The sequence below is a fragment of the Mercurialis annua genome, linkage group LG7, assembly GCF_937616625.2.
Source record: "Mercurialis annua linkage group LG7, ddMerAnnu1.2, whole genome shotgun sequence".
NCBI classification, from domain to species: domain Eukaryota; kingdom Viridiplantae; phylum Streptophyta; class Magnoliopsida; order Malpighiales; family Euphorbiaceae; genus Mercurialis; species Mercurialis annua.
Window position 1 is genome coordinate 4,580,630 of NC_065576.1, and position 119,719 is coordinate 4,700,348.

General features: G+C 33.3%; 13 protein-coding genes and 2 pseudogenes across 13 annotated transcripts; 5 read left to right on the forward strand and 10 right to left on the reverse strand.

The window, feature by feature from the left end:
- Positions 1–1,957: 1,957 nt before the first annotated feature.
- On the forward strand, positions 1,958–9,706 carry LOC126656671 (UDP-glycosyltransferase 84B2-like). The gene is made up of 3 exons (XM_050351281.1): positions 1,958–1,984; positions 2,265–2,448; positions 8,119–9,706. Exons 1-3 carry the CDS (start codon positions 1,958–1,960, stop codon positions 9,654–9,656), a joined length of 1,749 nt encoding a protein of 582 aa, XP_050207238.1. The 3' UTR covers positions 9,657–9,706.
- Positions 9,707–12,753: 3,047 nt separating this feature from the next.
- Positions 12,754–14,157, forward strand: LOC126654698 (UDP-glycosyltransferase 84B1-like). The gene has a single exon (XM_050348643.1). The coding sequence runs from the start codon at positions 12,754–12,756 to the stop codon at positions 14,155–14,157; it is 1,404 nt and encodes a 467-aa protein (XP_050204600.1).
- A 5,076-nt stretch (positions 14,158–19,233) lies between these two features.
- Positions 19,234–22,161, reverse strand: LOC126656392 (probable receptor-like protein kinase At5g24010). Its single transcript, XM_050350959.2, has one exon. It carries the CDS (start codon positions 22,017–22,019, stop codon positions 19,539–19,541), a length of 2,481 nt encoding a protein of 826 aa, XP_050206916.1. The 5' UTR covers positions 22,020–22,161; the 3' UTR covers positions 19,234–19,538.
- Positions 22,162–23,095: 934 nt separating this feature from the next.
- LOC126657434 (probable receptor-like protein kinase At5g24010) lies at positions 23,096–25,883 on the reverse strand. Its single transcript, XM_050352121.2, has one exon. The coding sequence runs from the start codon at positions 25,881–25,883 to the stop codon at positions 23,298–23,300; it is 2,586 nt and encodes an 861-aa protein (XP_050208078.2). The 3' UTR covers positions 23,096–23,297.
- A 3,910-nt stretch (positions 25,884–29,793) lies between these two features.
- On the reverse strand, positions 29,794–32,238 carry LOC126655688 (cytochrome P450 81Q32-like; annotated as a pseudogene).
- Positions 32,239–32,336: 98 nt separating this feature from the next.
- On the reverse strand, positions 32,337–36,253 carry LOC126655687 (cytochrome P450 81Q32-like). Its single transcript, XM_050349936.2, has 2 exons — positions 35,261–36,253; positions 32,337–33,087 (listed from the first exon to the last, which is right to left on the reverse strand). The coding sequence occupies exons 1-2, from the start codon at positions 36,236–36,238 to the stop codon at positions 32,458–32,460; spliced, it is 1,608 nt and encodes a 535-aa protein (XP_050205893.1). The 5' UTR covers positions 36,239–36,253; the 3' UTR covers positions 32,337–32,457.
- Positions 36,254–44,886: 8,633 nt separating this feature from the next.
- Positions 44,887–52,415, reverse strand: LOC126656672 (uncharacterized). Its single transcript, XM_050351282.1, has 8 exons — positions 52,326–52,415; positions 49,512–50,115; positions 49,050–49,337; positions 48,805–48,953; positions 47,668–48,141; positions 46,898–47,142; positions 46,072–46,783; positions 44,887–45,783 (listed from the first exon to the last, which is right to left on the reverse strand). The coding sequence occupies exons 1-8, from the start codon at positions 52,413–52,415 to the stop codon at positions 44,887–44,889; spliced, it is 3,459 nt and encodes a 1,152-aa protein (XP_050207239.1).
- A 1,193-nt stretch (positions 52,416–53,608) lies between these two features.
- On the forward strand, positions 53,609–55,261 carry LOC126656069 (uncharacterized). Its single transcript, XM_050350537.2, has 2 exons — positions 53,609–54,370; positions 54,449–55,261. Exons 1-2 carry the CDS (start codon positions 53,876–53,878, stop codon positions 54,941–54,943), a joined length of 990 nt encoding a protein of 329 aa, XP_050206494.1. The 5' UTR covers positions 53,609–53,875; the 3' UTR covers positions 54,944–55,261.
- A 6,651-nt stretch (positions 55,262–61,912) lies between these two features.
- Positions 61,913–64,948, forward strand: LOC126656673 (uncharacterized). The gene is made up of 4 exons (XM_050351284.2): positions 61,913–62,129; positions 62,635–64,330; positions 64,582–64,858; positions 64,902–64,948. Exons 1-4 carry the CDS (start codon positions 62,044–62,046, stop codon positions 64,946–64,948), a joined length of 2,106 nt encoding a protein of 701 aa, XP_050207241.1. The 5' UTR covers positions 61,913–62,043.
- Positions 64,949–64,950: 2 nt separating this feature from the next.
- LOC126656068 (uncharacterized) lies at positions 64,951–66,905 on the forward strand. Its single transcript, XM_050350536.2, has 4 exons — positions 64,951–65,526; positions 65,620–65,802; positions 65,884–65,940; positions 66,338–66,905. The coding sequence occupies exons 1-4, from the start codon at positions 64,957–64,959 to the stop codon at positions 66,563–66,565; spliced, it is 1,038 nt and encodes a 345-aa protein (XP_050206493.1). The 5' UTR covers positions 64,951–64,956; the 3' UTR covers positions 66,566–66,905.
- Positions 66,906–72,599: 5,694 nt separating this feature from the next.
- LOC130014775 (cytochrome P450 81Q32-like) lies at positions 72,600–77,550 on the reverse strand (annotated as a pseudogene).
- Positions 77,551–85,988: 8,438 nt separating this feature from the next.
- Positions 85,989–91,681, reverse strand: LOC126656067 (cytochrome P450 81Q32-like). Its single transcript, XM_050350533.2, has 2 exons — positions 90,660–91,681; positions 85,989–86,676 (listed from the first exon to the last, which is right to left on the reverse strand). Exons 1-2 carry the CDS (start codon positions 91,542–91,544, stop codon positions 86,065–86,067), a joined length of 1,497 nt encoding a protein of 498 aa, XP_050206490.1. The 5' UTR covers positions 91,545–91,681; the 3' UTR covers positions 85,989–86,064.
- Positions 91,682–96,504: 4,823 nt separating this feature from the next.
- On the reverse strand, positions 96,505–104,191 carry LOC130014498 (probable indole-3-acetic acid-amido synthetase GH3.1). The gene is made up of 3 exons (XM_050350531.2): positions 103,848–104,191; positions 103,605–103,706; positions 96,505–98,020 (listed from the first exon to the last, which is right to left on the reverse strand). Exons 1-3 carry the CDS (start codon positions 104,153–104,155, stop codon positions 96,643–96,645), a joined length of 1,788 nt encoding a protein of 595 aa, XP_050206488.1. The 5' UTR covers positions 104,156–104,191; the 3' UTR covers positions 96,505–96,642.
- A 1,824-nt stretch (positions 104,192–106,015) lies between these two features.
- Positions 106,016–108,433, reverse strand: LOC126656065 (probable indole-3-acetic acid-amido synthetase GH3.1). Its single transcript, XM_050350527.2, has 3 exons — positions 108,059–108,433; positions 107,843–107,944; positions 106,016–107,561 (listed from the first exon to the last, which is right to left on the reverse strand). Exons 1-3 carry the CDS (start codon positions 108,376–108,378, stop codon positions 106,184–106,186), a joined length of 1,800 nt encoding a protein of 599 aa, XP_050206484.1. The 5' UTR covers positions 108,379–108,433; the 3' UTR covers positions 106,016–106,183.
- A 5,537-nt stretch (positions 108,434–113,970) lies between these two features.
- LOC126656066 (probable indole-3-acetic acid-amido synthetase GH3.1) lies at positions 113,971–116,396 on the reverse strand. Its single transcript, XM_050350532.1, has 3 exons — positions 115,996–116,396; positions 115,759–115,860; positions 113,971–115,539 (listed from the first exon to the last, which is right to left on the reverse strand). The coding sequence occupies exons 1-3, from the start codon at positions 116,313–116,315 to the stop codon at positions 114,162–114,164; spliced, it is 1,800 nt and encodes a 599-aa protein (XP_050206489.1). The 5' UTR covers positions 116,316–116,396; the 3' UTR covers positions 113,971–114,161.
- Positions 116,397–119,719: the final 3,323 nt, after the last annotated feature.

Consider the following 119,719-nt stretch of genomic DNA (forward strand, 5'->3'; position numbering starts at 1 on the left):
AAAAAGAAAAAAAACTAAATAACATTAGTGGTAGATTGACACATATGTGCAGGGCCGGCCTTAGACGAGATGAAGCCCTAGGCGATTTTTTGGACTTTTATAAAAAAATCTATTTTTATCAAAGTATTTCAACTTGTTTTAATTTTTTTTATAAAATTACGTTCATTTTTTACTTTTATTTTTATAAAATACGTTTTTAATAGATCATTGATAAATTCTTAAAAAGTACATTTCAAAGAAAAATAAAAAAAATATTTATTTATCTTTTTTTATTACATAGATAAATACATATAGATTACGCCCTAGACAATAAAAGTATATAAATTAAATATTATTTTAAATGGTATTAATCGAAATCTACATACGTATTATTAAAAAATCTATTTTTTTTAATTAAACTTGCAACACTAATTGTTAAAGTGCCCGATATATATATATTAAAAAGTTTATTTTTAAAAGACATAAAATAAATATGGGACCCTTTGCAGTTTAGAGTTCTAATTATTAAAATATCTAATTAATCTCTAGAATAATTTTTTTAATATATATCACTAAAAACTTTAATAAAACACATCTAGAAAAACTAATAAATCTTTTAAAAAACATTTAAATATTTTTTTTAAGGACCCATATTTATGTGGGGCCCTTCAAAAGTGGAGGCCCTAGGCATAGCCTTAGTGGCCTATGCCTAAGGCCGGGCCTGCATATGTGTTAGGAACCACATAGTTACTTTTTGGACAAAAAGATGAGAATTTGCGTAGAATTTCAAAAAACCGATTTTTTCTGATTTTCGGGATTAACTAGATTTTCATGGTCTGACATGGTTCTTAACCTTTTTTTAACTTTTGGAGTTTTACAAGAAATCAGACCAGACAATCGACCGGTTCACGGTTAATCTGGTTTAACCGGCCGGTTCACGGTTAATCTGGTTTAACCGGCCGGTTCGATTTTAAAAACATCGATGATACCTAATTACTAATTAGAATAAATAATATCATTATAGATAGTGGCTTAATATTTTAAAAGATTAAGATTATCCCGATGGATAGGTGTAATCCTAGCCTCGCCAACCACAACGACCACGCACCGATCATCCCGTCCCGCCTACCACATTTGTCAGGCTCCGATCATCATTAGCAATTCAGCAGTCTCATTCCTTTGCAATTGTCCCAACCCGCTGGTTATCCATCCCGCCTTCAAAAATGTTAACCCTAGTTTGAATCCTAATCCTCCATGCAATGTTACAGTCATCCTACTACCAGAATTTCTATAGATAATTCGTACGCTGATCATGAATTGAAGGTGGAGAATTCAAGACTGATATAGTTCGAATTTTTTTGAAAAACTTCTACATTTCTAGATTTGGAGAAAGTGTTTGTAAGATATGGAGTTATTGGTAGGGTTTCTTTGGAAACCAAGCTTATTAAATTCGGGTAATTAATCTTTAATTATGTTTATTGTTTCATCTTATTTATGTGTTTATATTTTCATTAGTATGCGTAGCTAATCTTCTAGTTTAAATATGGGATGTTATGGATTTACATTAGTATGATTGACTAAGTAGTGTTGGTTGTTTAGTGATTAATATCGTATTATGATTATTGAGCTTAATGCTAGGGTGTGAGCAGAGCGGGTTTCAAGAGCCGCTTGCCCAAAGCTTATGACTGTTTTTCGATCTAGAAATGGGTTCTAAAAATGGAGTCGCCATCTATTTCAAATAGAAAATGCCTTTTATCCGACTACATAACCTTACTCGCTTATGGGTAAAATTACCGTACATCGGACCAAAGACCGGGTCCGTGGACCTCTCGAAACTCGCGTGCTTGGCTTATCGGTTACCAGTTTTATTTGCCGGACATATTTGCATTAATCTCATCTCAACAATATATGCAGTTCATAGGATATAAAACTGGTAAATAAACAAGTATGAAAGCGTGTAAACAGATTCGACCCGCATATGACTCGATCTGGACTGACATATGAGGTAAGTAGCAGGTACTCCTAGACATTCATCTAACCTTAGAGGTTTCTAGCAAATAACATAAATCTGGCTGGTCTGGATTAATTACATGCACAAAGCCTAAAACCAGATGTCTAAGTTTGATTGATTTTATTTAGGTGATCTTGAATAACCTATACAACCATTACTACTTTTTCGTAATAGTCCTAATTTGTCTAAATGACTAGCTGGAATGGATTTGATTAGCTAAATTAACGTGGTTAGTCGTTTACCTTGTTAATATTGCTTTTTGGCCTGCTTTTAGAAAGCGATAAACATTGCAAATGGCCCACATACAGTTATTATACATATAAGATTAGATATAACTTTTAACCTCGTTGACTTTCAGCGCCTGACACTCGCGCGGGTTTTAACCATTGGTCTGATTGGAATCGGTCAGATCACAAGAGTTGCATCTCGTCGATCTGCTGCTACTGGTTCAAACCACGGTTGATTTCGAATTCTAGTGAACCCGAAATCTGCTCTGAAAATTGTTGGTTTGCTGGTTCTCAGACTCGAGCACCCGATTTATACTTCATGTTATATCGATGGACTTCCGAGTATGTTTTACATTGTGCCCGGCCCGTTATCAGATTTGTTGCTATCAGTATGATTCCATAGATTATTGCCTTTAACTAATATCTCGAAATGGAATATCAAGATGAGTAGTTTTTGCCATTGAATCGAATTAAGGAAGAATCATTTTTTTCTGAAGACATGATGTTGAGAGAACTTGATCAAAAGTGATCAATTAACAAGCACTGAACTAAGACTGAATTAGGATTGAGATTTGAGAATAAGAGGCATGAAATTTCAAAATTGCGGCTCTACTGCAATGTCAACTTGGAGAGTTATGAGCAAAAGTGTGTTTTCTGATGGAGGAGAATTCTCATTATTTACATCAATAATAGAAACTGATTTCAGCCATTAAATTAGCCAAACAATCATATACTACAAAATAGAGTCAGCTAGTATAACCTAATTAGCAAAGATAAAAAATTTGCAAATATGAAAGATATCTTTATAAGACATAAAATCTGATAGTTTTTGAGTTTTGAGCAAAAATATATTTTCTAATGGAGGAGAATTTTTATTATTTATATCAATAGTACAAACTGATTTTCAGTCCTGAAATTAGCCAAATAATAATGTACAAAACTAGCCAATTCAGCTAAGTCTTTTCACATTTCAAATATTTCAAATTGAAAAGAACCATATCGACAAACATAAATTTATATATCGGCTACTACAAAAAAGTCCACTAAAATAAAAACTGATCGACTGAATTTGGAGTCACTCAAAGCAACCCTCAACGGTTCAATAAATCATTCAAATATTTCCTAGCAAAATTGCAGTAAATGAATAAGTGATTTCTAGTTTTCAAAAGTGAGCTAAACAAACAACTTAAACCATCTTCTCCAATTATATCTCAGTGAAATAAAAACGTTGCTAAAGCGAGTCTATTACAAAGCATTAGCCAAGAAAAAAATAATTAAATTCTCCGTATAGCAACCAATCTCCAAATAAAATAAAAAAGTCACTTTATTGGTCGATTAAAACGAGTATATCATCAAATATAGAACCCACAAGAATGTGATCAGGTTGCAAAATATGAGCAAAAAGATCTGCAATCGTTTTAGCCAAATTCGCATCCCCTAATCAAACGTCTTTGCAGAACCCATCCGAGTTGCCATCACCAAATAAAGAGCTTCCACAACCCAACATCTTTGACACAAGCATCAGAATTGAATGGTGTATTATTTTTATTTATTATAATGTTGTCATTGGAATTAAGAAGATAATGACACGTTAAGAGGGTGTTAATCTAATTGAAATGTTTATATGCTTTTTTTGGCTTTTTAGAAAAAAAAACATCTTTAACATTATTTGTTATGTTATTAGTTATTACTATTAATTTTTGAGTGCTTTCATTTCTTATGCTAGTATGATTTTTTACATATTTAAAGATTAATAAAAATCTTAATATCAGAAATGCAATTATAATTCAAAGAAATTGTTTATATCAGGTTAGTAAATTGTACAATTTCTAATTCAATTATAATTTATCTGCCCAATATAAGAATTCATGGATGATAAAGCTTAATATTATTAACGTATATTCTTTTTAATTCCTACAATAGATGGATAAAGAAATATTTTTAAATTTACATCACACAATATCAACAAGATAATATTTTTTTCATGTGGTTCGTTACATGCAGATACAACTATACACGTTTTGATTAGTTAGAATTTAACTTTTTTTTTAATTTTGTCGTATTAATTAAAATATCCATATGTCGAATAATTTGATTGTCTATTTCGAAAATAATAACTACCTCTAAAAAGTTTAAATTTAGCCTTTTTGTCTTATTAAATTATGCGAAAAACATGGATTTCAATCATCTATTTACTCGGATAATGATTATATATAGAAAAAGTTAAATTCATTTTGTATCTTTTATAATTATTTTTATTCAAGTGAATCCGACAAATTAATTTTGTATTTAAAGCGACTAGCGTATATGCTTCAATTATTGTTCCGTATGAGAAGAAAATAAAAAATAATAATTTGATATTAATTATTGAATGTGTGATGATAATTAATTTGCATTGATATTAAGAGAAATACATAGTATTTCAACATATATTCATTTTTTGAGAAGTACATTAACTATTTTATTCTATGGCGACCAGTTCATTGTGATTTTGGGACTTATCGTTTAGTAGATGATAACTTGCCGATTATAGATAAGGATTTGTTTACACATCATAATTGTTTTGAATGGAAAGGAAATAAATATAAGCGCACCCAATCTATATATTATATAATTGAGAGGAGCAACGGAGCACTATCATTGATTCTCACCAAATAGAGCATTCTGGTAGTCTCCAATCTTTTTAAACTACTTATTTTACTTTAGTTAATTTAATTAGTTTTAACCTAAACAAACTTTATCAATCTAGATAAATTTTATCCACAGGATTGACTTATCACTTTTTTAAAGAGTTTTTAAATTACTGAATTTCTTAAATTTTATAATCTATTTAATTTTCTTTCACCCTCTCTACGTATTTCACCTTAAGGAAAAATATAGCTGATATGATCTTTATTGTGCAGTAGAAGTTGGAATTCTCACTACCTCGCATAATATTTTAGTTGTTGCCGTAAGTTTTTATATGTTGTCTCTTTCATTTATATCAATTATTGCGAGTTATTTAGAAGACTACGAAAGACATTTTATATAATTAAAATTAAGATCTTTAACTTTCAGTTAAAAATTATTGTTCTTATTAGCATGCTAATTATATATGTATTGAAGTTGCCCAATCTTATTTCATTGCAATCTTATTATATATTATTTCGTATAAGTAAGGTCCATATTACATTTTCTTTCAACTAAAAGTTATTTCATAGAATTAAGACAATGTTTGGTTCATGAAATAGAATAGGATGGAATACATAAATAATGGAATAGCCATTCAATAATTTTTAAAAGGAGTGTTTATTCCACAAAATCATGAAATAACAACAATTCTTTAGAATACCTATTTCATGAACCAAAACAAAGAATTGTCATTTTATACGGAATAGTTATTCCATTTCGCACCTTTTCAATGAATCAAACATGGCCTAAGGTCTATTTTCTTTTCGGTTGTTTATAATCTTATTTTATCTGCTTTTTATTCTTTTTCTCTATGATTTTATTAATTTAAATTTTAAAGTGATATATAAAAACGTTAATCAAATTCTGAATTGATAAATCTATATTATAATCTTATAGTTTCTATTTAATTTTAAAGTTCCCAAATCTTATTTCATTACAATCTTATTTTTGTTGCAACAAGAAAGACAAAGAACACGGATAAATTTAAACTGTCAATAACAAAAAAAATTATAAACCTAAAAATAATATAGACAAAAGCTTTTATTAATGTTTTTGAATATTTTCATTGTATTTTTGTTTTTCAATTCACTTTTTTTTACATATAGTAGTAATTATTTACTATTTTTTAATATTTTTTGTAGTACTGTTCCAAATCACATCACTAAATAATACTTTTTGTACAGAGAAAATATATTTGCATAACTTTTTTATATAATGTAAATAAAAGATTATATAAATTAGTTACCATTTTTTTCTTAAATTTTCAATTTATATAAACTTCATAATCTATCTACATTCTACAAGTTAAACAATAATGTCATTATCATATGTGTGATTCTCTTAAAATGAAAAGACAAATACAACAAGAAAGAAAGAAAAATTATTGAATCCAGTTTTTCATTAAATAAAAAATACTCATTAAGTTTCTATTTTATAAACAAGTAACTGAAAAGTTAAAGCTAAATGCAAAAAAAAATTAAAAATTATTTTAATTGTACTCCTACAATGTAATTTAGATTATAATCTTATCATATATTGTTTAAATTAACAAGAAAAAAACAAAAAAATTAGTTTAAATATTTTAAAATTATTTGTTCTTATATAATCTAAGTTAGAATTAAACATAGTTCATAAATTATGATAAATTGTTAAGACAATTTAAAATGTCAAAATTAAGTATAAAAAGTTAATTTATATATATATATTAACTTATATACTTACATATTACGTCGAAATTTTCAAATTTCGACAATTTAATTTCGAGGTTTTATTCGAAACTTTTGACTCTACATTTAGAGATGTACATTGATTTATTAATTTTGATATATTTACCTTCTAAATTTCATTTGTTCCGTTCAACACCGATTATTAAAATTTAAATTTCTAATTTTAAATTTTAAATTCCTACAATTACGATCTACTTCCTAGGACACCTATATATTAATTTTACACTTAAATAATACGTAAATAATCGAATTTAATCGAGTATTTGATCGTTTAATTAAAGAAAAATTTAAAAGAAATATTGTATAAGTTAAAGAAATGAAGGATTGAGGCGATCATTAATCATATTTTCTATGATAATGGAGACAAAAATAAGAAGGAATAAAATAAGCTATTGGTTTAAGTTAAGCATCAAATAGCAATGTTTGCCATAATTTGAGAATGCAATCCGCATTCTTGAATTGAGGATTGCCCCTAATTAATAATTAAGGGCAATCCGCAATTCTAGATCGCGGATTGCCACGGACCCATGCACTAAATTGGAATTACTTTTTTCACAGACACAAAAATGGAATTTTATAATTTTCGTAGGCACTAATCCGTCAAAAACCCAATACAAAATGGCTTAACTTGAGAATAAAGCTATTTGATGCTGTTTTTAATATCATATAGATTACACAAAATTATGTTTTCCTAATTAAAAATTATCTAAATAATTTTTATTAGTTACATATAGAAAAATAATTAATATTGTCTATTATAATATTTATATAATTTAAATAAAAAAATTGTAACAACAAAAATTAAATATAAATTATATTATATATATCCCGCACAATTGTGCGGGCGTACGACTAGTGTCTTAATAAACCAACGGCTTGTTTCTCCAATAAATTGATATACATCTTAATTTTTTTAATATGTAAAATTTAACCTAGAATTTTACAAATGCACTGAATAGTGCCAAGAGAATTTTATTCTTTAAGATGCACTAACAAAAAATTCAAATAAAGTATTTTGAGAAATAAGATACAGATTAAAAATGAGGAAAATTTGAAAATAAATAAATAAAATGTCTAATCACTAAAACATGAAATTGTTTTCATCTTATTACACATTTAACCAAAATATAATTTCGTCAATTCTAATTTAAAAAGATAAAATAGTTTTAGTCCAATTTTATTAATTGTTCAATTCAAGAAGTTTTTAGATGATAAACTAAAGAAATTTATATGCATTTTCTAAAATGAGTATATAATGTTTATACTTTTATGAGTTTAATTTTATTTTTTGAGATATTTAACTAGAATTACTGTGATCTTTTAAAAATAATCTAAAATTATGGAAAAGTCAAATAAAATTTAGATTTAATTGCTAAAATTTCAAAATAATTTGGATTTTTATACCTATTATGCCAAAAGAAAATAAGGAAAGTGACTTTAGTTGAGAGTCGTGTCTTATTAAGTCCATTCGTGAATGCTAAACCAAACTGTGCTGTCGATTTAGATTCTATTGCAATACCACAAAACTTTCTGTATAAAGAGCACCAAGAAACTAAGGTCGTCACCATCAACACCACTGAACTAAACAAAAAGCTTGAATTCACTTCAACAATGGCGTATTCCGATCAAGAAGTTCACTTTCTAATGGTGACGGCAGCCATGCAAGGTCACCTAAATCCGATGCTCAAGCTTGCCAAACGCCTCGTTTCAAAGGGTATTCATATCACCATCGCCACCAACGATATCGCCCGCCACCATATGCTCAACTCTAAATTCTCTACTTCAACTGATCCTAACCCTAACCCTAAACCACCTGGAATCAGTCTGGTTTTCTTCTCCGATGGACTCAGCCCGGAATTCGACCGCCACGAAGACCCTGATACGTTTATCAAGTCCATGAGGACTAACGGTAGAAAAAACTTATCAAACCTAATTCAAGATTTAACATTTCAGGGTAAGAAATTTTCTTGCATTATTTTCAATCCTTTTTTCCCATGGGTTGCTGAAATCGGAGCTGAAAATTCTATTCCTTGTGCTACTCTTTGGATTCAAGCGTGTACTGTTTACTCCGTTTACTACCATTTCTTGAAGAATTCCAATTTATTTCCATCTTTGGAAAATGCAAATTCATCTGTAGAATTGCCTGGATTACCGGTATTACAGGTAAAAGATCTTCCTTCGTTCATTTTACCATCAAGTCCTCCTATATTTTATGAAACAATATCACAACTTATTGAGAAATTAGATGAGGTAAAATGGGTTTTATGTAATTCTTTCACTGAATTTGAGAATGAGGTTGTAAAATCCATGGATTCTCTTCATTCTATTTTACCAATTGGTCCATTAGTGTCACCATTTCTTCTAGGAGAAGAAACTAATAATAATACAATAGAAAATGTTGATATGTGGAGTGCTGAAAATTCATGCATGGAGTGGCTTGACACGAACCCTAATTCTTCAGTAATTTACATTTCTTTTGGTAGTATTACTGTTTTGTCCCAAACCCAAGTGGATAATTTAGCCATGGCATTAAAGAACAGTAATAAACCATTTCTTTGGGTGATTAAACCTAACCCTAAATCTAAAAGTTCTGAAAATAAAGGAGGTGAGTTGCCAGTTTCTTTCTTGGAGGACACGAAAGGGAAAGGTTTGGTGGTGACATGGTGTGAGCAAGAGAAGGTTTTAATGCACAAAGCTGTCGGTTGTTTCATGACTCATTGTGGGTGGAACTCGGTGCTGGAGGCGGTGGTGGCCGGAGTTCCGGTAATAGCTTATCCGGGATGGACAGATCAGCCAACTGTGGCTAAACTATTGGTTGATGTTCTGAAGATTGGTGTTAGGGTTAAAACTGAAGATGGGGTTGCTAGTCCGAAAGAGATTGAAAGGTGTATTGTTGAGATCGGTGATGGACTTGAAGCTGAAGAGATGAAGAAAAGGGCGTTTGAGTTGAAGGAGGCGGCTACGAAAGTGGTGGCGGTTGGTGGATCTTCTGATCGGAATATTAATCAGTTTATCAGTGAAGTGACCGGAAAACCGTTTTGAATTAGTGTTGGCAATGGCAAGTACAATAAGTGACATGCAAATTAAGGAAATGACAACTTTGAAATTGCTCACAAAATGATAATATCTATACTTATGGAAATGATCTTTTATTTTCCTTAAATAGTTGCCAATGTATGATTTGTTTCTAATGTGGGAGATGACAAATACATAAACAATTTTAAAATAATATTATTATTTTAAATTATTACAAATGTTATAATTTGTATTTAATTTTTGATGTTTAATATTTTTATCAATTTTAAATTAGTAGGTATTTGTTAAAATAGATTAATATATAAATTAATTTTTTTATTGATATATTGGGATTAATCATTGGGAGACAAAATTGTCTCCCAATGATTGGTGTCAGCCCTTAATCACTCGATTAGGGGTTAATCACCCTTAATCGAGTGATTAAGGGTTTCTGGCTTGAATCCGCAAGTCAGACTTGCGGATTCATGGGTCAATCCGCAAGTCTGACTTGCGGATTCAAGCCAGAAGCACCATTTGGGAATAAGTTTTTTATGGAGGAATTATTTGGGAAAAAACCCATACATAATCCAGTATGAACTTAAGTCGTTTTCTTTTTAATTTATTTTTCTACATTTTTTTCTTTGTAAAAACATAGAATTTTCATTAAACCATATCAGAATATCAAAAAAAGATATTGACATTAGAAATGGATTTCTAATGAGCTAACATAAATATATAAGAGAATCAATAAATATTACCTTCTCCGGTTCATAATATTTGACACATTTGAATTTTTTTATAGTATTAATTGTTATTTTTCAAATTAAATTCCGTATTAATTAATTAAAAAAAATACAATAACACAAAAAATTAGCAAAAATAATATCAACAAGTTGTAAGATAAAGTAAACTTAGTAAAACTATTTATAAATTATTATTTTTTCAAATTTTTGGATAAAAGACAAATACGACAAATATTACGAATTATAAAAGACTAATATATCTATCATTTATTATTATAAAATAGTCCAATTTTATAAATGAATTTTTTTCTTATTTTAAAATTAAGTAAAATATTTTATATTATAAATGTATTAGAAATATATCTAAGATGCGTGAGCTATATTTATTTCTTGAGATATCATATATGTATTTGCGATATATTTTTTATAGGTAAAAATAAAGGTGTAAAAAGTGAGATTTTTGTTTTTCTAGGTAAAAATGAATTTTTTAGGGATTAGAGCATATTTTTGAAATTTAATAATATAACTTTATAATTTTAATTATTTTAAACACCAACTTTTAATTTTCACAACATTAGAATTCGTGGAGTATTTGTGTCTTTATGGATGCCAAAAAAATTAGTAAAATATATCCAAAATTGTAATACATTTGTTAATATAATAATTTCTTGAATAATTGTTTTTACAAAAGTAATTGGTTTAACAATTTATAATGTATTGTCAACAAATAAAAAACATGAAATGTCTAATTGAATAAAAATATATTTGCTCTTTTAATTAATTTTTATAATAAATTGGCCCATAATTGAAAAAAATTTGCAAATTATTTAGAGGTTTCTATCTAAATTTATCAAAATTCGGTATGTTAATAAAATATTTATTATTGTATATATTTTTATGAATTTTTTTTAATATAAACTAATTTATCATAAAATAAATTTAGACACATAATTACATTATATTTTTATTTATTAAACCATTTAGTATTTATTTGTCTTTTTAATACAATTAATTTAAAACGTGAAATTGTTGGACTAAACTGTCAAAATATTTTGTTCATGAAATAATTTCATCATATAGTTGTGTAAATAATAATGCATTTTTGTTTTCCATTATATGTATGAGAAATTCTTTGACTCAGAATGGAGAAATGAGTTGCATAGGGAAAGCTAAATTTTGGGAGAATTGATTCCGAAAATTATTGAGCTTTAGAGTTTTTTTATTTCACTCATTAATCTATTTCTTTTTATTTTGATAATTGAACTTTCAATTTTTTTTTATTTTGGTATTTTCCGGCAAAAATGCTTAGGTGCCAGTCGAAATTAATTTTTTTTACCTAAAAATTTGCCATATATGCATAATTTGACTTAAAAATTCATTTTCAAATGGCATTATGTATATGTGATAAATTTTCAAAGTAAAACTAGTAAAATCCGGTTGTCATATGTGAATTTTCGGTTGCTACTTGATGGATACCGAATCTTATTGTAAGTATAATGGAGCCGAGTTGCAGGAAATCCACTCTCAGGTGATACCAGACTCCCCTGAAGATCCGAAGATATGAAGGAGACGCCGAATCTCTTAAGATTCGGTGACATAAAGACCGAATCCCACATGATCCGCCGAAAGCGCGTCGGGTCCGAGATTCGGGTAATCGACTAAGTATGGAAATATTGTCCTATTTGGACACAAACACTACATATGGAAGGATAAGCTCTACTTTAGGAAGATAAGACTATTTAGGAAGACGTTCCTAAATAGGACTCTTATCAGATTAAGGTAGATCACGACAAATCAGGAGAATCTCTACGATATTGCCGAATCCCTATAAAGTAGGGTTCACCTGCCTAATACAACTCTACTAGGTATATTCGACTATTATAAAAGGAGCACGAGGTATGCCTAGAATCACAATTACATTCATATACTCAAAACGCTGCTCAAAGCTCTAGACTGACTTTAGCATCGGAGAGTTAATCGGACAACCACCGTCCGGTTAGCTTCTACCCTGTTTTGCAGGTCTTACTCACCGGTTCAGAAGGCAGACTCCATTACTACTTAAACATATTTGGCCGGAAATACTAAAATGAAAAAAAATGAAAGTTCAGTGATCGAAAAATAATAATTTAGTGATCAAAATAAAAAAATTGAGAAGTTCAGTGATGCAAAAAAAAGGAATTAAATCTCCTTGTATAGCATAAAAGATGACAGATTTTGTCAATCTCATTAGGTCCATATGTGATATATATTACCTTGAATACCAAATCCATTTCTGATTCTGCATTAATTAAAATTACACCATGAAATCTTCATAAAGGTAACATTAGTTAATCATTTTCATATATCTAAAACTCTCTACAGCTTAGACAAGATAATTCAAAATGGTAGCTGAAGAAAACATACACTTTCTATTAGTTACAGTAGCAATGCAAGGCCACCTGAATCCCACATTCAGGCTCGCCAAACGCCTCGTCTCGAAGGGTATTCATGTCACCCTCGCGACCAACGATACATCCCTCCACCATATCACCGAAAATATTACCCCTAAACCGCCCGGAATCACCCTCACTTTCTTCTCGGACGGCCTTAGCCCTGAATTTAATCGCGTCGATGATTTTGAGTTGTATATCAAGTCGATGAGGACAATCGGATCCAAAAACCTGTCAAACCTAATTTCCAAATTAACAACTCCGGACCGGAGTTTTCGTTGCATTATATTCGGTCCGTTTACACCATGGGTGGCGGATATTGCTGCCGAAAAGAAAATTCCTTGTGCGATGCTTTGGATTCAATCGTCGACTACTTATTCAGTTTTCTATAATTTCTTGAAGAATCCAAATCTATTTCCTTCGTTTGAAAATCCTGAAGAATATGTAAACTTGCCAGGATTACAGTTTTTACAGGTAAAAGATCTACCTCCATACATTTTACCATCTTGCCCTCCTGTATTTTTTGAATTACTGTCAGATATTGTTCACGCCATAGATAAGGTAAAATGGGTTTTAGGTCATTCATTTACTGAACTTGAAGAAGAAGTAGTAAACTCCATGGATTTTCTTCATCCTATTTATCCCATCGGTCCATTAGTGTCCCCGTTTCTCTTAAATCAAGACGAAACGACGTCGTTAAACGATATTAATGTTGATTTATGGAAAGCTGAAAATTCTTGTATAGAATGGCTTGACAAAAAACCTAATTCATCTGTTATTTATATATCATTTGGGTCCGTGATTGAGTTCTCTCAGAAACAATTAGAAAATTTATCCATAGGATTAAAGAACAGTAACAGACCATTTCTTTGGGTTATTAAGCCGAAACAGAAAAATTCCGATGAGAAAAAAAAACCTGATGAACTGCCGGACTCTTTCTTGGTGAACACGAAAGCTAATGGCATGGTGGTGACATGGTGTGATCAAGAAAAGGTGTTAATGCACAAAGCTGTGGGTTGCTTTATAACACATTGCGGGTGGAACTCGGTGCTGGAGGCGATGGTGGCCGGTGTACCGGTGATTGCTTATCCCGGCGGGAGTGATCAAGCGACGGTTGCTAAGTTTTTGGTTGATGTTTTAAAGATTGGTGTTAGACTGAATATTGAAGACGGGGTTGCGAGTTCAGAAGAGGTGGAGAGATGTATTATGCAGATTAGCGATGGACCGGAAGCGGCAGAGATGAAGAAAAGGGTTTTAGGGTTGCAGGAGTTAGCCAAGAAGGTGGTGGCGGAAGGTGGTTCTTCTGATAAAAATATTAAACAGTTTATTAGTGATGTTATTGGCAAGACATTTTAAAGTCTTCTATATGAATGTTGAATTAGAGCAAGGATAATTGTGAAAAATAAAAACTAAATATATTAAGTGCTTTTTGTTTTGAGAATAAACATTATTTCATTAAAAGATAGCCGGTTGATCGAGAAATACTTGCATGGATCTAATTCACGCAAGTCTTTCTCGTGAAATACTTTCATTTATCATGTGACATGTGGCAACAATGTGTATCAACCAATCAATAAATTTTATGTTAATTTTTTATATTTTAATGTGAATTAATTTGATATTTATTAATTGGTTAAAACATTTATTTTTGTCACGTGTCATACAATATTCTTATATGGCGAACTAGGTTCAATTAAGAAATTCTCCGGTTGATCGGCCACTACAAATAGATTAATAACTTGAGGAAATCCACTCAACTTCTTCATGACTAATAGCAGATTTAATCAATTCCTTATTTCATCTTACATGAACACTAATCAAATAAGTAATTTTAGCATCGATCAATACCTAAAGAAGAGCAGCTAAGAATTTTGAAAGTTAATTAATTCCTTAGGAATCCTTATATCATACTATTAAACATGTACGTTCTGTCCATCTCATGTTCTCCACCTTATATCAGCTTCAACCACATCTTTAGCCCATATGATAATTCTCCAAGTATAAAAAGTCATCTTTGGATTATAAGCAAAAGGAAACCTCCATTTTTAAAGGATATATATGCTTATAGAATGGCAAGAAAACGCTCGATTACTTAGAATTTTCCGCCCTTGTTCGGCCCATAAGCTCTTATAAACACTTATATAAGCTCTCTAACTCCATTGTCCCGGAGAAATATATTTTTGCATAAAACTTTCCATGTAGTCTAATGATTTTTTTTGAATCCTGAAACAATCCCCGTACTATCTAATAATTTTTTCAATCTCGCTAGTAAGACATTTAGGAAGTTTAAAACGATTCATATAGTAAGTAGAAATAAATTGGATAACAACTTCAATCAGTGCCTCTTTACCTCCACATTAGAACAAACCATCTTTTCAGGATTGCAGTATTCGTCAAATTCTGTCTCTAAATTACTTCACACTATGTCTTTTCCTCCTTCCCATAGTTGATGGTAATCCCATATATATTAGACAGCCTGAACTTGAAGAATTTGTTGGAGTTCATGCTCCAGTTATGTTCTTGTCCCCTTGTCAAAATATTATGCAGACTTTCAAAGTTTATAACCTTCATTGAAGCTTAAGTCAAATAATATTTTCGACCTTTCTGCATTCTTATGGATTAGCTCTGGAAAACAAGCGTATATCATCTGCAAAGAACAAATGTGAAATTTGGCGGCTACTTTGTTTGTGGTGACGAGAACTCACTCTACTGACCGAAATTCAATATCATTGTCAAACCCAGGAATGTGGACCGCCCGCAAGTCCACATACCTAGTAATTCCGGGTTATAATGGCCAGCGATCCAATTGCAACCACTCCATATTAAAAAAGGGCGTAGCCAGGGTTTGAACCCGCGATCTTTGGTGCCCAGATGGCTGAGACTTAGACCAAGACCAAATCCGTGCGGGCAAGCTGCGGCTACTTTGTTAATCAGACTAAACAACTCCTTAGCGCTAATCAAGAATTGATAGGGAGACAAAGGACCATCTTTCCCTTCACTTTCCTATTAAAAAAAAGAAATTCACATAACCAACTGCTATTGAACCCTAATTTAAGAAAAAGAACATATTAAAATGCTTAAAAATGATTCATATGTTTTTTTTAGAGTTCATGGTGGATCACTGTAATCTCATTATTTAGGCCTCACTTGGTTCAAAAATATATAATTTCCGGAAAGTACACTTTCCGGAAAGTTAATTACTGAAGAAGTTAATGTGGAGGAAGTTAATATTTGCATTACTTGGTTCACTTAATAACTTTCCGGAAAGTTATATTTTATTTTTAATTAATTAAAATTTAAAGACAATATTACATTCAATAACTAAATTGGCTAATTAAATGTAGGAATATAATAGTATTTCAATTAATTTAACTAGAGAAGATGAACATGCCTAGATTTTGTTAGAAAAGTCATTTTCCTAGTCAAAGATAAGTCAACCCCTTAATTTTTCGGGAAATAGATTGGCAAAAGTGAACCAAATGAGAAAAAAATGTTATTTTCCGGAAAGTTATTTTTTTTAATGAACTTACCCCCAACCAAGTGAAGCCTTAGTCATAGTGTAATTTTTGTGAGTTATGATATATTAATGTTTGGTTTAGACAATTAGTTCTCTTCTTTTGAAATCAAAATTCTTAATTTTTTGTAACAAAAATAATGTCAAAAATGATATTTATTCTAACTAAATTGAAATACGCAGCGAACTTAAAACCATTCATAAAATATCTAATTATATATTTGATAATGTAAAAAATAATACTATAGCAAGATAAATAAATAACATAAGAGTTAGAATACCACTACTAATTAAAATAAACTATTTATAATATTATGTCAAAATAATTATTTAGAGTACTAACTAAAATAAATTACTTTAGTTATTATTTAATTATCTAAAATTTTAATTAAGATAAACTACCAGAAAGATTGACAAAACGTTTAGATTCGTATCAACTAATTTTATGTCTGTATATTTACATTCCTTGTCTAGTTGCTAAACCATTGAAAGATTGACAAAACGTTTAGAAATTGTCTCACCCTAGAAAGTGTTTGTCGAGCTTTTGAGTCAAAATTCGCTTTTGAAATGTCTAACTACTTTTCATAAACCTTCTCCGTCCTTTAATTTGCCACCCAAACAATAATTTATGTATAAATGGCCGGTGCCTCATGAATTGGAGATTCCAAATCAAATCTTTCTGCTCCATTCTTTGCGCTACCAATGAAAAAAAAATAACAAACAAATATTTAAAATTCTAAAAAGGAAAGGAAAAAAGTCCTCCATTCTTTTTGGTACAAAAGAATATTAGATGAGAAATTAATTAACATTATTAGATGGCATGGCAGTACTAGTAGTCAAGCAAACAACTAAAAATCTACCACACTCAACAATAATGAGATCTTTTTCTTTAGCTTTAGTGGTGTTCTTGATTTTTCTTCTTTCTTCAAACCCAATTCTTGCAACTGCCACTAGACTTTTTCCTTCACCACCATCATCAACAGGCCGAGAAAACGCTACCCGTGAAGCTGTTTCGGTATCTGTCGATGAAGCTAATTCGATTTCGGAGTCTGCAAATGAAGTTAAAGATCAAGATTCAAAGTCAAGATCAGCTCAAGTTTACACTACGGCTGTTTCTGGACCTAGCAGAAAAGGCTCTGGCCACTAGTTAAATCATTCATTTAAAGATTCTTTTAATTTGATAGATGATGCACATAACAACGGCTTGTGGATGTTTCTCAAAGAATATATAAATAACATCAAATAAAATTTAGGAAATTTTATTGTTTTAAAATGTATGTTTGTTATTATTAACTTTTATGTCTGTATATTTACATTTCTTGCAACTTAGTTCCCATCTTGTTTGATATATATGCATGGCCTATGAAGATTAGAAACTTGTTTGTTCATCTTAACTTCCAACCCTATAAAAATTAATAAATTTTGTAATATAGTAATAAACATAAATTGTTAAAGTTTTAGAAGAGTTTCCGGAAACAGAAAAGAAATTGAAAGTTATAATTTGACAAGTTTCCATGCAGTATAATCCAATATTTAGATTGGGGTTAATTGCAAATTAACACACAAACTTTATCTGAATTGCAATTACAACACTAATTTTATAACTTGGCAAATTGGTATACCAACTTTCAGTTTTTTTGGCAAATTGGTACACTGATCAATAATGCAACAACACGTGCATGTCTATTATAATGTCCACATCTCAAAAATTGGGAACCAGTCCATAATATATGGACTACCTTAAAAAATATATATTATAATGTCCACATGAGTGTTTTTCTACTTCAGCGTACAAATTTCCCATAAAATAAAAGTTGGTGTACCAATTTTCCAAATTTTAAAATTCGTGTTTAGAATAAAGTTCGTGTATTCAACAATACTTTGCCGGTTTTTGATCAATTTCTCACTTTGTTATTCAAATACTTCCCATGAGACCTATTTTTTCTCATGAGATTGTAGATGTAGAGGATATTACTTTTAGTTTCTTTTTTAGAGCTATGTTTTCTCAAGTGTGTTAAATATTACTTTTGGTTGCTTTTTAGAGCTGTGTGCGAAAGCATTTTGAGTATTAGCGTTTTTTTTTTGCTTTTCACTTATTGTGGAATAGCATATAATAAAATTTCCATATCAAGAAAAACTGTATCGACCCAGTCGATTCTGATCGATAGAACCGACGTTATATAAATGAACGATCGAACAGTTTATTTTTATTATCAAACACTGAATTTGTTTGACTCAACTTTTCGATCGGTCGGTTCGGTTTCAGTTTTTTATTTGATTTGGGCTCATTGGCAGTTCAAAACTTTTGATCCAAAATCTAACAATTTTTTTGACAATTTTGGAAAGTTCGGTTTATTTGGTTTTCGATTATTTCGTTTTTATAAATCTCTAACCAAACCATTAATTGAACTCTAAAATTTTCCAAATTGACAACCAAACCAGATCGTTCTCACCAAATAACCGAACCAAAGAACAAATTTCAATCCTATTTTGTTCGGTTTTTCGCTTTGATTTGGTTTTTGCACAACCCAAATCTCAGTAGCTCAATTTGTACTTAAGTCAACGAAATGTAGTGAAGAGTTCATATTCCTTCAAAAGGATATTCATTATTGTTATTTATTAACTAGGTATAGCACTGACACTTAAACGTTTCGGACAGAAAATGAGAACGTTTTGAACACTTGACATTTCAGACGCAAAAACTTTTTTTTACGTAAAAAACTTTAAAATGACACCGTTTTGCCGTGTCTGTGTGTGTCCGTGCTACCTAGTTTATCTTGAATGTGTCCCTCATTGGTTTCTTTTTAAATATCCAATTTTGATCAAGAAAGAACCTTTAGATTCAGAAGCTTTAATTAGTGATCAATTTGATTCCAGAGCAGAAAAACAAACCATTTTCTTCATCAAAGTAAGCATAGTTTAGCACAAAACATAGATTCCTCTCAAGAAAACGATTTTTAATTATATAACAATTATGTTATCACAAGCACCCCTATACAATTTCAGGGTAGTGTAAATCCAAGAGGTTATTTCTAAGAAAGCATACCATTCAGCAGCATTTCAATTTCTGTTGATATAGCTGAGCGAGTTTGTAGGTCTTTCTCTTGTTATTGGGACATATTTTTAATACTTGTTTCACTTTCGCAAGATCCTACATTGTTTCGCCCAATCTCGACTTTTCATATATAAATATAAAATATGAAATATGAATGCATAAATGATATCATCTCGCGTCATCGATTCTCAATTGGGAGAAAACCTCACTTGCCCACATGTTAGAACTATGCTCCGCCAGGATTGGCGTATCGTCTTCTTCGATTGACATACCGATAGACGGAAAACGCTGAATATTAGGCAACGCTAACATGGATGACGCATCACTTGCACTGTCCTCATGGGGTTCTCTCTGTACCGCGGTTTGTTGCAGTTGCAGTGTATACTCCAAATCCCACACTACATCTCCCATTGCTGGCCTATCGGTACCATATTCTTGCAAACAATTTTCTGCTATCTCACCAAATTTTCTTAAAGAATTAGGATTGATCTGTTCCTTTATTGAAGGATCAACAATCTGTTCCAGTGTCCCATTGTTCTTGCAAAACAGTCCCCACTCAGCTAGATTTACTTGCTCTTGTGGAAGTGAGACGTCGATGGCGGGTCTGGCGCATAGAACTTCAAGAAGAACTACGCCGAATGAGTAAACATCTGATTTTTCGGTTAATTGTTGGGTCCTGAAGTAGTCAGGATCAAGATATCCTAAAGTACCTTTAACACATGTGCTGACATGGCTTTGATCGGGAGGACCTATTCTTGAAAGGCCGAAATCGGCAACTTTAGCAACAAGGTATTCATCAAGCAGGATGTTGGTGGATTTAACGTCTCGATGAATAAATCCGCCCGAATTACCTCTATGCAGATAGTGTAGCCCTTTTGCTGCACCAATGCAAATTTCAAGCCTTTGTCTCCAAGAAAATGGAGGTGAAGATGAATTATACAAGTGATCCTTCAATGTACCCTTTTCCATGAATTCATAAACCAGTATCATTTCAGACAGTTCATCACAATATCCGATTAAAGAGACGAGATGTCGGTGGCGAAGCTTGGATAACACCGTTATCTCAGTTTCGAATTCGGGTAGGCCTTGCCCTGATCCTGACTCGCATCTTTTAACAGCAACTTTGGTTCCGTTCCTCAAAGTTCCTCTAAACACATGCCCAAACCCACCCTTACCAACTATCATTTTGGCATCGAAGTTGTTCGTTGCAAGCAGAATCTCAGCGAAGCAAATCCTTAATCCGACGTTCAAGTCAACACGGGAGCTAACGAAAGTTCCCTCAGGAACCCTGTTCCGAGAACTCCCAGCTCTATAAACCGGGACTGGTGGCCAATCCAAACTTTCAACTGTTTTTTGTTTCCTACACCATAAACACAAGCATAATACAGCTGCAAAAACAGAGATTAGAGCTAAACCTCCAAGAATCGAACCAACAATAACCAAGATCGGAATCTTTTTGGCTTCACGAGTCTCCAACACTAACCCCGATTCTCCTACTATCTCCATAATCTCCAGTCCATTCAAAAATGCAGTTTTAAATTTAGAATCTCGACGAGGGCCAATGCTGATATTCATGAGTCCAGAATCATCAGAATCCACAACAAAATCGAAAAAGAATGGAACAGCCAATTGATCAGACATTTGATACGGAACAATTTCACGGCTAAAGTTTCTATAAACATAAAGATTGAATGCTAAATCACCGATCGACTGACTAATAATATCGCAGAAATGAACCCGAACAAAATGTCTAGCATTCTTGCTAACTTCAACACTCCAGGTTATGTTGAAGTTATTAGAAAAAAAAACATGATTGATATTCATTTCCTTGGCAGTCTGATAAACAAGATCCGGCGCGAAATATTCGTTAACGCCTTGCGTGTATTTCGGCTTATCTCCATGAAATTTGCTATTTTTGGCAGTGTCAGACATGTAAAGAAAACTATCATCCGGTACCCAATTTCTCCAAAGAGTATCATTATCTGGTGTAAGTGTAAGGCCACCGACATTAATTCTTTGAATTGTATGCAATGCCTTAGACAGAACTCCATTAAAATTACTACTACTTCCCATAGGACTGATAAGTGGAGCATTATCAGGAATAAAATTAGCAGGAGTTGGAAACAATTCTATAGCATTAACAAAACCAAAAGAAAATTCTTGAGGTAAAAACTGGATTATGAACTTTTCTTCACTAATACCAACAAAAAATTCCTCAATTAACAGAAGATTTGGTTTATTTTTACTGTTCTGTACAGTGAAATTACTCAACAATGAAAACCCTGAAACTGAAACGGCAAAATTAGCTGAGGAATTGAGCTTAAAGAAGTGAAAACGTACCAAATAAGTACTGGAATTAGTAATCTTGAACTCGTAAGAAAATTTCTCTTTGAAAATTCTTGATGTTTGATATAATTGTGGCGTTTCTTTTGAATTGTTGGGTTCTTTAACTGAACTGCTCTGTCCTGTTAAAGTTAAAGAATTATCGGAATTGGAGTCTCCGGTGAAAGTTCGGCGAGTGGAGACTACGTTGGTGTCTGAACCGCAGTTGATGAAGTACTGTGTGGGAAGAGTGTAGGCAGAGGAGGAAAGGTTTAGTGACAAGAAATGAAAGAGAAATAAAAGAAAAGAAACGGGAAATTTTGCCATTGAAAGTTTGAGAATTTCTTGATTTTTGTTTAATTTTTAGATTGAAAATGGGAATTTGAGAAGGTGGAGTATTCGAAAGAGGGAAGACTTGATCGTGGACTTGTAATATCAACCATGCAAAAAGGCAAAATTTTGGTATGGAGCCGGATCGCTTCAGCGCCTTGGAGTCAAATTTGGAGAGCAAATTGTTAATGAGCCTGATGTTGTCGTCATCTTATATGGGACTTCAATAATGTTGGAATAAAGAAGAAAAACAGAAACTAGGGAGCATGGGAAGGAACTCGAATGTAATAATCTCAAATCATACAGACATAAAATTAGATTTATTAAATTAGTAGGATTAAAGGGGAGGTCAAATTACAATAATTCCACTTATTGATGAGCATAGTAGTCTTTCGAAGCAATTTAGTAATTTTTATTTTCTAAAACGATTTAGATGGCATTGTCCTAAAATTCTTGTCCACTTTCAAAAAATAACTAACTTTTACACTCAATTTTTCTTTATTATCCCTATTTAAAATCCACTAATTAATAAATATAAAATAAATTGCAAGTGGGCCCTATATTAAATAGGGGTATAACAAGAAAAGAAAGAAAAAATTTACAAAATCCATAAGTAATAATTGCTTTTCTTATAGTGTGTGATAAAGACAAAGTGGACAACTATATTGGGACGAAGGGAGTAGTATATAAGATATATATTATGTTTGTTTTACTTAATTTTTTGGTTAATATAACATTTATAATTTGTTTTATTTCACAACCTTTTTGCAATATTATATCTTCATGTGTTATTTTATTTTTAAATTATATTTTTAAAAAATTATATTTTAATTTTACTTTCAATTTTTTTTGAACCGCCTATAATCCGGAACCGGAACCGTCCGGTTCCGAACAACATGAAACCGTCATTTAGACGGTACCGGGCAGATTCCATTTTTTCTTGAACCGTGATCCAGCGGTTTTGAACCGGAACCGTCGGATTGTGAACCGTGGCCACCTCTAATTCAGAATTAGAGGGAGATTAATTTCGAGCTGACGGGAAGTCAGAGGTAAACTATAATTAAGTCTGAACAGAAAAGTAGTTTTAATTTTGCCATTGTTTAGGAGATCAGATAAAAAAATACATTATTCTGCAGCCAGGACAAAGGTATCTTTCTAGTTCTTAGGAGAATTCTCAGGATGATAATTATACACAGCAACTGAAAAATGAAAACAAACTTATTATCTTGTATAATACCATTCACATTTATCAGGAAACTGGCCTGAAGAGATTTATTATCTACCGTGATCAATCCTCAGTTGCGAGAATTCCCCACTAGCCATCAACATTGTAGAATCACCACCACCTCCAGGGAATGAATCGTCGTCTTCAACACGAACTTTATTCGATGGCAAGCGATGAACAGCTTCCAATCCCAATTCCAAGGAAGTATTGTTCATACTGTCCCCATCCACCTCCTTATGCATCCAAGTTTGTTGAAGCCGCAATGCAAATTCCAAGTCCCACAGCACATGATTCATCATAGGCCTCTCTATGCTATTTCCCCTCAAGCATTTCTCAGCCGTTGCGCCAAATTTCCGCAATGAATTCGGGAAAATTCTACCGACTAGACAAGGATCGACAATCTTCTCTAGCTCGCCTTTCTTCTGCCAAAGCAATCCCCATTCCGCTAAGTTAACTTCCTCCCTTCTATCCGATGCAATTATCACGGGTCTTGCGCAAAGTATTTCGAGAAGTACTACTCCGAAAGAGTACACATCGGATTTTTCTGTCAGCTGTAGATTCATGAAATATTCCGGGTCAAGATAACCGAAACTTCCTTTTACACCTGTGTTATCTTCAGGATCGACAGGACCCGATTTGGAAAGACCAAAATCGGCAACTTTAGCTACGTAATCTTCGTTCAGAAGGATGTTCGTTGACTTAACATCACGGTGGATGATTCTTCTTGCCAATCCCGTATGTAGATAATCTAGTCCTTTAGCAGAATCAATGCAGATTTTAAGCCTTTGTTCCCAAGAAAGTTCTGATGTTGAAGTATAGTTTTCAGATTTGTCATCTGAAGTGTAGAGATGTTCTCTTAGTGTTCCCTTTTCCATGAATTCATAGATTAATATCATTTCAGATCTTTCGTCGCAATACCCCATCAACGAAACAAGATGACGGTGGCGAATTTGGGATAAGATCATGATCTCAGTTTGAAACTCCAAAATCCCCTGATCGTGCCCTGGTTCACTTCTTTTTACTGCGACTTTAACATCTCCGCGAAGAGTTCCTTTGTACACTTTACCGAATCCGCCCTCACCGAGCAACATTTTCGAGTTAAAGTTTTTTGTGCATCGCTTTATTTCGACGTATGACATCTTTAACGCCAAGTTCAGCTCTTTAGCTAGGAACACATTTTCTTTTTTTTCACTTCCTCCAAAAAGAGGAGCAGAAAATGGCCTTCCTGAAGTTCGATAAGCTGATTTGGCTCTGCGAAATTTCAGAATCAGCAACAAAACTACTACTGCAATCAGAAGAAACAGAACAGCAGCAAGTGAACCGAAAATAGAAACATATCTGTTCATCTTTGTTTTTCTTACCACAGGCAATGTTCTTTCCATTATTTCCATAATCTCCAGACCATTCAAAAACACATTTTTAATTGCGGATTCATTGTTCTGCTGCATACTTACATTCATCAATCCTGAATCATCAGAGTCTACAACAAAATCGAAGTAAAACGGAGATGCATTTTGCCGAGTTATATCATATTGACTAATATTCATGATGAACTTCGCATCAATGTCAAGATTAAACACAAGAGTACCGAGTGGCGAACCAGTAATGTCGCAAAAATGAACGCGAACGAAGTGTGTCGAATTCTTACGGACCTTAAACTCCCATGTTATATTAGAAACACTCGGCAGTTTCAATTCTTTAGCAGTTTTATACACATGATCCGGAGCAATAAATTCCGACGCCTGCCTCCGAAGCAAAGAGCCTTCATAGCGTGGACAATTATTCGCAGTTTCAGGATCGGACAAGAATTCATCATCCGGAATCCAATTTCTCCAGAGACTATCATTCACAGCTGTGACTAAAGGACCTCCAACATTGATCCTGTAAATTTTACGCAAAGCTCGAGTAAGAAGCTCGCTGTAAGTTCCGTTACTTCCTGCCGAAGTAATTCGAGCTGCGTAATCAGGAATGAAGCTTTCTGGTGCAGGAAACACTTCTATAGCATTTACAAAAGCAAAAGATGATTTTCCTGAAGGTATGAAGTCTATTAAGAACTTTCCTGTATTAATTGTGAGCAAAAACTCCTCGATTATGAGCGAATTCTTTTCGGAAACGCTGAAATCGGATAATAATCGGAACCTAGAAGCGTGAACATTGAATAAAGCATCGGAAAAATCAACTCCTGCCGAAGAAAAAACAAAGAAATGGAGTCGGATAATATATGTTCCTTGCTTCTCAATTTGAAACTGATATGAAGACGAGCCTTTTTCGTGAAAAACTCTGGCGGATTGATAGAGTGATGAGCTCGCCGATGAACTGGTGGATTTAACAGCTTTATTTGGACTAACCAAGTAAGGGAGGTCACCCGAAAAGGTCCGATCGGGTCCGAGACTGGCGTTAGAATCTGATCCGCAGTTGATGAAGTACTTGTCAGGCAGAGTGTAAGCTGAAGAGGGAAGTATGAGTGAACAGAGATGAGCATATAAGATAAGATATAAATTGAAAATAATAGTAATGGTAGTGTGAAGCTTTTCCATGGAAGTTTTGAGGATTTCTGTAAAAATAAAAAAGTGAGAAGGTAATGGTATTCTAGCAATGATGGAATCATGGTAATGATAATTGATAAACAATCTCATTCATATTTTTACTTCTTTTTTTCTTTTGATTAATATTTTTACGATTTTAAAGTTTTTGTAACAAAAAGGGTAAAATGCAAAAAATATACTATGAATTATAACGCCAGATTCCATCTTATTTGAATTCTGATTCCTTATCAATAATCATTTATTAGACTTTTAATTGATGATTTGAATTATGAAAGAATAAAATTTGTATTTTGAATTGTAAAAATTTAAATTGTGTTGTTGATATTGGAAAAAATATTTAAGTCTTAAAAGAAGACCAATCATTTTGCACTTTATGTCCATTGTTTTAGTAGTGGATAGCTTTATTTTTATTATTTTTGGAGAAAGCATGAAAGTGATTTCTCCAAAACGGTAGTAGGAAGAGATGTGATGATGAAAAGAAAATAAGTTTGAAAGCAATTGAAGAATTGTGGTGGTTCCCATACTCCACTTCAACGGGCATCTTTTTGCCACATACAGAACGTACCTATGGCCAATCGGGCCAATCTGGTCTTTCACAGTAAAGTGATTGATAGAACTTTCGTTAAACGACTTATTTAGCCGATTAATAGATCATTTTGGAATGATATCTTAGTAAGAGGGTAAGAAGCTAGAATAGCAATGAGGCAGGGATAGCAATGAGGCAGGGAAGGTACATAAATAGAAGCCGTCTCTGTTCCTGTCCCCGCTTCAAAATTCTCATCTTTATTTATATTTTATTAATAAAAATGAATCCATCTTTTATTTTTACAAAATTTTCCATATTCATAGGGATAGGCAATTTGCCAGGGTTTTTGACGGATTAGTGCCTACGAAAATTATAAAATTCCATTCTAGTGTCTGTGAAAAAATTAATTCCAATTTAGTGCCTGGGTCCACTCAATCCGCGATCTAAAATCGCGGATTGAGTGGCAATCCGCGATCTAGAATTGCGGATTGCCCTTAATTACTAATTAGGGGCAATCCGCAATTCATGAATGCGGATTGCATTCTCAAATTATGGCAAATATTGCTATTTGATGCTTAACTTAAACCGATAACTTATTTATTCCTTCTTGTTTTTGTCTCTATTATCAATAGGAAATATGGTTAATGATTGCCTCAATCCTTCATTTATTTAACTTATACAATATTTCTTTTAAATTTTTCTTTTAACTTAACGATCAAATACTCGATTAAATTCGATTATTTACGTATTATTTAAATGTAAAATTAATATATAGGTGTTCTGGGAAGTAGGTCGTAATTGTAGGAATTTAAAATTTAACTTTAGGAATTTAAATTTTAATAATCGTTTTTGAACGGAACAAATGAAATTTAGAAGGTAAATATATCAAAATTAATATATCAATGTACACCTCTAAATGTAGAGTCAAAAGTTTTGGATAAAATCTCGAAATTAAAATGTCAAAATTTGAAAGTTTCGACGTAATATGGAAGCATATAAGTTAAGAAATATATATATGTATGTATGTATATATATATATATATATATATATATATATATATATATATATATATAATAAAAAGAAAAAAAAAGTTCGGTTTAATCTCTAAACTTTTTCGCCTCACACATAAATTATATTTTTTTTATATATATACTTAGATATATTTATATATATTAATTTATATACTTCCATATTACGTCGAAATTTTCAAATTTTGACATTTTAATTTTGAGGTTTTATTCGAAACTTTTGACTCTACATTTAGAGATGTACATTGATATATTAATTTTGATATATTTACCTTCTAAATTTCATTTGTTCCGTTCAACACCGATTATTAAAATTTAAATTCTTAAATTTAAATTTTAAATTCCTACAATTACGACCTACTTCCTAGGACACCTATATATTAATTTTACACTTAAATAATACGTAAATAATCGAATTTAATCGAGTATTTAATCGTTAAGTTAAAAGAAAAATTTAAAAGAAATATTGTATAAGTTAAAGAAATGAAGGATTGAGGCGATCATTAACCATGTTTCCTATTGATAATAGAGACAAAAACAAGAAGGAATAAATAAATTATTGGTTTAAGTTAAGCATTAAATAGCAATGTATGCCATAATTTAAGAATGCAATCCGCATTCATGAATTGCGGATTGCCCCTAATTAGTAATTAAGGGCAATCCGCAATTCTAGATCGCGGATTGCCACTCAATCCGCGATTTTAGATCGCGGATTGCCACTCAATCCGCGATTTTAGATCGCGGATTGAGTGGACCCAGGCACTAAATTGGAATTAATTTTTTCACAGACACAAAAATGGAATTTTATAATTTTCGTAGGCACTAATCCGTCAAAAACCCCAATTTGCCAATGTTAATTTTTAGAGGTTATTACTTTCGGCTCCTTGAGGTTTGACATATTATACTTATTAAGCTCTGACATTTAAAAATTATAACTAGAGACCGAATTTCAAAGGACTCGGTGAGTATTGACACTTCGAAAGATTAGAATAAGGATCTAATTCCAAATGGATCTTATTCAAGATTTGGAATCCTAATCTAAATGCAGTACCGATCATTTAGACTCATCTAGAAGACTTAAATCTTCTAGAAGAAGACTACGTACGAGAATAAAATTTCTATTTGTAATCATATACCTGTTTGAAATCTACTAATATAAGGAGTTTGAGGCTAAAACCACAAATTGTATTCATTATGATTACTTGAATTCAAACAAAGACTGACTTAAACATTATAGTGCTAATCGGACAACTACCGTCCGATCAACGTTCTAACTTCTCTCAAGATGGTTCTGAGGACTATCTACGTATGTTTCATCCCCCAATGAATCTAATGTTATACCCATAGCCAAGAATCTAGTAATACCAAATGATTTGTTAGATTTATGACGATAATCGACATCAGTGACCTAAATATGCCAGCTCTAGTGGGGTTTGACCACCTTATATGTAGAATTTTTTATCAACATATGATACAATTACAGCTTCACCAGCATCCTGCCTCTACTCACCATTCATAAAATTAAAATCATCTTTGGTATTATAAACTCTGCTACCTTCAGGTTTCAAATTAGTAGCAGAAGACATTACAGAAGCACAATTTTTCTTTACTTCATAACTCTGTCATAGCTAGGGATAACAGTAGACTCGAAAACGGCTTTATCGGGGTTATATGAATTTCTAAACCCAGATAAAAACAATCCACACGAATACACAAGAACAACATAATTGATACATTTCTCATCATCATAGATTCACAAGATATATCAACCACACACTAGCTAAAAATAGCAAAATTTGATGAAAGAGAGTGTTTGTGGGAAGAGTTAAATCCACGACCTTGATAATTTGCTGTCCAACGCTTATATCATTTGAGTTATAACTCGTTGGTAAAAATCAAATGAATTTGATTAATCAATTAATTTAATTTAATCGATAAAAATATAAAGAATAAGTAATTAGAAGTAAATACAATGATTAATTAATTTTGTTAGCCAATTTGTTAAAACTCTTTGCCATAATAGAATAATTTTTTTTACTGTTCAAACTAAACCAAGCTAATAAAATTAACCAAAATTAATCAGTTAGTAATAGTGCACATTATATTGATCTTGATTTTTTTTTGGTGACGAGGACTCACTCTACTGAGCCGAAACTCAATATCATTGTCAAATCCCGGGATGTGGACCGCCCGCAAGCCCACATACCTGGTAAATCCGGACTATAATGGCCAGCAACCCAACCTCAACCACTCCATATTAAGAAAGGGCATAGCCGGGGGTTCGAACCCACGACCTTTGACGCCCAGATGGCTGAGACTTAGACCACTAGACCAAACCCGAGCGGACATTTGATTGATATTGATTTTGATAACAACTATAATGATATTATTTTCAGAGTAACAATAGAATTATAATATTGTTTAATTGAAAATAAAAATACTAAATTTAGATAATAGAAGTATAATTTTGTTTAAAATAAAAATTGGAACAAGTTGGATAGATTATACTAGCAGACATGGCTATAGTTAAATATGCTACAGAAAAGCTCTTATAGTATCTCGGGATTTGCACATAGCCACCAATGGCTCAGCCTTAGGCATTGCGAGTCCGATTCCCTCGGCCATATCAAGCTCTTCATCATTAACTCTCTTCCATTCAAAGCATTGAATCATAGTCCCTAATGCAACACCTACAAGGCGATTGGCTAGACCCATTCCGGGACATGCCCTCCGGCCGAACCCAAAGGGCATGAACTTGTAATTATAGCCTTGATCAGTTTGACCATGACTGCCTTCTTCGAATCTCTCGGGCTTGAATTTGACTGCATCATCCCATAGTCGAGGATCTCTATGTATAGCCCATGCGTTAACAAATAGTATTGTATTTTTCGGCACATTATACCCTTCAATAGTGCAATCGGACTTTGAGAAATGTGGAAGAAGAAGTGGGGCGGTTGGATATAATCGAGCAGCCTCCGATATGATATTCTGAAGATACGTCAATTTCGAAAGATCTGATTCCTCCATTAGGGTTTCTTGACCAATTTGAATGTCCAACTCGTTTTTTGCTTTTTGGAGTAGATCTGGATTGTTGAGCAGACTAGACATTGTCCATTCTATCGTAAGTGCAGTTGATTCCGTGCTTCCAAATATAATATCCTCAACATATACAATGTATTTATCAGGAAAAATTAATAAAATGTAATTGTTAGATATAGATCATGCGTATTTCATGTATAGACCAAATTAATCATCTGTAACATAAATAAATTTTATAATTTTCGGATAAATTAGAAAAATTATTTCAAAAATGCTAAAAACATTCAATTCATTTGAATTTTAAAAGGCAAGTTGGACTTACAATTTTCAGGAAAGTAAAAGTTCTTTAATGTTTTCCGGAAAATAAAACTGTACCTTCAACCAACCGAACGAGGCCTAAATCTAATAAAACTAAAAAATAAAAACAGAGTTAAGAAATAGATTTGACTAACCAGTATAAGGCCCTTGATGATTTCATCTGAATGATGCTCTGGGTCTGATTCTTGCAAATCAAGAAGATGGCTGATCATCGTATGACCCAATTTTTCATCATTATTTCTTCTATTCTCATCAATCAGACCCTGCAATATTTCATCACTTTTTTTACCAAGTTCCCTCACTTTCTTCAAATAACCCTTATAATCAATCCACTGTAAGATTGGCAAAAAGTCTCCTGCATACGAAGCTTCCGCATACTAAAACGTCTCTGCTATCATTTCCCTGAACTCTCTCGCAGTTCGATCATCTCCGTACCTCTTCCCCGACACCATACGCATAATCGTATTAAAAGTTAGATCCGAAAGCATCGGTCTGAGCTCAATCTGAGCATAATCACCACTGGAAACATTATATAGTCTCGTTAATAGGCTCTTGATTTCGTCTCTTCGAATACTTAGAAACGAGTTGAGGCGATTCGTCGATAAGATTTCAAGAGCGCTTATTCGGCGAAGGTTACGCCAATGGTCCCCATATGGGGCGGTTACGAGCGTGGTGTGATTGTAGTTTAAGTACTTTCCCATGATCAAAGGAGGACGGTTGGCTAAAACGACGTCGTTTTTGGTGAAACATTCTTTTACAGCGGATGGAGATGAGATAACGATTGCTGAGTATGATCCTAATTGTAGAGAGAAGATTGAACCGTATTTTTGAGAGAGATTGTGAAATGATCGGTGAATCGGCTGATTGAGAAGATGGAGATGACCGAGAACTGGAAGAGCTGGTGGGCTTGGTGGTAGGTTTTTGATTTTGGTTTTTCTGTGTAGCCAAAGCTTGAAAACAAGGATGAGGAAGATAAAAGAAAGTATGGTCAACAGAGTAACTATTTCCATGCTTGAATTCAGAAGTGCCTCTGTATTCAAGAATTTCTAAGGCTGACTTTAGGGGAAGAGATGATTTCAAAAATAACAGTGAAGAACTACTAGTAAATTTGACTGCGTCTATATTAGAAAACTGCAAATTGTTATGAGATTCCACATGACTCACTCTATAAACTATTTTAGAGGAGCAAAAGGTCAACCAAATCTCGCAAATTTGTACCAATGAATTATATGTCAAATGATATAAGCGTTTTATAGCAAAGTGTTAGGTCGTGAGTTTAAATCGTCTCACAAGCGCTCCGCCTTCTCTAATTATCAAACAATAATCTCACAATTTGTAATTCTAGATCAAATAATTTATTTTAATCAATTAAAGTACTATCTATTTTTCGTGTTAATTAAAGATAAAATTGTACAATATATACAAGTTTAAGGATCTAATTTTGTTAATTAGCCTAAAAATAGGAAATATTGTCCTGAATGTACTCTCAAATTGAAAATTTTGTCCTTAATTATTCAAAATAGTATAGAGTGAGTTATTTATCCATGATTTACAAGTTCAGCAACCGAATTGGCCTTTTACTCATTTTAAAAGTATGAAATTCTATATTTATATTTTTATAAATAATAATATACTCCAAGACCAAACATTACTGAATTTCTATCCAAATTCTGTTTATTCATACATATATGTAGCGATTCTACATAGATCAGCATATATAATACAGTCATAATGGTTTTTGTTTTCAAAGATTTAGTGTTCATGGGCAGGTTGAGACAAAATCTTGTTCATTACAGGTCGAGCTCTGCACATGGCCACTAATGGCTCAGCCTTAGGCAAAGTAAGTCCTCTGCCTTCTTTTATATCAACTTTTTCTTCACCAACCCTTTTCCACTCAAAGCATTGAACCAGTGACCCCAAAGTCAAACCGATCACCCGGTTTGCCAAACCAGCCCCCGGGCAAGACCTTCGACCCAACCCAAATGGCAATAGCTTAAAACTTTCACCTTCTCCATCATCAAATCTTTCAGGTTTAAAACTCAAGGCATCATCCCAAAGCGTAGGGTCTCTATGTATAGCCCATGCGTTAACCAATACCATCGCGTCACGTGGCACGTCGTATCCTCCAATAATGCAATCCTGAGATGCCACGTGTGGAACGAGAAGTGGAGTTACGGGATATAATCGAAGGGTTTCGAGGATTATTTTTCGGAGATATGGTAATTTGGAAAGATGAGGCTCGTCTAGTAAGCAATCTTGATGTTCAATTTGATTGTCTATTTCTTCTTTTAGGGTTTTTAGTGTGTTTGGATGATTTAGTAAGTTGGTCATTGCCCATTCTAATGCCACTGCTGATGTGTCTGTTCCCGCGAACATCAAGTTCTGTTAAATTTGGTTCAGTAAATTTTGATAAAATTAGATACTAGTACAAAACGTAAAAAAAGTAAGATATTTGAAATATACTCCATTGATATACTAAATTAAGATACTTCATAATTCTTAATTTTAAAGAGTACTTACGTATCCGTAAAATTTTGATGTTGTTACAATCTTTATCAATTCTGTTTCTTTTATCATCAAAATTGATGTGATTTGAACATTTTATTCGAAAAAAGAGTTAACCCGGCTCTTGAATTTGTGTTTTGAAGTCAAATAATTTTTTTTTAACTTTTTTTTTATAATTAGGGGAAGAGGAGCGCTTGTGTGAGTAATCGATCCCACGACCTAGCAGATTGCTGCTCAGCGCTTATACCATTTGAGCTACAACTCATTGATATTTTTTTTCTTTTATAATCAACTAAATCTCAAAATTTATATTTCGAGATCAAAAAAGTCACTTTTAACTTTTTTTAATCAACTAAATCTCTAAACTTGTGTCTTATAGTTAAATAAGTCACACGTTATATATATACCGATTTGGGATCTAGAAGTTAAAAAAATGGCTTTTTGGACCTTGAAATACAAATTTGAATATCTAGTTGACAAAAAAATATTAAAAATAATTTATTTGACCTCGAGATACAAATTTAAAAGACGGATTGACTTTTTGCTCAATTTTATTTTGATTAGTCTTATAATAAAATTCGAGTGAGGAAAGAAGGGTGTATCTATTGATGTCACTGTTGCATCGAGATTGTATTTAAAGAGCAAAACATTTTAACTTTTTTTATTTAATAAAAAAATTTAATTAAAAAATAGATTATTTCAAAAAGTCCATAAAATCATTAATAGATAAACCCTTTATTATATTAAATTACAAATTTATTTAATATGACATTTATATAATAGAAAAATACAGTCTATTGTCCTGGAAATAAAAGATACATACCATCTTACTTGAAGCGTAAGCAGTGACGTGCCTATCTTATCTTATAATCAAAAAACTCAATGAGTCAAATAAATATCGTCAAGGATAAAAATATGCAAAATTTAATATCCCTTATGGATATAGGTAAGAAACTTGAATTTAAAATAAAAGATCAATTCGGTTTTTAAATTTGTATTTTAAGATTAAATAAATATCTTTTAATATTTTTGGATTAATTAGATCTCTAAACTTAGAAAACAATTTAGGTAGAATCAGTCTACCACGTCATCCATGGACTAAACCCATCACATAATGACACATCATTGAAATAATGACAATCTTGTAAATTCGTTTCTTATTTATTTACACATTTTAATAGAAATATTATAAGATTGCCATCATTTTAATAATGTGTCATAATATGACAGGCTTAGTCCACGGATGACGTGGTGGACTGAATCTACCTAAAAATTTCTCACTTTGAAGTAAAATAAATCACGTTACTCAATTAAATTTTTAAATTTGTGTCTTAAAGTCAAATAAATTTCGGTTTGAATTTAGAGGTACAAAATTTTGAAGTTACTTGACCTAAATTTAAGAGAGTTTGAGATCTAATTAATTTATAAAATAAAAAATGAATTAAAAAGTGACTTATTTGATCTCAAAATATAAATTTTAGTATCTAATTGACCTTAAAAAACTTAAAATATACTCCCCCGTCTCATTTTATTTGTCCTATATCCTATTTTGAGATGTCCAAAAATAATTGTTACAATTGTATTATATATAATACATATTTTTCTCTTTTACTCTATATATATGTTGACAATTTATATTTTCAATGCAAAAAATTTAGACTATCAAGAAACATAATGAAGTACATAATTTAAAAAACATGTTAGTATTTAATTATTTCTTAATATGTATGAAAAAGATATAGGACAAATAAAATGGGACGGATAGAGTAATTATTTAATCTTGAGAAACAAATTTATAGAATTGACCTTTTGTTCCTTAAATTTGTATAAAGAAATTAAACTGATTCAATTAAATTTGGATCAAATGTATCCAATAGAGATAAACTAAGTTCTTAATTTTTGAATCATTTAATATGTTTAACCTTAATAAGCAAAATTAGATCTAATTGATTTTACCAAATAAATTTATGAATCCAAAATGACTACTCATAAAATAAAACAGAGCATACTGATGAACAGAAGAAAAACAGATTAGAAACAGAACACTTACCACCATAATTGACTTGATAATCTCATCGGTATAATATTCAGGTTCTGATTCTTGCGAAGCAAGAAGATGATCAATCAAAGTATTCCCACTCTCCAAATTTTCTTTCCTGGTTCGATGTTCATCAACCAATTTCTGCAAGAATCCATCAATTTTTCGAGCAAGTCTCTTCATCTTCCTTTTAAACATACCACCATCAACCCAATTCAAGATCGGAAAAAAATCCCTCGGATTTGAAGCTCCTAAATAAGAAGTCACCTCACTAATCATTTCCCTAAACTCCTTCGCCTGTTCTTCATCACTCACATCTTCCCCATGAAATCTTTTACCAGAAATCATTCTGACAATAATATTGAAAGTCAAATCTTTAAACATTGGTCTTAATTCCACCTTTGTAAAATCTTGAACAGACCCGTGTGATGATAGTTTAAACAATAGTCTCTTGATTTCGTCCTGTCGGATGCTTAAAAACATGTTAAGACGATGAGTTGAGAAAATCTCTGTCGACCCTATTCGGCGGAGGTTACGCCAGTGGTCTCCGTAAGAAGACTGAGTCATGGTGCTGTTATTGTAGCCTATGTATTTGCCTACTAGCGATTTCGGACGGTTGGCTAAGATGATGTCGTTTTTGCCGAAGCATTCTGCGACGGCGGAGGGTGATGAGATTACTACTACGGGACGAGAACCGAATCGGAGGAGGAAGATTGGGCCGTATTTTTGGGAGAGAGTGGAGAGGGTACGGTGCATAGGTGGTTTAGGGAGATGGAGGTGGCCGATAAACGGTAGCGCCGGGGGACTTGGAGGGAGGTTTTTGTGGGAGGTTTTTGATCGGTAGAATTTGAAAGCACATATGAGGATGAGAAGAGAAATAAAGGAGTAAAAGATTGCAGCTTCCATGCTTGTTTTTCTTGCTATGCTAGCACAATATTTCAAGTACACCCACTCCACTATATATAACTTCAAGTTTTTTCTAAAGGTCATTTAAATAAAATATTTGAGTACCAATTCACTTCATAAATTTTTGTAGCGGAAGTAAAAAAAACATAAAGATAATTTAAAAGTTGTTGATGAATAAATAATTTCAACAATTAACTTCTAAATTTTAAAAGTTGTTGATGAATAAATCATTTCAACAATTAACTTCTAAATTCTACTGATTTAAGAACGAATGTTAGAATTCAGACATCAAACTTCGTTGATTCAAACGAATTTTGAAAAATACATAGAAATTGTCTCACAAACATCAAAGTTGCTTTTTATTGTCGCATAACGTTGTTTAAATATTAAATGAAAATCAACCGAGCATAAAAAGGAAATAAAATAATATTAGTCTAAATATCTGACATAATCGAAATTTGTCATTTTGAAAGCCCAAATGATGAAATTCGGCCCAAAAGTGACGTAGGTCAAGAGCGAAGTTGATAAGTATCGATAGTTGGTTAGTGTCCAATAAATTCAGATCCAAAAACTGCCCAAATCGCTCACCTCCAACTTTAACAGAATTACAAAACTACCATTATGCCAACTTTTGTTCCCTTTTCTCTATGAAATCGAATTCCGTCTCCGCAACAACATCGATTTTCCTATAAGTATCAATAAATTAATTTTTAATAGATAATTTTCTCCATTTTTTAATATTTATTAACCATTCTAAATTGTGGTAATTTCCTACAATACACTATTCGCTAACTTATTTACAACTTTATCTTGGTGTCTTGAAGAAGAAACATCCTTGCATATTATTATTCATTGTTCTTTCGCTTGGCGCACTTGGTCGATTATTATCGGATTGAGTAATAATATTTGGGTGGCTCCTTATTCCATTGACAATTTTTTCAAGCAGTGGACAATCATTTCCAGCAGAAAGTATCAAGAGTTATGGAAACTTATTTGGTTCTACGTTATTTGGGATTTGTGGAATGCAAGGAACAAGAGGATCTTTAACAATGAGTTTATATCTCCAGAGAGGTTATCGTATCATTCAATAAGCAAGGCGGTTTTGTTCTATAAGTCGTTCCATCCGAGATTTTCCTTTTCATGTAGTGATGTTTTTCGAAATTTGAGTTATTTTTGTAACCAAGTTTGACGATTGAGTTTCGCTTTCTCGTTTTTTCGCCTTCCACTCCTTGTGGTTGAGCTAATACATCTATCATTTATCAAAAAAAAAAGTTTTGACTTTTCTTTTTTTATTTTTTTTATTTACGAAAAATATCTTTTTTTTCCTTTTAATTTCACAAATACCTTTTTCGGTTTACAATTTCGGTTTTCGGTTTTTTCGATTCGGTCGACCGAACCGACCGATTGCACAATCCTATTTTTCAATTTTTAATAATTTTTTTTGTATCGATTTTTTTTCTGGAATTTTTTTTATTTTTTTATATTGTAACAATAGTGTATATATATTGTTTTTATGGTGTTTTATATAGTGTAACATTAGTGTATATATAATGTATATATAGTGTATTTATAGTGTATTTATCGCATTTTGTAGTGTTTTTTGTGGTCTACACCATGAAACACTACAAATACACCATAAACACTATAAATGCACTATATATACACTAAAAACGGCAGAAATACACTATAAATACACCAAAAATACACTAAAACGTAAATATATTATAAAATTACTACAAATGCACCATAAATCAATTTGTTGTTTACAAAATCAGTAGCAATAAACAAATCTATGAATAAGAGAAGATAAAATAAATAATTATATTAATAATAGAACAATTTTATAAATAAAAAGTTATAGATCTACAATAATTTATTTATAAAATATTTAAATCATTATAAAAAATCTAAAAAATTACACAAATCTAAAAACGAGTTGAGAAATTCATAGCGCGAACGAAAGAGTCGAACGGACTAGCGCGAACGGAATAGACGAACGGAAAAACGACGAGAAATCCATCGGAAGCAGACGAACGGAAGTGCGACCGGAAAGACGAACGGAAAAGACGAACGGAAAAGTAATCGGAGGAGAAACTGAAAATCAAATGAAAAAGAAGAAGAAAAGAAGAAAAAAAGAAGCGAGAACTTTAAGAAAAAAAGAGAGAGAAGATAGAGAAAAAAGAGTGGCTACGTAAAAATTTAACCTAAAATGAGATATGACTTTTTTATATAGTATGTATTTTTTGTAAATAAGTTAAAAAAATAGGTAGCGTAGGAAATAAAGGAAATATGGGCCAAAAACAGATATTTAGAAAATAATCCCTTCTAAATTTTGATAACTAATTCAACATTTGAGATTAATTGTTATTTCTAAAATTAAAATATCAAAAGTTTCTTTGAGAGAAAAACAATTAGAACTTAATCGATAAACTTTAACAAATTTATGGGATAATTGACTCCAAAGGTATCCAAACTATCGCTTTAATATATTTTGGGTATTAAATTTTTGATTTTATTTCATTTCGATTACTAGAATTTATTTTTATTTTAACTAAGATGTTCAGGCCAAAATGATGAAGTGACACCTAATATTTCCATATGGCAACCGTTTTTTGCTTGAATATTTCTGAAAATGTGTCATTTATACATAATTTCAATTTATCAGAGACTTTTCTGGTCAAATTTTGCATACATATAAAGTTTTTAGACAAATAAACAAGTACAAATCGGCTGTAATTTTTTTAAAAAATTTCCAGTTTAAATAAAATTAAATTTTAAAAACCATGTTACAAATTTCCGGTTTGTATTTAACTTCAAGCAAATCAAAATTTGATCAGCAAAAAGGGAAACAAATACTTATATAGTTTGAATAATACCCTATGGTCAATTACTCCAAATTCATGATATAAATTAGAACAAAATTAGTTTTAATAATAATTGATGGAGTCTGCCTTCTGAACCGGTGAGTGAACCTGCAAAACAGGGTAGAAGCTAACCGGACGGTGGTTGTCCGATTAACTCTCCGATGCTAAAGTCAGTCTAGAGCTTTGAGCAGCGTTTTGAGTATATGAATGTAATTGTGATTCTAGGCATACCTTGTGCTCCTTTTATAGTAGTCGAATATACCTAGTAGAGTTGTATTAGGCAAGTGAATCCTACTTTATAGGGATTCGGCAATATCGTAGGGATTTTCCTGATTTGTCGTGATCTACCTTAATCTGATAAGAGTCCTATTTAGGAACGTCTGTTAGCAAAAATACTAACTTGTAGTAATCCGGAAATACGGAATCGATCCCACGAAGACAAGAGGTTTAAAGTGAGCGAACACGTAATTGGAAATTCAATTCGGAAAGCAATGATCAATTGAAGGTTCAAGTATCCAATTACTAACTAAGAATTAAACTAACGTGAAATTGCAATTTAAACAAGTAAAGAGAATTAATTATCAAGAATCTAATTCAGTAAAAGGGGAATGTCAAGGAGTTAGTAATCCAACCTAGGTTATGCAATCATGATTGGTCAAGTGTAAACTACTAAGGACCGAGCGAGGCCTAAAACGTCATTCCCGCTCTCTCGAGCCTCAAGGAATGCCAAAACCGCTATCTAGTCATTCAATCACACCAAGCTCACTCTCGTGTTACAAGGCAAACTAAATCAAAATCAAACGATTAATCAATCCGCTCCAAGGTCACCTAGGTTCAAACCCACTCTCGTGGAGCTCTAAAATCTAGGTTTTCTAACCTAAAGGTCGATCTAATCAACCACCTCTCGGTGTGTCAATCAAACTAAGACATTGATTAAGGTAGCTAATCCTAATCAAGCAATGAGTAATAGGAAAGAAACACAAGCATACAACACTAAGGACCAACCAATCAATCAAACCCCTAAATTATCATACTAACCCCCTAACAAAGGAAATTTAGCTACTCATATTTAGATTAACACAAACAATCAAGGAATGAGCAAAGTAGAACATTAAAGTAAGAAGAATTACCTTGATTAAATAAGTAGAACAGACAACCATAAAGATAATGAAGATTCACAATAAGTAGCTTGTAATAAAAATGAAGATCTTGTTATCATAAAGCAAATAAAACTTGCATCAAGCTCCAACAATGGAGGAATCTCCAAGGAGAAGATGGCTAATCTAAAAAAGGTAAAAACTAGAGAATAATCCAAAATGTCTACAACTTGTTATACCCTAAAAAAGATAATGTGCTATTTATATGGGTTACAAATGAGGTAAACAAAGGACACCCTTCTAAGGAGTGTTGGGCCTAAAATAGAAATTGAGCCCTTGAGTTTTGTCTTGTCTCGAAATTCAAATTCTGAGCTTCTTTTTAAGGGGCTCGATCGAGCCATTCACTTAAGAGTGAGGGCTCGATCGAGCCTTATGCCTTGAAGAAACTTCTGGACAGCTTTGTTCATAGGGCTCGATCGAGCCTTCCTTCATAAGCGAAGGGCTCGATCGAGCCCCTCCTTTAAACGCCCATATCTTGCTCGTTTCTTCGCTCTTTCAACTCGCTCCTATTCCGATACTTGATTTCTTCATTCTTTAAGCCCAAAACATTTCGCATTGCTTCATTTTACCTGAAACACTAATACACAAAATAAGCACACCAATACGGGGAAAAAGCGCTTCAAAGTATACTAAAAACAAGCGAAAACAACTCCTAAACATAGGTGTAAAATGCACCTATCAAACCTCCTCACACTTACCCTTTGCTTGTCCCCAAGCAAGAAATGAATCTTACTAACAAAACAACATTAACAACCTTGGTGATTATGAACTCATGTCAACAACCGAACTCCCAATCAATGAAGACACAAAAACAATCAACTAGTATTATCAACCACAAGCGATGCAAACAAATGAGGAATGCAATTATAATGACATAGTCCAATGACATTGAGAATACTATCGATATGGCATCATGTCAAGCAATCTCGAAGTTACAATCATCTACGGGACATGCACACATTGGTCCACAAGAATTGGCAATTCATGGCATATTGTTCATAGACATCAAGCAAAAGCAATTTAATTCTCTCAAGATGGCACTCCAACACTCAAGTGTTTCGGGTAAACAATTAGGCTCACTACATGCGAAAATTCACCATAAGCTTGCTCTTAGTCCCGAACTCCACTACTTGATTCGGTAATCAACAACTATCATATGGACTTGTATAAGGGTTGTAGCTTGGCTAGGGGTTAGGGGTAGGAAAATTTGGATAATTGGCTAAAACTTGACTTGAACAACTAACTTATTATGCACTTTTTGACCTAACTCGGATTTCCAACACTTGTGAATTTTTTTTTTTTCTTTTATTTTTCTATTGCCTTTGTTTATTCTTTCTTTCTTTTCTTTTTCTTCATTTTTCCTCTTTTTTTTTTTTTAATTTTTTTTATTTTCTTTTTCTTCTTGATATTGTTTTTATTCTTTCTTTCTTTTGATTTTCTTTTTCTCGAGGCAAATTCTTATTCTTTGAGCACTTTCACATTTTCTTCCTAATCATCAAGCTAGTGTCACAATTTTTTTTTTCAAAAATAAGTTATTCAAATCAAATTTGGGTGTTTAAGAGGTAAAATGTTGAAGGATAATGGTGTATAATTGGTGTGTATCAAGGAAAGGTTTAGGCTCAAATGGTGAATTCTAAGGGTGAAGGGTAGGCTTTTAAAGTGGTCTTATCCGGAAATGGGGTTAGTCCTAATGCCATACTCATTTAGCTATTGACACTCAACCATATAGTCTCGAACGGACACCAAGCAAGTTCTAGGATTTAGCAAGCAAACGACACTAAAATAAGTTATTCAAATCAAATTTGGGTGTTTAAGAGGTAAAATGTTGAAGGATAATGGTGTATAATTGGTGTGTATCAAGGAAAGGTTTAGGCTCAAATGGTGAATTCTAAGGGTGAAGGGTAGGCTTTTAAAGTGGTCTTATCCGGAAATGGGGTTAGTCCTAATGCCATACTCATTTAGCTATTGACACTCAACCATATAGTCTCGAACGGACACCAAGCAAGTTCTAGGATTTAGCAAGCAAACGACACTCATCAAAAATAATTAGGCTCAATCAAACACTCAAATAAAGGTGGTGTCATGCCAAATACTTAATTCCTACGAACACATGCCAATCATGCTATCAAATTTCAAAATGGCACCAATTTTTACAATTTAAAGCACATATCATGCATCCGCATTAAGTACCACGAAAATTGCCAAAATCACAACAACCAACTAATTGAATTCACCCTAATCTCATTGAAACATGTCATACACATTGCATTTCATTAAGCAAGCATCAACATTTGATTGATTAAACTAGAAAACACACTTGATGACTTCATTGATCGGGAAATACATTAGTTGACAATTTCCAAAAATACACCAAGGCCACTAATCATGCTTTCAACAAACTAAAGCCAAAGATTTCGTGCTTAAGGTGACTCTAAACAACCCAAAATAAATAGCGCAAACACTAAAAACAACTAAAAAAAAAAAAATAAACGAAAGCATAAAACATAAGAAAAACATAAAAGCAAGATACAATTTCACAACCAACCCTCCTCACACTATTTCTAGCTTAGTCCCGAAGCATGAAATAGAGAAAAAATAAAGCGTGAAATTGAATAAGAAAGAGTTGGAGAAATCAAATCTTGCTAATCGAATGTCGGGGGTTCCGGAGATGGTGTGGGCGATGGGTAGCGTGGCCCGCCTTGGGCGTTGAAATAATCCCTCAATTTCTCCTCTTGCCTTCTTTGCCTAGCCCGAAGGTATTTCATCATATACCTTTGTTCCTTCATGAATTGGCGTTGTTCCGCCTCAAAGTCACTCGGAGCTTGTTGATGACTAGCTTGGGCCCCTTGGAACTCGGTTTCGGGCCAATTTCCCCATTCGGCACCTTGCTCTTCTCCTTGAGCGCTTGTCTCCGCTACACCCTTGTCTCTCCTCCGCACTTGTTCTTTTTGAGGCCTTTGCCTCGGCGCCTCAACTTCTTGCTCTTGTTCTTGCTCGGTGTCTTCTTCTTCATCACTCGGTGATGGAGGTCTAGCACCATGGCGACTCACATAAGCGGCTCTTCGATAGTAAGGCACAATTTCTCCTTTTTTGACATATGAAGCCGCCCGCAAGTGCTCCATGTTGATCATTTTCGGCTTTTCCCATTTGTAGTCACCGAATTCCAACGTCTCCCTCTTTGCTAGCATAGTGACAAACCACCCAAAACCAATCTTCTTCGTACTTAGCTCGGGTATTTCACCAATATTGCGCAAGAGCCTATACGCCGAATTAACTCGGTATGCTTCCACCTCCGGGTGTAACATGGCGTTGAAAGCCAAAAGATCCTCCTTAGCCAACTTGCTATATTCGTTTCGACCACAAAAAGTGTGACCGTACCATTTGAGGACTACCACATGTGCGGTATCCATCACTTCGTTGGTCTTGGAGGTGTTGGAGTTGTAATGATCCAACCCGGAGAGTTCCTTCCAAATGGCGTGCTCATCAAAACCGACCCCCGGAATGCATTTCAAACCTTCATTGCTCATTTTGAAATCCCATGTCAACTCATCCAATTCATAATGAGCTCGCCTTCCACCCAATCGAAACTCAAACTCGGTAAGCGATTCTCCACTTGTTTTCAAAGTTGAGAAAAACTCATAAACGAGAGCTTCACAATAGTCATGAGGAAGTTGTGCCAATTCAAGCAAGTCTAAGCGCCAAAGAAGGCTCTTCACCATAGCTTCAATTCCTAATTTCTTCATGGTTTCCCAATCAATTTGGAATGGCTTGGTAATACCTCTTGCTTTGAGTTTCTCATAGAGCAAGCCTTCCTCTTCGGAACGGATTTGAAAAGGTGCGTTGAAACGTCTTGTGAGAGATGCCGGAGTGTTAACCCCTACTTCTCTTGCTCCGGAGGCGGTAGTTTTCCGGCGAGAACGAATGGTGGAGGTGCGTGGAGCTTGTTCTTGAGGTGGTGGATTTTTAGCGGACTTGGATGATTGCCCGGATTTTCCCATTAGAAGAGTAAGGAAAAGGGTGTTTGAAAGTGTTGTTAGATTTAAGGTTCGCCGGAGGATGGTGGGGGTAAGGTGGTGGCCGAATTTTTTGAAGAAGAGGAGGAAAGCTATGGAGTTTTCTAAATGGGGTAAAAAGAGTGAGGAAGAAGATGAATGAATGTGGACATTTATGGCAAAAATGAGGGGGAAACACCTTTGATTTTGAATTTTGAATTTGAAAGATTAAGATGAAGCCACCTCACCCATCCATGTGATATGTGTTTTCTTTTAATGGCTTGAGATCATGCCACATCATCAATCCAAACCTCTATCTTTGAACCAATCAAAATAAAACAATCCCATTCTTCCTTAATTGGCTTGGCTCAATCGAGCCCTTGAATTTTAGTGGATGGCTCGATCGAGCCCTATGTGGGAAAAATTCCCTGCTTCCATTTACAAAGGGGGCTCGATCGAGCCCCTCACTTAAGAAGGAAGGCTCGATCGAGCCCTATGTGTAAAAGGGGGCAGAAAATTTTTCCTTTCCACTTGATTCCTACACACCAAAAACGAAACATACCCGGCATCAAATCGAACATAAATAACAAAAAGATTAACACAAAAACACAAGATTAAAAGCTAAGAACATAAAATAAAAGGTAGAAAATCGAACCTCTCGGGAATGCCTCCCGAGTGCGCTTGTTTAAAGTCGAAAGCTCGACTATCTCGCGGTGAATTCAAGTAGGAGTGCTGAAAGAAACTTCATCTTCCACCCGATTGATCAATGGCCCAAGATATGGCTTGCATCTTTGTCCGTTGACCTTGAAGGTTTCACCCTTAGAATTCTCCAATTCTACCGCACCGTGATTTGCCACGTTTCGGATTTTAAATGGGCCACTCCAACGGGACTTAAGCTTTCCCGGAAACAACCGCAAACGAGAGTTATAGAGAAGGACAAATGAACCAACCTTTAGCACCTTGGGGGCAATATGGGCGTCATGCCATTGCTTCGTTTTTTCTTTGTAAAGCTTGGCATTTTCATATGCCATGAATCGGAATTCATCCAACTCATTCAATTGAAGCAATCTCTTTTCCCCCGCCTTCTTGAAGTCAAAGTTTAACTTCTTAATAGCCCAATACGCTCTATGTTCAAGCTCTAGAGGAAGATGACACGCCTTCCCATAAACAATGCGGAATGGTGACATACCGAGTGGAGTCTTGTAGGCCGTCCGGTATGCCCACAATGCGTCATCCAACTTCAAGGACCAATCTTTTCGGGATCCATTTACCGTTTTCTCCAAAATTCTTTTCAACTCACGGTTCGAAACCTCAACTTGGCCACTCGTTTGGGGGTGATAAGGTGTGGCGACCCGGTGATGCACATTATACTTCCTCATAAGAGCTTGAAATTGCCGATTGCAAAAATGCGAACCTCCGTCACTAATAACCACTCTAGGAGTCCCAAACCGATTCACTAGCCGCTTAAGAAAACTCAACACCACTTTAGCATCATTAGTGGGCAAAGCCTCCGCTTCTACCCATTTCGAAACATAATCCACACATACCAAAATGTATTGGTTTTTGAATGAAACCGGAAATGGCCCCATGAAGTCTATACCCCATACATCAAATATCTCCACTTCTTGAACCGAAGTCAAAGGCATCTCATCTCTTTTCGAGATGTTGCCTACACGTTGGCACCGATCACAGTGGTCAACAAACTCTTTGGCATCACGAAACAAAGTTGGCCAAAAGAACCCGCTCTCAAGCACTCTAGCGGCGGTTCTTGCCGAACCATAATGTCCGGTCTCATGACATGAACTCAAAATGGGCATCATTTCTCCCAAAGCCACACATCGTCTCAACATCCCATCCCCACATATTTTAAACAAGAAAGGTTCATCCCACAAGTACCTTTTAACATCGGATAAGAACTTCTTCTTTTTGTGAGATGTCAAATCCGGAGGCATGACTTCCGAGGAGAGGTAGTTTGCAAAATCGGCATACCATGGTGTCTCCACTTCCCGAATCATCATAAGCGTTTCGTCCGGAAACCGCTCATTAATCTCCACACCAATAGGAATTGGTTCCGGATTCTCGAATCTCGAAAGGTGATCCGCCACCACATTCTCCGTACCCTTCTTATCTCGGATTTCTACATCGAACTCTTGCATGAGAAGAATCCACCGAATAAGCCTAGGCTTTGCGTCTTGCTTAGTGAATAGATACCGTAAAGCGGCATGATCGGTGTATATGATGCATTTCGACCCAAGCAAGTATTGTCTAAACTTATCGAGAGCAAAGACAACCGCCAACATCTCCTTTTCGGTAGTAGTATAGTTGAGTTGTGCTCCCGCCATAGTTCTACTAGCGTAATAGATCACATGCACCCGCTTGTCCTTTCTTTGCCCCAACACGCAACCCAATGCTTGGTCACTAGCATCACACATTAGCTCAAAAGGCAAACTCCAATCCGGAGATGAAATAATGGGAGCGGTCACAAGTGCCGACTTTAGCTTCTCAAAAGCATCTTGGCAATCCCTTGTGAAGTCAAACGACGCATCTTTTACTAGCAAACTTGTCAAAGGTCGTGCGATAGATGAAAAATCCTTAATGAATCGCCGGTAGAAACCCGCGTGGCCCAAAAATGCCCGAACTCCTTTGACCGTAGTCGGAGCGACTAATTTTTCAATAACCGCCGTTTTTGCCCTATCCACTTCAATTCCCGCCTCCGATATCCTATGCCCGAGTACAATGCCTTCTTCCACCATAAAATGGCATTTTTCCCAATTTAGTACCAAGTTTGTCTCCACACATCTTGCTAAAACCCGCCTTAAGTTCGATAAGCAACCATCGAACGAATCGCCAAACACGGAGAAGTCATCCATGAACACCTCCATAATGTCTTCAATCATATCGTTGAAGATTGAGGTCATACACCTTTGAAATGTGGCGGGTGCGTTGCATAGTCCGAAAGGCATTCGCCGGTATGCAAAGGTACCGTAGGGACATGTGAAGGTCGTCTTTTCTTGATCTTCCGGGAGGATTAATATTTGATTGTAACCCGAGTACCCATCAAGGAAACAATAAAACTTGTGTCCCGCTACCCTCTCTAACATTTGATCGATAAATGGTAACGGAAAGTGATCTTTTCGGGTTACCTCGTTGAGCTTCCGATAATCGATGCATACTCGCCAACCGGTTACCGTCCGTGTGGAGATTTGCTCTCCTTTTTCATTCTCCACCATTGTCATACCGCCCTTTTTAGGAACACATTGAATGGGACTAACCCACTCACTATCCGAAATCGGGTAGATTATTCCGGCGTCGAGGAGCTTGACGATCTCTTTGTGCACTACCTCCTTCATATTCGGATTCAATCTTCGTTGCCTTTGAGCCGACTTCTTTGACTCGTCCTCGAGATTAATCTTATGCATCACAATTTGAGGACTTATTCCTCGAATGTCGGAGATTTGCCAACCCATTGCTAACATGTGTTCTTTCACCACTTGCACAACCTTCCTTTCTTGATCCTTAGAGAGCTTGTTTGAGATGATTATCGGCAAGGTCTCATTTTCCCCAACAAAAGTATACCGGAGGTGTGGCGGAAGCGGCTTCATTTCAACCTTCGGGGGCAACTCCGAAGATGGTGGAGTCACACCATTGCTCTTGTTTAAACTTTCCGGCTTCGGTTCATCCTCTCTAGTATAGTCATCATCCCCCGACTCGGAATGAAACGAGACTTGAGAAATGTGTTGAGAAAAAATTTCTGCCCCCTTTAACTCATGGGGCTCGATCGAGCCTTTCATTAAAAGGGAGGGCTCGATCGAGCCCTTAGTGTTAAAGGAAGCAGAGATTTTTTCCTTTGAGAAGCTTGCCAACTCAAAATTTTCAGAAATTTCCCCCTTTGCTTGATTCAACACTTGCACATTTTCTTGAAGTTGTTCTTGTACAATCTCATCAATCAAGTCTATCCTCATGCAATCCTCCTCCTCGATGGCATTCCGCATCACTCTCTTCATATCAAACTCCACACTTTCCTCATCAATTCTCAAGGTGAGCTTGCCGGCATGAACATCGATGAGAGCACGCCCGGTGTTCATAAAAGGGCGACCAAGGATCATAGGACATTCTTTATCCACCGCATAGTCTAAGATCACAAAATCCACCGGAAAGATAAATTTATCCACTTTAACAAGTACGTCTTCCACTATCCCATACGGCTTTTTGAGAGAGTGATCGGCAAGTTGCAATACCATCGAGGTGCGCTTTACCGGTTGATCACCAAACAAAGACCTAAAAAGAAACAATGGCATCAAGTTAATACTTGCCCCAAGATCACACAAGCAATTTATAGCATTCATATTTCCTATAGTGCAAGGTATAGAAAAACTCCCTGGATCCTTAAGCTTTGTTGGTAGGGTGCTTTGGATTATGGAACTACAATTTTCCGTGAGCGGTATTGTCCCACCTTGCTCCCAACTACGCTTGTTCATAATTATATCTTTCAAGAATTTTGCATATTGGGGCATCTCCCTTAGTGCGTCCGCCAAGCTTAGATTAATTTGCAACTTCTTGAAAATCTCAAGGAACTTATGAAACTTTTCGTTCCCTTGAGCTTTCCTTAACCGGCTTGGGAATGGAACCGGTGGTACAAACGGTGGCGGCGGTGGTGGCCTCACATAGGTCTCTTCAACCTCGACAACCACTTCCTCACATTCCTTTGGCAACTCTTGACTTGAACTTGCTATGTCAATTACCACTTGAGGCTCATCCTCCTCGACAACTTGCCTCTTTCCGTTGGCTTTCTCAAGGTTTCTCCCGCTTCGGAGCTCTACCGCCTTAACATGTTCTCTAGGGTTGTTCTCCGTAGTAGATGGCAATCCCCCTTGTGGTCTACCTTGAAGATTGATGGCAAGTTGAGAGATTTGAGTCTCAAGCATTTGATTAGTGGCGGCTTGATTCTTTTGAAGTTGCTTCATCTCTCTAAGCTCATCCATCAACTTAGCAAGCATATTCCCTTCATCCATGTTTCTTTGAGGTTGAAACCCGGGAGGATGTTGAGGTCTAGCACCCGCATTGTTGCCATGACCTTGATTGTGATGGTAATTCCCTTGTTGTTGGGGAGGTCTATTTCCACCTTGGAAGCTTGGACCCGCTTGATTAGGCCCTTGAGCATTGCCTTGCCCTTCTTGATTTCTCCACCCGAAGTTTGGATGATTCCTCCATCCGGGGTTGTAGGTGTTAGAGTAAGGGTCATTAGCTTGCCTTTGTCCTCCGATGTAGTTGACTTGCTCACTCAAGGCTTGACCCGTAACTAGGCATTCTCCTCCCGAATGGCCAAAATCACCACAAAATTCACAACCTACTTGAACATAAGCCACCGGAGCGTTTCTTTGCATAGGAGCGACTTGTTTCTTTAGAGCATCCACTTGAGCTTGAAGCGAAGCATTTGCGGCTTTTATGGACTCCATCTCCCTCACTTGATCAAGAGTCATGAGTGACTTTTGAGTAGGTGGCGCTCTTCTTTCCATAGGACCCCAAGTACTACTAACCACGGCCAATTTCTCCACCAATTCAAGGGCTTCCTCATAGGTCTTTTGCATAAGTGAACCCCCCGAAGCCGCATCGATAGTAGCTCGGGTAGTGACATTTGTCCCATCATAGAAGATTTGTATAACATGCTCTCTATTGAGCCGATGATGGGGTACACTTCGTTGTAAATCCTTGAACCGCTCCCATGCCTCATGAAGTGACTCTCCTTCAAATTGGACAAACTCAAGTATGTCTTTAGTCAACTTTGTAGTCTTGCCATGAGGGAAATATTTGTTAAGGAAGGCTTGAGCCAACTCCCTCCAATTGTGAATGGACTCATTAGGTAGAGAGTGCAACCAAATGCTAGCCTTGTCCCTCAAGGAAAAAGGAAACATCCGAAGCTTAATTTGGTCCGCCGTTATCCCATGAAGCTTGAATGTGTTTAGAACACCCAAAAACTTGGCGATATGCTCATTAGGATCCTCATGACTCAACCCAAAGAAGGCACAACGATTTTCCAAAAGTTGAATGGTACTCGGCTTGATCTCGAAAGTTGCCGCTTGAACCGGCATTGCGAAGCATCCAAAAGTTGCATTGTCCACATCCGGCAAGAAAAACTCACCCAAAGTTTGTCTTTGTTGGTTTGGCACTTGTGCGTGCGCTTGGGGTCGATCATCCCTTGGGTGGTCTTGTTGCCTTGGTCGGTTCACATTCCCTAATGGAGGAGCGGGTGGATATTGTTGTTCCCCTCCATCCATTAGAGGATTGAACCTCCCCTCTTCATCATAATTGTTTCCCTCGTTATTCATAACTTCGGGTATACGGGCTCTTCTTCTTACACCTCTTTCGTAGTTACCGAGGTTATCTTGGAACGGTTCTAGTGGTAGATTTGCTCGTCGCGTATTGTGCATACACAAAAATCAAATTCCCTACACAAACAACAACAAGAAAACCGAGTGTAAACCACGAAAGATAATTAATAACAATAAACCAAAAACAGAAAATAACGCTAACTCGACCGAATTTCACAATACTTTCAATCAATTAAACGCAACCTTGTCCCCGGCAACGGCGCCAAAAACTTGTTAGCAAAAATACTAACTTGTAGTAATCCGGAAATACGGAATCGATCCCACGAAGACAAGAGGTTTAAAGTGAGCGAACACGTAATTGGAAATTCAATTCGGAAAGCAATGATCAATTGAAGGTTCAAGTATCCAATTACTAACTAAGAATTAAACTAACGTGAAATTGCAATTTAAACAAGTAAAGAGAATTAATTATCAAGAATCTAATTCAATAAAAGGGGAATGTCAAGGAGTTAGTAATCCAACCTAGGTTATGCAATCATGATTGGTCAAGTGTAAACTACTAAGGACCGAGCGAGGCCTAAAACGTCATTCCCGCTCTCTCGAGCCTCAAGGAATGCCAAAACCGCTATCTAGTCATTCAATCACACCAAGCTCACTCTCGTGTTACAAGGCAAACTAAATCAAAATCAAACGATTAATCAATCCGCTCCAAGGTCACCTAGGTTCAAACCCACTCTCGTGGAGCTCTAAAATCTAGGTTTTCTAACCTAAAGGTCGATCTAATCAACCACCTCTCGGTGTGTCAATCAAACTAAGACATTGATTAAGGTAGCTAATCCTAATCAAGCAATGAGTAATAGGAAAGAAACACAAGCATACAACACTAAGGACCAACCAATCAATCAAACCCCTAAATTATCATACTAACCCCCTAACAAAGGAAATTTAGCTACTCATATTTAGATTAACACAAACAATCAAGGAATGAGCAAAGTAGAACATTAAAGTAAGAAGAATTACCTTGATTAAATAAGTAGAACAGACAACCATAAAGATAATGAAGATTCACAATAAGTAGCTTGTAATAAAAATGAAGATCTTGTTATCATAAAGCAAATAAAACTTGCATCAAGCTCCAACAATGGAGGAATCTCCAAGGAGAAGATGGCTAATCTAAAAAAGGTAAAAACTAGAGAATAATCCAAAATGTCTACAACTTGTTATACCCTAAAAAAGATAATGTGCTATTTATATGGGTTACAAATGAGGTAAACAAAGGACACCCTTCTAAGGAGTGTTGGGCCTAAAATAGAAATTGAGCCCTTGAGTTTTGTCTTGTCTCGAAATTCAAATTCTGAGCTTCTTTTTAAGGGGCTCGATCGAGCCATTCACTTAAGAGTGAGGGCTCGATCGAGCCTTATGCCTTGAAGAAACTTCTGGACAGCTTTGTTCATAGGGCTCGATCGAGCCTTCCTTCATAAGCGAAGGGCTCGATCGAGCCCCTCCTTTAAACGCCCATATCTTGCTCGTTTCTTCGCTCTTTCAACTCGCTCCTATTCCGATACTTGATTTCTTCATTCTTTAAGCCCAAAACACTTCGCATTGCTTCATTTTACCTGAAACACTAATACACAAAATAAGCACACCAATACGGGGAAAAAGCGCTTCAAAGTATACTAAAAACAAACGAAAACAACTCCTAAACATAGGTGTAAAATGCACCTATCAACGTCTTCCTAAATAGTCTTATCTTCCTAAAGTAGAGCTTATCCTTCCATATTTAGTGTTTGTGTCCGAATAGGACAATATTTCCATACTTAGTCGTTTACCCGAATCCCGGGCTCGATGCGCTTTCGGCGGATCACGTGGGATTCGGTCTTTACGTCACCGAATCTAAAGAGATTCGGCATTTCCTTCATATCTTCGGATCTTCAGGGGGAGTCCGGTATCACTTGAGAGTGGATCTCCTGCAACTCGGCTCCATTATACTTACAATAGGATTCGGTATCCATCATTAGCCCCCCCGCAAGTGAGCTGAAGTAGTTTGGCATTTATGCCTTAGTGGATTTTAGCTCTTTTGGAGCTGAGTTCTTTTATACGGGCGAGTCGTTTTGTATTCCGGGCGAGTCGTTTCATATGTTTGTGGGCGACGTTTCATCTTTAGTAAGATTCTTCGTTGCCACGTGTCGTCTATTAGTAGAGGGTTGTGACCGGATGAAAGACAAGTGTCTTCATGCGCTATTAGTTGGTCCTTATTTGTAATTGTGGGATCTCGTCTTTTCAGTTTCTTTGGTTCAGGCTATATATAATTGTTCATTTTGTTTCATTTTCCTTCTTCTTCAATCTCTGCTTTTTCTGCAACTGCTAAATTTTTGATTTCTTCAAGCTTTCTGTGGGTTTCCTTCTTCTGCTTTCAAGATTCCTCGTTTTCAAGTTGCTCCTTATCTTTCTTTCGATCCTGCGTATTTGCTTGCGAGGTATTTTACCTTTTCACTAATTTAATTTCTTGGTAGTTTGCAGTTTTGATTTTATTCCTCTTGTTCTTCTTGTTCTTCTTGTTCTTCGTCTTTTCCTTTCTTTTGATCTTTTAGGATTTTAATTTCATCATCACTCCGTGTTTCCCCCCCATTTTAAAATTTTTAAAATGTCAGAAGTAACTGAGGGGGCGAAGGGTGCTCGTGACGAGCTAGAATATACCCGGAGCTCCTTGGCAAGAGAGCAGATACTTGGTTATGCCGAGGAATTTAATTTTCCTGAGTCATATGTTATTTTGAGACCGGCAAAATCGTATCGGGCGAATCATAGCACCGATTCGCCTTCTAAGATAGTAGTTTTTCATGAACAGCTTTTAGCGGGTCTTAGGTTTCCCTTAGAGTCTTTAATTGTAGAGGTCTGTCATAATTTGGGTGTTCCTTTGGGTCAACTTCATCCGAACGCGATTCGCCTTCTTTGTTCTTTTATGGAATCGTGTAGGGTTCGGATGCAGGAGCCTTCGCTTGCTCTTTTCCATTATTTTTATGTTTTCTCCCGCCGAAAGGGTGAGGAATTTATTTTTGCGGGTGGTTGACCTAATCGGTCTCTTTTTAGTCTTCCATCCTCTTTGAAGGGTTGGACCCCTAAGTTTTTCTTGGTTCAACATTCTTCTTTTTCTTCTTTTTCGCGGAGTTTTACTTCTAGTAAAGTTTCGCTTACTGATGTACCTGACCTGGCTGATGGGGAGAGGGACTTCGCCTTGTCTTTGTTGTCGGATTGTCGTCTTGATAAGCCCAAGTACAGCGTTCTTTTAGAACGATATTTGAGTCGCCGTGAAATACTTTTGGCGGGTCTTCCTTTAGAAGGTATTTTTCTAATCTTTTGTTGTTATGTTTTGTTTTGTAGGATGTCGACTTCTCTTGAACATTTGCTTGATAATTTTCATGTCGATATGACTGTAGATATGGGCGAGGTGACTAGCGGCGTTCCTAATCCCTCTACGATCGCCGTGCCGAATCCGACGCCTGATTCGGTGAATCCTGATCTTGATCCTGCTTCTAGCGATCAAGTTCCTGCTGCGACTTCCGAGTCGCCTCTGCTTCCTTCGAAGGAGTCAGGTCCTTCTCTGAAGGGGTTGCCTACCGCCGGCCAGAAGCGTCCTGCTGAGGACCAGGCTGGAGCTTCCGCCAAGCGTCCCAAGAAGAAGAAATCTTCTGGGGTGTCTATCGAGGAGGCACCTCGGTTTGCTGCTTGGGCGGACGCGCAAAATCCGCCTCGTCTTTCAAACGTCGCCATTCTTCATGCTTGCATGGAGAATATTATGATAAAAGAGGACATTGAGTCCATTGATCGCGAACATGGCGATAGTTTGGCTGAGTTCGCCTGTCTTGGCGGTTTTTCGGTATGCTTCTTTCTTTTATTTTATATTATGATTTGCTTCTCCTTTTTTGTTTTTCTTATTTGTTGTTTCCTTTCGCAGGTGGTCCAGTCCATCGCTGTTTTGGAGCGCCGCCGAAGGGATGCGGTGGATCAATTGAAGAAGCTCCAGAGAGATTCTGAATCCTGGCTCTCCGAAAAACAAAAGATGGAGGAGGAGGCTGGCGAGGCGACTGGTCTGATCCAACAGCTGAGGTCCTCCGTATCTGCCAAGACTCGGGAGATTTCCGCTTTAGAGGCTCGGGTTCGAACTTTGTCCGAGGAAGTCGAGTCTCTACAGTCTTCTTCAGGTGCTCTCACTAAGGAGAGGGATGATCTGAAGAAAGAAGAGGGGCGTCTCCGCCGGCGTTTGGGTGACTCTGGGAGCTTTTATTCCCAAGTCATGACTCAATACCGGTTGGCGATCGGGGCAAAGCTGCGGGAGCAGAATCCTGGCGTCGATCTTTCTGGAGTCAATCAGTTGGATCCTGCTTCTTTGGCGAAGGAGGTTAAGGCGAAGCTTGATAAGCAGAAGCAAGATGCTTTGAATAAGGCTTAGTTTTTATTTTCTTCTTTTTGTATTTTTTGCTTTTTTGTATTTTTTGCTTTAGTTTTTTGCTTTCGCCTTTTTTTGTATTGGATCGTGGGCGGATCCTTTGTAATTTTGCTTCTGTGAATATAATGATCTTTTGACCATTGCTTTTCTTTAGTTGTAGAGTTAATCTAAACTCGTTTGTTATTTTGAGAAGTTAATCTAAACTTCTGCTGGTGTAATTTATTTGTAGGTCCGAACGGATCCTTTTATTTATTTGACTCGGACGAGTCTAAATTATTTTTTAACTAAGATTCAAACGACTCTTGTTAAGTTGTATGTATTAGGTCTCGAGCGAGCCTATAAAATTTTGCTTCTTATCGCCAAATTGCCTTTTTATTTCAAAAATGGAAATAAGTACATGCCATGAATTAATCTATTGATAATACTTTCTCAGGTGCTCTATATTCCAATATCTGGGTACCATGGATCCAGTTATTGTCTTTAGTCTATATGCGCCCTTGCCAGTAGCTTCTTCTATAATATAGGGGCCTTCCCAATTAGCCTGCATTTTCTTCACTCCTGCGTTTCCTCTGCCAACTTCCGCGTTTCGTAAGACCAGATCGCCTCTTTGAAATTCTCTAAACTTCATTCTTTTGTTATGGTATCTTGCTTCTTGCTTCTTGTATGTAGCGGCTCGGGCTGCCGCTTCATCCCTTCTTTCCTCTAGTAGGTCTAGACATAGCCTTGTTCTAGCCTCGTTAGTTTCTTCTTCTAGATAGTTTACTCTGATGCTGGGTATGCCAATTTCTACTGGAATTACTGCTTCAGTACCGTAGGCGAGCCTGAAAGGTGTTTCGCCAGTTCCTTTTCTAGGAGTTGTTCTGTATGCCCATAGAACGCTGTATAATTCTTCTGCCCAGTTCTTATACTGAGAAAGTCTCTTTTTTATTCCTTGTGCTATGGTTCGGTTGGTGACTTCTGTCATTCCGTTTGTCTGAGGGTGCGCCACCGAAGTAAATTTCAAATTGATCATCAGTCCTTTGCAAAATGCCTTGAACCGCTTGCAACTGAATTGTTTGCCGTTGTCTGCTATTACAGTGTGGGGTATGCCGAATCGGCATATTACTTCGTTCTTGAAGAATTCCTCTATTTTGGCTGCAGTGATGGTTGCGACAGGCGCTACCTCTACCCATTTTATGAAGTGCTCTATTGCGACGATTAGGAATTTCACTTGGTGTTTTCCCGTTTCAAACGGTCCAACTATATCGATCCCCCATGTGGCGAACGGCCATGGGCTTTCCATTGATCCTTGAGGTACTGCTGGTACACGACTGATGTTGTCGTGTCTTTGGCATTTATCACACTTCTTGACTAGTGTTTTCGCGTCTTCTTTGATGGTCGGCCAGTAGTATCCTTGGAGTATTGTTTTTCTCGCTATGGTGACTGCTCCTTCGTGTGCTCCGCATATTCCTTCGTGGATTTCTTTTAAGATGGATTCTCCTGTCTGAGGCGAGACGCACCTAGACCATGGATGAGTCAAAGAGGTTCGGTAGAGAACTCCGTTATAAAAAGAGTAGTTGGCAGATTTTCTGATGGTGCGAATGGCTTCGGCTTTGTCTGTTGGTAACTCGCCGCGGTCTAGATATTTGATCAATGGAGTCATCCAGGAGTTGGCCTCCTCGATTGCCATGACTTCTGTTTTTCTGGTGCTTGGCGATTCGAGAATTTCCTTTAACTGCATTTTAGCGAATAGATCTCCGAGTTCTGATGCTGATTTAGCGATAGCGTCGGCTTCGGTGTTTTCCTCTCTCGGGATTTGAATGATTTCCCATTGTCCTCCTTGTGCTTCCAGCTGTTGGAGCTGTGTTTTGACTTGACTCAGGTATTCGATCATCCCTGTTTCTTTGGCTTGATATTCCCCCTTGACCTGATTTACCACCAGCTGGGAGTCGCTATAGATCTTTAGGATTTCCGTTCTTATTTCTAATGCGAGGCCGAGGCCTGCGATTAGGGCTTCATACTCAGCTACATTGTTGCTGGCGGCGAATTGGATGTTTACTCCATATTCGATTCTGATTTTTTTCGGGTCCTTTGAGGATGGCTCCTGCTCCAGCTCCTTTTTCATTCGACCCTCCGTCTACGTGGAGTTCCCATACCAAGGCTGGTTTGGGTTGTCCAGTCTCGGTTGGAGTTATTTCTGCTACGAAGTCCGCCAAAGCTTGTGCTTTTAGAGTCGGACGAGGTTCGTATCTTATGTCGTGTTCGCTGAGTTGGATGGACCAGTGGACTAATCTTCCGGAAGTTTCTGGTCGTTGGATCGCCTTTCGCAATGGTTGATTTGTTCTTACCACAACGTTGTGACTTTGGAAGTAGTATCTCAGCTTTTTAGCCGTGGTCAAAACGGCCAGTGCCATGTTTTCGATCTCGGGGTATCGTGTCTCCGCGCCCTTCAGGACTCGACTAATGTAGTAGATTGGCTTCATCTCGTTATCTTCTTCTCTCACCAGCACTGTCCCGATGGTCTCGTGCGTGGTGCTGATGTATAGGTATAGTGTCTCCCCTTTCAGCGGTCTGCTTAGCAATGGAGGGGTGACGAGGAACTTCTTTATTTCTTCAAAAGCGTTCTCGCAGTCTTCATTCCATTCAAATTTTTGTGTTCCTTTGAGGGCTTTGAAGAAAGGCAAGCATCTTTTTGCTGAGCAAGACATGAATCTACCGAGTGCTGTGATTCGCCCGTTGAGTTTTTGAACTTCATTTATGCTTCTTGGTGCCTTCATGTCCATAATTGCTTTGATCTTCTCGGGGTTCGCCTCTATTCCTCTTTGAGATATCATAAATCCCAGGAATTTCCCGCCTTGTACGCCGAACGTGCATTTGTCAGGGTTCAGCTTCATTCCAAACTTATTCAGTATGTTGAATGTTTCTTCAAGATCTTTTGCATGGGTTTCTTCCTTCTCGCTCTTGATGATTAGGTCGTCTACATACACCTGGACTCGTTTTCCTATCTCGTCTTTGAACATGAAATTCATAAGTCTTTGGTATGTTGCTCCAGCATTTTTCAAGCCGAAAGGCATTGCCGTGTAGCAGTAAGTTCCTCCCTCCGTGATGAATGAAGTTTTTTCCTGGTCTTGCTCCTTCATCTGAATTTGGTGGTAGCCTTGAGCTGCGTCGGCTAGGCTATACATCGCGTGTCCAGCAGTAGAGTCCACGAGTTGATCGATATCCGGGAGAGCGTAGCTATCTTTAGGACACGCTTTGTTTAGATCGGTGTAATCCACACACATTCTATTTTTTCCGTTGGCTTTCTTTACGATAACTACGTTAGCTACCCATTCGGGGTAGTGGACTTCTCGTATGAATCCTGCTTTCTCCAGTTTTTCTACTTCTTCAGCGATTATTTTCTGTTTTTCTTCCGAGAACTTCCTTTTCTTTTGCTTCACCGGGTTCGCCGCTTCTGCTACATTTAGATCATGAGTAATGACTTGGGGGTCTATTCCGACTATTTCTGATGCGTTAGCAGCGAAGGTTTTGACGTTGTTTTTCAGCATGGCCGTGATTTCGCTTTCAATCTTTGGGTTCATGTTTGCGCCGAGATTTACTCTTTTCTCCTTGTCGAGTTGGAGTTTCTTTGTTTCGCCTTCGGGTGCTGTTTCTTTTTCTTCGATGTCGTGATTAAGGATTTCTTCTATTGCCATTGCTTCGCCTGATTCTTTTATTGCTTGTTCGTAGCACTTTTTCGCCTCGGCTCGGTTTTCTTGTATCGTGATAATTCCTTGTTTCGTCGGTATCTTCATGGTTAATGCCTTTATGCTCGTCACGGCGGCTGAGTCGTGGAGGAAAGGTCTCCCCAGTATCGCGTTGTATGGCAGGTCGATTTCTACGACGCTAAACCGTGTAGGTAATTCCTCGCTTTTCCTTGTCCTTCCTAGCTTGACATCGAGTGTAATTGTTCCGTTGGGCTTAATTGGCAAGCCCCCAAATCCTACCACAGGCGTGGCATTTCTTTTTAGTTCCGCTAGGTCTCCTCCTAGGCTTTCGTAGGCCTTTTTTGTCATTAGGTTTATTGCGCTTCCTTCATCGATCAGGATTCTTTCAACGTTCCAGTGTTCGATGATCATGGCCACTACCAGAGCTTCGTTGTGCTCTTCAGCTATTCTCCCGAAGTCTTCCCCGTCAAAAGTTACTGGAGGAGGAGTTGAGAGTTCTGTTGCTTTTCGTTTTCTCTGTGACGTTTGATCCTTCAGGTTTACTCTTTCAGAAGTCATCTTTTTCAATGAGATTTGTATTTGAGTTCAGAAAAGCTCCTTCTTTTGAAGTTTAGTTAAGCTTTTCCCACAGACGGCGCCAATTGATGGAGTCTGCCTTCTGAACCGGTGAGTGAACCTGCAAAACAGGGTAGAAGCTAACCGGACGGTGGTTGTCCGATTAACTCTCCGATGCTAAAGTCAGTCTAGAGCTTTGAGCAGCGTTTTGAGTATATGAATGTAATTGTGATTCTAGGCATACCTCGTGCTCCTTTTATAGTAGTCGAATATACCTAGTAGAGTTGTATTAGGCAAGTGAATCCTACTTTATAGGGATTCGGCAATATCGTAGGGATTCTCCTGATTTGTCGTGATCTACCTTAATCTGATAAGAGTCCTATTTAGGAACGTCTTCCTAAATAGTCTTATCTTCCTAAAGTAGAGCTTATCCTTCCATATTTAGTGTTTGTGTCCGAATAGGACAATATTTCCATACTTAGTCGTTTACCCGAATCCCGGGCTCGATGCGCTTTCGGCGGATCACGTGGGATTCGGTCTTTACGTCACCGAATCTAAAGAGATTCGGCATTTCCTTCATATCTTCGGATCTTCAGGGGGAGTCCGGTATCACTTGAGAGTGAATCTCCTGCAACTCGGCTCCATTATACTTACAATAGGATTCGGTATCCATTAATAATGAACACTTGTAAATTTATCGTGTAAATTGATAGCCAAATCTTTTAGTAAATACACATTCTTACCAATTTATTTATCTATTACTACATTATTTTGATTAAACATGTGCGTGAATTAGAATTATTGAATTCGTTGAAAATGATAAATTCAATAGTGAAAATTAACATCTTGATCGTGAAAGGTTAAACGATAAAATGTGTACTTTATTATTCCCTTCGTTCATTTTTAGTTGTCCATTTAGCCAATATTGCACATACCAAGATAGTGCTCATTTTGTCTTAATTTATAAAGAGAAATACTAATATAGTCCTATTAGTTAATAAATGCTTTTTAAATAAAAACATGGAGTTATTTATTAGGGATGGGTAAATTTGGAAGATAATAGCTAAAGTCATATTGAAATTCTAAATGGACAACTAATTAGAGACAAATATATTTTGATAAATGGACAACTAAAAAAGAACGGAAGAAGTAAATATTAGCATTAGTCCTGTACGTTATAATATTTTTATTTAATTTTATTGTTAGTCATTAATTATGTTTGCATTGCAATTAACATTTGTTTGTTTATTTTATTTTATTTTAATTTGAATAGTTTATCTATACTATATATAAAAGTACGGATGGGGGGATATGCAAATTTATAGAATAATCCTTTTCAGTTTACTACTAAATAAAGGTTTTATAGTCATTAACTAATTAGTTATTTAATTAATCACTATTGTAATTAAAGTTCTAATTAAAATAGATAGCTAAATTATCTCCAATTTGATTTTTAGTGTGTAAACAATAACTAAATTGTCTCCAAATTAGTAGGAATACCTATCTTTTATTTTGATTGAACTACAAAATTAAAATACTGTATTTGGTCAATATATTATTATTTAAATTTCTATCTTATTATTTTTAAAGATATTATTAATAAAATTAAGTTAATTATTTAATTATGATTATTATAAGACCAAAATAAGAATAAATTCAGTATGGAAAAATTCTTAACTAATTTAATAATAATTATAAATAAAAAATTGATATAATTATAATAAATTTACTAATATGTTCATTGACGAGTTACGTTACGAGCCACGTGCATAGCACGTAATGCGAAACTAATTATTTATAAACTAACTTATATTTTATGTTTTTAATTTTTAATTTAATATATAATTATGTGTTGTGAATTAATAAAGTTTTTAATAAAGTAAAATTGATCAATAAAGCCTTAATACTTTAAAAAAAATTCTACTCTTTTAGTCATTTTTTGATCTTATCCTAACATGGAAAATTGATCAATTTAATTCAATTTAAAACACGTGCTTGGACTAGGAATATTGAATTCTTTAAAAATGACAAATGTAATGGTGAAATCAACATCTTGATCGTGAAAGGTTAACCAATAATATGGGCTTAATTAAATTCAACGAATGTCTATGGCTTTTAAGACTTTTATCACTGACGTTATAAAATTTTAACTTTGACCAGTAAATTTTAGTTTTGACTTGTAAACTCTCTGAGTTTAGTGGCCGGAAATGTGTTTAAACAGTCGTAAGGGTTAAAAAGCTTCATCTAATTCATATCGATATTTGGGTATTATTGAGTTTGGATCAAAAAGCTTCTTCCTCCATTAATGGAAGAGTGAGTTTTTACTTAGTTTAAGAAAGAAGGAAAAAATCTTAAGGTACATAAAAAACCTTTTATGTTCTTAAATGATTTCGAAAAAATTTAAAGGCTTATGTGCTCTTTTTGAAAGGCTAATCCCCCGAAAAAACCCCCACCTTTGGTCCCCAATTCAATTCTACCCCCACGTTGCAAAATCTTCAATTTTGTCCAAATTACGACCTTTTGACATTCAATTGTACCCTGAATGAGTTTTTCCTGAATTTTTTGCCAACTAGGCTGACATGTCACCCATTTCATTGCAAAGACCCTTTTACCCCCGCTGACTCATCGCTGAGTTGGACAAACCATGGTTGGGTCCTAAATCATTAACAAAACGGTGTGTTTTGATTTTAACCTAAAAAAATTACTCATTATGGCAGAGTGAATCGTTTTGTTTCTGCCTCAGCTGAAATTCATCGTCTTCTTTCTTCCATCCTTTCTCTCTCAGTGGAACCCTAATTACTCAGTCTCTGAATCGTCCATTGTCTCTTTTCGTTTAAGTGTTATGAAAAAACCGTCTGCGAGATGAAGAAAGTATCAAGAATGGAAAAAGGAAAACGAAAAGAAGAAATACCATGGTTTGCACCTCCGACTATTCCGAAAGATTACAGGTAAGACTTCATCTTTCTTCCAATCTCTCTATTTTCCAGATTGAGAATGTATATTTTTAAAACCTTTGAATGTTAGGTTAAGTTTATTTGTAATGAAAAGCCCTGATTTTTTTGTGTTTATTCATCTATAGACAATATATTTTTGGTTAAAATGAGGGTTTAATTTTGTGGCACCGAAACAGTTAAGGGTTTAATTGTTCATCTATAGACAGTAAGCCCTAAACCTAAACCCGGATTTTCGCTTGCCATCCAACTTTTATTTAACTGTTCTTCTATAGCCAGTAATTTTTGTGTTCACTGAAGTTGTGATGGACAGAGTTAATTCATGGTTTAACTGGTTTAACTGGTTTTTTGTATGTGTTTATTGGTATGTGTTTACTGGTTTTACTGGTTGTTTGTATGTGTTTATTGGTTTTTTGTATCTATGTTAGGCCGTAGACTGTCAATCGTAAAAAATTTAAGTTAGTGTGTTTATAGTGTTTAAGTATGAATTATTTATTGGCAGGCGACCGTGTCAGGTCTATGTGGGCGTGGAGTTCAGTGACACATACCCTATAACACTGAACAACGAAGGGAAGATTTTGAAAGGTTACTGGTACAGAGACGAAAACCTCACATTTGAGGATATTGGCAATAGGCTTCGAGATATGGGATACCCGGAGGTTAACCGAATTGGGTATCACGAGCCGACAGGAAACTGGAACACGGTAACAATAGTGAAGGATGATATAGGCATTACGAAGTTGTTCAATGAGGGACACGCCTTTGGTTTCGTCAAAATGTTCATTGAGTTCAAGCGCGATCCTGAACCTGAAGAGTTTAACTTTGATATAGACGAGTCTGTTTGGGAAGCGTTTGAGAGAAATGAAGCTGATAAGGAAGCTGATAAGGAAGCTGATAAGGGTATGCCTGAACTAGAGATTGAGGATCAAGAGGATGACAGAGAAGGGCATGTACTAACTGCTGCTAGTGTTGGTATGGATTATCATAGTTCAGATGATGCCACTTACATTTGCGAGTCTGACACTGAAGATGACAGTGTTAGCGATGGTGGAACCGATTTTGATGACGAGTATACTAGTGCAAGGGAAACGAAGAAAAAGTTTAGAACTTCGGTTTGCGATAGAATATCTGGCTTGGGATTAGATGCAATGTTAGAAGCTCCGGGGGGTATAGCTAGTCATAACGGCAAGTATTGGGAAGGTGGGGCAGCCGGCAATTTAGATGCCCATAAGGCTATACAGGATATGGATAATGAAGAAGGATCTGACTACGCCGACACCGATGATGGACTTTTTACCCCATCGAGTACTGATGAGGATTGTCTTGATATTAGAAAGAAGAAGCGGGCTAGTAAGTTATACTATGACCCTACGTGCAATCATGAGGACTTACTGTTCAAGGTGGATATGATTTTCATGAACAAGGTGCAAGTGAAAAGTGCTGTTCAGCAATGGGCGATTTGTCGGGGTCATGACATTCGTTGGAGAAGGAGCGAGCGTTTACGTGTCGAGGCACGTTGCAAAGCTGGTTGTCCTTTCAAGCTCTATGCTAGCAGAAAAAAATCAAACACTTCCTTCAAAATTTTGCGGCTTCGTAATGAACATACCTGCCAACGAGCAACAACTAACAGACAAGCTACATCAGAATGGCTTGCTAAAGAGTTCATCAAGAAATTTAGGAGAGAGCCTGTATATTCTGCCTCTTTAATGCAAGCTGACATGAAAGACAAGTACAAGGGACTAATTGTGTCAGAGTCAGCTTGTTATAGGGCTAGAGGGCTTGCTCTGGATATTATTAGAGGGTCACTCGAGAGTCATTATGCAAAATTTAGAGCATATGACGCGGAGTTGAAAAGGATCGACAAAGAAGGGCTGTTTCAGTTTTACACGATAAATAACCCAAATAGTGGAGCTCCAATATTTCAGAGATACTATGTGGGGTTTTCAGGGTTAAAGAAAGGATTCCGCAATGGTTGTAGGCCTGTGTTGTGCGTTGATGGATGTTTCCTAAAGACATTGACTGGTGGGTGCCTGTTAAGTGCGGTTGCACGAGACGGGAACAACCAAATGTTCCCGGTAGCGTGGGCAATAACCGAAGCTGAAAACGAAGAGACGTGGACATGGTTTTTGGACTTGCTAATTTCAGATCTCGGGTTTGGAGACGGCCTGTACTTGACGCTAATTAGCGACCAACAAAAGGTACTCCAATCTGTCTTTACTTATACCAAATTTACAAACTTTTTTTTCATTATATAATTATTTGCTTAGTTAGTTTATTGACTGCTTAGGTGATGATTTGGTTGTCTCCATTCATGTTACACCGTATTGCTTGTTAACCGATTGTTTAACTAGTGCATTAACTGCTATGTAATGTTTTGACTTGTTATGAAGAGTGTATTAGATGTTTGCATATGGTTATTTTCTCAAATGTGTCTGTCTCTTTGTAACAGGGGCTGAAAAATGCAATTGTGACATTGGTTCCTATGGCAGAGCATCGTAACTGTGCCCGCCACATTTACGCTAATTGGAAAAAGAAGCACAGAGATCCTGAGTTGAAGAGAATATTTTGGTGCGCCGTCAATGCAACAAATGGCCCAGACTTTGACAGTCACATGAAGACGATGGCAAGTGAGAAACAATGGGCATATGAGGATTTTATGGGGCAATTGAACAATGTGTTTTGCAAATCCTTCGTTAGGGAATATCCGAGGTGCGATGCTATTACAAGTAACTTAGTGGAGACGTTCAATGGTTACATTGCCAAGGCTAGGCAACTACAGCCCATTCATATGTTGGAGGAGATTCGAACTTCGTTGATGAAAAGAATGTACCTGAAGTCGGCGTTGATGGACAGTCATCACGAAGACATTTGTCCGAGGATTAGAGAGAGGATCGACAAGACTCAGATTTCGACAAGATTATGCGCTGTAACACCTGCAAAAGGAGGGACATTTGAAGTAAAATGTGATCCGGATCAGTTTGTTGTCGACCTAAAAAAGAAGATTTGCGGCTGCAGGGCATGGGACATAACGGGTATTCCTTGTAGCCACGCACTTGCTTGCATTAATTTCATGCGTTATGACGTACGTGACTATGTGCATGAGTGGTACAAGAAGGATAAATACCGTGCAACCTATGAATTCTCCCTTCAACCAATTAACGGGATCAAAATGTGGCCCAATGTACAAGGGCTCGACATTCTGCCACCTCCGTACAAAAAAATGCCCGGGAGACCAAAGAAAAACAGGAGGAAGGATCCTGATGAGGAGCCTAAAAAGGATCCACGCTTTGCTAGAAAAGGAGTGGCAATGACATGTCGTCATTGCCTTACGGAAGGACACAACAAACGTGGCTGTCCAGACAAGAACAAAGCTCCTGCTGCTAGGCCTGCAAAGGTATGTAGAAACCAATTTCAGTAACTTGTTGTTGCACTATTATTACTGTTAAAGTGGTAACACTTATTCAATTTGATGGTTTTGTCTTTTCAGCGTGCAAAGGGTCGACCAAGAGGACCACAATGGGTTGACAAATCTGTTAGTAGAGGCACCCCTTCATCTGCAACGATGAAGAAACAGAGGAAGGAAGAATTACTTCAACGTACAATTGCTGCACAGAGAAATGCCTCTACTTCTGAGCAACGAGCTGAAATTCATACGGTGTTGGAAAATCAGGTAACATAATCTGAAGGTTAGCAAACTGTTATGTTTTATAAGTTTATCGATTTATTGATTTGGTTTTTGTTATTTTGACAGGTGGTGCAAGCCGAAGGAATCAGAATAAACACGCGTTCAGGATTCGTATATTCAAAGGTGGTGTTTCTGAATTTTAACTTTTTGGTACTGTTGTTGGGTGATGTTTTTATGTTAATAGTACTGCTTAGCATGGCATAGCAGTTGTGATGGCTTGGTAATGTTTTTAGTTATTACTCAACTGTTTGTAGAGGTTTTCATGTTAGAGAAATTGGCTGTTTTGGTTGGTTTTAGATATAATCTTGTTTTGAATGTACATAAAGAGGATTTTTGAGCTCTTTTTGGTCACTGTTCTGTTCTGTTCTTAAGCGTGCATATGTCTTCTATATATTTTATTTTTAGTTTACTTTTGTATATTTAATAAGTTTTAATGGTTATAGTCCTGTAAACTAAAGTCATTTTTTTGTTAGTTCCACTTTTTAGTTTGTAGTACTCAGTTTGGGTAATGTTTTTGCAGCCTGCTACGAATGACGGAGTGAGGTATGTTAGCGGAGCTGTGGCGACAGCTGCTGCAGTCAGAGATCAACGTCCACCAACCTCTACTTGCATTTCATCTCAACAAGGATCAACAACCACGTGTGATCCCCAACGACCAAGCTCTGTTATGTATAAGTCTACCGCGTCACAAGCTGCTACTCCTAGAATTGGCAAACTGCCAATAAAGAAGGGAAAGAAGAAAGCTTAGGAGCAACTAGGAGCTCCTTTTTTTTGGGTATAGATAGCATAGGTGAAGTAACACCCTTGCTTTTTTGGGTATAGATAGCATAGGTGAAGTAAAACCCTTGCTTTTTTGGCTATCGGTTAATGTAAATTTTTTATGCCGATGTTAGCGTACATTGCTGTTGTTCATAGGTAAACTTCAAACCTATGGCTTTTTAGTGCTTTAGCTGTATGCAAAGTTACGGTGGTAGCTCAGGTGTTTTCGTACACCATGCTTTTTTTGAGCTTTGAAAAGCTATAGATATAGCAAAGGTGTTTGTACAAAACCTTGCTTAATTTATATAGTATTTTGTGTTATACTGTTATTAGTATAGTTTAACATGCTCCCAGGTACTCATTTTGTGTTATAATGTCATTATTTTCTCTATTAAAATGTGTTTTGAAACACAGCTCAGGATACACATAATGTGTCTTGCCTATCTTTTGTTTTCGTAATTTCAGTACATATATTAACGGTTATTAAGTGCAGGCAAAAACTTGAAATTAAATGGAATACAAATGCCTAAAACGATACAATAACATTACGTAGCTAATTGTCAACATCTTTACAAAAGGCCAAGTTCTGAGGCACAACTTAAATACATACATAATAATAATACATAAATTCAAATACACCAACAGTCGGTCACATTCAAAACACCTACTTCGTACCATAATTACTATACTAAATTAAACCGACTGCATAACAAAAACATGAAATTGCTGAAAACCAACACCCGCTGTCATCACCATCACTTTAGGATGCGTAGTATCACCATCGCTTCAAGACCTACAACACATAATACAGTCCATAGCTTTCATACTAAGGTAACAAAAGAAGTTGATTTGTACTCCTTGGTGATGCCATAACATAAACATATATGATATAAATACACAACATCATCAGAGCTTTTTTGCAAAACCTGGAACAAGATTGTGACCCGTATGATTTTCCATGAAGTTCCTGATTTTCTTTCCGCAGCCTGTCATTTTCTTCTATTAACTCCGTAACAGCCACGTTTGCTTTTTCCCGTGCCGCTTCTAATTGCCTAATTGTGTATGTCAGTTCAGCAACCTCATATTTCAGTCCATTAATTTTATCCAACAAGATACCAAACTTCAATATGTGCTCATCCGACACCACATCGTCGTACCAGCGGAATGCACCACAGTCTTCAGGTGTCTGGTTAGCACATAAGATACAAAAATAAATTAATGCTCATCCCAAAATTTCAACAACAAATAATCAATGACAAAAACCCACAAACCAAATAAAATAACCCACAAATCAATTGAACAACCCATAAATATATTTTTGCAGCTACACATAACTGAAGAAGAAAACAAACCCTACTTTTGTTTATACTCAACTCATTTCCACTAAGCATGAATTCAGCAATTCTAAACCTCAATTTTCTCGCATGTACTGGTTTAGATTCTTACCTTTGACTTCGAGCATCTCCAGAATTTTCTCGCAGGATTTGTTTTTGTCCATGAAGTATAGAGATACAACCTTCCATGGCAGCATGTACCGCGTTCCTTTGTCGGAGGAAGATTGAACAGATCGTCAGCGACATTTTCCAGCCTCAAAAACGATTCTGAATGTGAGATGTTCGACATCTTTTGCTCACAGTTCGTTAGGGTTTCAGTGACGGGCTTCAGTAAACGGTGATATATTATTTGGAGAAGAAGGGTTTGGGAAGAAAGGGTGAAAAGTTAGGTTAAAATCAAAACACACCGTTTTGTTAATGATTTAGGACCCAACCATGGTTTGTCCAACTCAGCGATGAGTCAGCGGGGGTAAAAGGGTCTTTGCAATGAAATGGGTGACATGTCAGCCTAGTTGGCAAAAAATTCAGGAAAAACTCATTCAGGGTACAATTGAATGTCAAAAGGTCGTAATTTGGACAAAATTGAAGATTTTGCAACGTGGGGGTAGAATTGAATTGGGGACCAAAGGTGGGGGTTTTTTCGGGGGATTAGCCTTTTTGAAATACTTAAAAAGTTTTTTTGCATCTTTTGCCAAAAAAATAAAAAAAATGAATTGGTTTTTGGTGAAAAATTTATTTCAGCCCTTTAACTCTTACGGAAAATCTATTCAGCTTTTATTTAGCATAGAAAAATCATTCAATCAATTCTTTATCCAACAAGAACAAATATATTATTAATATCTATTAAATCTTTTAAAAATACTAGTTTCGCATTACGTGCTATGCACGTGGCTCGTAACGTAACTCGTTAATTTTTTATTTATAATTAATATTAAATTAGTTAAGAATTTTTGTAAAAGTAAATATAATATATTTGGTTATTGAATTTTTTTCCATATTGAATTTATTCTTTTTTTGGTTTTATAATAACCATAATTAAATAATTAATTTAATTTTATTATTAATATCTTTAAAAATAATAAGATAGAAATTTAAATAATAATATATTGACCAAATACAATATTTTAATTTTATAGTTCAATCAAACTAAAAGATAGGTATTCCTACTAATTTGGAGACAATTTAGTTATTTGTTACATACTAAAAACTAAATTGGAGATAATTTAGCTACCTATTCTAATTAGGACTTTAATTACAATAGTGATTAATTAAATAACTAATTAGTTAATGACTATAAAATCTTTATTTAGTAGTAAACTGAAAAGGATTATTCAGTAAATTTGCCTGTCCCCGCCCCCCCATCCGTGCTTTTATATATAGTATAGATATACAAATTAACTATAAAAAAGTTAATATAACTAATAAATGTTTAAATTTAACAAGGACTAATGATGGCTTTATTTTAAGACTGGATCAAATGATATATCATACATTCTAAAACAATAATTAAACGAAACGGAATGAAAAATTGTTTGACTAAATAAAATTCGCCCCCCTGAATAAAACTTCTCATTCCGCAATTGTCTAAGTTTCGATTTAGAAGCCAGTAAACTCCTTCTGTCTATTTTTTAACTCACTCAGTTAGCAGAAGCTGACGTGAATCTTAAAAAAAACAAATAAAATTAAGACACACACAAATCAACTCCACCGTCATCATAAAATACTGAAAAATCAAAAAAATAACTAAAAAAAGAATGAACCCTATGAATTTTAGCCGCCACTGCCATTACCCTGAAACGTAATCGGAAAGGAGTCAATTTTACACCCAACTATCTCTACAGCTAACAGTAGACCAGACTCTACAATATTAATTCTCATAAAAGAATTTTTATTGAAATTAATAGTCAACCCAGAAACTAGCTCAAAGCTTCGAATTGTTGTTAGTATCATCTGATCCGGCTGATTCTAATCATATTTGTGATTGTAGGCGCATCAAAAAGACTCAATCCAGCTGCAACAGAACCATCGGGAAAGTAACATATATGATGCGGATAATAGGAGGAGAACACTCGGGCCCAATAATACAAGATTTGTAATATAATATTTTTTGGGCTTTTTATATAAAATACAGGAATTCAGCCACTATTTTCTTTTATACGGCCCAACCCAATTCTTTACTTTACCTACCTCATTTTCTTACTTTGATAACTTGTACTTCAAATTCTTTTCTTTTATACGATTTTTCTTATTTCTCTCAATCATTCTTCTTCTCCACGATTTCTTTTGAGTTGTAAAAGATAATTTTCACGATTTTTGCTCCTTCGCTTCCGTCGTTCCGCCTCCTCCGTTCTGCCTTCGTCGTTCCGCCTTCGCCGTTCCGCCGTTCTGCCTTCGTCGTTCCGCCTTCGCCGTTTCGCCTCCATCGTTCCGCCTTTGTCTCGCTGCGCCATCTTTCTTTTATCTTTTTAGTTTTAGATCTGAAATTTTTTGTTCTTTTTTTTTATTTTCAGATCTGTAATTTGTTTATCTTTTACTGTTGATTAACCATTAAACATGTATAAAGAGAGTCTTTAAAGAATCCAATACTTATTTCATGTTCTATAGAATAATTTTGTGATTTTATATAATAAAATTCTGTTATTTCTGCATTTTTTTGTGTTTTGTTGTATTTCTGCGTTTTTTTTATTCTGCAGAACGATTTGTTGATGATGATTGATTGCTGAATTATTGTAATGTTACAGTGTTGTTGATTTTATGTTGACTTTATGTTGATATTATGTTGATATCTACTGATTCCTTTTATTTTAACATTGACAAATAAAATAATATTGTTTGTGAAATAAACTTCCGTTTGATGAAATGAAACTGTATCATAACCGTCTTTGTCGAAATTTAGTTAGGTATGAGAGGTGGAACGCAAAACAATTATACAAGTGATTTTGAAGAAACTGTGCAGCTGCAAAGAGAATTGAGGAAAAAATATATTTTAAAATAGAATTTTTTAATTTGTGAACTGTTGTGTTGGTGTTTATTTAATATATTTTTATTTTTATATGTAAGAATAATTTTATTTTTTTATTTGAATTATTGTTGTTGTTTTTTCATATTGTTTTGATTACTTACTCTGCTAATATCTTTATCTGATTCATTTATTTTAAACATTTTGTACCTTTTTTGTTCTTTCGTAGAATTACTACTATCATATTAACAAGTTATCAACATAATGTCAACATGATATCAACAATTAATGCTAATTTAGTCAAGATGTTTGTAAAATAAGAACATCGATTGATTTAAGCCAAAAACAATCAATATATTATCAAAAACATGTCAATAGCTCATCAATACAACAATTTAAGACTAACTTTATTTTTTTTAATGAGTGAAAAATCAACATGTTATCAACAATATATTAACAACATGTCAACATAAAATTGAAAATCAAAAAAAGTTGAAATACTTATCAACATAATGTCAACAATAAATCAACAACGAATCACAATTAATGCTAATTTAGTTAAGATGTTTGTAAAATGAGAACATTGATTGATTTAAGTCAAAAACAATCAACATATTATCAAAAACATATCAATAGCTCATTAATACATCAATTTAAGACTAAGTTTATTTTTCTTTCAATGATTGAAAAGTCAACATGTTATCAACAGTATATCAACAACATGTCAACATAAAATTGAAAATAAAAAAAAGTTGAAATACATATGAACATAATGTCAACAATAAATCAACAACGAATCAACATATGGAATAAAATAAAATATAATTTTTTGAAAAATTGTGACAGTCGATAAAATATCAACAAGAAATCAACAACATGTCAACATGATAATGCTAACATATCCTTATCTAATCTCATTTAAATTTTGTTTTTTTTAGTTAGTTCACGCACAAAATTATCTAATTTGCTAATTTTTTTTTTAGAATAAATTTTTTGAATGTTAAAATTAAGGAAATACCAACTGATTATCAACACAAAATCAACATAAAATCAACAACACTGTAATATTATAATATTTCAGCAATCAACCATCATTAATAAATCGAACTGCAGAATAAAAAACACAGAAATACAACCAAACACAAAAAAATGCAGAAATAACAAAAATTTATTCCATATAACCATAAATTTATATTACATAACATGAAATTAGCATTATATTCTTAAAATATAATCTCTATACATGTTTAATGGTGAAAAAACAGTAAAAAAATTGTAGATCTAAAAATAAAAAAGAAGAAGAAGAAGAACAATTAATAAATTATAGATCTGAAATCAAATAGATGACGACGATGAGCCGAGGAGATGATGGCGTTGACGAAGATGATGATGAGAACGATGACGGAGGAGCGGAGAAACAGAGGACGGCTCAGCGGAAGACGGTGAACGGTAAAAAAAGAAAGGAATAACTGAGAGGAAGAGAGAATTGAATGATGAGGAGAGAGAAAATAAATGAAATTATGATTTGTATGCTGTTAGGGTTTAATATATAGAGTCCGTATAAAAGTTATAATTCAATCCGCACATGGTAGTTTAGAAAATCCAAACCTGCACCCGTATAAAAGTTATAAAGTGGGCAATGTAGGTTATTTGTGTAAAAAGCCCATATTTTTTCTATGATAACCAATATGCTAATTACAAATACTAACTAATCTATAACCTTATAACCATTTAACACATTTTAAACTTTCAGTATTAAAATAAAATTGGAGGCAAAAGTTCGGTAACATAAGGGCTAATTAGTGACCCGTATTACATAGATAAGAAGACGATAAACATCATAATAAGTACTTAAATCTTAAACTTATCAAGAGAGAATGTTCATGATTGGACGTGCTTTGCACATAGCCTCTAATGGTTCAACTTTTGGCATAGTGGTTCTTTTACCTTCTAACATGTCAATTTCTTCCTCACACACTCTTTCCCATTTAAAGCATTGAATCAACGAACCCAACGCCAAACCCACCACTCTTTGAGCTAACCCAGCCTCCGGACACGATCTTCTACCCAAACCATATGGCATCAGTCTATATTTGCCAGGTCAGCTTCTCCACTGTCAAATCTCCCAGGTTTAAAACTAGTAGCATCATCCCATAGTGTTGGATTTCTATGGATGGCCTATGCATTAACCAATAGCATTGTGCCACGCGGCACGTCGTATCCTCCAACTCTACAATCATCTGATGACATGTGGGGGACTAAGAGTGGAGCTGCTGGATAGAGCCTTAATGTTTCAGAAATGATGCTTTGAAGATAAGGTAATTTAGAAAAATGAGATTCATCTAGTAAACATTCTTCCCCAACTTGTTTATCTATTTCATCTCTAGCCTTTTTTAATATGGTTGGATGGTTTAGCAGGTTTGACATTGCCCATTCTATTGTTACGGATGTTGTATCAGTTCCGGCAAATATTATAATCTGTACAAATAGTAACTACAATTAGGTATCAAGATAATCTGTTCAAGAAGATATATATTCTTAGTACATAGTAGATAAAACCATAAATATCTATTGTCCTTTTTCTTTGTTTGCCAAGGATCGACATATGGAACTTTAAAGCATTACAAATTAGTTATTGTACTATGTTTTTTAGTATTTCGGGCACATTTCTAATAAAATCTAACTAATTTATGTTTATGTGGCAACTTTTTTGTGCTTAATTTCTTTTTTCATCTTCATATTAGTCACATAAACAAATAAGAAATATTTCAAATATCTCTACCATGTGAATGTTTTTTTTTTTTCAAATTTAAAATTTCAGAATGAAATTTGATTATTGTATACATATACGTTGTCTAGATTTTTAAAAACTTGCCGGAATCATTAAAAGTATAGTACGGTAATTAATTTATAATATTTTGAAATTTAATTTCTAAACTGTAAATAGGAGAAAATATGGTAACTTTCAAAATCAATTATCCAAAAAATATATATGAGAGATTTTTCACCTTTAAAATCTATATAGCCTAAAGTCAAAGCTTATGAATCAACAAAAATTTGACGGAAACATTTTTCATCTGATCGGCCAGAAGTAATTGCAGCAAAGCAGGATTATAAATTAATCAATTAAAGCCATTAATTAGCTGGCGAAAAGAAGGCAAGACATAAAAGCTTGAACTAGGGTTTGCCATCATCTCTAATACACATCCGCTCATTTAACGTTTACGTGGGAATAAATTCAAGAATTTTATAACGTTGAGATTATTTTCCACAGTTTATTTAATTTAAATGAATTTCACAGTTTTTATGAAATTCAATTGAATTTTTATTAGATACGTGTTTAATTTAAATAACTTTTTATAATTTAAATTTGCATTTACACTCGAAATACAATATTTATTTTATTTTATTTTTAAAACTAAATTCATATTTAAAATTTAAAAAACCAAAACCAAATTATATACTAAAATTCATCCAAATAGACTCTAAAATCCAATTTGAATAGCGATAGTTTTTAAATTCGAATTTAGATTTGAGATGAATGATTTGTTTGGATTATAAAATTTATTAAATTTGGATTTGACTAAAATTTAAGCCAATTTTTATACAATCAAATTTACAGATTTGAAAGCATTGTCTATATATTTTAAGTTGTTTTTTTTTTCTTATGAGTACCTCATTATATATATTATTTTAAAATTTAGCTGGTTCAGTTAGTTGTATCAAGAATTGATATATGACCTGGCTCTAGAGAAAAAATTAAAAAAATTTATATATATCAATTTTGACCGGTCTGATCAAAATTATAATAATTATATCAATTTTTGACACATGTTTAAGTTTTAATGTAAACCGAACCGAAATAACAAAGCCAAAAGCTAACTTAAGCATAAATTTGATTTGTTTTAAAAAAATTAAATGTTGAGATGTTAAATTTATTTTCATACAAAAAAAAATAGTTCGAATTTGGTTTTTAAATATACGAAAAAATTTGCTTCATTTCGGTTCAATTTGAAATTATACAATAATTATTTTTTGTTTGGTTCAAAAAAGTTGACTAAGCCGACGAGATAGCTTTGATTTGATAGATTAACTTTTTGAAAAATAAAAAATTTGGTTTGGTTTGATTATGAAAAAAATGAAAATTTCTGATTAGGTTGAATTTGATTTAATAAAACAAATTGTTTTTATTTTTAACATAATCTTATTTTAGTCAAGTTCTAATATAAACTGAATTGAAAATAGCCAAATATTAGATTTTATGTCATCTCTCTAAACTCTCTTTCTTTTAAGAAACCTTAGTCGCAACAAGAATGAGGTGATTTTGGCTATTTTTTGGTTCAGAATCACCTCCTCACCTTCTCGCTTTTCGTTCAAATCTCGTATTTAATTTATTTTGCATTAATAATCACAGATCTGAGATCTGTTGGTATTTTTCTTTCTTCCTTTATGGATGTTATGTCTTCCTTTGTGGAGTTTTGGCTCTTACCCTTTATGGGTTTTACTATTTCCTTGATGGAATTATCAACGGAGTGTAGATCTGAAGTGTTATCAGTAAAAATCTTATTTTTAATATTCTCTCAATCAGACTCATTCAAAGACCAAAGAGTCGATTTATAGTTTAAAATAACCTTCGAGTGGAACGACCGGATCGCCGAGTTGCATATTCAAAGAGCTCCGTCAATGCGATTGAAGAAATTATATATGATTTTCTGTTATTTTATTGAAATTCTATTATTATACTTCTTGAATGTATTGATTTATTTAATATTTAATCAAGTTGTATTTTTATTTCTCTATTAATGAAAGTTTCATTATTCTCAAAAAAAGAAAATTGAAAATAGCCGGATAAAAAACTAACCCAATCGATTGATTTAGTTTGGTTTAAAACATTTAATTCTTTAAAATGTTAATTCATTTCGATTTTGAAAAAAAATATTACTTCGATTGGATTCAATTCTAAAACAAATACAAAAATTTGGTAAGCTTCATGGTAATTATATTTAAAATCAAAATTTTTATAAAATAAAATGAAATTTTTTAATTTATATTTTGAATTTTGAATTAATTTTGAATTAAATTTTATAGAAGATTTCATATTTCTTTTGGTTATCCAAATAATAAATTTGATGATTTTAAATGTAAGTCAATTTTTCTCAAATTTTGCAATTCATATAAATTGACTGACGTCAATTTTAAAATTATTTTTATAAGTTTTCAATAGCAAAACTAATTTTGCTGTAATTTTGTTTTTGATAAAAGGAGGAGAGCTTGTGAGAGAAATTGACCACACAACCTAATTAAATGTTGTCCAGCATTTATTTCATTTGCGTTATAACTCATTGATAATATTTACCCATTAAAATATTTTTTGTAGTGATTACAGATATTTTGGAACCTTTTCTTTTACAAAAATATAAATAAAATTATATAAAATTTAAATAAAATGGGTAATCTATAAGATCATTATATATTACTTTGTTACAAAAAAGTTACTGAACTTAGCATTTTGATTATAATGAGAGGTTACCCGTATAAAACTCACAGTTTTCACACTTTAAACACACTGTTTTTGCTTACGAGGTAAGCCATAATTTCAAAAAGGTTTAATCCACTGACCATTTTGTAATTCACGATAAGTTTAGTAATCATTTTATATCAAAATTGAACTGAATCCGCCCTAATAACCTCCACTTGCAACAAAAGATATATCTTAGTGACCTTTTGATAACAAAATGAAACATAGTGATATTTCTATAACTGCTGGTAATCCAGTGAGTCAGAATGTTTAATATTCATAAAGTGGCAGAGTACGTAAACTAACCTGAATCAGCCCTTTAATAATTTCATCAGTATAATACTCAGGTTCTGTTTCTTGCAAAGAAAGAAGATGATCAATCATAGTATTATTCATACTCTCTGAATTCACTTTCTTTCTTCTATGTTCATCAATCAGTCCTTGAAAGAAGTCATCATTCCTTTTAGCAAATCTAATCAAAGTCCTTTTGAACTTACCACCATCCAACCAATTCAAAATTGGCAAAAAATCTCCTGGATTTGTTACTCCTCCATACGACGCAGTTTCCTTTAATATCTGCGTAAACTGTCTCGCCTCTTCTTCGTCACTCACATCATCTCCATAATATCTCTTCCCTGCAATCATTCCTATTGTTATGTTAAATGCTAGCTCTCGAAACTTTGATGTTAGCTCTACCTTGGAAAAACCCTGGAGTGAGTTACGAGTTAGGTTAACCATTAGTCTCTTAATTTCGTCTTTTCGAATGCTTGCGAGTTTATAAAGACGATGAGTGAAGAACATTTCGATAGTGCAGATGCGACGGAGGTTGCACCAGTGGTCACCGTAGGGTGCTTGAACTACAGTAGTATAGTTATAAGATATGTATTTGCCAAAAAGGAACCTCGAACGATTAGCGAAAATGATGTCGTTTCTTGTGAAGCATTCTTCTGCTGCAGAGGATGACGAAACTACAACTACGGGAAGAGAACCTAACCGGAGGAAGATGATCGGGCCGTGTTTATGGAAAAGGTGGTAAAGAGTTCTATGCATCGGAGGTTTATACGGCGTAATTTTGATTGGTAGAAGTTTAAAGTTAGAAAGAGTAGAACTAGAATAGAAAGGAAAACGTACAACATTTTCTTGATTATTATTGATTTATTAGTGATGGGGTGGATAGATGAGGAATATAGAGTTTATATAGATATAGAGTTTAAAATTATTTTTACAATGTTATTTAATTTTTTCCATAAGTGTTTTTCGTTTTTATATAAAAGAAGAATTATTAATTAGAATATGAATATAAATGTAATAAAACTTTGATATTAATTAATAATTTTACAAGTTCAATATGTTCATCAATCATTATATTATATCTGCTCCTAAATATATAAATTCAAAATCAAGATCTTTAATATTTTTATAAGGCTTAATCACCCAAAAAAACCCCACCTTTTAGCCCCTTTTTAAATGCACCCTGATGTTGCAATTTTGCCAGCTGCACCCTAATTCGCACCTTTAGTTTTCAATTCCACCCTAAAGTACTAAATTAATCTCTTCTCCATTTGGAAAAGGTTAAAATAAGTCATCCATTTTTAACTTTTTGTGTGAAAAACAGTTCAAACGAGTACTTTATAAGGGTTTTTATGAATTTTTCCCGAGTGAAAAAGAGTCCAATTCGATTTTGAGGGTGAAATTGAAACCCAAAGGTGCGAATTAGGGTGCACCTGACAAAATTGCAACGTCAGAATGCAATTAAAAAGGGGCTAAAAGGTAGGGTTTTTTTTTTTTTATGATTAAGCCTTTATATATTGATTTACTTTTTTTTAAGATATGCATATATATAAAATGCACAACTAGGATAAAATTAATGTATTATTTATCTATGAAAGTTATTCATAAATTTATGAAATATACGTATTTTCTCAACTTAATCATAAACTTTAAAAAGTGTCAATAAATATTGACGATAGGAGTGTTTATCTCATATAATCATTATGTCATGTTTTTTTACAAGAAGCTAATAGTGAATATTTTAATTTTTTTTATCAAAAAACATTTCATATAGCTACCGCATTATTAGTTGTTGCACGATAGACATAGCCCAACAGCTGTATGTATAATTTTTCCTCCGGTAAATACTCATTTAACAAATCTAATGTGGTGTTCCTTTTTGGCTTAATGGAAAAAAAACTCAAACCTTTTTAACTTGTTGCAATTTAAACCAAACCTTTTAATTTTTGTAATAATAGTCAAATTGCATTTTTTTTATTATAATAGTCAAATTGTATTTTTTATGTGAAATTTTTTGAGTTTCTTTTGTCACTTTTTGTGACTTTTAGTATATTATTATACAATAAAAATAATAATGGTCTAATATTTTAATTGAAAACAACAAGTCCGACCATCAATTTGGCTATTATTACAACAACAAAATGCAATTTAGTTAGTATTTGAAAAATTTAAAGGTTTGATTTAAATTATAACAAGTCGTAAAGATTTGATTTTTTTTTTATCTTAAGCCTTCCTTTTTTATGACTAAATGTCTACGTGCCATCACATTAAGGACTTATGTGATATATAATTCTAACTTACTAAAAAAGGTAATAAAAAGTGTTGTCTTATTATATGTTTTTTTTGTTATATGCTTAATCTAGGCTAATAATCACCCATGGCCCCTCAATTTTTGGGGGACGGGCGCTAAACCCCCCGATGTTTAAAAACGGGCGCTAAACCCCCTAATCTTTGTGTCGGCGCTCACCATGGCCCTTTTGGACGAAAATACCCTTCGTGCCGTCTTTTATTTGGCGGCTGTCTTTAAAAAAAAAATTGACTGACACCATGTGTCAGTTGACACGTCATCAATAGACAAAAAAAAAATACCCAAAACACCCCTAAATATAATATCTGATAAAAAAAAAACTCAACCCAAAATCCAACCACCTGTTCTAACCCAAACCACCCCAACCCAACCACCTCCGCCACATCACTGCCGGAAAATTTTCCGGTCATCTTCTCCAAGTGAAAGATGACCGGAAAAAATTTTCCGGTCATCCGGGAACAGATCCAGGCAAGGATCTGTTCCAAGAACAGCAACAAGGATCTGTTATTGGAACAGATCCCCGACTGGGATCTGTTAACAGATCCGGCAAGGATCTGTTCCAAGAACAGATCCTTGCTTAGGGATGACCGGAAATTTTTTCCGGTCATCTTCCGCTTGGAGAAGATGATCGGAAAATTTTTCCGGTCATCTTCCGCTCGGAGAAGATGACCGAAAAAAATTTCCGGCAGTGGTAGGGTGGCGGCGGTGGTTAGGTGGGAGTGCTGGTTGGGTTGGTTGTTGTGGTTAATCAAATGGTTAGATTAGATTGGGTTGGTTTGTTTCTTTTTTGTCTTTTTCTAAATTAAAGTAAGGGTATTTTGGGTGTTTGAAATTTTTAAAGTATATTTCTGACGTGTCAGATGATATGGCAGTGTCAGTTTTTTTTAAGACTGAGAATTGACTGAAAAAACAGCGCCAGGGGTATTTTCGTCATATTTGGAGCTTAGGGGGTTTTGTGAGCGCCGACACAAAACTTAGGGGGTTTAGCGCCCGTTTTTAAACATCAGGGGGTTTAGCGCCCGTACCCCTAAAGTTGAGGGTCCATGGGTGATTATTAGCCCTTAATCTATCTTCAGGTTTTGTATTTTTGTACTTTTCTTTTACTTTTTTTTTTTTTTAGAATTCCTCAAACTTCATTAATCAAATATGAAAAAGTTACATTTGTAAGAAATTCGGGGAAATTCAAAAATTAAAATCGATGACCTGACATGGAACAGACATATGCTGTCTGATTTGCAGATTCACTTACGAAAATAAAAAATAAATTATCTAACTGTTTCGATAATAAAGTGCCGTCTTCACTCAATCTTCACCATCACCTGCAAACTGATTTATGAAATCAGAATTTACAGCTGTGACATCGCATACAACCAACACATGAACACCCTTCGTAAAAAAGGGACAACAACCTTTTACATAAAAAGGACAACAAACCCTTCATATGGAAAGGACAAAATAAAATTTCCAAAACAAAATACAATACTAAAACAATAAAGAAAGTATTATAGCCCATGAACGATTTCATCTTTGTTGTTGAAAGATTTCCAATCTATCTTCGATTTTTGATTTATGAAAATTTGAATTGGATTTGCGCTTCGTCGATAAATGTTAATCCCTCAAAAAAATGAATTTTTTTTGGCTATTTATTATACTATATGAAATTAAAATAACATAAAAGAAAAGATGGCTACCGTCAACGGCGTTACCTAAACCATTGACGGCAGCCGAAGAAGAATCGAATAAAGAACTATAGACGACTAGGGTTTTTTCAGAAGAAAAAAAAAGGAGAGAAGAGAGGTTAGGGTTTGCGGTGGTTACTTTTCTTTTACTTAATCTCTAGTCTATTTTACTTTTTTAGTTTTTTTTAGGGAAATTTTACTTTTTTAGTTAGTTCTTATACTTTTCACTTTTTATTTACTTGATCTCTTTACAATTAAACTTTGCAGTGATTTGGTCCTTTAAAAGTGGATTAGGGATGAAATAAAACACAAAATGAAAGTTTAAAAAGATTAAGTAAATACTTTCTTTTATCTGTACATGAACTAAATAAAAAAAACAGAAGTATAAAAACTAAGAAAATTAAAAAAAAGTAAAGGAAATAACTAAAGTAAAAAAATATTTAGGGATCAAGTAATAAAAAAAATTAAAAATACAGAAACCTAAGGATAAGTTATACTTTTGTTATATCCAATACTTTATAGTATATTTAAAAAATTAAGTTAAACTGAAAAAAGCTTATATGTGGAATGTTTTAGTTAAAATAAAACATTTAAAATAACATCTATATATATATAGTATAAAAGTGAACCGTTTGGGTTCACTTACTGTTTTGCCCTTCACTGTTTCATTAACATCAGAAATACCAATGAATCAATATGCCTTTCTTTGCCCTTTTTTGTAAATTGATATCATATCTGATATAAGAGGGCATGTTTTATCTATTAATTTACACAAAAACCAATCCAAAATTGATAATTTTTTATTTTGTCATTTTAGTATGGTCACTGTTTTTCAAATGCCCTTCTTTTTTACTTTAATTACAAGACAAATTTCAATAAATCTAGATCTTTTAGTGTCTCTTTTAGTAAAATCTCACTAATATTGTTATAAAATGCCATGTTTGGCTTTTAATTTACAAAACAGTCAAAGATTCTGTAGGTTCAATGTCCATCCATAAAAATCTTATGAATTCATAAAACTTTTTTTAATATAGATTTTATTCATAACAAAATGGTGATTTACAAAAAAAAAACTATCTTTATTGATTTAAAGGATAAAATAATAAATATAGCTCACGTAACTTTTAAATTTTTGTAAATTTATTTTAGAAATTTTTTTAGTTTATTTTAATTTATATGAAATAAGTTTTTTATTTATAAATTTAGTATGTAACTATAAAAAATTATATTAAAATTCACTTAAAAATAAAAAAAATACTCGCTCCGTCTCATTTTAGAAGTCTCATCTGTTTTTACAAAAATATTAAAAATTATCTTTATCTTTTCATATTTTGACTCTATTAATGATAGTGAAATTTTCTCTAGAGTTATTTTAAAATGACTAAAACAACGATGAAAGGAGAAATTCAACAAAAAAATATTTCAAAAATAAAAATGAAATTTTTTAAATAAAACATTCCAAAATAAAATATGAGACTTTTTAAATAAGACAGAAGGAGTGCATAATTGAATATGGCAGTTTTTTTTTTGAAACTAAAAAAAAAATTGTATTTATATTTATATATTAAAATAGTTATTTTTATTATAAAAATTTGTAGTGACTAGAATATTAATTATTTGGATCATTTATCAAAATTCAAACAAATGCAATTTTATTTCTTTAAATGTCTAATTAGATACTAATTTATTCACATGATTACCACTAGTTATTTTAAAATAATTGTGCATCTATATATTTAGCTTAGCCTTTGTACTGAAGTCAAGCTTTATTCTTTTTGATAATATTGTTAATAAATTATTTTTAGATGTGAACATGTAATTAAATGAATCATATATCATTTTTAAAAAATTAGCTATTCTTTTAATAATTGTATAATCTAACTAGCTATTATCTATATTTGCATATTTATATTTTGGTAGTTAATCCCTCTCTAATACTGACTCTCAAAGACTGTAAAATTAATAATAATTTATTTTGATGGATCATGGTTGTTTTTATAAAAATAAAAATTATATTAGTATTATTACTAAAACAAACTAATTGTGTTATTATTATTTATAATGTTTTTAAATTTTTACACTAGACATTTATGTTTAAATTTAAATTTGAATTTAAATTTAACTTGATTAGTCCTGAAGCAAAGCAAAAGTTTTTCTACTAGTTTATCTATAAAATTGGGACATAAATGGTGAATGGTATCGATGTTGATAACCATATTCTTTGAATATATTAAATTTATTATTTCTTCCATTCTAATTTACGTGTCAATTTTGTATTTTTACATATATTAATATCGCTTTACATGTTTCACACGTGACTCGTAGTATGACTCGTTAAACAATGATAATTATATTTATTGTAAATCAATTTAAATTCATATTTAATTAATAATTATTTCTACAATTTATAAATTATATTTAAGTATAAAATATCAAATAATAATTAAAATAGTAGTTTATTGGTAGTAGTTTATCTTAATTAGAATTATAGATAATTAAATATTTAATTTAGTTTATTTTAATTAATACTATGTATATTTTTTAAAAAATAATATTATAAGTAGTTTAATTTAATTAGAACTCTAACTCTAATAATTATATTAATAACTTTTTAATTAATAATATATTTTATAAAATATTAATGAAATTAATGTAGTCTCTCCCCTTATATGTACTTTTATTTATAATATATAGATTAAGAATATATCAAAAATATTATAAAAAGAATTTTATTTTGAAAATATAATACATACATCATTAACTTTACTCATTAAGTTATATATATTAAATTTATTAAAATAAAAGTTAAAAAGAAAATAAGTGATAATAATAAAAAAGTAATATAATGGGACATTTTATTAGCTTTTATATCACACCGAACCATCCCGATCAAATTAAAGTATATAGCCATTAACCAGTAAAGTCTATGGAGTCATTAACGAGTTGATTGTTATCGGACTGGGTTTTATTAAAACAAATGTCCTTGTAGGGCTGGGTTATTTAAAATAAATGTCCTTATAGGGCTAGGTCTTTTTTAAAATAGAAATCTTTAAACAAAAGAAAATTTAGCAAAATACCAAAAAAAAACTAAAAAAATTTTGTAAAATTTAACTCATAAACTGAAAGTTTACAAACGTACCTAAAAAATTTAATTTTTTTTACTCCGCAGTTTCAAACAGTTGCAAACAGTTTCAAAAAACACAATTTGAAATCGTTTTATAAAACTCTTCGCATACAATTTAAATTAGAGTTTCAAACGGTTTCAAAAAAAAAATGGGAAAAGGGTCATCTATGCCCCTAAGGTTTGTCTACAAGATCAAATGAGCCCTTAACGTCCGGAAAGGTTCAAATATGCCCCCAACGTTTTAAAAAGTGAACAACAAAACCCTAATTGTGACTTATAAGTGAGACGTTGGGGGCATGGTTGTCAAAATTAGGGGCCTGGTTGTTCAATTTTTAAGACGTTAGGGGCATATTTGAACCTTTCCGAATGTTGAGGGCTTACTTGATCCTCGAGTCAAACGTTAGGGGCATAAATGACCCTTTTCCCAAAAAAAATTAACTGTTTTATAAACCGTTTCAAAAGCAGTTTATAATAGGGTTTCAAACGGTTTATAACGGTTATTAAAAAATAATTTGAAAACAGTTTCCAAAAACAGTTTCAAATAGAGTTTCAAACGGTTTCTAAAAATAGTTTCAAACAGTTTACAGAGTATTTTTACAAATTTTTAGAGTAAAAAAATAAATTTTTGGAAAAAAAGATAAAAAAATAATTTTTCAAAAACGGAGTATTTTTTACAAAAATTTTTAAAAAACAAAGCATTTTCTGCAATTTCCCTTAAACAAAATACCTACAAAACATCTAAATATTATTAAAAATATCCATTGACTAAAATTATTATAAAAATACGGTTTGATCAAAAACATTTGCAAAAATATTGTTTTCATTTGTAAAAATACGGTTTATATTTACTAACGCTTTATGAAACATTTGTTTTACAATCGATTTATTTAAAAAGTCAATTTTCTAGTTTGTATATTTAAAGTATAAAATATTAAATAAAATATTACTTATTTTACTATTAGTTTACTAACTCCAAGAAAAAAAATTCATGTTGCATTCTTTTTCTTTCTTTGTGTTTATCTTTACTTCTATTTTTTTGTTTGTGGAGGTATTACTATCTATCCCATGATGGCCGTGTTATACAATTTTTTTCTCTTTGTTTATCCAATACTTCTTGGGTTTTGTGTGCTTGCCATTATTGATTTTTTAATTTTCGACAGTTAAATACCCATATCACCCTGTATTACGTATTTTCTAACATGTTGCGGCAAACGGTGTCCTTTTTTTGCCTTTTTCGTCTTATTGCGTGTGTTTTATTGTTAATATATATTTTATTTTTTACTTCATCTTTTAGTTTTCTCTGCTTGCTTTCTCTCCTTTTTTCCCTTATAGATAGGTCTCCTTCCTCTCATTTTTTTTCTTTATTTCTTTTAGCTTTTTGTCAAAGATTTGCCTGCAGTTGTTTTTTTTTAACATCGGCCCTTTCTTTCTTCAAAGTTCTCTTACATGAAATGGAAAAAAATGTTATGGCTGCAGGCTCGGCTAAGTGATGACGATGTCGTCGTCACAAGCTTTCCCTTGTTAGATCGCCCCTCGACGCCCTTCGTGTCTTTTTTGTCATGCTAAAATGGTAGGTGGTGGGTGGTAGTGTGGCTCTAAAAAGGCCCTTTTATAACCTTCTAGCCAAATTAGGCAATGCCCTAGCTAAATCTCAAAAGTTCCATTGAGTTTACAAAGCATCCAAGAGTATTTTTGTAAAGTTTGAGCCATTTTTCTTAATCACTCAGCATAAAGCCAAACGAGATTTAAAACACTCAGTTACATAAGCCCAAGATAATAAGAGAACACCCAAATACTTAATAAGAAAGGAGTCAATTTTACACCCAACTATATGAACAGCTACCATTACAACATTAATTTTCATAATAGAGTTTTTATGAAAATTAATGGTCAACCCAAAAACTAGCTCAAAGCACCGAAGCATTGTTAGACTCATTCGATCCGGCTAATTCTAATCATATTTTCGACTGCATGCGCATCAAAGAGACTCGATCCAGGTACAGCGAAACCATCAGGAAAGTAACATATATGATGCGAATAATAGGAGGAGAACACTATGTCCCAATAATACAAATGTTTGTAATACAATTATTTTCTATGATAACCAATATGCAAATTACAAACACTAACTAATCTATAACCTTATAATCATTTAATACATTTTAAACTTTCAGTATTAAATGAAATCGAAGGCAAAAGTTTGGTAATATAAAGGCTAGTTTACATTGATAAGCAGACAATAAACATCATAATAAGTACTTAAATCTTAAACTTGTCAAGAGAGAATTATGTTCATGATTGGACGTGCTTTGCACATAGCCTCTAATGGTTTAACTTTTGGCATAGTAATTCCTTTACCTTCTAACATGTCAATTTTTTCCTTACTCACTCTTTTCCATTCAAAGCATTGAATCAACGAACCCAAACCCAAACCCACCACTCTTTGAGCTAACCCAGCCCCTGGACATGACCTTCTACCCAAACCATATGGCATCAGTCTATTTTCCAGGTCAGCTTCTCCACTATCAAATCTCTCAGGTTTGAAACTAGTAGCATCATCCCATAGTGTTGGATCTCTATGGATAGCCCATGCATTAACCAATAGCATTGTGCCACGCGGTACGTCGTATCCTCCAACTTTGCAATCATCTGATGACATGTGGGGGACTAAGAGTGGAGCTGTTGGATAGAGCCTTAGGGTTTCAGAAATGATGTTTTGAAGATAAGGTAATTTAGGAAGATGAGATTCATCTAGTAAGCATTCTTTCCCAACATATTTATCTATTTCATCTCTAGCCTTTTTTAATATGGTTGGATGGTTTAGCAGGTTTGACATTGCCCACTCCATTGTTACTGCTGTTGTATCAGTTCCTGCAAATATTATGATCTGTATACAAGAAGATAGTAACTACAATTAGGTATCAAGAGGACTTTGAGAATTCTTCTTTCTAATTAAAGAAAATTAAAATCCTTTTAGTACATAGTAGATAAAAGGTTAAACTTTCAAAAAATACCAAATTTTTGCGATTTTTGTCAAATATGAACAAACTTTTTAAAATTTGCAAACATAATTCATTTTGGCAAATTATGTTCTTTTTATAGTCAAATTCGAATCAAACCGATTTTATTGTCAACATGACAACCACGTATATAAGATTATATAAGATTTAGTCTAAATAATATATTAAACTTTTACGTGTTGTGTTATAGTAAAAGGTTTAATAACAAGAAAAAATCAAATCGATTTAAAAATGACTACAAAATATGAAAAACAGGTTATATTTACAATTTTAAAAGATTTGGTCACAATTGGAAAAAAATCGCAAGAGTTTAGTATTTTTTAAAAATTTGGCCTAGATAAAACTATTAATATCTATTGTCCTTTTTCTTTGTTTGCTAAGGGTGTACGCATCAAACTTTAAAGCATTACAAATTGGTTATTGTACTATGCATTTAGTAATTCCGGCATATTCCTAATAGAATCTGATTAATTTATGTTTATGTGGCAACTTGTTTTTGCTTAATTTTTTTTTTTCATCTTCATATTTGTCACATAAACAAATAAGAGACATTTCAAACTTCTCTACCATATGACTTTTTTCATTTTCTGAAATTTAAAATTTAAGAGTGAAATTCAGTTGTTGTATATGTATAAATTGTCTAGATTTTTAAAAACTCGCCGGAATCATTAAAAGTATTGTACGGTAATTAATTTATAATATTTTAAAACCTCTATTATAGCTAGCCTAAAGTCAGTAAACCTTTAAAACCTCTATAGCTAGCCTAAAGTCAAAGCTGATGAATCAGCAAAAATTTGACGGAAACATTTTCATCTGATCGGCTAGAAGTAATTGCAGCAAAGCAGGATTATAAATTAATTAATTAGCTGGCGAAAAGAAGGCATGACATAAACGTTTAAAAACTCATTTCACATATTGAGTCCTTGTGAATGCAGAAAATTCTCACTGGAAGACTCACTCACCATGCCAGATGCGCGACGCGGGTCGGATCCGGATTAGTCAAGGCAAAGCCTTGAAAACCGGATGGGCTTACCAAAAAAAAAAAAAACTCATCTCACATATAAATTACAAATTAGGGTTTGCCATCATCTCTAATACACATCTGCTCATTTAATGTTTACGTGGGAATAAATTCAAGAAGTTGATGACGTTGAGGTTATTTTTCATCTAAAAAAAGCCTAATTATTTAAAACTGATCCACATTAATTTTTTTTTATACTCTGATGTACGAAAAAAATTAATCTTATTTTTAAAAAAAATTATATTTCAATTCAAAAAAATCTTTATTTTTACCCATATTCTAATTAGCTGTTAATATTATTAATTATACAAAAATATTTTTTAAAAAATAAAATAAAAAATAATAATAATTTTTTTTATTTAAAGTTATATTAATTATCAATAATTTTTTATAATTAAAGACCGTAAAAAAATATACAAAAAAGTGAAAAAATTAATTTCGAGGACGCAGTAGAAGGAGCAGCTTGCTCCTTCTCATCGGAGAAGTAACTGCTGCTCCTTCTCCGATCTGAGAAGGCGCAGCAGCAGCTCCTTCGTTGTGGCGGAGTGGATTGTCGGAAATAATTTATTAATTTTTTTAAAAAAAATAAAATTAATTAATTACTGGATTTATTTGAACATTTTTAAAGTTGGAAGACTTGTTTATATTTTTCAAATAAAAAAATATAATATAACCCTTATATTTAGTTGTTTTGAATGTTTTCATTCTTAAATTAATTAAATCGTCAATTATATCTTTGCCTGGGATAAAGGTGAAACCTAAAAACCCAAAAAGGGGTACAACTATTTTTTTTTTATATCAGGGTATAAATGAAAAACAAAATCATCGTGGTTGGTTTTTAAATAATTAGGCCCCTAAAAAATTATTAAGAGTTTGTTTGATTTAAATGAATTTCATAATTTTTGTGAAATTCGATCGAAATTAATATTCATTTAGAAATACAATATTAATTTTATTTGAAATTAACTTTATATTTAAAATTTCAAAAACCAAACATAAAAATTTATTTTCAAATAATTTTTAAATAAAATTCATTTTGAAATTAAATAATATGAAATAAATTATACACTAAAATTGATCCAAATAGGTTCTAAAACCCAATTTGAATAGCTATAGTTTTAAATTTGAATTTAGATTTGAGGTGAATGATTTGTTTGGATTATAAAATTTAATAAATTTGGGTTTGACTAAAATCCAAGCCAATTTTTATACAATCAAATTTACAGCATTTCTACAGTCTATATTTTCAGTTGTTTTTTTTCTTATGAGTACCTCATTATATATACTGTTTTAAAATTTATCCGGTTCAATTAGTTGTATCAAAAATCAATATATGACCTGGCTCTAGAAAAAAAATTAAAAATTTCAATAATTTTAATTTTGACCGGTCTGATCAAAATTTCAATAATTATATCAATATTTGACATATGTTTAAATTTTAATATAAACCGAACCAAAATAACAAATCTAAAAACTAATTGAAGCAAATAATTTGATTTGGTTTAAAAAATTAAATGTCGAGAACTTTCATTCATTTCATACAAAAAAAAATAATAATTCGAATTTGGTTTTTAAATATACAAAAAAGATTGCTTCATTTTGGTTCAATTTGATATATACGTAATTAGTTTTTTTGTTTGAATCGAAAAAATTGACTGAGCTAACGAGATCGTCTTGATTTGAAAGATTAACTTTTTGAAAAATAAAAAATTTGGTTTGGTTCGATTTTGAAAAAATTGAAAATTTCTGATGGGGTTTGATTTGAATTAATAAAAAAATTGTTTTTTCTAACATAATACAATTTTAGTCAAGTTCTAATGTAAAACGAATTGAAAATAGCCGGATAAAAAAACTAACCTAATCGATTGATTCAGTTTGGTTAAAAAATTTAATTCTTTAAAATTTTAATTCTTTTCAATTTTGAAAGAAATAAAAAAATCAATTCAATTGGATTCAATTCTAAAAAAATATAAATACTTGGTACGCTTCATGGTAATTATATTTAAAATCTGTTATATAAAACAAAATGAAAATTTTTAATTTATATTTTGAATTAATTTTTAATTAAATTTTATAAAAGATTTCTGATTTCTTTCAGTTGTCCAAATAATAAATTTCAAATTCATGATTTAAACTAATGACGTCAATTTTTAAAATTATTTTTGTACAATATTTTTCAACAGCAAAATTAATTTTGTTGTAATTTTGTTTTTTATAATTGGAGGAAAGAGAGAGCTTGTGAGAGAAATTGAACTCACAACCTAATAAAATGTTACCCAACATTCATTTTGTTTGAATTGTAACTCATTGGTAATATTTACCATTAAAATATTTTTTGTAGCAATTAAGGATATTTTGGTACCTATTTTCTTTTTACAAGAATATAAATAAAATTACATAAAATTTAAATAAAGTGGTGGATATTAAATACCTTGGATTAGTAGGTTAGTCTATAGTTATAGAAAGGTCACTATATATCATTTTGTTACAAAAATATTACTGAACTTAGCATTTGGATTATAACGGGAGGTTACCCGTATAAAATTTACCGTTTTCATACTTCAAACACACTATTTTTGCTTACGTGGAAAGCCGTAATTCCCAGAAGATTATAACCCACTGACCTTTTTGTAATTCACGATAAATTTAGTAACTATTTTATATTAAAATTTAACTGAATCCGCCGCAATAACCTCCACTTATAACAAAAGATATATCTCAGTGACCATTTTATAACAAAATGAAACATAGTGATTTTTCTGTAAGTACCGATAACCCAGTGAGTTAGAATGTTTAATATCAGTAAAGTGGTAGAGTACGTGAACTAACCTGAATCAGCCCTTTAAGAATCTCATCAGTATAATACTCAGGTTCTGTTTCTTGCAAAGAAAGAAGATGATCAATCATTGTATTCATACTCTCTAAATTCACCTTCTTCCTTCTATGTTCATCAAGCAGTCCTTGAAAGAAGTCATCATTCCTTTTAGCAAATCTAATCAAAGTCCTTTTGAACTTACCACCATCCAACCAATTCAAAATTGGCAAAAAATCTCCTGGATTTGTTACTCCTCCATACGACGCAGTTTCCTTTAATATCTGCCGAAACTGCTCGGCCTCTTCTTTGTCACTCACGTCGTCTCCGTAATATCTCTTCCCTGCAATCATTCTTATAATTATGTTAAATGTTAGCTCTTGAAACTTTGATTTCAGCTCTACTTTGGAAAAATGTTGGAGCGAGTTACGAGTTAGGTTGACCATTAGTCTCTTGATTTCGTCTTTTCGCATGCTTTCGAATTTATTAAGACGATGGGTGGAGAAAAGTTCTATAGCGCTAATGCGACGAAGGTTGCGCCAGTGGTCGCCGAAGGGTGCATGGATTATTGTAGTATAGTTATAAGATATGTATTTGCCAAAAAGGAACCTCGGACGATTAGCGAAAATGATGTCGTTTCTTGTGAAGCATTCTTCTGCTGCGGAGGATGACGAAACTACTACTACGGAAAGAGAACCTAAGCGGAGGAAGATGATCGGGCCGTGTTTATGGAAAAGGTGGTAGAGAGTTCTATGCATTGGAGGTTTTAGGAGATGGAGATGGCCGATGACGGGGAAGGCAAAAGGGCTAGGAGGAAGGTTTATACGGCGTAATTTTGATTGGTAAAAGTTTAAAGCTAGAAAGAGTAGAAGAACTAGAATAGAAAGGAAAACGTACAACATTTTCTTGATTATTATTGATTTATTGGTGATGGAGTGAATGGATGAGGAATATAGAGTTTAAATAGATATAGAGTTTAAAATTATTTTTAAAATTTTATTCAATTTCTACCACAAGTGCTCTTCTCCCTTATAAAAATAATTATTAATTAAAATGTCAATATAATTGTAATAAAATTTTGATACTAATTAATAACTTTACAAGTTTAAATTGTTCATCGATTATTATATAATATCTGCTCCTAGATATATAACTCAAAATCAAGATCTTTGATATTTACATAATGATTTACTTTTTTTAAATCATCCACATATATAAAATGCACAAATGAATGTATTGTTTATCTATTAAAGTTATTCATAAATTCATGAAATCTACGTGATTTTTTAATTTAATCATGAACTTTAAAAATATCAATAATTAATGGCGATAGGAGTGTTTATCTCATACAACCATTATGTCATATTATTTTTAAAAAAGCCAATAGTTAATTTTTAATTATTTTTTTATTATAAATTATTTTATATAGCTAACGCATTATTGGTTTGTTGCACGAATGACATAGCGCAACGGATGTATGTATAATTTTCCCCCGTTAAATGCTCAGTTAACAAATCTAATGTGGCGCTCCTTTTCTATGACTAAATGTCTATGTGCCATCAAATTAAGAACTTATGTGATATATGATTCTAACTTAATAAAAGAATAATAAAAAGAGTTATCTTGTTTTAGGGTTTTTTTTGTTATTATAGGCTTAATCCAGTTTCAGATTTTTGTACTTTATACTTTTTCTTTACTTAGTATCCGGTCTATTTTATTTTTTTAGTTAGTTTTATACTTTTTATTTTTTTGTTTATTTAATCCCTTTATAATTAAATTTTAAAGTTATTTAGTCCTTTAAGAATAGATTAGGGACGAAATAAAACAAAAAATGAAAGTTTGAAAAAAATTGAATAGATAATTCTTTTTAATTTATACATGGACTAAGTAAAAAAATCAGAAGTATAAGGACTAAGAAAATAAAAAGAAAAAAATAAAGGAAAGTGTACTCCTTAATTTTATTTTTTTGATGAATACTCCTTGATTTTTAGTAAAGGCGGATTTTGCCAATAACCTTTTTTTTCAAAAAAGTCAAAGAACTAAAAAAAAAAATATAAAGGGATCAAATAATAAAAAAATTAAAAATACAGAAACCTAAGGATAGGTTATGCCTTTATGTTTTATATAAGGGAATTTTTTAGTTAAAATAAACCATTTAAATAACATTTATTTATAAAATTGGGACGTAAATGGTTGAATGGTACTGATGTTGATAATCATAATCTTTGAATATATTAAATTTATTATTTTTTCTATTCTATTTTATTTCACTTTTTTACTTTTACATATACTAGTGTCGCTTTACGTGTTTCACACGTGACTCGCAGTGTGACTCGTTAAACAATGATAATTATATATACTATAAATTAGGGTAATTAAATTTATATTTAATTAAAAATTATTTTTACAATTTATAAATTGTATTTAAGTATAAAATATCAAATATTAATTAGAATAGTAGTTTATTGGTAGTAGTTTATCTTAATTAGAATTATAAATAATTAATATTTAATATAGTTAATTTTAATTAATATTCTATATAATGTTTTTAAAATAGTAGTATAAGTAGTTTATTTTAAGGTTAATTGCAAATGCATACACGAATTTTACCCTAATTTGCAATTACAACATAAACTTTGAAACTTGGCAATGTCAGTAACCAACTTTCATTTTTTGGCAAATTGATACACCGACCAATCACGCAATGACACGTGACAGTATCTTACAATGTCCACGTTAGTATTTTTCGTGTATGGTGTATCGATTTGCCAAAAGTGTAAAGTTGGTTACTAACATTGCCAAGTTTTAAAGTTTATGTTTTAATTGCAAATTAGGGTAATGTTCGTGTATGAATTTGCAATTAACCCTTTATTTTAATTAGAACTCTAACTCTAATAATGATCTCAATAGTATTTTAATTAATAATTATATTTTAAAAATTATTAATAAAATTAATATAAATATGCATGTCTCTTTTCCTATCCGTATTTTTATTTATAGTATAGATTAGGAATATATACCAAAAATATTATAAAAACATTTTTTTATCTCATTTTTATTTTGAAAATATAATACAAACACCATTAACTTTACTCATTAATTTATATATATATATATATATATATATATATATATATATATATATTAAATTTATTAATATAAAAGTTAAAAAGAAAATACGTGATATAATACAACAGTAATATAATGGGACATAGAAGTATTTATTAGCTTTTATATCATACCTAACTACCCCGAAGAAATTAAAGTATATAGCCATTGACCAGTTAATATGGTCTTGAGGTCTATCGATTTTTTTTTAAAAGTCTATGGGCATTAAGTCATTAACGAGTTGACTGGCTGGTTTTTGTTTTAAATAAATGTCCTTGTAGGGCTGGGTTATTTAAAATAAATATCCTTATAGGACCGGATTTTTTTTTTGAAATAGAATTTTTAAACAAAAGAGAAAATGACATTATTTATGTCATTTTCTAAAGGCTTAATGCCTTCAAAAGACCCTGACCTTTCATCCCTTTTTTTGACGTTGAAAAATTGTACCCTGAAGCATTTTTTCATATCCTGAAGCATTTTTTCATATCCCCTTTCTTATCCTGACATTGAAAAATTGTCAATTTTATCCCAGTTTACATTTTTTTCATTTCAATTGTACCCTAAAGTATAAAATTGACCTTTATTTATCTGACAAAAGTTCAATAATCTTTTTTAAAAATAGTCAATTTAATAATAAAAAGTTAATCTAATGCAAAAAGGGCCAATTAAAAGAATTTTTGCCAAATAAAAAAAAAGGTCGATTTTATGTTTTAGGATACAATTGAAATGAAAAAAATGCAAAATAGGGTAAAATTGACAGATTTGCAACGTCAGGATAGAATTGAAAAGGGGATGAAAGGTCAGAGGTTTTTTAAGACATTAAGCCTTTTCTAAATTACTTACAAATATACTCTACTAACTTTTGGGATTATTTTCCAAATACCTGTTTGGATAAAGTATTTACATCATTTTGGCCCATCTTTTCCTCTTTGTCACGGCCCGAAATCTCGGGCCGAGACCGGCGCTAGGGAATGGGAGTGGTAGCTCCGAAACCCGTAGCAAGCCTGAATTTCACTATAAATTTTTCGCGTTTTAAAAACATTATATGAGTTATAATACTGTTTTCAGAAAAACTGGCAATATAACATCTGAAAACAGAGCAACGCCACCTGTAACAAGTATCACAAACCATCCTGTAACAAACATAATGACATCATGATACACAAACACAGTATCAATGATATCCGATAAACCATTTAGTTAAACAACTACTACACAGTAACCGTAAATAATATACCAACAGTAGTATTTACAAGATCAGAGTTTGTACAGCAAAACCAGACTACTAAACTACTAGATTACTGCGGCGCTAGAAGATTTACTTATTGAATGCAAGTTATTGATTACTCTCCATTATCTTATGATATATTGTTCTTCATATTCAGTTGAGGTAACTTTCCTTTACTTTATAATGTTTAGTTTAATATCTATTATTTGTGTTGAGAACTTAGCCATGTGTGGCTAAACTCCTTGTTGGGGGGTTGGTATGATAGCCTAGGGTTGTATGATTGGTTGGTTTCTTGTGTTTTTTACTCATGTTCCAATCCTATTGTTTATTTCTTGCTTAAGATTAGCTACCCTAATCATATTTAAAGTGTGATTAATGCACAGAGAGGTGGTTGATTAGATTGACTAATAGGATTGAAAACCTAGGTAAGAGCACCACGAGAGTGAGTTTGAACCTAGGTAGCTTAGAGTTGATTGATTAATTATTAGTTGATTAGCTAGTTGTGCCTTGTAACACGAGAGTGAGCTTGGTATTGATTAGGTGATTAAGTAGCGGTTTTGTTGTTCTTTGTGGCTCAAGAGAGCGGGAATGACACATTAGACTTCACTCGGCCCTTGAAATACTTCCAATGACCAACCATGAATCCATGATCTAGGTGTGATTACCAATCCCTTGACGTTTACTTTTATTGATTTAAACAGTTGTTAATTAGTTGTTAAATTAGTTGTTAATTGCAATTTAGCATTTAGTTGAATTCTTAGTCGGTTAATTGATACTTGAAACATATCCCTTTTCGTTGCTTTCCGAATTGAATTTCACAATCGATCTCACACACTTTAAACCTCTAATCCTTGTGGGTTCGACCTCGACTTGTCGAGTACTACGAGTTGGTAAGTAAAATTATCAACACTAAACGAATTGAAAATCAAGGTCATATTTCATTCACTTTAAACCTCTCATCTCTGTGGGTTCAACCTCGACTTATCGAGTATTACAAGTTGGCATTTTTGCAAACAAGTTTTTGGCATGATTTTCGGAAGAGAAGGGGGAAGCCTATTCGCAAGAATCTTTGAGAGCATTTTGAAAATTCCATTAATAAGACTAATGGGTCGATAATATTTTATGTCCCTAACTCCTTTCAATTTCGGAATAAGGATCAAGAAAGTCGTGTTCAACCCCGATGAAAAATTACTCGACTTGTAAAAATCATTAAGCAGCCGAAATATATCATCCTTCATAATGTGCCATGCTCGTTATTAGAAGAACATATTAAAACCATCCGGCCCTGAGACTTTGTTATCATTACTATGCATAACAACTGAAGAAAGTTCATCCACAAAAATGGTAAAAAAAATGCAATTTGGATATTATTGCGATAAAAAATGTAATTTGGATATTATTATAAAAGTTAAAAGGTTTGGATATAATTGTAATAAGTCGTAAAGATTTGGTTTTTTTTTCCATTAGGCCTTCTGTAATTTAAGGAGGAAAGATTAGTAATTTACAGAGTTTAATATCCACAAACAAACATCAAATGGAGAGTAACATCACGCCCACTACATAGATTATCACAAACAATTGCAAATAAAAAAAAAGGCAACAGGAAGGAGGACAATTTCAAAAGATGCAAAGAAGATCGACATTTCTCACTTCTCAGTATCGATTCAACGACGTCGTTCCGGGGTCCAATGTGGCAAAGATGGACTAAAATGCTTGGAGACAACTCTTGAATCCAACAGTTCCAAAATAGGAGTAAGGCTAACACATCTTGGTACTTTATACTGCCCAATTGATGCCCCCCTTGAAATTGCGTAATCCATTAATTTTTCAAAAGTACCATTCCTCACTATTCTTATCTCCAATGGCCCAATTGAGTTGCCAGCAGCTCGCAATTGTCTGTAAACCGAGTTAAATGACTCTTCCATTGCTAAACAGCACTGGCTCAATACTTCCTCAGTTGGCGAGTTAGCTAAATCTTTCACAAGCAATTCCCAGTATATCACATAATGACCTGGAATTAGTTTTGTTTCAATACAACTAGTGTACTCCTCCACAGAAGTATTGTATTCACCCAGCAATAATGAAGCAGTTTCGATGGCTTTCTGCAACTCAGATTCATCAGTTTTATCTAAATCGACACTTAGTAATACATTTTTTCTTTTCATGAATTTAAAATGTGGAGCTGCATTGTAGAAACCAGTGACCCGAAGTATATCTCCTACTCTGTATCGGTTTAAACAGGCGTAAGTAGTGATAACAAGCTCATATTCCTTACCAACTTCAACATCGGCAAGATCCACAAGACGTGGAGGAGAATCGCGAGAAAGAGCCGAAGAAGATGACTGTTCGTGCGGTAAGAATTCAAAGTAAGCCATGTTTGGCAATATTGTGTAAGAAACTTCGGATGGTTTCACCATTGGTTTAAGGTTAACACCAAAGAAGCATTCGGAAGACCCGTATGAGGTGCAAGCTATAGGCAAACCGTTACTATAATATTCAAGAGTCGGTATATATTGAGCCATCGTGCCGGTAATGATAACATCTGGGTATATCATATTAGGCCAAATTCTTGCTATGATACCTTTCCAATTCTTATCTGAGCATTCTTTCGTAATGAACTCTGCCAGTTCTTTATTTGATTTCAAGATTTTTGCCATGCATTCTCTAATTGATGAGTCCGTAACTTTAGGGTTTAACGTACCAGTGCAAATATCATCTGCTAATTGCATCCAATTGAGTTGAAGAAACCGAATGGCTTGAAGAAACCCAGAAGCAAACATTGCTCCAGCTCGAAGAACTTCTTGGCGCATAATAAGGCCGCAAAGCATTTGAGCGTACATGCTTTGGAAAGCATCCGAGCAAAGAATGGCCTCGTTCGGGCTAGTGTTATCATTGTTCGGATCAAATGGCCTGTTCTTGAAGTGCTCGCTTTTGTAGTAGCTTGTAAGTGCTGGACGAGCCAATAACCCTCCCTTTGTTTTTGTTTCTGACCTCACAAACAAGAAATACATACCCTTCCCTTTGTCCAAACCAGGCACATAGCTGCAGCAAGCAATTCTTATAAGTTATAAAGAAACAAAATTTAATACTATTGATTCCTTCATTTGATCAAACAAGGTTAAACTTTTCCATGGATCTTCTAGTTTCTATTTTTCTAAAAACTTCTCAAGTATATAGTGAATTTTTTTAAAGCTGTTGGTAATTTTTGTTAAGAATCACCGACTTACTTTTCTAATTCTCTACTATTCTAGAATTTTGTACTTCTAGATATAATAAATGCTAGAAAAGGTAACTAGGAAACACCTAGAAATTACCTAACCGACTTAGAGGAGCCTATAAATATAAGGGTGTTGCCATATTTTGTACATATAAGAAAGCAATCAAAGAATAGTGAGTGGGTGTGTGTATTAACGTGTACAAGAGTGTGTGAGTGTGCATAGAAAGTGCAAGTCTTGTAAAAGTTATATTTAGTTCAATAAAAATATTTTCTTTTAATTAAGTCCTCCTAGTTCTAACAAGTGGTATCAGAGCAGGACGGTCAGGGACCGGTTCGAGAAAAGGTCGAGCAAACAATCCGGGATCGTGGTACGTTGAATCGCTGCAAGCACGCAGTCAGAGACCGTGAAGAGTATTGGTCAGGGACCAAGTAATTTGGTTAAGTGGAGAAAATAACCAAACAAATGGCGGATTTTTCAACATCGGTGAGTACCCTTGAAAAACTCAATGCTAGTAACTATAGCATATGGAGTACTCGTATGCAATTTTATTTGCTCGGTCAAGATCTCTGGGAGATCGTCGGAGGGAGTGAAACGACACCCCCGACAAATCAAGATGACCTTAAAAGGTGGAAGGTCAGGGCCGGGAAAGCTCTATATGCTTTATCGATATCAGTGGAGGACGACTTGCTACAACATGTCAAGGATGCGAAAACGCCCAAAGAGGCGTGGGATACTCTTGCAGGAATATACACTCGGAAGAATGACGCCAAACTCCAACAACTCGAGAACGAGTTATTGTCGATAGCACAAAAAGATTTAACGGTGAGTCAATACTTTTCTAAAGTTAAATCTTTATGCCAAGAAATTTCAAAGTTGGATCCAGATAATAAAATCACGGAAACACGAATGAGAAGAATAATCACTCACGGGCTACGTCCAGAGTTCAATGCTCTCGTGACCGCAACCCGTGGTTGGTCAAAGGAACCAACTTTGAATGAATTAGAAAATGTGTTGGCAAATCAAGAGGAGTTAGACAAGCAAATGTCTAAAACCTCAATCAAAGAAGAGGAGAGAGCCCTCTTCAGTGGTAAAAATGGTAGGGATCCACAAGGTGTGAGATCTAACAACGGAAGAAGAACGCCAATACAAGAAAATTGGCGAAGACAACAAGGAAGGAGCTCGCAACAAGGGGGAGCTCAACTAGAAACCAACAATGATCGATGAGAGGAGACGAGACGACGTACAAATAATCAATGCTTCGTTTGTGGCAAACGAGGACATTATGCTCGTGATTGTTGGTATAGAAAAGTTGAAGGAAACATCGCATCCACACACCCACAGGTGGAAATTGACGAGGAGTTAGATTTTCAAGCATCTGCCGCGGTGAGTGATAATATTGTCAATTATGAAAATGATTGGATTTTAGACTCCGGATGCTCCAATCATATGAGTGGAGACAAAGAAAAATTTCTAAGCATGTCGGAGTATAAGGGAGAACGAGTGGTAGTTACAGCTAACGACTCGAAGTTGCCTATCACTCACGTTGGCAAGACAATGGTAGTGCCCCGATATAATTCTAAAGAAGTACCATTGGAAAACGTACTTCATGTACCCGGGATGAAGAAGAATCTAATATCAGTGTCGCAACTCACATCTTCGGGGAACTATGTGGTGTTCGGACCTAAAGATGTGAAAGTGTATCGAAACTTAAGATTACCAAGTAAACCATTGATGGAGGGACGAAGGCTAAATTCTGTCTACGTAATGTCTGCTCAAACGGCATACGCAGACAAGATGAGAAAAAATGAGACGGCTGACTTGTGGCATGCACGCCTAGGACACGTGAATTATCACAAGTTAAAGGTGATGATGCAAAAGTTTATACTCAGGGGACTTCCTCAACTAAATGTTCGAGAAGACACTGTATGTGCTGGCTGCCAGTTCGGGAAAGCGCATCAGCTACCATATGAGGATTCCGAGTATAGAGCGAAGGAGCCGCTCGAACTAGTCCATTCAGATGTATTTGGTCCGGTGAAGCATCCATCAATTAGTGGCTTTCGGTACATGATTACTTTGATCGATGATGTATCAAGGTACGTTTGGGTTTACTTTATGAAAGAAAAATCGGAGGCATTGCGAAAATTTATTGAGTTCAAGGAGACAGTAGAACAAGAACTTGGTAAAAGAATACGGTGTTTGCGTACCGATAATGGGGGAGAATATACATCACGTGAGTTCTCAAAATATTTGCAAGATTGCAAGATAAGACGTCAGTTGACCTGTCCAAACACTCCACAACAAAATGGAGTGGCGGAAAGAAAGAATAGACATTTAGCGGAAACATGTAGAAGCATGTTACACGCGAAGAATGTTCCACCCCGGTTTTGGGCAGAGTGTATGAAGACAGCTGCTCACGTGATCAACAGACTACCACAAGTGCCGATTGGATCTGTTTCACCCTATGAAAAGCTCAAGAATATAAAACCCACTGTAAGTCATTTTCGAGTTTTCGGATGCGTGTGCTATGTTTTCGTACCTGATCATTTGCGGAGCAAATTTGATAAGAAGGCGTTGAAGTGCTTATTTGTGGGGATGACAATGAAAGAAAAGGGTGGAGGTGTTGTGATCCAAATACAGGAAAATGCTATACATCAAGGAATGTCATATTCGATGAAACTTCCTCGTGGTGGTCTTCTCAAGGAATAGTGCTTCCTGACTCCAAAGAGATTGAGGAGAGGTTACAAGAAAAGCCTCAAAAAAACAAGGTGATCGAGCAGAGTACTCGAGAAGTGGAGTTAAGAGAAGAAAATACAAGAAGTCAATCCCCAAGAAGGGCTAAATCTCCGTGGCGCACAGGAGTATATCGAAGGACACCTGAAGAAGAACGACCAAGCCAACTCGAGGATGATATTCAAGAAGAAATCCCAGTGGAACGTGAAGTACAACTTAGACGGAGCGAGAGACAAAGGAAACCGAATCCTAAATATGCGAATGTGGCACTAATCGAGAATGACAATATGAAAGAGCCTGCAATATTTGAAGAGACAGTCTCAAGCGAAAAATTAAAAATGAAATACGAGAAGACTGAAGATCAAGTTGGCGACATATTCACTGAGGGGCTAAAACGTGCAAAGTTTGAAGACTTTAAAAAGCGACTTGGTATGGTAAGCAAAGAAGAGTTTAAAGAAAGTAGTCGTTGAGGGGGAGTGTTAAGAATCACCGACTTACTTTTCTAATTCTCTACTATTCTAGAATTTTGTACTTCTAGATATAATAAATGCTAGAAAAGGTAACTAGGAAACACCTAGAAATTACCTAACCGACTTAGAGGAGCCTATAAATATAAGGGTGTTGCCATATTTTGTACATATAAGAAAGCAATCAAAGAATAGTGAGTGGGTGTGTGTATTAACGTGTACAAGAGTGTGTGAGTGTGCATAGAAAGTGCAAGTCTTGTAAAAGTTATTTTTAGTTCAATAAAAATATTTTCTTTTAATTAAGTTCTCCTAGTTCTAACAATTTTTTGAACTAATACCTGCTATTAAAAACTCTATTTTTTAGGGTTAAAGATTCTGAGGGTCACTCAACTTTCGCCAGGTTGCAAAATGGTCACTCAATTTCAAAACGTTACAAAATGGTTACTATACAATTAAAAAACGACTTCCGACGGTTTCTAAATATATTCCGACCATTTTTTTCTTACATGGCAGCCGGAGTTCGATTCACTCTTGCACCTTTTTGGCATGTCATACTATAATTTTATAATTTGCCCCGTCAATTCGACACATCATCTTCTACTTCATTCAAAAAAAATAAACCTTACTACCTCATTTTCTCCATCTTGCAGCCGCCACCACCTCTACCTTCACCTCCAAGTGCCGCCACCACCTCCTGCCTTCAGACCAACACCACCTCCTGCCTTCAGACCGACACCACCTCTACCTTCACCTCTAAGCGCCGCCACCATCTCTAGCCTTCAGACCACCACCACCTCCAGCCTTCAGACCACCACCACCTCCTGCCTTGAAACAAACGACGAAGAGAGGCTCTTTGTCTGGAGACGAATCCAAACGAAGAGAGAGATCTCTTCGTCTGATTTAAAATAGACGAAGAGATCTATCTTCTTCTGATTCAAACCCACACAAAAAGAGCGATCTCTCTTCATCTGGGTTTGAACCAGACGAAGAGTCTCTCTTCTTCTGATTCAAACCAGACGAAGAGAGTTTGTCTTGGACGGAGAGCGACTGCTAGGGCGACGCCGGGAAGGGTGCGCTGATGATGGGTGTAGGTGGTAGGAGATTAGGTTAATTTATTTTCCATTTTCGGTGTTTAATTCGAAAATAATGGAGGAAGGAGATGATGACATGGCAAAAGAAGAAGGGTGATTAGGACTCCGGTGCCACATAGGAAAAAATCTGGCCGGAATTAATTTAGGAACCGCCGAAGGTCGTTTTTTTATTGTACAGTTATCATTTTGTAACGTTTTAAAATTGGATGACCATTTTGCAACTTGGTGAAAGTTGAGCGACCCTCAGAATCTTTAACCCATTTTTTTGAGCTTTTTGTCCACAGCCATAGATGTTTTAATAACAGATCTAGTGTCTTAAAAAACTCTAACCTTTTAACTCATTTAATATTCTACTTGACGTTAAAAATTGATCAATTTTATCTTATTTTGTATTTTATCGTTTCAATTGTCCCTCATTTTTTTTATTTTTTCTCAATTTTTTTATTTAAATGATAAAAGCATTCAATTAATTAAATTTAAATATAAAATTCAATTTATTTTCATTTAAAAAAATACAAATAAATCCTTTATTTTTAAAAACCTACTACAAACCATAATCAAATTAAAATTAATTTAAATTTTTAATTAATTTAATTAAATATAAATAAATGTTAGACACATACAATTAATATATGCTAGACATGGACAAAAATACTGTAAATTATGTAAACTTATCTTATTTATATTATAGTAATTACAATTAAATAATTTTTTAAATTAATTATTAATTTATCAAAAAATTTGAATAAAAATAATATTAAATTAAACATTGTTTTTTTATGAAAATATTAATAATTTTATTAAATAAAATATTAATTTATTTTTAATAGAAAAGTAATTAAACCCTTTAAATTCATTTTAATATAAAAAAACAAGGACAAATATTTTTTAAAAACTGAACCAAACATACTCATATGTTGCACATGAACAAAAATATTACTAAAAGAATACAAAACGCTACAAAAATAACACGATAGCAAAAACAACGAAAAGACATTTTCTATAAGAACAAAATTTAAATATATAATATAAAGTGTTCATTTTCACAAACCAAAGGCGAAAACGTAGAATTAAATAAATTTCCTTGAACATAGGAAAAAATTCATAATGTTCTACTTACAGATTCATGATGGGCATGAGAAAACTGCGGAATAACGCGCGACGGTCCAAGTCTCCATGGATTATAGGGATCAACTTTGTCTCACCAGCAGAAGTTCCAGAGCTATAAGAAAGCAACAATTAATTAATTTAACTATATATTTCATATCTTTTCAAGAAATCAAATTCTTATTCTTACACTTGAAACAACAAAAGTCATAAATAATCGAACAAAATTCAAGAAACAAAATTATTAATGAGATACCTAGTGAGAATCTCCGTAATCGGGTGTGGAGAGAAGATGTTAGAGCGGTCACCATTAGCAATACGTTGAATATCAGGTTTAAGATCTTCATAAGCAACAACCGGAACTTTGGATTTAAAACTTTCACGATCAGTTGCTCCATTCAGATTGAATCTTTTAAAATATTCAGTTTCTGAATTACTGCTGAGAATTTCAGCAAGAAGCTTTTCTTGAACTGAATCCACATTTCTTGTCAATTCTTCAAGAAGTTGAAGAGCTTTTGCATCTTTTTCACATGCAGGTGGACCAAGTGGAGAATCCACCGCCATTGTTAGTATGTTATATTGATATTAATATATAGATGACCAGTGAATCAAGTGAAGAGTGTGTGTGTATATATATAAGTGCAAAAATATTGTAAATATTTAAATAGACTTAGTCTATCACATTATCCGTAGACTAAACTAATCATATTATAACACGTTATGTTTAAAGTTTATTATTTTTATGATATTTTATCAAATTATGTCTATTTTTGAGATTTATTTTTATTATTTTTTATACAATAAATGACTATTTTATACAATTAATTTTTTAATTTCAATTTAGAGAGGGTTATTTGGATTTAGAAGGAGAATTATGTGATACATAAGTTTAAATTGAAGATTGGATATATTTGGAGTACAATTTGGTTTTTTAGCGTTAAGGAGATTTGAAAAGCGAGAAATAAAAGAATTTTTAGGGACGAGGAGACAAATTATTTAGATTTGATTTTTGTTTGCATTAACAAAGGAGTGATTCATTATAAGTTTCATAATCCTATCTTTAGTTATAACGGGAATGATGTTTTTAGATCATTAGACTTCTTTTTTTCGCGCTAGTGTTTTTTATTTGCCTACCACTTTTTGTGGTTGAACTAATATAATTATCATTATCAAAGAAAGATTGGATATATTTTTTTTAATTTATAATTTTGATAGAGAATAACGTTCAGAGATATTTTTAAAAAATAATAAAATTCTGTTTATAAAAATATTTTGACCTATGTGATTAACTCAAGAATGATAATTATCTTTCTATACGATTACTTTAAAAATAATATTTATCTTCAAATAAAATAATTTAACAGGTTTTCGTTTTTTTTTCCACAAACTCTGTCGGCAGCTCATGATTGCAGTGATCTTCTCACCAACTAAATATGCATCCCTGTTCTGTCCTGATCTGTACAAATTAAGTTGCGTATGGAGTAACTTTAATCTATATATCTATAAAGTTGAACCCATAAATGAACTGTGATTTTGTTTTTCTTTTATACCCTTAAAAAGTTTACAAATTCAGAAGAGTATAGCTTATTCTTCATACCCTTAATAGAAAGTTTAATAATTTTTTGTCCCACATATTTATTAATTTTTCGATTCCTTTTATGTCCCTCTTAATTCTTCTTATTAAATGCAAATTGCATTGCCTCTGTTGGAAAAGAAACAACCACTACATACTAGCCACGAAATTTTTACATTTTTAAATTAAATTGTATTATTGTTTTTGATAATTTGCATTATTTTATTATGAGTTCTTTTTAAAATTTAATATTTTGACTTTCGTCGATTTCGTTAGAAAATCAAACGACAGGGTCTGCTATTTATATTTTACTTAACGTTTTAGTCCTTTCATTTTTTTTTTTAATGTTATTCAACTAAGTCAAAAAATTTACTAAAACAAATTAAACTTCATTTTATGTTTGACACAAATATAAATAAATATTATATTTATATAATATTTAATTGTTTAATAATTTTAATTTAATTTTTTGTTTCTACATTTAAATTGTTTTAATTTTGATTTTTTGATTTTTTTATACTTCATTTAATTTTTTGAGATAAAATATCAAGAATTATTTTTTCCAATATATTAAAATATTAACAAATATTAAAAAATTAATTGAAGTTATTAAGTTATTAAATTTTATTATTATTATTATTATTATTATATATATATATATATATTAAAAATATAAATTTTAAGAACCAAGCTGAATTTTAATTTTTTTTAATTAAATCCTTTTACTTGGTTGACTATCACAAAAACTAAACAAAAAAGTTAAAAAATTAACAAATATAAAAATGAAAGATTTTATCATACGGAATGTGTGTGTGTGTATATATATATATATATATATATATATATATATATATATAAAAGGATTTCATAAACAAACAAACAACAAATGGAGAGTTACATCACGCCCAATACATAGATTATCACAAATAATTGCAAATAAAGAAAAAAAAGGCAACAAAAAGGAAGACAATTTTAAAAGCTGCAAAGAAGATGGTCATTTCTCACTTCTCAGTATCGATTCAACGACGTCGTTCCGGGGTCCAATGTGGCAAAGATGGACTAAAATGCTTAGAGACAATTCTTGAATCCAACAGTTCCAAAATAGGAGTAAGGCTAACACATCTTGGTACTTTATACTGCCCAATTGATGCCCCCCTTGAAATTGCATAATCCATCAATTTTTCAAACGTACCATTTTTCACTACCCTTATCTCCAATGGCCCTATTGAGTTATCAGCAACTCGCCCTTGTCTGTAAACCGAGTTAAGCGATTCTTCCATGGCTAAACAACACTGACTCAGCACTTCGTCAGTCGGCGAGTTAGCTGAATCTTTCACAAGCAGTTCCCAATATATCACATAATGACCAGGAATTGTCTTTGTATCGGCATAACTAGTGTATTCCTCCACAGTAGTACTGTATTCACTTAACAACAAAGAACCATTTTCAATGGCTTTCTGTAATTCAGATTCATCAGTCTTGTCAGAATCAATGCTCAATAATACATTACTCCTTTTTATGAATTTAAATTGTGGAGCTGCGTTGTAGAAACCAGTGACTCGAAGTATATCTCCGACTCTATACCGGTTTAAACCTGAGTAAGTAGTGATAATAACCTCATATTCCTTACCAACTTCAACATCCGCAAGATCCACAAGATGTGGAGGAGAATCGCGAGAAAGAGCCGAAGAAGACGAGTGTTCGTGCGGTAAGAATTCAAAGTAAGCCATGTTTGGCATTATTGTGTAAGAAACTTCGGATGGTGGCACCATTGGTTTAAGGTTAACACCGAAGAGGCATTCAGAAGAGCCATATATGGGGCAAACTATAGGCAAACCGTTAGAGTAATATTCAAGAGTTGGTATATACTGAGCCATGGCCCCGGTTACAATAGCATCTAAATACTTTGTATTAGGCCAAATTCTAGTTATGATACCTTCCCAACTCTCATGTGAGCATTCTTTTGTAATAAACTCGGCAAGTTCTTGATTTGGGTTCAAGATTTTGGCCATGCATTCTCTAATTGACGAGTCTGTAATTTTTGGGTTTAAGGTACCAGTGGAAATATCTTGAGCTAATTGCTTCCAATTGAGTTGAAGAAACCGAATTGCTCTAAGAAGCCCAGAAGCGAAAACTGCACCAACCCGAAGAACTTCTTTGCGCATAATAAGGCCGCAAAGCATTTGAGTGTACATGCTTTGGAAAATATCCGAGCAGAAAATGGCGTCGTTCGGGCTAGTGTAAACATCGTACGGATCAAATGGCCTATTCTTGAAGTGCTTGCTTTTGTAGTAGCTTGTGAGTGCCGGACGGGCCAAAAGGCCTCCTGGTGTTTTTGTTTCTGCCTTCACAAACAAGAAATAAAGACCCTTTCCTTTGTCCAAACCAGGCACATAGCTGCAGCAAGCAATTCAAAAAAGTTGTAAAACAAAGAATTTTCAACTTTTGATCATTTTAATGAGTGTTTATCTCATTATATATATGTCACATCATATTATATTTACAACAAGTTAATAAACATTTGCAATAGCAAATTTTTTAATTATTACCTATTCTTTTAATCATTAAAAATTTCATATGACTAAACATTACTGTTTTCATTTTAAATTGATCAAAAAAATGGCAGCGTATGCTAGTTTTAAATCTCATGTTATACTGGTAATATGCTAGTTACTTACAGATTCATGATAGGCATGAGAAGACTGCAAAATAGTGCACGACGATCTAGCTCTTCATGTATTATTGGCATCAACTTTCTCTCACCAGCAGAAGTTCCAGAGCTATAAGAAAGCAGCAATTAAAGAATTCAAATTCTTATTTTTTCGTCGAAACAAGAAAAGTCGATTATAATCGAAGAAAAATCAAGAAAGAAAATTACGGATTATAAATTATACCTAGTGAGGAACTCGGAAACCGGTTGTGAAGAGAAGATGTTAGAGCGGTCACCATTAGCAATACGTTGAATATCATGTTGAAGATCTTCATAAGAAACAACAGGAACTTTGGATTTAAAACTAGCACGATCAGTTGCTCCATTTAGATTGAATCGTTTTAGATATTCAGTTTCGGAATTTCGGCTGAGAATCTCAGCTAGTAGCTTTTCTTGAACTGAGTTTACATTTTTTGTCATTTCTTCTATTAATTGAATAGCTTTTGCATCTTTTTCGCATGCAGGTGGACCAAGTGGAGATGAAAGACCAAAATCAACGGACATTGTTATTGTATTATGGATGTTGTAAGAGAAACTAATTTATGTGTTTTTTCTATGATGACAGATATAGATAAGTGAATGAAGCGAAGAGGTGGTATGTATATATATAGGTGTAAAAATATATTCCTTCCATTTTAATAATGTTGTCCACTTTTATAATTTTTTTTATCTCAACACTGTTATCCACTTCTAGTTATTAATAGTTTTAAAATATTTATCATGATATTATTTCTATTTAAAATTCACTCATCGACTATGTATTATTAAATATTTATTGTTTTATTTATTAAATAAAATTATAATAAAACAAACTGATTTAAATTTATAAATATTTATAGGTAAAAGGTATAAAAAACCTTCAACTTTTTTTCAAAAATACAAATCAGCCCTTTTATTTTTTTTAGGATAATTAAGCCATCTTTATTTTCAAATAGAACAAATAACCCCTTTCATCAAACATCATTACAAACACTCCTTAATAGATGACATATCTCCCAAAATTATATAAAAAAAAGTTTTAAAATAGTTTTAATGTTTAAAATATTTACTGAAAATTTGAGGGGGTAGGTGTTCCAAAAATAAAATAAAAAGGTTTATTTGTTCGATTTTAAAAAAACGAGGATTTAATTGTTCAATTTTAAAAATACTAGGGTTTAATTATACTCAAAAAAATAAAAAAGCTAATTTATACTTTTTAAAAAAAATCGAGGAATTTTGTATCTTCTACCATATTTTTAACATCAATTATATTTTTTAAATTGTGTGAAATAATAAAATGGAGGGAGTGGATAGAGTAGGTGATAACTATTTAAAGAAAAAGGAGTAAAGCTGATAACTATTAAAGAAAGGAAAAAGGGGAAAAGGGCAAATATACCTCTATCGTTTAGGATATGGAGCAAATAGACCTTCTTTAAATTTCGGATCTCAATTAAGCCCCTAACGTTTCAAAACCAGATCATATAAGCCCTTCTGTTTAACAGCATTAACGAAACGTTAGTTTCCGCTTACGTGGAATGTCCATGTCATATTATACTTGGTCAAAATAGAGCAAATATGCCCTTATGGTTTAAGGCGGGAGCAAATATGCCCCTATGGTTTACGATGGGAGCAAATAGGCCCTTTATGAATTTTTGATCTCAATTAAACCCCTGAAATTTCAACATCAGCACATCCAAGCCCCTTTAACATCGTTAACGACACGCTCTACGCTGTTATTTCATGCCTACATGAAATGTCCATATCATTTAATATCTCAGATAAAAATTTCCATGTGTTCTACCCCTTTTTTAATTCAAAAAACATTTTATCTTTTAAATAAAATTTTAGAGATCTTTTCAAACTTTTTTCATATTATATTTTTCCTCTTCGAACTAACAATCACACCATATGTATGTCTGTTCGAATCTAGTTAGGTTTAAATAGACCCGTTGTTGTAAAAAAGAACTATGTACACCATTGGTCTGAAGCCCCCACATGAAAAAAGTTTGAAAAGATCCCTAAATTTTTATTTAAAATATAAAATATTTTTTTAACTTAAAATGAGGACATGTGGAAAATTTTATCTGCGATATTAAATGATATAGAAATTTCACGTAGGCATGAAGTAATAATATAGAGTGTTTCGTTAACGATGTTAAATAAAGGGGTTTGGATGTGCTGATTTTGAAACTTCAGAGGCTTAATTGAGATCAAAAAATCATAAAGGGCCTATATGCTCTCATCCTAAACCATAGGGGCATATTTGCTCCCACTTTTAATCATAAGGGCATATTTGCCTCCTTTTGGACACGTGGAATATGACATGGACATTCCACGTATGCGGAAACTAACATTTCATTAACGTTGTTAAAAGCAGGGGCTTATATGGTCTGTTTTTGAAACGTTAGGGGTTTAATTAAGATCTGAAATTCAAAGAGTGTTTATTTGCTCTATACCCTAAACGATAGGGGCATATTTGCCCCTTTTCCCCTAAAAAAAAAAAAGCAAAATGACAAGATGGGGCCTATAGCTTTATGTCCTATTGCTCACTATGCAGCATTATCAAATTTCTGTTTTTGAGAGAATACGTCACTACATGCGCAACAACCAAATACGTCACCCCATATGCAAAATATTTCTATCCACGCTTGGATAATCCACAAAAGTATTTTATTTCGATTAAATATCACTAATCAATGTGATAATTATTAATTGGTTAGCCATATTTAACACTGACGCATCATGTGTTTAATGGATAATTCATAATCATATATGACGAATTAGGTTAACACAGTTATTTTTCAACGGATAAAGGCGAGAATCGTACTAAATAACAGGATTAATTTTCAAAAACATATTATAAATTAGTTCGATTTGGTATGAGAATCTTATTTTTAAAAGCTGTTCAATTTTTTTTTTTAAAAATCTAATTTTTAACAATTGAATATAGCTCAGTGTGAAGATCATAGAAACTACAAATACCTATATCTATATGTATACTATATAAAAGTTACAGAGGAAGAAAAATTTACTTTTATTATTATTATTTAATTATTTAATTAAAGTTTTTATAATCATCTAAAAAGTATTTATTTAATCATTTAAATACAATACAAGTAGATTTTTTTTATGAATATAATACAAATAGATTTGAATTAACTATTTAACTTAAATAGAAAAACAGAATTATAATAAAATTTAAATAACAAGTAGTCCAGTGTTTTAAATTAAATTATTACTAATGTCACTAAGCTATTTATAATATTAAATAGAATTCACAATAAATTCTTTGTTATAAAGTCTATGACAGTAAAATATATTCAATTAAATATTTCATTTTTAAAATACTAATAAAAAATTAGTTTAGTCTCTATATCTAAAGATCAAACCAATTTTTTTATCTTTAAATTTTACCTATATACTATTTTATCAAGACTACTAGATCCATTCAATGAATACTAAAAAGTGGGTGTTGAATAGGTGATAAGTTTGTGCGGGGCGCGCGAGGGGATTGAACTTTTCATGGTTGTGTAATAAGTTAAATTTAAAAGGAAAATTAAGTACTATTATTATTAAATTATCTATTTCGTCAATTAGAAGGAAAGTAGTCACTGTTATTATTAAAATATTTATCTAGTCAATTATAAGGAAAATTAAGTACAATTTTTTATTTCATAAAAAAAAGTACAATTTTTTTATCAAACTATTCATTTAGTCAGATTAAAGAAAATTGAGCACTATTACTATTAAAATATTTAATTAGTCAATTAAAAAGAAAATTAAGTACTATTATTGTGTAAATATTTAATGGTCATTAATTAATAAATTATAAATTAAAATATTATAAATGTTCGATAGAAAATTGTTAAGGTCGTGAGTTCAGTTCTTCCAATAAAAACACCCATATATATTAATTATTAAACTGGCTGTCATATTTAATAAACTCAAGAATATTGATTGTCTTTTTATAATGGTTATTTTAAAGATAAATCTTATCTTCAAATAAAATAATTGACGAACAAAAGTGCAATTCACCCCTCAACTTAGCACGAAATATTAAAATGGCTCAAATTCGCAAAATTGAACCAAGTAAATCCACAACTAAATCAAACCAGATCAAACACGCCCTCCCCCACTCTCACCCCACGAGTGAAACACACTCTCCATTAAAAAATAAAAAAATAAAATTAACTCTTCATATTTTATTAGCTCTTAACATTTTCATTCATAAAATTAGCACTTGACATTTTCGAATATTAATTTAATGCTTATATTATATAAATCAGCACGCGGTAGTCTCCAAGGAAGGAAATACACTCAAACACAACCTCAATATCTTTTAAAAAAGTAATGACATGGGATGAATTCTGGATATTAGAGACCGGATAATCAAAGCCAGCTTTCTATCAATCAGAGGAGCTGAATACTGGGAACAATGCTGCAAATTCGATGGAGTAGTGACTTGGGAATAAGAACGATTATCCCCAATTGATTCTCTAAAAATTTGAGTAACCGTTTTACATAACAAAGGAGCTCGGTTATCAATTGGGGCAGCCTGTTTAGGGTTTGGGAACCTAGAAGATGAAAGCCTTACGTACATTTGCATGGACCTAGGTAAATAGAATTCAGTTTAGGTAATACTGCACTAAAAATTTGAGTTTGATCAATCCTCAAGAATTCAAACGATTAGTTCTCCTTGATAAAGTGACACGGCCATGAATACCAAACTTCCCAAAATTTGTTGTATGTCATTATAAAACCAACTATTCGGATAATTTTCGAAGTATATTACAATAATCTGTCTGCAGGATTGGGCTCATGATGATGATAGGGGTAGGTCAGTGGTGGTAAAGTACTGGTCGGAGGGGGAGGGTAGCTGGTGGCTGCCATCAGGCTGGCAGAGGCTAGGGTTTTTTAGGGCTTTTATTTTAGTGAAGATTCCTCCTTGGGCTTAGTTCTTTCTAGGTTGTTACTTCTGTAGTCGCTAGAGGAATCTTAAGTCGGGATCATTCGGTCTTAGACGATGAAAATAGTTCGCATGTTATTTCACATTTTTAACGTGGTGTAATAATTTTGGCTCAAATACTCCATCTTTTCAAAAAAATTCGTTTATGATCACATCTTTCAAAATCTTCAATTTTAACCCATTTTTCAATTTTCACTTCCAACTATAGCCAATATATCCAAATTGGAGGGGAAAAAACCTCAGTTAAACCTCTTATATTACTTCAATTTTAAAATTTATTATGATTATAATGAAAATTGAAATAATATGAAGTAATATAAACAACATATTTGAATTTTATTTTCCAATCCAATTTTGACAATGGCTACAACTAAAAGTGAAAATTGAAAAATTGGCTAAAACTGAAAATAAATAAAAATTATAAGCATAAACAAAAAAAATTGAAAAGATGAAGTATTCTTTAGTGATTAAGTCTTCATAGTTTGATATTTTTATAAAATTATAATTCATTAATTATTTTGTAACTTTTTATAATTCAGTAAAAAAGCGGGATCAAGCTTGAAAATAATGAACCGACGCAGATTAATAGCGAACGTAGACAGACCCCATATTTTATAAAATTGTTATAGTTTGATTACCTCAAAAATATTTTTATCTACCAATATGAACAGGGGCGTAGCCACATGGTGGCTAAGAGTTGCCCCTCTTATTTTTTTTAAACTACAAATTTCTTAAGTAATTTTTAAAAGTTTTGTTATGTTATTTAGATAATTATTACATATTGACCCTCTTAATTTTAATAAATTTTAAGTTTTGTATATTATACAATTTTTTTTTATTTTGCCCCTCTTAATTTTAGCTATGCCCGTGAATATGAAGTGATCTTACTACGATGAAATGCAGAATTATGACAACTGATTTGATTTTACTGTATTTGGAAATTATAGAAGGCGAGAAAAAAAAAACTGTTTTTGAAGATTGTTTTATTGAAATAGGTTGAATTCTATGTAGTCCTTTTCAAAAAAGAATTTTTCTTTTGTCTTCAGCTATTCCTGGTTGTGCTTTTATCAACAATCATTTACCCAAAATTTCTTTTCAGAGATTTGTCAAATTCTCACCAAGTTAATAACCGGAGAAAAAAAGAGATCAAGTTACATAAACATATAAACTATATATAACAGAAGGATTTCAAAGACAAACAAACATAATATGGAGAATTACACAAACAATTGCACAAAAAACAAACTCTTTTACAAGCTGCAAAATTCTTTAAATAAAGAGATACATAGAGAGCCGTTGCTGTCTCGGTGGGGCTGTTTCTGCTCTATACAGCGGTAGTTATTCAACGACGACGTTCTGGGGTCCAATGCGGCAGAGATGGGCTAAAATGCTTAGAGACAACTCTTGAGTCCAACAGTTCCAAAATAGGAGTAAAGCTAACACATCTTGGTACTTTATACTGCCCAATTGATGCCCCTCTTGAAATTGCATAATCCATTAACTTTTCAAACGTACCATTCTTCACTACCCTTATCTCCAATGGCCCTATTGAGTTATCAGCAACTCGCCCTTGTCTGTAAACCGAGTTAAGCGATTCTTCCATAGCTAAACAACACTGACTCAACACTTCCTCAGTCGGCGAATTAGCTGAATCTTTCACAAGTAATTCCCAGTATATCACATAATGACCCGGAATCGTCTTTGTATCGGCAAAACTAGTGTATTCCTCCACTGTAGTATTGTATTCACGTAGCAGCAACGAAGCATTTTCAATGGCTTTCTGTAATTCAGACTCATCAGTTTTATCTGAATCTATGCTTAATAGTACATTATTTCTTTTCACGAATTGAAACTGCGGAGCTGCGTTGTAGAAACCAGTGACTCGAAGTATATCTCCTACTCTGTACCGGTTTAAGCCGGCGTGAGTAGTGACAATAACCTCGTACTCCTTACCAACTTCAACATCGGCAAGATCAACAAGACGCGGAGGAGAATCGCGAGAAAGAGCCGAAGAAGATGAGTGTTCGTGCGGTAGGAATTCAAAGTAAGCCATGTTTGGCATTATTGTGTAAGAAACTTCGGATGGTTTCACCATTGGTTTAAGGTTAATACCGAAGTAGCATTCAGAAGAACCATATAAGGTGCAAGCTATAGGTAAACCGTTAGTGTAATAATCAAGAGTTGGTATATATTGAGCCATGGCTCCGGTAACGATGACATCTAGATATTTCGTATTCGGCCAAATTCTTTTTATGATACCTTCCCAATTTTCATCTGAGCATTCTTTTGTAATAAACTCTGCAAGTTCTTGATTTGGGTTCATGATTTTTGCCATGCATTCCCTTAATGATGAGTCTGTAATTTTTGGGTTCAGGGTTCCGGTAGAAATATCTTGTGCTAATTCCTGCCAATTGACTTGAAGAAACCGAATGGCTCGAAGCAACCCAGAAGCGAACACTGCACCAACTCGAAGAACTTCTTGGCGCATAACAAGGCCGCAAAGCATTTGAGTGTACAAGCTTTGGAAAGTATCCGAGCAGAGAATGGCTTCGTTCGGGCTAGTGTAAACATTGTACGGATCAAATGGCCTGTTCTTGAAGTGCTCGCTTTTGTAGTAGCTTGTGAGTGCTGGTCGAGCCAATAGCCCTCCCGGTGTTCTTGTTTCTGCCTTCACAAACAAGAAATACAGACCCTTTCCTTTGTCCAAACCAGGCACATAGCTGCAACAAGCAATTCATATAATTTATCAAACCTATAATCTTTCAACATCTGATTCTTTTAATTTATCAAAAAAATGACATGTTGTACGGAAATGAAAATATTATAAAAAAACATTATAGTAGAAATAGCGAAAAGATAATTTTTTTATAAAAATAAGTTATAAATATATACTTTTGGGGTTTTCGTTTTCGCAACCAAATTCATAGTATGATACTCACAGATTCATGATAGGCATGAGAAGACTGCAGCATAACGCGCGACGATCTAACTCTTCACGAATCATTGGCATCAACTTCCTCTCACCAGCAGAAGTTCCAGAGCTGCAAGGAAGCAAACAATTATATAATGTCAAACTAATATAACTCTTCATGAATTAAAGAAATCTAAACCCGAATTTAAAAAAAAAAGGTTGATACTCTTAAAATAAAACTATGGAGTAATTGTGCATGACATACCTAGTGAGAAACTCAGAAATCGGGTGCGAAGAAAGGATGTTAGAGCGATCACCATTAGCAATACGTTGAATATCATGTTGAAGATCTTCATAAGTAACAACCGGAACTTTGGATTTAAAACTTTCACGATCAGTTGCTCCATTCAAATTGAATCTTTTAAGATATTCAGTTTCTGAATTTCTGCTGAGAATTTCAGCAAGAAGCTTTTCTTGAACCGAGTCCACATTTCTTGTCATTTCTTCAATTAGTTGAAGAGCTTCTGCATCTTTTTCACACGCAGGTGGACCAAGTGGAGATGAAAGACCAGAATCAACCGCCATTGTTATTGTATTCTGGATATCGTAAGAGAAGATAATTTGTGTGTTTTTAATGATGATGGATATGGATGAGTTATTTTTGCCAAATGGATAAAGATGAGTGAATGAAGTGAAGAGGGTGAGTGTATATATAGGTGCAAAAATATTGAATAAAGTTAATTACAATTTGATAATGTCCACGTGGACAAAAAGGAATTACTAATAAGGACGTATTTATTTGGAATTTTGGATGGAAGTGAGACAATGCCATGTGCAAGAGTTTATTATTGTTATAATTAATATTTTGAATTTTTAAAATTTTCTTTTCATATTTAATTTAATTTAGTTATTAGTAATTATTATTTTCTCATTTTATTTGTAGATTTTAAAAAATATAGTATAAATGTTTTATTTTTAAATATTATTATTTAATAAAAATATTTAGAATGAAAAATAGAAAAAAGACATTTCTATATAAAACAAAATGAATTATTTAATATTTGAAAATTAAGAGAAGTAATGATAAATTTGTAGATTGATGAGAAAAAGCAAAACGGATAACTCCTCACAGAAGAAGAAGCAAAACTGATAACTATTTAAAGAAGACGAGCAAAATGACAAGATGGGGACCAATTTATGTCCCCTATTATTCACTATTAAGTACTATCACAATTTCTTGTTGAGAAAAGGCGTCACTAATTACGCAACAAGCAAATACGTCACTAAATATGCAAACAACCGAAGGATATTTCTCCATATGTATAAACGGTTTAAATATGCATGCACTTAATGTCAAAATCACGGTGTAATAAGCTCCTCTTAAACTCTTTATCTTAAAAGAAAAAAGATCCTGTCTCTAAATTTTGATTCGAGGATCAAGTAAATTTTTAATGTTCAGAAAAATTAAATAATGCCGTTAACATCTTAAACTGCATAGTTTTGGCGACGAAGGCCTGGGTCCTTTCCTTCTCATAAAAGGAGAATGCTGCGAAGGAAAAGGGTTTAAGTGCAATAGAAAACTCATCGGAGCCCGCTTCATAAACATCATAGGCGTCAATGTAACTGATGGTCATACCACACTTGAGATGCTTTCAGCCATGGAACGCATTCTGTAGAATTTAAAAAAGAAACTGCAAAGTGACTTGTGTGCGTTTATGAGTAGAAACACCATTTGTAGAAGTGTGCAAGAATGAAAATCCCACATTGTTAAAATATACTCTTAATTGGGTTTATAAAGGTGAACTCCACTCTTTGCATTTGGATAGCCTTAACTATTGTACGCCACCGTTTTCAAAATTTAATAACTCAATATGAGTTGGTTTTTTATACTCTTTACTGCCCAATCCCTCTTTTCAAAAAAAAAAACAAAAAGGACAGAAGTAGAAGTTGACATATAATTGAATATCTAAAACACTTATTTATTCGGAAAGACATCAAGCACATACATGATAAAAGATAATTATAGTTTATAAAGTCGAAAATCTTATGAAAGTCAAGTTTTATAAAAGGCAACATTTTCTTTCTTCTAGTTATTAAATGAATAAATTCATTAGCAATCATTGCACAGACATGCTTTGACCCTTTATAAAAGCATGTTGATTATAAAAAACAACAGCGGTAAAAAAAAGGGCCAGCCAGAGATGGATTTAAGGTAGAGTCAGGCAGTGCCTGGGCCGTACCGCAAATTCCTTTTCAACAAAATTATTTTAGACAAAAAATTAAAATATTTGTTCTTTTTATAATAATGTCTTATTTTATAACTTAAAATATTAGTATATTATTTAAACCTAATAAACAAATACCAAAACTTAGCGAGTTTTGACAATTATATCTGAATCTTTAAAATTCGGCTCTTTTAGCCTGTTTTAGCATATTTGGTACCTTTTATAACCATCTTTTGAATCGAATTGATTTATTTACCTATATATCGGCCACGCCATTGCCAATTCACGGAATGGCAACATGGCAACACTTCTCATTCAATTAAACAATATAATAATTAAATATTTTGACAAAAAATTGGTTTGATTCAAAAAATGGCTACAAAAGATATTAAACATGTTGCAACGGGCTAAATGGGCTGATTTTTAAAAGTTTGAATATAACTGATAAAACTCGTAAAAGTTTGATATTTTTTTGTTAATTAGGCCTATTATTTATAGCATATAACTTTAATATTTTTAATTATATTGCGCCCAATTTCAAATTAGGACTTGGCTTCGTCACTGGGCCAACCTGAAGGACAATTTGAAGGGCTTTTTATATAAAATACAGGAAATCAGCTACTATTTTCTTTTATACGGCCCAACCCAAATCTTTACTTTACCTACCTCATTTTCTTACTTTGATAACTTGTACTTCAAATTCCTTTCTTTTATACGATTTTTCTTATTTCTCTCAATCATTCATCTTCTCCACGATTTCTTTTGAGCTGTGAAAGAAAATTTTCACGATTTCTGCTCCTTCGCTTCCGCCGTTCTGCCTTCGTCGTTCCGCCTTCGCCGTTTCGCCTCCATCGTTCCGCCTTTGTCTCGCCGCGGCATCTTTCTTTTATCTTTTTAGTTTTAGATCTGAAATTTTTTGTTTTTTTTATTTTCAGATCTGTAATTTGTTTATCTTTTACTGTTGATTCACCATTAAACATGTATAAAGAGTATCTTTAAAGAATCCAATACTTATTTCATGTTCTATAGAATAATTTTGTGATTTTATATAATAAAATTCTGTTATTTCTGCATTTTTTTGTGTTTTGTTGTATTTCTGCGTTTTTTTTATTCTGCAGAACGATTTGTTGATGATGATTGATTGCTGAATTATTGTAATGTTACAGTGTTGTTGATTTTATGTTGACTTTATGTTGATATTATGTTGATATCTACTGATTCTTTTTATTTTAACATTGACAAATAAGATAATATTGTCTGTGAAATAAACTTTCGTTGGATGAAATGAAACTGTATTATAACCGTCTTTGTCAAAATTTAGTTAGGTATGAGAGGTGGAACGCAAAACAATTATACAAGTGATTTTGAAGAAACTGTGCAGCTGCAAAGAGAATTGAGAAAAAAAATATTTTAAAATAGATTTCTTTAATTTGTGAACTGTTGTGTTGATGTATATTTAATATATTTTTATTTTTATATCTAAGAATAATTTTATTTTTTCATTTGAATTATTGTTGTTGTTTTTTCATATTGTTTTGATTACTTACTCTGCTAATATCTTTATCTGATTCATTTATTTTAAACATTTTGTACCTTTGTTGTTCTTTAGTCACTACAAGAAATCAGCCAATTAGCGACGGATATTTCCGTCGCTAATTGGCTAATATCCGTCGCTAATCTTGATTAGCGACGGATTACCGACGGACTCAATCCGTCGGTACAATTTGGGTCGCTAATCGTTTAGCGACCCAAAAAACGAACCGT

Excerpts from the sequence above, each read along its gene's own strand:
- LOC126656671 (XM_050351281.1), top strand. The coding sequence starts at position 1,958 with ATGACTCGATCTGGACTGACATATGAG. Across the intron at positions 1,985-2,264 it reads GATCTGGACTGACATATGAG|AAAGCGATAAACATTGCAAA; the intron begins GTAAGTAGCAGG and ends GCCTGCTTTTAG. Across the intron at positions 2,449-8,118 it reads TGCTACTGGTTCAAACCACG|ATTCTATTGCAATACCACAA; the intron begins GTTGATTTCGAA and ends CTGTCGATTTAG.
- LOC126654698 (XM_050348643.1), top strand. The coding sequence starts at position 12,754 with ATGGTAGCTGAAGAAAACATACACTTTCTATTAGTTACAGTAGCAATG.
- LOC126656392 (XM_050350959.2), bottom strand. The coding sequence starts at position 22,019 with ATGGCAAAATTTCCCGTTTCTTTTCTTTTATTTCTCTTTCATTTCTTG.
- LOC126657434 (XM_050352121.2), bottom strand. The coding sequence starts at position 25,883 with ATGAGATTGTTTATCAATTATCATTACCATGATTCCATCATTGCTAGA.
- LOC126655687 (XM_050349936.2), bottom strand. The coding sequence starts at position 36,238 with ATGACCTTTAGAAAAAACTTGAAGTTATATATAGTGGAGTGGGTGTAC. Across the intron at positions 33,088-35,260 it reads TTATCAAGTCAATTATGGTG|AACTTGATGTTCGCGGGAAC; the intron begins GTAAGTGTTCTG and ends CAAATTTAACAG.
- LOC126656672 (XM_050351282.1), bottom strand. The coding sequence starts at position 52,415 with ATGAAGGAAATGCCGAATCTCTTTAGATTCGGTGACGTAAAGACCGAA. Across the intron at positions 50,116-52,325 it reads GCATCGAGCCCGGGATTCGG|CTTCATGGGATAACGGCGGA; the intron begins GTAAACGACTAA and ends AACACATTCAAG. Across the intron at positions 46,784-46,897 it reads GTGGAAGAAGGCATTGTACT|GGGTTTCTACCGGCGATTCA; the intron begins CGGGCATAGGAT and ends TTTGGGCCACGC.
- LOC126656069 (XM_050350537.2), top strand. The coding sequence starts at position 53,876 with ATGTCGACTTCTCTTGAACATTTGCTTGATAATTTTCATGTCGATATG. Across the intron at positions 54,371-54,448 it reads CCTGTCTTGGCGGTTTTTCG|GTGGTCCAGTCCATCGCTGT; the intron begins GTATGCTTCTTT and ends TTCCTTTCGCAG.
- LOC126656673 (XM_050351284.2), top strand. The coding sequence starts at position 62,044 with ATGAAGAAAGTATCAAGAATGGAAAAAGGAAAACGAAAAGAAGAAATA. Across the intron at positions 64,331-64,581 it reads TAATTAGCGACCAACAAAAG|GGGCTGAAAAATGCAATTGT; the intron begins GTACTCCAATCT and ends TCTTTGTAACAG. Across the intron at positions 64,859-64,901 it reads GAGGTGCGATGCTATTACAA|GCAACTACAGCCCATTCATA; the intron begins GTAACTTAGTGG and ends TGCCAAGGCTAG.
- LOC126656068 (XM_050350536.2), top strand. The coding sequence starts at position 64,957 with ATGTACCTGAAGTCGGCGTTGATGGACAGTCATCACGAAGACATTTGT. Across the intron at positions 65,527-65,619 it reads CTGCTGCTAGGCCTGCAAAG|CGTGCAAAGGGTCGACCAAG; the intron begins GTATGTAGAAAC and ends TTGTCTTTTCAG. Across the intron at positions 65,941-66,337 it reads CAGGATTCGTATATTCAAAG|CCTGCTACGAATGACGGAGT; the intron begins GTGGTGTTTCTG and ends ATGTTTTTGCAG.
- LOC126656067 (XM_050350533.2), bottom strand. The coding sequence starts at position 91,544 with ATGTTGTACGTTTTCCTTTCTATTCTAGTTCTTCTACTCTTTCTAGCT. Across the intron at positions 86,677-90,659 it reads TTCTTAAAGGGCTGATTCAG|ATCATAATATTTGCAGGAAC; the intron begins GTTAGTTCACGT and ends TCTTGTATACAG.
- LOC130014498 (XM_050350531.2), bottom strand. The coding sequence starts at position 104,155 with ATGGCGGTGGATTCTCCACTTGGTCCACCTGCATGTGAAAAAGATGCA. Across the intron at positions 103,707-103,847 it reads ATTACGGAGATTCTCACTAG|CTCTGGAACTTCTGCTGGTG; the intron begins GTATCTCATTAA and ends GCTTTCTTATAG. Across the intron at positions 98,021-103,604 it reads CTCATGCCCATCATGAATCT|CTATGTGCCTGGTTTGGACA; the intron begins GTAAGTAGAACA and ends TGCTTGCTGCAG.
- LOC126656065 (XM_050350527.2), bottom strand. The coding sequence starts at position 108,378 with ATGTCCGTTGATTTTGGTCTTTCATCTCCACTTGGTCCACCTGCATGC. Across the intron at positions 107,945-108,058 it reads GTTTCCGAGTTCCTCACTAG|CTCTGGAACTTCTGCTGGTG; the intron begins GTATAATTTATA and ends GCTTTCTTATAG. Across the intron at positions 107,562-107,842 it reads CTCATGCCTATCATGAATCT|CTATGTGCCTGGTTTGGACA; the intron begins GTAAGTAACTAG and ends TGCTTGCTGCAG.
- LOC126656066 (XM_050350532.1), bottom strand. The coding sequence starts at position 116,315 with ATGGCGGTTGATTCTGGTCTTTCATCTCCACTTGGTCCACCTGCGTGT. Across the intron at positions 115,861-115,995 it reads ATTTCTGAGTTTCTCACTAG|CTCTGGAACTTCTGCTGGTG; the intron begins GTATGTCATGCA and ends GCTTCCTTGCAG. Across the intron at positions 115,540-115,758 it reads CTCATGCCTATCATGAATCT|CTATGTGCCTGGTTTGGACA; the intron begins GTGAGTATCATA and ends TGCTTGTTGCAG.